The following is a 143,124-nucleotide window of genomic DNA, read 5'->3' on the forward strand; positions in this document are numbered from 1 at the left end:
GGGTTTCATCAGGATTAATAATTTCCATCATCGTATTGGGTAACAACCCGATCTTCTGCATGTCCCAATGTGATTCTCTTGCCTTATAATTCAAGATAATTATAATATATTTATCAACACAAAAAGAAGTTTCAAAATAGATAATTCAAAACCATCAATTTGAGGCTCTTTCCATGTCCCAAAATTACGGCAATGCAGAGATCTGCCACTATCCTCAGGATGATATTGACCAATATGTCGCCTCCTCTATGTTTTCACATAATCATTCATATTTTAAAATCACTGGCTTCACTGTTGCTTGGGTTAGAAATTTCTATTTTTGTACAACCTATTTCTTTTTTTGTTTTCTTTTTTTTGTGGGTTTGACCTCCATCCTAATTTTTTGTGTCTCGCATTTCTTTTTTATCCCTTGTATATCCTCTAATTGGTTTCCATGCTTGTCCTTGCCTTGATAAGTCATCACATTAAAATCAGATGGCACTTCTCTCAAATTTGTAGATAATCCAGCTGGGGTATCCGATAAATCCAAAGGCAATTTATCTGGTACAGTCTCTGTCTTTAGTTCCAGCTCCTTCTGCTTATCCTGTATTATATCTGAAGACGTTAAATTCATTTTCAACCTATTTTGATAAAATTCTTCCGCCCTTTCAACAGTATTTAACTGGTATCTTTCTCCTTGATATCTCAATATAATACCAACTGGGACGTCCCACCGGAATTGAATATTTCTCCTTTTTAACTCAGACACCAGAAAGCCAAATTTCTTCCTTTCCATTAGTATCTTAGGTGGGAGTTCCTTGTAAATCCAAATCTTTCTTCCATACAATTGCAAATTAGAATTGAAGGAATTTTGCACAATTTTATTCCTAATTTCTTTATCTGAAAAATAGATTACCACATCTCTAGGCAATTGCCTTTGCTTGGCAGTCCAAGAGTTTATTCGATAAGCTCTGTCAATCCTACAAAACACTTCCTCAGGTTGAATCTTTAAAATCCCAGCTAGAAATTCAGAAGATATTTTCCTTAAGTCATCTCTGTTATTTTCCTGCAAACCTCTAAGTCTTATTGCATATTCTGTGAAATTATATTGTATCTTTAGAACCTCTTTTTGAATCCTCTGTTCCAGATATTCTACATTACCAGACTTTTGGTCAGCATCCATTTTAAATTTTTCTTCTGAACTATAATCCTGAATATTTAACAAATCATTTTCAATTTTTTGAATTCTATTGTCCAATTTATCTTGAATTTCATCCATTTTTGACTCTAGTAAATTAATATTTGTATCCAACCGAATCATGAATTCTGGCAATTTTAAAATTTTTTGCTGCAAAAAGTCAAACTTGGATTTCACCAATTCCTTAGTTTCCTGCTTAAATTTTTCAAGTTGCTGATTCACAATCTCATCCCTTCTTTCAATCTCCTCTAAGAGAAATTCTATTATATTAAAATCAGGTTTCTGGGACTGAAGAGTTAAAACATATTGCTTTAAATTCTTGGTGGGGGAATCCCCCCCACCTATTTGTTTGTCTGACTTCACAAGCCTCAGTGCCATGTTTCCGCCTAAGCAGGCTTTGTTAGAAGAAGAAAAAAAAAAAAAACAAGACAAAAGACTTCCAGCCAGCAACACTCAAGCCTCCAGGGAAGAAAGAGAAAAACAAAAACAGGAGCGGAGTTTTGTCTACAAATGTAGCCAGTGGTATTTATTCCGCTACATTGTAATAATAAAAAACGGAAGAACTTTCCCTCTCAAACTCTTCTCCAGCCGCGGCAGACGCCATTTTAAAAAGAAACTTTTTTCCTCTTTCTCTTCCTCTATTCTCTTAAGTAATTTTTAAAAGATAAGTAAAATACTTGCGCTTCAGTATTACAGGTCCAGCTCACATTTTCTTTGAGTAATCTGTCAAATTCGCAGGCTTGCTTTTGACGCCTGGCTCTGCATTAGCAGAGGTCTCCCAAAGCCCGGAGCAACGGCTGGGGATATGGGGCATCTCATCCGCTCCATCCCAAAAGTAAAAGAAAAACTTTTGGGACTCTGCAGAGAGTTCTACCCACCCCTGCCGGCTCTATCTCCGTTTCCTCATGGGAACGGAGTTTTTTCGAGCCGCCGTTCCGTTGTGAAGGCGGCTCTGACAGGCAGTGGAAGCTGACGATCCCGAAGGAACGTCTGGCAGCGACAAACAGCAAACAGGAAGTCAAGAAACTTCTTTATATACAATACCATACAGCAGAAGTCAGCATACAATAGCAGGAACACAGAATCAATATTCATAGAAGCAAGTCATTACAGAGTAGAGACATACAGAGGCTAATATACTGTACAGAGGCTCTCATTACAGAGGCCAAACCAACTCTTATATACAGTTCAGCAAGTCTAAGCCATGCCCAGACTCCAAACTGGCTCCTATGGCACCATACAAACAAATACTATGTTTCAGTTTCCAAACAGTCCCCATTGGCTGACATGTTGCCATGTCTATTCCAGTCTATGAACATTCATACTCTGACAATATTAATATCATATTTATTTTACATTAATTTTATGCCAGTCTTGGTAACTTATATCATCCTCCTAATGCTATTCTTATAGAAATGGTGAAAGTTACATAATTTGCATCAATTTTTATCAATTGCATAACACCTTTATTGTACATAACATAAAATCACTTACTTAATTTACATTTAATCAATATTTGGAATAATAGGCACTCTTTCCTATTTATGCATGCAAGCATGCCTTCAAGTCTCCATTGATTCCTGACAGCTGCCTGGAGTGGTTCCTTTCCTAAATACTCCTTTAAACCAGGTTTTCACCATAGTGCCCAAGTTGAGAAAACCCAGTAGAACAAATTTTCTCATGATGGGTTCCCTTAGAATTTAATTAAAATGTAAAAAATTGCTGAAGAGATTTAATCAATCAAAGACAAGGGTTGCACACAAATCCATTATCTACTTCGAAGTAAGTTCCAGAAGACCACATTCTATCCAAGAAGAACTTCTTCAAAAAGCTCTTTGAAAGAACTGAATGAAGAATCATAAGAAAAAAATAGATCAGTTCTTAAAACATAGAATTAGAGTCGAAAGTCATCTAGTCCAACTCCCTGAACAAGCAGAAGAGTCTATATCATTTCAGACAAATGGCTGTCCTTTTTCTTCTTGAAAGCCTCCAATGATGGAGCACCAGTGGTGGGTTCCTCCCGGTTCAGTCCGGTTCGGCCGAGCCAGTAGCAGTGATGATATGATGTCACTGAACTAGTTCTCCCCCCCCACCCTCCCACCCCCCCACTCCCCCACGTTATTCTTACCTTTTATTTGGTCCCACCCCCAATCTATTGCTGCCTCCTGAGTCCCAGCTGATGACTAGAGGGAAAAAAACTGTTTAAACTCTTGCCGCGGGGCTTCAAAGAGCCATCCTACAGCTGATCAGTGTTAAAAGCAAACAAATGAGTTGGGTCGTAAGTGCGAGGACTGGTCGTAAGTACGAGGACCTTCCAGAAATGACTCTAACCAACTAGCCATGCCCACCTAGTCACATGACCTCCAAGCCACACCCACAAAATAAGCCACGCCCACAGAACCGGTAGTAAAAAAATTTAGAACCCACCCCTGTGGAGCACCCACAACTTCTGAAGGCAAGGCGTTCCGCTGGTTGATTGTTCTCACCGTTAGGAAATTTCTCCTTACTTCTAGTTGCTTCTCTCCTTGATTAGTTTCCATCCATTGGTTTTTCTGCATGGTCATGGTTTAGGAAAGGGGTACCCTTAATGGTCGCATGACAGAATACTCATCTTACAGAATACAGAATAACAGAGTTGTAAGAGACCTTGGAGGTCTTCTAGTCCAACCTCTGATCAAGCCTATACCATTTCAGACAAATATTTATCCAACCTCTTCTAGGAAACCTCCACATACCTACAACTTCTGGAAGCAACCTATTCTACTGATTAATTGTTCTTGCTATCAGGAAATTTTTCTCCTCAGTTCTAGGTTGGATCTCTCCTTGGTAAGTTTTCATCTGTTACTTCAACAGATTGTTACTTTGTGATGGGAAAATCCAAAGCAGACAGATGTGTAGATAGGCTAGTGCTAAAAAGGAAGATAAATCATTGTTTTCTCTTCTTTTTCTCCTCTTGCTCCCCCTCACACTTTTTTCTTCTTTTTCCTAACACCCCATTCTCTTTCTATTGGTCATTTTTCCAGCCACTGCTGAGGGATCAAAAGCAACTGTAGGAAGGATCAAAAAGTCAAAATGGCAACCATGCATTTGAAGCTTCACTCATATCTATTAGCCAAAGCTACACCCACATGCAAAGGGGGCAGGGCAGTGGTGGGTTGCTACCGGTTCTCCCCGGTTCGGGAGAGCCGGTAGTGGAAATCTTGATAGGAGAGCAAACCGGTTCGCTTCGAACGTCAGTTGGGCCCTCCCCTCCACCCCCGCGCTATACCTACCTTTATTTCTTTTCTTTTTTTAGGTCAGTTGTAAGAGTGGATTGCCATGCCTCAGCTGTTTTTTTACTAAATGTGCTTGCGCAAAATGTGCTTTGCGCGATGCAAACCGGTGGTAAAACTGATTAGAACCCATCACTGGGGCAGGGCTTTGTTGTGCTGTCATAATTGCCATCTTGACTTTTTGATCCCCTCTGCAGATACTGCTGTGAAGAGCACTTTCACCAGGATCTAAAATGCATCATTTTCAGATACCTTTTGTACGGAATGAATCTGCGGAGTGTGGACATGTCCATTCTTGATCTTCCCCACAAATAGCAAATGATCTCTTCCAAAAGGATTTGAATCATCGCCACCACCATCATCATTGTCAAATCATTGTTACCAGTGTAGCTGTTGTCGAGGCAATTGTTGATTTATAAGTCACTTTTTGCATGCTTGCTGCTCAAGATTGAGGTAACAATGCTTTTTCTATGGAATATTTATACTTGCCTTTTCATTTGTGATTCTGTGTTTGTTCCCTTGTTCTATCAGCAACATCTGGAAAAGCTGGAGAGCAAAAAGAGAACTATGTGTCAGAACAATCCCACAGGTGTGTAAGGCCTAAATGTAAGGCCTAAATACTATTTGAGATAAATTCATTTGAATCATCGCATTCCACATATGTTGTCTGCTGTAGCAGAAAGATTGTTAGTGTGTTACATTAAAAACCAATCAAATCCTTTTATGGTATGAAACAGACTTCCCAAACCTGATGGGAACCAGATGTTTGGGGCTATAATTCAGTGGTGAAATGTAAAATTTGCTACTACCGGTTCTGTGGGCGTGGGGGGTAATATGACTGAGTGGGCGTGGCCAACTTTTTTTTTTTTTACTTTTAAAACCATTTTTTCTACAACCTCTTTGGTTGAAGAGGTTGTTTAAAAAATGCTTTTAAAGCCTCTGCCAATCCCAGCTGACTTGCCTGATCGGCAGAGGCTTTCTTTCTTTTTTTAAAAGCCTCTGACGATCCCAGCTGAGCCGCGCGATCATCAGAGGCTTTTTTTTTTACTTTTAAAAGCATTTTTTCTGCCAAAGAGGTTGTAGAAAAAATGCTTTTAAAAATTAAAAAAAACCTCTGATGATTGCACGGCTCAGCTGGGCAATGGGGGGGGCAGGGATTTTTTCTACTGGTTCTCCGAACCACCCACCTCCATCGCTACCGGATCAGGCGATCCGGTCCGAACCGGGAGCATTTCACCCCTGCTATAATTGGCTGTAGAGTCAATCCCAAGTGAAATCCTAAAATTTCTGGAGGACAGCAGATTGGTGAAAGCTGGCATAAACTATTCTACCGTGCAGTGCATCATTATCCCTCTTGAAGCAGCAGATCTCCAAGAAAACTGCACCAAGAGAGTTCTGGTTTCAGTTCTGGAATCAAGCCAGAATAAAGAATTAGAGAAATCCAATTTGAAATATAAATTAGACACATTTCAAAGGAGCCAGACCAGGAGCACAGATAGCAGGAAAAATAGTAACATGGTCATACTAATCAGGAAGGAGGACAGTGGAAATCAGCAAAAATGATTTACTGAAGCTATTCGATGCTCCTATTTTCCTATGACTGCCAATCTGTACGTAGGTTGGGGTGGGTGGGTTTCTACCTCTAAAACCAGAGAGGGTTTGTTTGGTTTTTTGGTTTTTTGCTCTAATGCTTCTGTGACCTTCTCTTTCAAAGAATAGGCAGTAACTAAAATCCACATCTGAATCAATTATGTTTCTATACAATAAAGAGCCTTTCTTTGCATTCTGACCAGAGAAAGAAAGTTTCCACAGTTCTCCACAAAGCTTTCTCCTTCATTTTTAGATCTGATTTACCTGAAACAATAAACTCGGGAAAGCACAAGCCACAATATCATCCAATGCTGAAGGAATGGTGAGAGTTTTAAAGATGGGATGCCATTATTACTTTAAACATGATGTCAGGCACCAGAAAGAGATTTGGAAACTAAACCTGCTATGCCTCGGTCCCAGTGAATTGTATTTAGCTCTAAAAAAATGTGACAGCTCTTCCTTTCTCATATTTTATCCATTTCTGCATAGCAAGGTACCTTATCCTTACGTTGGCACAACATTCAGTACTGTAATACTGTGCAAACACCAACGTTCAGGTGTTATAGTGAGGGAGAAAATGAACATAACAGAAGCTTCCAGGAAGCATAAAGCTGTGGTAAATAAATAATCAATGCAGGTTTGATTAAGTGTTTTCCCCATTAATGACACTAGTCTCTCCATTAATGACAAAGAACAGAGCAATTTAGATCTGTTAATGGAAAACCAAGATTCTAATCTTTCCATTTGGCCAACCTTTCCAGACACTTGATTGCTTAGCAAAAAGTAGAGGAAAATAAAACTTGATTGCTTGCAAAAAGTAGAGGTATTGTTCAGTGTGTTGTCAATGCTAATACTCTTATGATCTGTTTTGTTTCAAGAGTGACACTTTTTTTTCCCAGGCCCAGGCAGGAAAGAACAAGCAGAGAAATAATTGTATTTTCTATCCCAATTTCCACTTAAATACTTATGAGAAAAGTAATTACAAAATTGTCAGTAGAGTAAAGGGGATAAAAATTCAATCAGTCAAAATGTTATAGAATTTGGAATTGAACAGAATAATTAACAAAACAGAAAATCAAGTACATTTATTTATTTTTTTTAATGATAATAGTATGCTTGCAGAAAATAGCTTAGAATAGAATAGAATAACAGAGTTGGAAGGGACCTTGGAGATCTTCTAGTCCAACCCCCTACTTAGGCAGGAAACCCTACACCACTTCAGACAAATGGTTATCCAACATCTTCTTAAAAACTTCCAGCGTTGGAGCATTCACAACTTCTCGAGGCAAGTTGTTCCACTGATTTTATTGTTGTAACTGTGAGGAAATTTCTCCTTAGTTGCTTCTCTCCTTGATTAGTTTCCACCCATTGCTTCTTGTCCTACCCTCAGGTGTTTTGGAGAATAGCTTGACTTCCTCTTCTTTGTGGCAGCCCCTGAGATATTGGAACACTGCTATCATGTCACCCCTACTCCTTCTCTTCATCAAACTAGACATACCCAGTTCCTGCAACCATTCTTCATATGTTTTAGCCTCCAGTCCCCTAATCATCTTTGTTGCTCTTCTCTGCACTCTCTCTAGAGTCTCCACATCTTTTTTACATCATGGTGACCAAAAGTGAATGCAGTATTCCAAGTGTGGCCTTACCAAAGCATTATAAAATGGTATTAATACTTCACATGATCTATCCCCCTGTTTATGCTTAGCTTATGGAACAATACAGCGTATTAGTGTTCCCTGAACTATTGTGAGTATTGAAAGCTTTCAAAATCCCATTGTCTAGACTTACACATTAAACAAAGCCAAAAACATGACTTGCTTGGGATTTGACCTAGCAATTTGTGTGAGCCTAAGCACTGCATCTTGGAAACTGTGGTTATGGCTAGTATATTGGGTGAAGCCACTCAATTATGATTTGAGAATCTACAGTTAAAACATGTTTTGCGTGATAAGTGAACCCAGTCTAGCTACTTTTGAATTACAGGATGAGAACCTGATGAACAGAATCAGTCATTTGAATGTAATTCTGTTCTAAACTACTTTGAATGTTGTTCTTCCAAAGGCTGACCAGAGTCCTGGGCTCTGATATGCTCCTTTTATAACAAAACTGTCTTTAAAAAATTAAATGTATTTGTATTAATAAAACTAATGCCATTATTAAATGATTTACTCTCAAATAGCTTACTGGAGCACATCTTACAACTGCTATAAAATACAGAGAAACATTTTAAAGGAAAATTTTAAAATTTTAAAGCAAACAGAAATGTAAATAATGGCTTGTGTAAATTTTTGTCTTTTATTCCTTTGCCTTGGTCTTTTGGTTTATTTATGCAATATTTTGCTATACAGGTACTCAACCTACAACCACAATTGAGCCCAAAATTTATGTTGCTAAGTGAGAAACGTGTTAAGTGAGTTTTGCCCCATTTTACGACTTTTCTTGCCACATTTGTTAAGTGAATCACTGCAGGTGTTAGATTAGTAACATGGTTGTTAAGTGAATCTGGTTTTTCCATTGACTTTTCTTGTCATAAAGTCGCAAAAGGGATTCACATGTCCCTGGGACGCTGCAACGGTCATGAAGCATCTGAATTTTGATCACATGACCACAGGGATGCTGCAACATTTGTAAATGTGAAAAACGGTCATAAGTCACTTTTTTCAGTGCTGTTGTAACTTCAAATGGTCACTAAATGAACTGTTGTATGTTGAGGACTACCTGTACTTTGAGGAATGAACTGAGTGAACTGGTGGTCATGTAAAAAGGCTATATATCACCATACTTACTTTTTCTTGCTGTTTTAAGCTAAAGCCACTACTGTATTGGCAAAAGGACTAGCAAACCCGGACTCATTCTTGCATCTTCAACACATTGTAAAAGAGGTTGCCCTGACTCAAAGTTGTTTAGAACAAAATTATAACGAATGGCATCTAGGGTGGAAGGTGTAGGAGACTTTGATATAATGTAGAGCCCTAGGAGATGGCAAGATCTTTATTGCTAGTAGAGCAGAGGTGAAATCTACTTACCTTCCTTACTGGTTTGGAAGTGTGCGCTCGTGCGTGCGTGCACATCACGTGCTATTTTGGACCCTCTGCACATGCGCAAAGCCTTCTGCGCATGCGCAGAGGGTCAAAAACAGGTTACTTCCTGGTTAAAACCAGGAAGTAAGAACATCTGGGCAAGTGGACGGAGCCTCGCACTGCCGCCGCTACCAGTTCTCTGAACCATGCGCCACTATCAGTTCGCCCAAACCAGTACGAACCAGTAGCATTTCACCCCTGTAGTAGAGTGATGTAGCACAGTCTTGAAAACCTACCAGATTAATTATCCTCTATCATTTATATTTTGTCTAATTAAAGCAGAGTTACAGAGTCTCTTTCTCACACTCTGCCTGTGCCCAGATTCAAGAATCTCCTCTGTCTTAATCCTGTTTCCTCCCCTAATTGTCTTGCTGCCTCCTCAGTTTTCAGGGTCTATTAGGCATTGCAAAAAATCATAATGCAAACCCCACACTTTTGTATGTGCATCCTGATTTTGGCTCTATGTATGAAAAGTGCAGCACTTTTACACAACAACAACAACAATAATAATAGCACACAATAGATACAAACTCATGGTAAACTGATCCAAACTAGACTGCAGAAAATACAACTTCAGCAACAGAGTTGTCAATGCCTGGAATGCACTACCTGACTCTGTGGTTTCTTTCCCAAATCCCCAAAACTTTAACCTTAGATGGTCTACTGTAGACCTCACCCCATTCCTTAGAGGTCTGTAAGGGGCGTGCATAAGCACACCAGCATGCCTACTGTCCCTGTCCTAATGTTTTCTTTTATTCGTATCCTTTTCATGTATTTATAATTATGTTTACATTTGTATCTGTCATAAAATACATGCTTGATGAAATAAAATACATAAAAAATAAATTTGTCCCTGTGAGAGAGCAGACTGCCCAGAAAATTGCTAGTACCTCTGTTGCTTTCTTCCTGTCACTTTAAGCCTTCTCTACAGCAGCAGTATGTTGGCTATAAAAGCTTTGCTGTGAAACAGCTGAGTGTGTGCATGTGGGAGAGAAGGGAGAAGGTGGGGGAGGAGGCGTCTCTGCAGCCAAAAAGTGGCGTTTCTCTAGCAGTGCTCACAAGAAAGAGTAGTAGCAATAGTGGAAGTAGTAGTAGCAAATGGGAAGAGTGGACAAAAGTAGTAGGTAATAGCATGTATGTATGTTGTCTAAGGACTTGTGTTGTCATTAGCTCTTTTGTGTCTTGAGCTCACCAAATCGGGTGTATTTTAAAAGAACTTGTGACAAAGTGGTGGCAATGGTGGTATATCCAAAAGAGAGTGGGATAGTCATAAAAAGGTGGCATCCACACAGATAGTATTGGCTCAGGACTGGATAAATTCTCTGTATGAAAAGAAAACAAACGTTAGCTGCAAAAGGGAGTTTGGCCCTCCCAGAGCTCAGGCTTTGTATGCAATAGCCAACATCCTGTGGGAGAAGCCACACCTCTCACGACACCAAACAAACAGAGGTGAAAAAGGCAGAAGGGGCAGATTCTCCCTTAGACATAGAAGAAGCTACTACTTAGTATAGATGGGTAGGTAAGATTAAAAAAAACAACAACCCAGAGCAGCCAGAAAAGGGGCTAAATTAAGATACTTGGGCCAACGTCATTACAGAAATGTTGAAGCAACAGCAAGAGGAAAAGCTTTGATTCATTCAAAAGGAGGAAGAAGAGTGGCTTTGGAGAGAGACCGAGAAGGACAGGCCAAAATGGGAAAAGAATGAAAGAGAAGCAAGGCAGGGAGAGTTCAGGAGGCTGATAGACTTAAAGGAGTCACCAAGAAGGGCCTGTTCACCTCTAGAGTTTTCATAACCTAGAAAGAGGAGATGGTAGCAAAGATTATCAAGATACCTAACTTAATGGAAGAAGAAGATACGGAAGCCTATTTTACCATGTTTGAAAGAGTTGCTATCCCTTGTAAACGAATGGCGTGTCAGATTAGCCCCAAGTTTAACAGGAAAAAGCTCTAAGAGCTTCTAGTAATGTTCTAACTAGAGAAGTAATGGATTATTACCATGTTAAAGAAGTAATCCTATACAGGTATGGCATAACTCTTTATACCTATAGACAGAGGTTTAGTCATGAATCCCATGACAAACATGAAGGGATTCATGAATTGTCCTAGGTATGAAATGGTTGAGACCAGATGAAAGGAGCAAATAGAAAGTAGTAGAGGAAATCATTTTAGAAAAAGTTTCTACAGGTACTCCCTAATGTGAGGTTTTGGGTTGGAAAGGTTAAAGCTGTAAAGAAGCCCAAATGAAAGGAAGTTTACAGTAACAAGAGCTGGAAGGGACCTTGGAGGTCATCTAGTCCAACCCCCTGCTTATGCAGGAGACCTGTACTAGGGATTCGAACCTGCCAACCTTTCTGATTGACAAGCTCAGTGTCTTAGCCACTGAGCCACATAGTCAGGCATTGACTAGGAAGGCATTGGAAAGCATTGGTATCTCTCTAAGGAAAGAAACATATTTGTCAAAAAACTGTAAAAGTCAGAGAAAAGGAATGTCTGCAGTAGTTGCAAACACCACTGGGGACAGCCCTAGCAAAAGTTAATGGGGTGATTGTTACAGACCTATTAGACACTGGGAGTAGATGGATACTGGTAGGTCTTCATTTAGTGAAAAAAGGCAACATTTGTGGGAAAAGATCCCCTTGCTAGTATGTTTGGGCAGACTGAGATGGTCCCATTTGTTAAAGCCATCATAGAGGCACAGGAAAATGAGCAGATAATAGTGGTAGGAATAATCTGTAATCTCCCATGTAATCTAATGGTAGGGACAGATTTTCCACTTATGAAGAGTTGGATTCAAGCTAAGATAGTGGAAGTAACCACAAGAACCCAATTGAAGGCAAAGATGAGGATGAAGATGAAGCAGAAAGGGATGGAACCTAGGATCTTTCCTAGTCAGACTGATTTAATAGAAGGATGTCCTGGAAAGGAGAAAGCCTTATGAAAGGCCAACAAAGCTAACAGTGAGCCATAGGATAGAAACTTCTAAATGGGAAATACATTTAGGATCCTAAAAAAAGAAAGACCTAATGTTAAGGTCTTGTTCACGGCAGAAAAGGGAGAAACAAGGAAACAATACCCAGATTACAAGAAAAATCAGAGTTGCTGTTCTGAATTAGGCTTCGTCCATATTCAAAGAAGTAAATTGAACAAATAGTAGTTCCTCAGGAATATTGCAAGGTTATATTGAAACCAGTCCATGAAAATCCATGGTCTGGACATTCAGAATATTAGGTAGATTTTATTGGCCAGGGATTGGGAAAGATGTGGCCCATTACTATAAATCCTGCCCCATTTGTCAAATAGGGAAGCCAAAAGGGGAACATGGATAAAATTCCAATGGGGAGAGAGAGAGAGCATTTAATCCCTATTCCTTTTTCTAAAATAACCATGGACATTGTACAGTAGTGTCTAAAATTGTGGAAACCTGTTAGGAAAAGTGTATTTTTGAGGTTTGATGGCTAATAACAACATTCTTTCTTTTGAGTTTCAAGATGATCATATTCCACTGCTGGAATGGCCTGGGAATAGCCCAGACCTTAACCTAATTGAAAATCTATGGAGCCCACTAAAGAAACTTGTTAGTTAGAAACGACCCAGCAATAAAACCCAGTTAATAAAAGCAATTATCCAATCTTGGTTTCACATTATAACAGCTGCAGAACTAAAAGACTTGATTCACTCCAAGGGAAGATCTTGTATGGCCATAATTCATGCTAAAGGTTACCCAACTAAGTATTAACTGAGGTGATAATTTTTGTATATCTTGTTTTTTCTACATTTCACTTTTCTTCTTTATACTGCGACTGCTATTCTAATAGCAAATCCTTCATAAAAGTTATTGCATTACATTCTTGATTACATTATCTTTCCATTGCTATATAATTTTATGGTACTACTCACAAAAAAAAAAAGTGGTGTTATTAGCTAGTTGTAGGCCCTCTGCCATGACACAGTAGAGGGAATGAATATTTCCACATTGTCTGTGGTTTGCAACCCAGTTTCCTGAGGCAATTTCATGAAGGAATATGACAGCTGCATAAGCAAGCCAAGCCTCATCCATGCACATGTGGGATCCAGGCAATATGTGAAACCATGCCACCCATGCCACCCATGGGTCCATGGAAAAACCTCCCTCCACGGAATTGGTCCTTAGTGCCCAAGAAGTTGGGGGCTACTGCTTTAAAAGAACCCGTGACTGTTCCTTTGTTTTGATGAAAACACAAAGACCCACTGGATGCCATGGCTATAATTTAAAACCTCTTGGTGTACATCCAGTGGCACTTGACCCACTGACTGCAAGAAGGAAAAACAGTGCAGGTAGTTTGGGCTTTATTCTGTCCTCTCCTCTTGCTCTATCACCAAGTGCTGTTTATCAATGAGATAACTCATTGGAATATAGAAATATAGTAGAATATAGTAGAATATAGTAGAAAAGTAGAAAAATAGGGACCACCTTTGGTGGGAAGGGAACAGTGTTCCGTGTGCCTTTGGTGTTTAGTACATGCCGGCCACATGACCACGGAGACGTCTTTGGACAGCGCTGGCTCTTCTGCTTTGAAATGGAGATGAGCACTGCCCCCTAGAGTCGGGAACGACTGGCACATATGAGCAAGAAGAACCTTTACCTTTACCTTTAACTCATTGGAGATCACTTCCTTCCTTCTGCTTTTTTTTTTCTTCCAGGCATATACAAATGCTCTTTAGCTCTCCTCCCAGTAATTTAATTTAATTTAATTTAATTAATCATATTTCTATGCCGCCCAACTCCCAAGGGACTCTGGGTGGCTTACAACAAAAATAATACAAACAATGAACATAAATTTAAAAAAAAAACATTATACAAGCATTTTAAAAACATTAAAAACACATGCACACAACATTAAAACACATGCACACCGATCCATGGTCGGATCTCGCAAGATTGAACAGCGAGATCAACGGCCCCAGGCCTGCCAGAAAAGCCAGGTCTTCACCGCTTTCCGGAAGGCCAATAGGGTGGGGGTAGTCCAGACCTCAGTAGGTAACTGGTTCCAGAGAGCTGGGGCAGCCACAGAGAAGGCCCTCCCCCGCAGGGCTGCCAGCCGGCATTGTTTAGCTGACGGGACCTGGAGGAGACCAACTCTCTGGGATCTTATCGGTTTCTGGGAGCTATGTGGTAGAAGGCAGTCTCGAAGATAGCCTGGTCCTGAGCCATGTAGGGCTTTAAAGATAATAACCAACACCTTGAATTGTGCCTGGAGACCAATAGGGAGCCAGTGCAGCTCATGGAGAATTGGTGTAATGTGGGTGCATCTAGGTGCACCCACGATAGCTCACGCAGCTGCATTCTGGACCAACTGTAGTCTCCGAACACTCTTCAAGGGTAGCCCCATGTAGAGCATGTTGCAATAATCTAACTGTGAGGTGACAAGGGCATGAGTGACTGTGAGAAGAGCGTCCTGATCCAAGTAGGGTCGCAATTGGTGCACCAGGCAAAGCTGTGCAAAGGTCCCCCTAGCCACAGCTGCTAGATGTTGCTCTAATCTTAGCTGTGAGTCTAGGAGGACACCCAAATTGCGAACCCGTTCTGAGGGGGACAATTTCTCCCCCCCCCCCAAACCAGGGATGGACAATCAACATAGTCTTTAGGAGGCAATACCCAGAGCCACTCGGTCTTGTCTGGGTTAAGTCTGAGCCTGTTGATTCCCATCCAGACCCTCACAGCCTCACAGTAGGATGTGGCAAGCAAAGTGCTAGTCTTTCACGTCTCCTTATCATTTATATTCTTTATTAGTTGTAAAGCCTGGTTCACTAGTCATCACGCAGGTCATATTCCAACTCTCAGGAATGCTCTCAAGCACATATAACGCTTCAGCCTCCTTCCAAAAGAAACAAGAGTACCAGCTGTACCAACTTTGAATCAATCAAAATACTGATACACGCACACACACATACATATTTTGAAAGCGATGTTTTATTGCCAACAACAACATCTTCCCTTACTGGGGGCAACGTTGTGGTCATGTTAACAGTTGGTTGTTTTGTTGCTTAAAAAAGGAACAAAGTCCTAACAGTCCACCAGCAATGGGTGTGGAATGGAAGTCGGGCTGATCCAGAATTTCTCTCAACATGTGCAGGTTTATAAATAATGCATCAAGCTGGGAACAGAACCAGCACATTTTGTGTTTTCTCATGATATGTGACACACACTTGTTTTTCGTTTTGTTTTTTCCTGCTGATGCCTGTCAGAGAATAAAATCATTTTTGTCTTCCTTTCATTTTCCAAAGTCCTGTACAGAGCTGAACATTTCCCCAGCAGGATTTTTTTTTATTCTGTTCCCCAGCAAATCCTTTTCTATATGAAACAGACACAGCAGGTCTGATGCTGCTGCTGTTCCAAATTCCAAGTCCAAATAAAGTTCTTTAAAAGCAAGTATCTTTCCATACGAATTAATTGCTGTGAAGAAAATGGGCGAAAGGCATTCAGAGTTATAGATTCTGCATTGCTAATTCTGCATTGTTAATTTTCAGATGCATGAGAGCAAACCAATGCATCATTTCCTTTGAGATTTAGGTCCTAGGATCTAGTTAAGGGCCACACACTTAGCTATTTATGCAAACAATGAAATAACTGATATGGACCTGTTTACACAATTCTACCACTGCACAGATGCTGTATCCAACTGCCTAGTTCCTATTCTTATCTTTGTAATTAAAAGATGTGTGTTTCATGTTGTCACTGAGATCAACTCTCCAGAATAACCTATACAGCCAACTTTCAGAAACACTAAGGCCAAATTAAAGTTAACATGCTTCTTTCTGTTTGAACAAATTTGATCTTCAGCTTGACTTAAACACTTTTCTAAAACAAGGGAAAACCTACACAGTATTCATTGTTAATCTATTCACCTCTTCATCAATCTTTCCTAGAGATCTAGTTTCTGTGTTGGTGGGAAGAAGCAAATAGGCCAACCACAAGAACTGCAGCATGCTAATTCATCTGTATATCTCCCTGTTTCTTAACCTGCTTCCTGTCAGAGACGCCCACCTGTGGCAAATGCATCACACAAAGGCCTCCTCCACAAGGTTTTGATGAGATTTCCCAATTCCTCCGAATTCTTGTTGCCATGTTTTCATGACATGCCAATGCACTACAAGATTTTTGTGGAAACTGGGGGTTATGGGAAGCGTTTGGAAAAAGTGTGGGGAATGCTTACAAATCTCACATGGTTGTTTCAGAAGCTGCTCCTACTGTTTCCACCATTCACCACCACTTTGCTTTTCTTCATGTTTTGCAGGATCCTAGCGGAAGTAACTGATGGGGCTGGGCTGTCAAATTTGCGGCCTAGAGCAGGGCTGTCAAACTTGGCCCATGGGCCAGATGCGTCACGCATTGGCCATGCCCACGCCCGGTTTAGCAAAGGGGGAAAAAGTTGCAATACGTCACATGATGCTGCCATGATGATGCGAGTTTGACACCCCTGCTCTAGAGCCAGGACAAATCTTAGGGATTGTCTTCCACTACTACCACCAATTGAGACAGCAACTGGTCAGGGCAGGAAATCTCCTATCTATCTTTGAACTGCTTGACCACTTCCATCCTTTTTGCTTCTGGTGTCACAGATAATTCCCTCACATTTCTACCCCACCTTGTCATCCCCCTTCACTCCTTTCCCCATCTCTTCATCCATTTTCCTTCCTGCTTCTTCCTCATCCTTGTATTTTTCTCTCAAATTTCCTTGATGCAAGAGAAATGTCACCCTAAGAAAATCCACTAAGATTTGCATTCAGGAAAAATCTAGATCCTCACACCAGCCTGCTGAGACGGTGAGAATGGATGAATGGGTTTGTGCACAGCCACATCTTCTTTACACCCACACAGGTTTTGAGCCATTGTTGAATAGAATTTTGGTTTAGTAAGTACTACATGCAGGTGTGGGTTCTACTTACCTTTACTACCAGTTCGCATCGGGGGAGCACTTCTGCGCATGCACAGATCATCTATGATGACATCCGAATTGGTGGGAGGAGCCTCCCACCAGTTTTACTACCGGTTCTTGGGAACTGGTCCGAACCAGGGCAACCCACCACTGACTACATGTGTTTCCTTAACAAAGTTTCTAACTTGCTAACATGGAAATGGCATTGCCATTCTTCTTAAAGATACTCCTTGAAGAATGGGTCCAAGCACTTTCGCCACTGAACGGGGGTAAAAAATGGCTTTTTTAAAAAAAAAAAAAAAAAGGAAAACCATTCTGGTGCCTTGCCTTATTTAAGCAATATAAGCTTTACTTTTGATGTAGTTGTCTTACAAACATACTTAATGCAGTTGCTGACCAATATACACTGTCCTCCTTCCATTCCCACAGACTAGAACTACAAACAGTAAAAAAATAAAATAACTGGCAGCTAAGTTTGTGCTCACATTCCAGTTGTTAAGAGAGAATGTTTCTCTCTGCTGTATGTTTAAGCCCCCTCTGCTGGACAAATAGTTGATTCAAATGTCAACACTTATAAGAAGAACCTGTTGAGTCAGAGTTCCCAGCACAATCTACAATACAAAGAACATTGCTTGTATCTATGTGAGAAAGACCTTGAAAGATGAGATGCTGCCTAGGGAACAGTCAGATAAGTCAGGACATTGCCCACAGCTGCATAATAAGAGAAAGAGGCTCAGAAGGATCCGTTCCTTCATCCCTTTCCAGTAAGGAGGTGAGAAGTAGATTTGTACACTTAAGACTTTTCAAGATTGTGTTAAGGTTGTCTTACAATGAAGTAGAAAAATGAAATAGAATTAGCTTTTCTGGTCATCTTTTTGATCTGTTTTACCTGAGAAGGTAATTAGGAACATGGTGGCTCAGTGGCTAAGATGCTGAGCTTTTCGATTGAAAGGTCGGCAGTTCAGCGGTTCAAATCCCTAGCGCTGCCTAACGGGATGAGCTCCCATTACTTGTCCCAGCTTCTACCAACCTAGCAGTTCAAAAGCACGTAAAAAATGTAAGTAGAAAAATAGGGACCACCTTTGGTGCGAAGGTAACAGTGGGAAGACAGCACTGGCTCTTTGGCCTTGAAACGGAGATGAGCACACCCCCCCCACCCCCCAGAGTTGGGAACAATTAGCACATATGTGCAACGGGAACCTTTACGTTTACCTGAGAAGGCTGACATCCAACTGTTATATACCATCAACAGATAGAATGTTGTAAAATAAGAGTAGCAGAATGATTGGTTCCTGCCTTCATGAGGCTACAATCTATACTTTATCGAAGGTAAGACTAGGAGAAAACTCTTATCTAGGTAACATTTTTATTTTTATCCCAGAAATTTCTCCAAGAAAGAATAAATTTCATCTTTTCCCATCTTAATAGATCTTAATTTCATTCCATACTGTAACATAATTATGTTGAAATAACATACCATTCATGTTGGACATAGTAATATCCAAATATTTTACTCTTTTTAAAATTTGAAAACCAGTTATTAAGATTTTTTTCATTATAATCATGTTTCTATGTTATTTAACTCCTCATGAAGAAGCTCGTTTAATACACTGCTCTGTTTCAAAGCCTCTATATTGTAAACATCTTCACTAATGACAGGTATGTTATCCGTTCGTTTTTCAGTTGCCAGTTCATCCACATTGTCAGAAAGTGAGCAGAGAAGAGTATCATTTTCATAGGTAGGAAAATAGTACTGTGGTTGATCTCAAACAGATCTATCAGGCAGAAGTGCTATATGTTTGCTATCTTCCAAATGACATGTTAACTCTTTTTTCAACTGGATTTTTTTCTCACACTTAAAACACTGACACTGGTGCACCTGTCTTCTGATGAAATTCATTAGTTTTAAACTTGTTGATAGAAATTCAGATCATGCTCAGACTTAATTTTTAGCAAGTTAAATCCATGAGCCTCCTCCATGTGAACTTAAAAGAGTTTTTCTGTGGTGTCAATTTGCTTTTCACAGAAGAGACAAACTACACAAACAGGCTGTTCTTCCCAATCAGACCAGTCCTCTTCTTGATTGTGGAACAATTCTCGATCATCTTCTGACTGAACCTGTTCCCAGGACTTCCCAAATTCCAAATAATTAATAATATAAAATCTGTCGTATTCTTGGTTGGTTTTTAGCATTGATTTTACGATGTTGCTTCTTCCTCATGCGGTCCTTGAGTTTGTTCTTATCCCCAAATGTTTTTTCACAGTATAAACATTGGAAACTGTCAATTTTTTTCTGAAGAACATCCAAAAACTCCATACAGTTCACAATATTATCTGGCAATCCAATATTGAATGCACGATCTTTTGCCATGTGATTGATAAGGACTGACCTGTTACCCAAAAAAAGCTGGTCACAAAACATGCATATGCCATGAAAACCTGCATCATATCTTTCTTGCTGCTGTTGATCCAGAATATCTTTCAGTCTTTGTTGCTGACATTTCTCCCTTAGTTCTCTGTCTTCAGGTAAGGCATCACATAAAAGAAAATAATTGTCCTGATCCTCTAAAGCTGTTTCAGAGTTTTTTATTATACAACAGAAGTCAGCAATAGGCTGTTCTGTGAATCTTTTCTTCCAGTACAATACATACCTTCTAAAATCTGCAATCAGCTTGACATCTGCTATGACAAGTTTGTGTTTTATGATCATGTGTTTCAGATTTTGATTTTGTTCTGATATTGGATAATATTCTTCACAGAATAGACAAGGCATATATGGAGATTCTTCTTCAGCAGAAATGCCACCTGGACTTTCTGGCAGGGAAAGTGATTCCAAAATATAGTCTTGGTGGTCCTTCCCCTCCTCAGCCAACCAGTCCCGCAAACAAGCCATCCCGTTAGGCCGTAATGTAGGTACCAACAAAACTCTTATCAATGAGATTTTATATCTACTGCCTTAGTTCGCTAGGGAATGGATTGAGATTTTCAAGGGCTTTACAGATGAGGTGGAATTTTAAAAAGGTAGGAATCGTGTGTAGATTAGCAATCAAAATTAACATTTTGCTATTTTTTTTGTTTCCCATCTTTTCTTGAATCTGTTTCCTTCATATTAAAGAGTTTCATAATTTTTGGCTCCAATGTGCAAAAACAATGCCTGAATTTATTTTTAATGATACAGGGCCAATCTGTGTGACTTGAGGACACTGGAAAATAGATTTCTTAACATATATGTTCATTCTGGCTGTCTTAAGAGTCGCACACACTGTGACAATCTTAGTATTATCTTATGTGTATGTGTCTATATGGAGGGCCATAAGTAAATAAAACTTCTAGGCAGCACTTCAATCTTCCCACTGGCCATATTCCCATATAGAATCATATTCCAATCAGCCACTAACCCAATCCAGGGACTTTATTACAGATTTTGATAGCACAGAATCAAATTGAGTCAGAAATCACTTTTCTGGAAATATGAAGTACTCACTGAGTGTTTCCAGGATGAATCTAGTATCTCATGCATCAAAAGAGTAAATCAGCCATTTACTCTGTAATTGCTCAGCTAATATTTTAGCCTGGTTTCTATAGGTTTTTTTAAAAAGTTTAAAATGTTCTTTTAAGAAAACCCATTACATTAGCAGACTTTTTAGCATCTCAAACACCCTTCCCCACCCCATTGGATACCCTCCAGAGATGGCAAAAACCTCTGACTGCAAATCCTCAATCCAATCAGTAGTCGCATCAGCTGAGAATTCTGGGAAATGTAGTCCTGTACACCAAAGTGCTTCAAGTTAAGACCATCCCCATAGAGCAAAGTTTCTTGGTTTAAATGCACACCTCTTAAGGTGTGAATAATTTACATAACCCCTACTCCATGTGTAAGCCACTATTTGTGGCTGCATTGTGTTCATTCTGTTGAACTGAAAACTGCACTTGGAAAAGATTACAATGAAACCAGCAGAATATTGAAGACACATACATACCATTCACACATACCATTATTGATGGAAGAGAAAGCCTAAGTCTTAATGGCTTGTTTCACTTTGCCCCAATAATAAGAGATGTTGGGATACTTGAATAAATTATACTTCTTGGGTTTTTTACTTGCGATTGTTATCCTTTCCCGTGGTCTCCTTGCAAGGTTGACTTGACCATTTGCTTATTGCTTCAGAACATTTTGGAAGGTTATATATCAAATATACTTGAGAATTCTGGTCTGGACTAACAACAGGCACTAAGTGGTCTCTACTTGTAAGGTGGGACCTCTGGCCCAGTACCAAACTTGAAAAATAATGTAGGTTGCTGTCTGCATTTCATGTATACCTATCTCCACAATTCTTCTGTGGGCAAGCAGACTGAAATAAGCTATTTCGCTTTAATATTTTTCACCCCAACTTCTACTGAAATGGGGCTTGCAATTGACAGTTTAGGGCTACAAGTCAGAGTCAATTCCAGTTTACTTTTGTGCTGTGGCAATTGCCTGACATTAAACAGCTGGCTCTTATTCTTCTTTTTTCGGGATGTGACTGAATGGAGCCTGTTTCTGTGGTTGCTGAGGGAAGTACACAGCTGGAGTACCAGCTATTCGTTCTGACCATCTGAAGCTGCAGGGAAACAGAATTATGAATTACTTCCCTCTCTTCTCAGTGAATGACCTGAACTGCAGTGAAGTCCACCCCATCAGTGAATTGGAACTGTGTAGAACTGCAGAAAGTACTACACCAAAGGAGACAAAACAGACAACGCACCCAATTTGTCTGACTAAATGTTTTTCCATACAGTTCCTGGAAGGTAACTGAAGACTTCACCTAATGGTTTTCAGTTTTCTAAAAGGAATGTTGGATGCCACTGAAACACGGTTTATCAAAATGGAAAAAGAAGTTATCAATAACTGACTGCATTCCACATTAAAAAAAGCAGTTGTACAAAAGTGAGTTAATGTGTACTGTGCTTGACTAGTTATTTAAGCAGTATGATGAAGTGCTCTCTCTAATTAACTTTTAGTTAAATGTATGCAAGCATAATAGAGCAATATTTACAAGTGTACAAGTATATATATAATTCACAAAGCACTTGCAGTTCAGGCCACTTTTTATGAAATTATTGATCCCCCATTACCATCACCATTCCAGCTTTTGTTTGCATGTTATTTAAATCATTTAAAAGCAGGAAGATTCAGGGAATGTACCACCTTTAGTGTCTAAGACTAGGCTCACAATGAAGAATTTTATTCTGATTTTTCTTTTTTTGAGCTGAAATCTAAAAATCTAGACTCACATAGAATTCAATTGATCTTTATAAAATGTCAGTTTCTCAGCTTCTTCCTGCTGGAGATTGGACAGCATGTTTTGAACATATATTAAATCATCACCTCTATAATCAGAAGGGATTTACCAAACTCTGAACTTTTCTTCCTGGGAATTAAAATCTCAAATTGTTTTTTTTTTTTTTTTAGTTCAGTGGATAACACCTATGAAAAATGGTACGAGTCCTAACCTCTCCTCAAAGAATATTCAAAGACAGCGGAAAATCATCAACACATGCAGTTTTATAAAAAATTTGTATTTTTGCAACATAGCAATGCTCAAAAGCCACATCAATTAGGTCTCATTTACTTGGTTGTGGATAGGTGCTCAGAGCTTTGGGATGGGACAAAGGAAGGAGAAGACATGATTGTTAAGCCATCACATGAAGCAGACTTTTCTGCAGTCTATAAAGTTTGCACAATGTTTTCTTAAAGTTCTACAATCACTGTAATGAGATAATTGATTTTGCAACACGGGCAAAACTTATTACTGATCGTCATCAGTACAGGAAAGCCAAAAACAAACAAACATGGGATTTCAATATAATTGTGCACTTTAATGTTTACATTGATCAGTTACTCATCAAGGAAGAGCAAAACACCAGGAATCTGGTAGATAAGATTCCTGATTTTTTTTTTTTTTGCCACTGTACATTAATGTTGCTCTTCTTACAAAAAGAGCAAATATTTCTAAATTCATCCTGCTTGCTCCACTTAACTTTGTTTTGTAAATGGCAGCTTACATGTACTCACTTGGCCGACATTAGCTGATTTCAAAAAGTTAAGCAGGATCAAGTCTTTAGTCCTAGTAGGAAAGACTACTAGAAATACCATAATAGAGTTACATTTTGTTCTGAAAAGTTAAAAATCTCAGGAAGCAGCAGTGGCACATCATTTCCATACTGTCGCCCGAATTATATGGATGTGTCCCTGATGTCACAGAGAGTGGAGGTTTTACTTATTTTATAAATATATAACGATAGTACCAGAAGCTGTATTAATGAGAACTATGGCTTCCATCTTCAATTGTGCTGTGAATGTGTGTGCAGTTCTAAAATGTTTTATGCTCAAGTTCTGTTTCAATAATTTGTTTAGTATATGCTCACAACATAATTTAGATTATAAAGCAACTATACTCAGTTTTATATTATAGGTGAATTTGGAACATTCTGGTTGGCCTGCTTTTTAAGTAATTTCAGCCTGAGAATGGTTATCTGAGGTCTTTTTTTACCTCTCCATTGTGGACCTGTCAATTATCGCCTTAAAATCAGTCTAATGTTACTATACTGAATACTTAAATAACCAAACTTTGTGAAATAATCAGTATGGCACTCATTTACAATTTCAAATAATGACAAACTATCAATCCCACTAAGTGTGTAATCCCACAGAGTAAACCCAAAATTCTTAACCATAGTTAGCATACTTTAAAGTTGGATGTGGCCCACTGAACTGAACATTCAGTTAAACACTTGTACGGTTTAATAGTTATATAATGGTCAGTCATTTGTGAAGCATACGGAAGGTGTTTTGAAAAACATGATACGATAATGGTTACTGTATATTGGGCAAGACATCTGCCTGCCATCATTCAGTAAAGTTGGAACAAGAAAGAGGTTCTACCACAGTTCTACAAATCTTGCATTATGCAGTTCCATCAGTTGAAAGTATACTGCGAGAATTAAATACTCATCTTTACATATACACAACATGCCGTGAAAGCATATTTGCTTACAAACATATAAAAATACTTGTTAACTAGTTTGATAAGAAAATAATGTATAAAAGTATATAGCAAAAAACATTTAATCATCTGACAATGGAAAGAGCAAAATCCTCTTTTTATATTACATGAAAAACAAAAGCTACAGATTAACTTTTCTGGAATCTCCTACCTGGAAATACAAAAGGAAGACACAATTTTATTCCAAACCATGATGCAACATTATTTAAAACTAAAATGCTCCAATCCATAATGAGCCCAGGTATTTGGCCATAAAGCTGTAATACTAATAATCCTGTAGCTATTGCTGGAGCCATAAAATAAATACAGTAGACAGTTGAGCACTGGAAAAAACTGCAGCATAAACAAGAGCTGTAACACAAAACTTTGCCAATGAAATTCAGTGTATTGGCTTCCTGTAAGGCAGGCTGAATTTTGTTGTCTAATCTAATTAAAGGGTAAAACCTCCAAATCTACTCTTTAAAAAAATACTCTACATATTGATTAGAGAACTCTTTCTCTCTCTCTCTTGAGTATGATCAACAAAGATCTCAGGGGGGGGGGAATACCCATATAGCCATTTTAAGCTTGACTTCAATAGACTCCTAAAACTACTTTTTGTCCATTGTGAATAAAACTCCACAAAGTGCAAGTTTCTTGACGTAAGGAAAAAGAATTTGGGAGTATTAAAAGAAGCCTTAGTGTATTGACCTCTGATGTGAGATGACTAAGGTGTCTTCTAGGTCTGGACCAGTCTGATTCTTTCCAACTAAGGCTATTTTGGTGACCATTTATACAACATGCACACATAAAGCAAGACAAAACATCAAGACACACAGGAAGAAAAGTGAGGAGAATTAATCTGGCAGTCGATAGCTTGTTTTAAAGGATCTTTAGACGATGACACAGTGGCACCCTTTCTTGTCCTTCTCCTTCCTCGTTGGCTCTGGGGAAGGAGGACATTCTTGTTCTTGAAATTTCCTACGAAAGAAAAAAAAATCAGATAAGACTTAGGGCTTCAATTCTATGCAGTTCCACATATAAGTCTGCTTAGCTTATGCATTGCTCCAACTGTCTCTGATTGGATCATACAGACCAATGCCAGGTTTCCTCCCATGCACCCATCCCCACAAAATGCGAGTGAAATTTAATTTTAGGAATCCACTGATGAAGATGTTATCCATTTAGTCATGTCCAAAACTTGATGATTCCATGGATCAGGTCTCTCCACATCTTCCACTCTTGCACTACTTCTTCGAATTGTTCTATGTTTTGGCTGGTGTCAGCTTTGATGGTGCCCATGTTCTTCGGTGGCCTGGTTTCCTTTTACCACTAACTCTTCTGCACATAATTGCTTTCTCCAGTGAATTCTCCCGCATGACATGACCCAAATTAAGTGGGATGCAGTTTTTGATTTTGCCTTCCAGTAACATGACTGGTGTTAGGCATTTCAGTACTTGCTTGTTAGTCACCTTTGTTGTCCAAGGAGTACACAGATGTCTCCACCAGCACCACAGCTCAAATGAGTCAATTTTCTTCCTGTCTTGCTTTTCTAAAGTCCAACTGGAATCCAATGAGACCAGGCTATTTACAGCACTTTGCACCCACATAAAAGTAAAGTGGATGGAAGTGAATTTTTTCACACTAATGTGTTTAACTGAGATGGGCCATTTAGATATTTGTTCACATTTTGTACAGCACGTCTTGTCAGCAATATCTGGAATGTTTCCATTCTAGCTTCCTCTCTTATACTATAGCATATCCTGCCAATATTTAGTTGGCATGCTCAACTTGTATGTTCCAGGCTTAGCTTTCAAAGGACAGGCCATTGGATTTCCAATATTTTGGACTCAGACTAGGAAGACCCAGGTTGATATCAAAATGTCGAAATCTCCAAAGCTTCTATTAGTGGCCCTCAGCACCTCATCTCACTACTAAATTCACAAAAAGTATAATTCCCGAAATAGGCATATTGCAATTAAAAAAGAACCTTTCCCCCTGCAAACCCAGCCCTATCCATATATCTAATCAGGGTCATCTGCTTTATAGCCCCTCAAATATTAAGCACAACCTTTTCCCACCATCCCCATTCTAGACCATTTCAGTTAAATTTTGCCTGGTTAAGGGACAGGAAAATCTTTAGTCACCCTAAGGAATGGGTATCATCAGGAAGTCTGTAGTTGGGCTAGGTTAAGATGCCTGCAATAGTATACAAAGAAATACTTAATAATTTGGGATCAAGCAAAGTCTCCATTACAGCAGGCTCTTAGGCCTCGACAAATTTTGCAGGAAATTTTGTTTTCTGTGTCTTAGTGTTTAGATGTTGATTGTGATGCTGATGTCCTTTTCCATATTTCAGAATCACCTCTCCTCTGCATATCTCAAAAGTAATGGGTTGCAGGTATCATACAACATATCTGATCCTGTTATCTGAATGGATAGTTCTTCGTTTTATTTTTATTCTGCTTGATATTAGAATGATATTATTGTTTATGTAACCCAGTTTGGACTTCCTCTATGTGAGATGTCATATCCAAAGACTTTTAATTTTAAAAAATCTTAGCAAAAGTATAAATTCAGTAATGCCAACAATATGGGTATGATAAAAACATGATAAAGTTAATAAAAAAGTCTCTGGTATATTTGAAGTAGTTAGCAGCAGGCAATTTTTACTGATAACATTAATAACAAAAAGCAAGGATGGCAAAGAAAAGAGATTCCAAATCTTGAGAAAAGTTCTATCCATCAAATTGGACATGTGAACAAAAACAACTTTCCAAAGAATGTCATGCTAATAGAAAAAATAAGCACCTTCTTTTAAAAAACTGATTAAAAATGAACTGAAAACAGATTGGAAAAGAACTGTTTACTGTTGATCCTTTGTTAGAGTTACGTTACTGAAATGGACTCATTACCTCATCTAAGGAAAAGAGCATCCTGTAACTCCTGGTAAATTATTTACCTGAGACACAGAAGCTAATGCTGTTGAGATCACAACATCTGAAGCAATATACCTTCTGCTCATAAAGAGAATTCATTTGCACTTTACACTGTTGTTGTTGTTTTTACAAAAACACGACAATTTTACGTATGACTTTGGCCCTCTCTACAAGCAAAGAATAAACTCCATGAATAATAAAATTGAAAGAGAAAGGAAGAAAATCTATTTTTTTTAAAAAGAAAAAGAAAAGAAGTTAAAACGCATTTCTATTCATTTGCAATTCAAGGTTTACCTTATAACTCGGACAAGTTCATGAAAAGCTTGATCTACATTGAGCCGTATTTTTGCTGAAGCTTCCATATAGGTTACTTTCAACTGCCGTGCTAATTGCTGACCTTCCTCCTGTGTTACCTGAGAACATAAAGAAAATATATGCTGTATATGTAACAGCAAACACCGATGTGTTTGGTAACCAGAGTAGCTAATTCAGGCTGTGTCCTCACCGTGGACAAATTCTTATACTGGACTGCAATTTCTCCCATCAACCGTGATTAAATTATTTTGATCAGTAAAGATGCTTTTTAATTTGAGCCCACAAGAGACTAAGCAAAACAAAGATAGACTGTCAACGAAGGGAGCCTAAGAGACAATTTGTTATAAAGAAATTATGCTATAGAAATGCTACACTCATACATAACAGCATTCTATATCAGTGGCCACATTAATAATGGACATGGTAATGTTGAATGGACATAGTGATATATGAATGGACATGGTATTAAGGGGGAGAGGAGAGCAAATGATGTCATGTGCATCATGTACAAATTATGTTCTGTATACCATCCACCATATATTGCATGCCATTTGCATAATATTGTCATGGCACCTGGGATATCACTTCAACAAGGCATCCATGATGCTGGCTGTGGATGGGGAAAGGGGAACAACGGTATCTCCCATAAATGCCAGCTACTTTCACTGACAGGAAGATTCAACTCTTTTTTATCCTAAATAACTTCCTCTTTACATGCTATTTTGTTTCAAAATAGCTTCTCTTTTAGTTATATTCTAATAAGTCAATTTTCTGAAAGGGTTATTATTATTACTACTACAAATGAAAAACAATCCTCAGTCTCTAATGCTATGAGTAATTGTTGGTATCGGAAATGCTGGAAACATAATTGGAAAGAGACTCATGCCTTAATAATGATGTCATAATAATTGTCTCATCGCTTAGATATTGTCCTGAATAACATTCAAATGGCAATTGCTCAGAGAAGAAGTTGATTTAATGCAGAAATGCTTTCATAAATTAGGAATAATGGCTTCCTATCTAAATATTTAAGTATGAAAATTCTTAACTGCAGAGCCTGATCTGTTTTGGGCCAGAATGTGGTTGCTAAAAGTTGACACCAACTTGATGGCAAATAATTAATCCATCAAGAGGGTAACCTCCCAAAAAGAAAAATTAATTAGAGCAGTACCTCTCCAGAGTTTCAAATGAAAGCATTCTATCTGGAGATGTCAAGAAATGAACCCATTGCCATACATTCTTCTATAGCAGCATTAAGGAAAAAAAAAACATTCTTTTTGGCATTTCGTTCCTACCAAATTCTTACCTGTCTCTGATGGTCCAGGTCAGCTTTGTTTCCAACTAGAATCATAGGGAACTCATCACGATCTTTTACTCTAAGAATTTGTCTTTGAAATTTATAAATTTCTTCAAAACTGGGAAAATAAGGGAAGAAAAACTGTTAGGAACTATCCAAGTTAGTAGTTCTATCATCTCACAATCCTTAACAGAATAACAGAGTTGGAAGGAATTTAATTTAATTTAATTTAATTTCCAATTTATATACAGCCCTTCTCCCTGAGGACTCAGGGCGGTGTACAGCCAAGATAAAAAACATAGAATACAAATATTAAAAAACATTTTAAAAATATATAAAAATTTTGGCCCGAAAGTTAAGAAATCACAGACTGATTAAAAGAATTTAAAAATTTCTTCTTAAGCCAACCTGGCTTGCTGGAAAAGATGGGTTTTAAGGGGACGACGGAAGGCATTGAGGTCATGGATTCTCCTTATCTCCGGGGGCAACTGATTCCAGAGGGTGGGAGCCCCCACCGAGAAGGCCCTCCCCCTGGGGGTCACCAGCCTACATTGTTTGGCTGATGGCACCCTGAGGAGGCCCTCTCTGTGGGAGCGCACGGGTCGATGGGAGGTCGTCGGTAGCAGGAGGCGGTCTCGCAGATAGCTAGGCCCTATGCCATGGAACCTTGGAGGTCTGCTAGGAAATTTCTCCTTAGTTCTAGGTTGCTTTTCTCCTTGATTATTTCCATCCATTGCTTCTTGTCCTGCCCTGAAACTCTCTTTTTGTGGGATGGTAAAGCTATACTCAAGAAAACTGAATCCACCATTTTCTTGTTTGAGCTGAGTTAGTCAGACATTTCTATGGATCTTTTCAGAAAAATTAATTCACTATATTGAAAACCAGGGCTAATTACTCCTAAGTAATCCATGTTGGTTTATTCTAGCCACAATACATATGATAGATCTCATACAGACTTCCATTACCTTCCTCTATCTGTGACTGAAAAGACAAGCAGAAAGCCTTCTCCAGTCCTCATATACTGTTCCCGCATAGCTCCAAATTCTTCTTGGCCTGCTGTATCTAGAACTAAAAAAAAAAAAAGACTCATTAGTTTTACTTCCTAAAAAACTTTCTTTACAACTTCCTTGCATTAACTATAGTTTAAATTATTTTTTAAAATTAAGGTCATATTCTCTTAAACTAAACATGTCCCCTCCCATGCCTTTCTGTTACACACTCCAATGCCTCTTTTAAACTTTGTCTCCAGATTAACTGCAATATTGAAAGTCAACAAAGAGGAAACTTCAAACAGTCAAATGTTGGGAGGTACAATAGGGGATATTTCCCTACCACACATACTTCATTTAATCTTTAAAAATTAACTCTAACATAACTTTGTGGGAAAGCAAACATGACGTTTTCTCCATCCTATATTATTGTTCTCTAATAATTCTGCACATGAGTGGTAGAAGGTTACATGGATTTAATTTCTGCATGTGAAGACTACAGAAAATCACTGTAGGGGAGAAATGGAGCTAATATGTTCCTCCTTCCATGTAGGTAAAGGCTCTACATGCTTATAGAAACTCAAGAGAGGAACAATTAAAAAAGTGAATACAAATAATGAAAATGAACCCGGTCCTTAAATAAACATTCCACACCCAATACACATTTTCTATAGAGGGACAAAATTAATAAGAAACTTACTATCTAATCTTGCTGCTCTTTCGTCTATTACACATTGTTTTGTGTAGGAGTCTTCAATTGTGGGATCATAATCTGTAACGAAGTACGACTGCAGAAAAAAAGAAGAAGAAAAAAGAAGCACATTAAACCCCAAAGTCATTGTGAAACCATCAACCAATCCATCAGCATGACTCCAATCCTGAAGGAGAAAAGAAAATCATTGCAATATGTTCCCAATCCACTGAGCTGATCCAAAAGAATATCATGTTCAAGAGTATCAAAAGCCATTGAGAAGTCTCAAGGATGCATTTACCACTGCCTGGATTCTTCATGTGAGCCAACCCTGGAAGCTAACAGATCATAGATCTAACAGGTAGCTTCCCCAACAGTCCAAAGACTTTTTCTTCTTCATCAAGGCTAAAAGGGAAGGTCTACAGAGAAGTCCTGTCCAGTGTCCACCTGAATGCCATTAGAGACCTTTATGAGACTGAGATTCCCAATTGTTCAGTGTGCACAGAGTGCCTTGTGGGGTAGAGGGGCAGCATCTTTTTATAGAGATTGGGGGAGGGGTATATAGACATGGCTGCCATAATGCCTGAAAAGAATACACTTTCTATCCAAGCCATAGGCTACCTCAGAAGTGTATTTCATTGAAGGTAATATAGTTATACAGATTATACATTGCAAACAGAGTAACTGGATTCTGCTATGAATCGTTATAAACTATAATCTAATCTCTCTTTTAACAAACTGCAGTTTAATTCTGAAGCCAGTGATGTGGGGTGGAAGTGTTTCCATTTTTAATAAATTAGAATAAATGAATACAATGCCACATAACTGCTATATTGTTAGAGCAGTTGAATGTAAAATACATAGATATTATTTTTCTTTTTACATGACTGACTACACTTAAAAAGCAGATCAGCAGACATGCTATACCCATGATGGCGAACCTATGGCACGCGTGCCACAGGTGGCACAGGAAGCCATATCTTTGGGCACGCGAGCCGTTGCCCTACTCAGCTCCAACACGCATGCGTGTGCCAGCCACCTGATTTTCCGGCCTTCCGGGCTACCGGATGTTGGGAAATGGGCTGTTTCTGGCCTCTGGGGGGGGAAGGCCATTTTTGCCCTCCCCAGGCTCCTAGAAAGTCTCTGGAGCCTGGGGAGAGTGAAAAACGGGCCTTCCAGTCCCACCATGCCATCGTGTGCCAATAGCGGGGGGAGTGCGGGGGGGTCGCACACGCATGCATGGGGGGCAGGGCATGTTGAAGTTTGGGTGTGGGCACGCACGCGTGCAACCCCCCTACGCTCCCCCAGCTTTTGGCACAAAGGTTAATCATCACTGAGCTATATCCTCAGGAGTGCAAGGGCGAGATTAGAATCAAGGGTGAGAGTAGGCTGCTGCATTTCTAAAAGTAAAACAAGATTTGGCCAGAAAATGGGTTAGCTTTAATTTTCATTCATTCATTAAATATAATTAAGTTTTATGAAATATGGTTGTACTTCTTCAAAAAGCATTGTTAACTTTCCTATTCTTTCTCATTAAAAATTACAATTTGGTGGGAACTTTTCAAGGCTCTGGGACTACACTCCATACCTCTGGATGCTTTTGTGAGTCACTGAGGCCTCACATCATATGTTCCTGCTAGATTTAGTAATGCTTAAGAGTTTCTTAGTCCCTTTTTGGACTAAATAAAAAAAGTGTATGCAATTAAGCTGTTTATACTTTATTATTTACTAATACTCCATAAAATGCAAACATTTCCACACAAAGTTTTGAACTCAGAATCAACCCCAGATTCAATATGCTTAGACTCTTTTCCCCAGCTGTTTTAATTCAAAAGTTAAAATATTTGTCAAATAAAAGCCAATATGATGGCCACCTACAATTTTCTATTCCACATTTTCAAAGAACCCACTGCAAGGTATTCTAAGAGAAAAACTTCAAAAGACAACCTGTTTCCTGCCTCAAACTCTTAACCTAGGTTTTAAAAAAGCAATCTGCAGCATGTTGCTTAGCAACAGCTTCCAAAATTCTAGAGGGAACCCCATCCCTTTCTGCTACCCATATGTACTGAACAAGAAAAGATGGCCCCAAAACATGCATTGGTATAGCACAACAATTGTTTTTATTTTTGGCTGCAGGCGCAGCAAGACAAATGCATCTGTGGACTTCCCTCTGATGCACGCTCAGGGGATTTTCAACCAAAACCAAACAAAAGCAAGTTTTGAATCATTTGAGGCAATAGCTGTACATATTTAAGAGGTGTATGCTACTCAATAGCCACAACCCAGAGACCCATGGAAACAACTGCTATGAAAATATGATCAGCTATCTTTTGAAACACTTGGAAAAATTAAATACTTCCCATCTCCAGCACAGAACACTACTTCTTCTTAACTAACTGCTTCCACTACTCTGGAAGTATAATACAGAATCTGAAAAAGTGATGCAACAACTGGCCACCTAGAAGCAGGCATTCCTGGTAAAAGTGAAAACAAAATGAACAAAAGTCATATTTACAGCAATTTTAGTAAAGAAAATGTCCTCTCATATCAGGAACAGTCCTAGTGTATGACTCGATAAATAACAAATAAGTTCTAATGAGTCATTAAAATAAAATGATTTGACTAAACCCAAGAGAACAGATGTTGAATTAATCAGAGAATTAACTTAGAATTTGAGTTATTACTCAGGGACTTTCCTAACCCTGGCTAGTTGCCAAATAGCTCACCCACCCACCAAGTCATGTTCCAAAAAAGTATGTATTTTGATAATATCTAAGGGAATTATTCTATATTTACTCTCTAAACTAAGCCCAGAAGAGAACAAAATACTTTGTTACTGTTCTTGATAAACTCTTTTCCTCAATTCTCAAAATCTTATGCTTATGGGGTTTTTGCCCATGCTGTGGCCTACCCGATCCTGCTAAATTTTAGTTTGCGCTTGTTTCTTTAATTGTGGCAAAAATTATTCTTGTTGACTTTTCTCCTTCTAGCCTGTAGTAGGAAAAAACTATTGGGTACAAGATGGATTTTTTTTTCTTGTTTCATTTTATTTCTTGGTCTCATTATAAAACGATTTGAAATGTTTCTATGGATTGGCTGTGCTAGTTGTTTCTGCATGAATTTGTGTGCATTTGTCCCACAAACATCCTTCCATAGGTACTATAGTCAGCTGACACGTTTCAAAAAGGGACCATTACCTATATATATACTTTTCTATGCAGCATCCTTCCAGTAGAATGGCCACTGGGCTCCAAGTAAGTTTATATTTAATGTTTTCTATTAGATAACTTCTTGATCTGTGCCTTGTTTTTAAACTTTAGCTTGAAAGTAGGTTTAGGCCACACTTTCAACTCAAAAGAGAAAAGGTCCTTTGGAGCATGTGTTGGCAACTCCAATTCAAGCATGTCTCTTCTGGGATTGGGGAGCAACTGCAGGAGCACCCACACACAGTCGCAAAAAGATACGCAGCTGCTTTAAAGAGGTGCTGACACCTGCTACATGACTACCCTACACCTATTAAAAAACCTCTTTTCCCTTAAATCTGCCTGTTGCAGAGCCTTGGGTTTCAATACAGGCTATTTTCTGTTCATTTTTGTACACTTACCCTGTTTCACCTAAAACAAGACATCCCCTGATAATAAGCCCAATCAGGGTTTTGAGCGCATGCACTAAAAATAACCCCCCCCCCCTCAAAAATAAGCCTTCCCCGAAAATATTTAACCACATGTGGAGCCGGTCCCTGTCATTTCCTCTGGTTAGGGTTAGGGAGACAGAGCTGGAAATCAGGTAAGACGGCAAGAAGAGCCCCATCTTGCTCCACGCGCCCCAAAGTAATAAGACATCTCCGAAAGTAAGGCCAAGCACTTACTTCGGGGTTCAAAAAATATAAGACAGGGTCTTATATTTTGGTAGTAATTTTGGATAGTCAATGGCACATTCAAAGTACAAAAGGAAAGACTGTAAACTTCCCATGAGCACTGGTGAGAATCAGCCACAGTCATTGCTTTAAAATAGTTGTTCCTTTCTTTAATCATTCTGAAAAAGAAAGGTTTTTTTTGTTTTTTTGTTTTTTTTAGTTTCTAAATAAGTCAGCTAGGTAATTCTTATAAACCGAAAGAATTTTCTTTGGCATCTTTGAGGACATTTATTCTTCAATGTAACCAAAACAGGTCTATATAAACCAAGCAGTAGGAAATCTTTGCAGCAGGTCAAAAGTAACAGTTAACATTTCTTTATTTTTTGTGTTTGGGGATAAAGTTGGAGATTCTCTCTCTCTCTTTAAAGTGTGTTTTCAGAATCAGTTAACTTTGGTACCCAGATGAAAACATTTCCAGATGGACTAGTCAGTTTTGTCAGTTGTGAAAATAATGTAAAAATAAGAATGATTGATTGATTTAGTCAAATTTGTTGCCCATCTAGCAATTCAGGCAACTCTGAGCAGCATACATCAAAATAAAACAACATGTAATAAGTTATAAATATAAAATGGGTTAAAATTACAAAAATTAAACCAAAGGATTTGGAGGGGAGAAGTGAGATACTTAGTAACTTCTCTTTCAAGATCCTCTGCTAGCTGGCATAGCCAGATTTAAAGGGCTTTTCTGAAGGCTAAAAGAGAGGGGGAAGATCTTACCTTATGTGGCAAGATTTTCCAAACAGCAGGAGCCACAGCAGAGAAGGCTCTTTTCTTGTATCCCACCAGCCGAAATTTCTTGGCTGATGGGATCCACAGTAAGCCCCTTCTTCCTTAATGAATGGGTCAGGTCAATCCCATTGGGGAAAGACAATTCTGCAGATATTTCAATTATACCTCTAATTTAACAAAGTAGGACTATTATTATGTTTAAATCACACTACCTTATACACTGTAATTATTTCTTACACTAATATTACATCTAATAGTACAGCATGCCTCATTGTGCATTACATGCTAATATTAAAGATCTGGCTATCATTCGATTCTGCATCATATTCACACGAAAAGAAGTGTGATATGATTGTCATATGTTGAACCTACCAAAGTTTCTAAAAACTTTTCAAAGGACTATTAGACTTGTGTTTCTCTAGAAGAGGAAGTATCTGAGTAGCAGGCCAAGTGCTTATGGGTTATTGTTGCCATTGGAACATCTTGGATTCATAGGTTCTACTGAACCACATGCCAGAACTTCAAAAGGATTGTAGTTGCAGCCTCAAATAAGATGAATGCCTAATCTTAATTCAGCCTAATTAAATTATTATATTGCCTACAAAAACTCTCAATTTATTAAAAATACATCTCCCTGAAACCCCAAGTCCAAGGTGGATCAAGCTAATATGGAACAGATTTTAGCACTGGTGGACCAAATAGGTTGAAATCCAGGCTTCCACAAAATTACATTCTTGGTGTGTTCAGAGGGCGGTCCATCAAACTATCTCTCCAAAACTGACAGTACTGAAGTTATATAACCAAAAAAGTAGGGGAAATTGCTTATATAAAATACTTTATTGAAAAGGACAGGATAGGAAGCTACTGGCTTCATGTACTGATAGGACAATTCTCAATCAGAGTGACTTTTCTAATCTGACCATTATTGGTGACAGTGTATGGAAAGAGTTGAGAAACATTGAAAGAAAACAGACGTTGGCTTATCTGAACATCTCTTCTCAGTGCACTGTGGGAGAATCCAAGTGCGGGTTATTGCTCATCTATTTGCCAGACATTGAGTATATATTTTTTTTCTTTTTTTGCTGACCACACCTCCTCTGCTCAGCTGAGCTAGTTATTCCACGAAGGCGTAGTCATCCAGTGTGTCCAATATAAAGCAGAAAGAAACTACCCTGGGTCCCAGATCAGGAGGCCGAGATGGCGGGTTGGATTCTCCCATAGCGCACAGAGAAGAGACGTTTAGGTAAGCCTACGTCCATTCTCCAGTACGCTGTTTGGAGAATCCAAGCATGGGACATACCCAAGTGTAAGGTTTATGGGTGGGAGGCTGACTGATCCCTGGTTCCTGGGGTGGAGTGTACTTTCTGCAGCACTCGCTGTCCAAAGGATGCCTCAGCCGAGGCATAACTGTCTAACTTGTAGTGACAGATAAATGGTGACAATGATGACCAAGTGGCTGCCCTGCAAATGTCACTGACTGAAGCTTGTGTAGCCCAGGCAGCCATTGTTGCTGCACTCCTAGTGGAGTGGGCTAAATTCCGTCCTGGTAAAGGCTTGGCCTTAAGTTCATATGCCTTCACAATACACGCCTTCAACCAATGGCCCACTGTGGAGGGAAAGACTTTTCTGCCCATTGATGAGGGGTGGAATGAAACAAACAGAGCTCCCATTCTTCTGAAGGGTGCTGTTCATTTCATGTATCTGCAGAGGGCCTTCCTGAAGTCCAAGGTGTACCATCTTTCTTCCAAAGGGTGTTTGGGATCTGGGCAGAAATCAGGAAAAATGAGCTCCTGGGCCCGATGAAACCAGGAGTTCACCTTGGGCAGAAAGGAGGGATCCATCTGCAGAGCAACTCTGTTCAAATGGAAGATACAGAGATCCCTTCGCACTGATAGGGCCGCTAATTCAGATATCCTCCTGGCTGATGTTATTGCCACAAGGAAGGCGACCTTAAGGGTCAGGAACTGGATGCTGATGGTATTCAATGGTTTGAATGGTGAAGACATGAGTGCTTGAAAGGACTAAGGAAAGGTCCCACGTGGGGTATCTATGTACCACTGGGGGTTTCAGGTTAGTGGCTCCCATGAGGAAACTGCGTACCCTCGGATGTTGAGTGAGAAAACGTCTATTGTCAAAGTTAGCACTGTAGACAAGGCCACTACCTGCTGACATAGGGTGTTGGGAGCCCCTTGTCCAGCCCCCCCTTGCAGGAAATCTAGGATCTCAGGTACTGATGCCGAAGTTGGGTCAATGTGCCCCTTGGAACACCAAAGACAGAAGGACCGCCAGGTGGCATTGGTTCCCCTGGCTGAGAGAGATCCTGTCCTGGGGAATCCTCCAGGGTCAGGACACAGAAAGGCTTACCAGGTCCGCGTACCAGGGATAGCTTGGCCAATGAGTTGCTGCGACTTGTTCTCTGATATGGTAATAAGAACTACTGTAGAGGCCAGGCATGCAGCTGGGCCCAGGGTATGATTGAAATACACGAGATCATGTTCCCGAGTAACTGGGACAGGAGGATCAGTGGGACCAACCTTTGGAAAACAATCTGTGTCACTAAAGCCCTGATACTGTTTTGACGATCCTGGGACAGGTAGACTTGGCCTTTGGTTGAGTCTATCATCGTTCCTAGGTGAAGGATGGTGGGTTGTAGGTGGCTCTTTTCCAGGTTTAGGGAAAAACCATGTTGTTGGAGTGTCCAGATTACTGTATTTAGGTTGTTTGTAGCTTGCGACTGGGAGGACGACTGAATTAGTATGTCGTCTAAATAGCATTATACTCTTATAGGGATCAATCTGATAGTTGCAGCCACCGTTGCCAACAGTTTTGTGATGGTCCTGGGGGCCGATGACAGGCTGAACAAGAGTCTGTAGTGGACTAAAGCACTGTTATTAACATCTGCTGCTTGCAATTACTGCAAGTTCAAATCTCACCAGGCTCAAGGTTGACTCAGCCTTCCATCCTTTCAAAGATAGGTAAAATGAGGACCCAGATTGTGGTGGCAATAAGCTGACTTTGTATAAATCTACAAAAGTATGAAGGCTATTGCTTAACACATTGTAAGCTGCCCTGAGTCTCCAGAGAAGGGCAGCATATAAATTAAAGCAAAAAAAAAACAAACAAAAACCAGCATGGCCCAATACTGAAAATGGCGACTGGCATACGTGAAACGCAGGAACCTTTGATGGGAAGGATGGATGGGAACATGTAAATAGGCCTCTTTGAGGTCCACAGATGTCAGCAGATTGCCCTCCCTTATGTATCCCAAGATGGACCTGAGGGTTTGCATTTTGAAGCATTTTTTTTAAAAAAAAAATTGATTTATATGCCGCCCTTCTCCGGAGACTCAGGATGGCTTACAGTGCGTTAAGCAATAATCTTCATACTTTTGTATATTTTTATACAAAGTCAGCTTATTGCCCCCACAAACTGGGTCCTCAATTTACCTACCTTAGAAAGAATGGAAGGCTGAGTCAACCTTGAGCCTGGCGAGATTCGATCTTACTTTAATTACAGACAGCTGGTGTTAAATTACAGTGCTTAGTCTGTTGAGCTATCATTTGTAGATAATGAAGTTGTTGAGTTGTTTTAGATCCAAGATCCCCCTCCAGCCCCCAGAGCTCTTCAGTACCAGAGAGAATTGAATAAAACCTGGTCTGTTGTTGACCTGTGGGCACCGGTTCGATGGCACTGATCTCCAACAGATGTTGGATCTTTGTTTCCATCAGTTTTCTTTTTGCTGGATTTCATGAAACAGGGCATTGGAGGAAGTGGTTGGGGGGCTGAAGTGAAATTCCAATGTGAGGCCTAGTCTCACTGTCTGGAGGACCCAAGCATCAGTTGTGGATGATTCCCATTGACGTTGGAAGTGATGTAGACAGCCGCCAATGGGAAAGGTGGTCGGGTAGTTACTTGCCTCACCTGAAAGGGTGATTGCCGGTCCCTCAAAATGGCCTCTTTGCCGGAAGTTGATGTCTGTCCCGATCCTGGAAGGTAGTCCTGTCTGCTGGTCAGTCAAATCCCTGGGAGTAGGACTGCTGGAAGTGGGATCCGTTGGGTCTGGCATCAGTCTGAAAGGGCTGCCTCTGCGAATAAGGGGAATACTTACGATTCACCCTCCTATAAGTAGAAGGCATCACTTTCCTCTTATCCTTGCTCTCAATTAATATTGGGTCTAATGCATCCCAAAAAAGATTTGACCCTTTGTATGGGGCCGAAGCAAGTCTCCATTTTGATTTCATATCCACCTTCCAATGGCGTAGCCATCGAAGGCAGAAAGTCACTGCAGAGGCCAAGGCTCGGGAGGTGAATTTCGCCACATCCAGAGATGTGTCGCTGAATATTCGGTGGCTGCCACCAATTTATTTATATCTTGGTGCAGCCTGGTATCAACTGGTGGCAACCTCTCCTGTAATTGGCAAAGCATATCAGAGAGGCATGATGAAAAATGAAGCCGATGTTGCAGCTCTAATTGCCCAGGCGGCTGCCTGGTGAGTCTTTCAGAAGGAAACTTCTGCTTTCCTATCTTCTGTTTTTAATCCCTCCACTATGTCATTGGGAAGGATAGTGGTAGAAGTTAAATTTGCTACTGGGGAATCCACTGAGGGAAGCTGCGGTAGCTGCTCAAGATCTGGCCCTGTGCAGTAGAATTTCTTGTAATGTCTACTGGGCGCACCTAAGGCGCCTGGTTGAGTCCACTGCCTTTGAACTACGTCAACAAAAAGCTGCAGACAAGGTATAACCTCTTGTTCAGGTGTTGACATTGTGAACAAGTCCTCATGAGGATAAGGAGTCCCCTGGGGATGTTCTGCAGGACCCTCTGTGACCCCCATATTAGTTGTTACTTTTACTTTATGAAGTAACGACTTGAAGATGGAAGGGCAGAAAAGGCCAGTGAAGGCTGGCCTATCCGGTATCATCCCCATCATCTGAGAACTCAAGATCTTTTTGGTCATCTTCTCCCAGCAAGGAATCCGTGCTATGGATAGAATCCTGAGGAGAAGGAGATCCTGGCATTGGTCCAATATGTGCCGGTATTTGGGCCTGTAAATTGGCTTGCAGGGAAGGGTAATGATTTCTCTTTTGTAGCCCTGCCGTGATTCCTCTTGAAATCGCCTCAGATACTAGGTGAATGTCCAGGGACAGTTCGGAACCCTGATCCTCCCCCAAGTGGAGCCCTGCTGCTGTTGGGGTAAAGGTTGCTTCAGGGACCAAACGTCCAGTAGGGGGAGCCACATGCAACCCAGGTGTTATAATGCTGGGCAGAGGGAAAGGTTCTTCCTGGAGGCACTCAATAGGAGATTGTTGTTGTTTACCAGCACCCTCTAGTGACAAACTTTGTGACTCCTCCTCCATCGGTTGAGGTAAAATAACTGATTTCTCAGAGCCAGAAAATACTGCTTCAATGATAGAAGCCATCTGATGCTCTTTATTCTGGGCCTCCTGTTGAGCTTTAGCAAAATGTTTTTCTAAAGCCTTATGGAGTCACTTAGCATCCTTATCCCAGACAGAAGACCCCTTTGAAGGTAGAGGAGTAGGGGACTGCCTGCAGCACTCCTGATGGTTGCTTTGGAACTCTTAGAACCAGGATATTGTGCCCTACGAGCTCTGGGGGGACTGTCCGCCTGCTCAATGTACCCCGCCCCAGTAATTTTTTATAGACCAGTCAGATATCTTCAGTCCAGAAACTGGTCTGCAAGAGAGGTTTGTAAAATGTTGAGGATACTTGCAAATAAGGATCCAATATTGCAAGAGCAATCACACCCCTGCTCTGGAATGGCAAGCCTATGAGCCTGAGGTGGAAATTTTGGTGCAAGAGTGAATTAAGCCCTCCCAGTGCCGCCGTGGCTTGCTTGGAGTTAGGTCACTTCCTCAGCAGCTGAAATTAGGTACACAAACTTCCTTTGGCACCTCTGCAGCCCTTCGAGGTTGCAGAATGTAGCTAATGCAAAAACCTTGCTGTCAGCATTTGCACAATGTGTGCCTGTGACTGTGGCACAGGAGTGGAAACCCGACTCCCTCAGCGCCACTTTACTGCAGGGATCTCTGAGTGGGCGTGAGATCGAGGCAATCATCCTGCAAACGCCCCTGTGGTTCATTTGCGCTAGAGTGGCAATGGGTTCCCTCAGCGCCTTCGTGGCTAGCTGCCAATAAAAATGGTGCAAGAGCAGTAAGCCAACTCTCCCAGCTCCTCTGTAGACTGCCCAAGCCAACAAAAACTGACGCAAGAGCCAAAACACTCTCCCAGTGCTGTGAAGCATCACACTCACCTTGGAGTTTGTGACGGCATGCCGGGCAGTGACTCCAGAGCTGCCCTACTAGTTGGGAGTGACGAGGTGGTGTTGGTTGTGCTGGTGGACCGGGGGAATCAGCTCATGCACTGGCAGCAAATATAAGCAGGAAATCAGTCTCCTGCTGTCCAGAGGTGCCCTATAAGGAACAGAACTCTGGGCGCTGCCCGTTGTTTTTCTGAGGCAGTGGTAGTCGGCATGGATCCCCAGGAATGACGAACACACCGCCGGCAGTGGAGGAGCCAGGAGCCAGCAAAAAGGCTGCCCTGGTGCAAACTCCTCTATTTGTTTAAATTGAAGTCTTCAGCTCCTAAAGTTGGAACTCAAACTCTGATCTAACTGCCAGAGCACTGTTACACACGTCTCTTTAGCTAGACTGAGTGGAAAAAACTGAAGCTCAGCCGAACAGAGGAGGTGTGGTCAGCAAAAAAAGAAAAAAATCTACATTCAGTCTCTGGCAAATAGATGAGAGATAACCCGCACTTGGATTCTCCAAGCAGCGCACTGGAGGAATGCTTTGTTTCATAGTTTGCTCAGTTTCACTATTGGGGCATGACATTTCAAGCAGTGAACAAAGTTTTTAAACAAGCACAGCCTGACATTACTTGTTGTACATTTTCATTGAAGAAAATAGATGTCAATCATTCCCCTTGTATTGTAACGCAAGTAGTTATAATCTTTATAACAACTCAAACTATTTGAGTTTTTCCCAGTCTAAACAATGACAGGGTAAAATTTCATTTTTCTAAACTTCATTACTGATCTGGATTCCAAGTCAGACCAATGCAAGCCTTGTTAGGTTCTTTACAATGTTCCAAATTCACAATGAAAACAGAATGGATAATTTCTACAGACCTGTTTTTTACCCATATTTAATTCTTTCCCACTATTTAAAGAGAAGGCAATTTTGGTCCTCTCCATATATCCAAAAAAATCAGAAGGAAGAGGAGCATTTTTTCCAACAAACACATTTTATTGAGACACATACGCATTTGTTCATTTCATCAGATGTTGCAGCTCATGAAATATTGTGCTTTCTTAATAAAATGTGTGTTAAAAAAAGGTGCTACCAGATTCCTCCTGATTTTTTGCCACCACAGAGCAGCATGACTCTCCTACGATGTCCATGTATCCAAGTACATTTATTCAAACTGAGAACAGACTTAAAACTTAACAAATGTGGCTGTAACAAATTATTTTAAACCTATACAATTTTCATCTATAAATGGATTTGAACCTAACCTTAGCCCTCTTTTTAAGTTACAGATTTATTTGAAGCCCATATCCCTCATTTCATCTTGAGAGATTCCCAGAACAGAATAACAAAAATCAGACATCCCTTGCTCCTCAGGCTTACAATCCAAGTGCATGACCTCAAAGAAAAACAAATGAACTCGTCTACTAGTTTTATATTCTCAAGGACTGCTCATAGACAGCCCACAAATCAGTGGTAAAATCCATTTTTTTTACTACTGGTTCTGTGGGCGTGGCTTGGTGGGCGTGGTGTGGCTTGGTGGGCATGGCAGGGAAGGATACTGCAAATCTCCATTCCCTCCCCACTCCAGGGGAAGGATACTGCAAAATCCCCATTCTCTCCCCACTCCTGGGGGAAGGATATTGCAAAATCTCCATTCCCACCCCACTCTGAGATCAGCCAGAGGTGGTATTTGCCGGTTCTCCGAACTATTTAAAATTTCCACTACTGGTTCTCCAGAACCTGTCAGAACCTGCTGGATTTCACCCCTGCCACAAATGATAGATTTTCCTTGTGAAAAAGTTCTACAGTCCCTTCCCTAACAGCAATGAGCCCATGGGCCTCCATTTAGAACACCAACAGACCTATTCATCGCAATACTACTGAAGAAGATGGCAAAGTAGAATATACCGTATACACAATTTTTTAAGCAAAAGGAGATGCTGCATTTTGTTTTTCATCCCTGCAGTAGATAAGGGTAGTGAAGAAGAGATACTGATACTATACCCCTACAATGCAATAACTGGACGCAAAGAGAATGTTTAAAAGACTGCATCAGCAGATTACCAGTGCAAAATAAAGTTGTGATGACTAAAATCTATCTTTTGACATTTCTTAGAAAATGTCCTTTGTCAATATCAACCCACATTTCAGAAATGCAGATCTTTGACAAGCAAAACCAAGTTGAAATGGGAAATTAAATGTGACTGCTCTCAGAGGTTAGAATGAAGCAATTAAAGGAACAGAGGCCTGATGCTTGGAATAGTGTTAAGATTGTACACCACAGTGTCAAAACCAAGCTTTTCTTTTTGGCGTATAAAAAAACAAAACTTACTACAAAAACAGGCTTATTAACACTCGCTTGTCTTTCTGGTCACAGGTGACAATTATAAAATTGACCAAACAGGCTCATACCCCCTGGTTTTCACCTCAGTCCCAAGCTTGGTTTTAGCCCTTAAAAACAACTATCGTATTACCTAAACTCTTGTTAATCACAAACCTAGTATTTTCCTGCAGAAGCCTATTAATTGACACACAGAAATCAATTTAGGAATTGATTATGGATTCATCTTTCCAGTCTGCAATGAACTATATTTCTCACTAACTTCCACACTCCCAAAATAGTCTGTGAGATTTAGTCCAACACATGTGGAGGCCTCAAGGTTTGAAAGATTGGCAATCTCGGGAAAAGTTGTGTTTTTAGAAGTTAGTAAGCATCACAAGCTGTGTCTTTAATCAAAAGCCAGCTCAAAATAATAGGATTTCTAATTCTGAATTGTTTATCAAAGCTGGCTTGCTGATTGTTGCTAATTTTAGTTTCATATATAAGGGAAGGCAAGTGAGAAACCATCAAGTTCAAGGAAATAATGTTAATAACAATTATGACTAGAGGTGTCTTACTTCAATTTAACATCACTCGTGTTTTTATCTACTTCAAAAAAGATCCAAATATGCTTGTAAATAGCAGTAAGCCTTGCTTAACTTTGCTTTGATGTATTAAAGTACCCTCTGAGCAGAAAACGGGAATGTAAACTGATATACTAGGCTTTTGCTTTGTGTTCCCAAAAATATTCAAAGCTAGGAAAAACATTATCTATCAGTTCCTCCCATTTCTCTAACCAAATATAGAATAGACTGGAGATTTACTTTGTATTTAGAAGAGTGAATAGAGAACCGGATTAGGTAACATTTTTGAGCTTGCCTCCTCAACTGTGGCCAAGTTAGATGCAACATGTATGAAACATACAATAAAGTTCTCTTTGGATGTTGCGTCTTTTACACAGAAGAAAGAAAAATAAGTATGACTGCTAAAGATGCCAAAATGTCACGGATTTGCATCTATACAGACAAAAGAATGACTTTTTAAATGTTATTTATGGTCTTAGACCAGCCCTAAGAGCAAAGGTACAGACTTATCCTCATCTTACATGCCTCTTAACTAAGATACCTACCGTATTTTTCAGAGTATAAGACACACTTTTTCCCTCCTAAAAGAGGCTGAAAATTTGGGTGCGTCTTATACTCCAAATGTATCTTTTTTGAAGCTTTTTTTCAGCCCTAACAAGGCGCTAGTGAGTGAAGCGATCTCTGTGGTTTGCCTGGTTTTCTCATTGCTCCTCTCTCCAAAGATCAGTTGTGCCTTAGAAGCTGTTTTTTTATCCCCAAGCAGGGAATAAAAATCAGCAAACTAATGTGCTGAAGGTGACCAGACTAAGGACGCTAGCCAGATGAATATCTGGTAGGCAGATTCCCCCCCCCCATTTTCCTCCCCAAAAACTAAGCTGCATCTTATACTCAAAAAATATGATAAGTTAAAAGCATCTGTAACATCACATGAGTTTGATAATGAATCTCCTACCAAAGACAGAGGCTAGAAACGTAATATATGCGTGTGATATATTTGGTATAGAATAGCCTGGAGTTAATGAGTTTATGTATCTTTGGAGAAGCTAAATACTATACTTATTTTATTTAGTTCAATCTACAAAGATACCTCTACTTTTTTATCCAATGAAAACAAAAAGTACTGGTTAATAAAATTTCTTATGCCCTATCCTCCATTATAATATTGCCCTACATAATCCCCAATTTTACAATAACATTTAAAATCCAATGATTATTGTGTTATTTATATATTACATCGAAAACTCCCAAACAACTCAAAGTGGCTAACAATAATTTTAAAAACCAGAAAAAAGCAAGAAAAATAAAATAAAATAGACAATTGGCAGCCAAAATTAAAAACAATTACACTTCCACCCACCCCAAAAACCCCACCCCATTAAAATAGAAATAAGACAAATATTTCACCAAAATAATTCACAAATTGCAACAAATATTCCAATCCCCAACCCCAAAAATACAGCCTTCGGCCCTGCTGTCTTAAGAGTCTTACAAAAGGAGACCAGGGCTGGGGTCAATTCTAAAAGCAAAAAGAGAAAGTTCAGGTCAGGGTGACATCACAAAAAGCTATTACTATGGGTTTTCAATGACGACAACCGATGATAGTGAATACCTAATCAGAAGATGATAACTTATAGGCAGGTATGGGGAAATAGATAACAAAATCCTGAGCCCTGAAAGGCTTCATTTATCAAAACTATCTGCTAATGATGACAGATAACAGCCAGTGAAATTTGTTATAGGGTTTCACAGTACCAAAACTAGTCATCAATCCCGAGATTATAAAGAATCTTCAAACCAGCCCCACATAAACAGATGGCCTTTGTTTAGTGACCATAACTGGGACCAGCAACTCAATCCTTAAGCGAAGTGACCACTAGGTGAAACCAAAACTATAACTTATTAGAGCACGGGTGTCAAACTCGATTTCATTGAGGGCCGCATCACAAGTGCTCTGCCAGCAAAAGCGGTCGCACGTGGCCCTCCCGAGCTCCGTTTTTGCTGGCAGAGGTACCACGGGACAGTCCTTCGCTGTTTCCAGGGCAGCCCCGTGGGCCAGATCTGAGCATCCCGCAGGCTGGATCCAGCCCTCAGGCCTTGAGTTTGACACCCCTGTACTAGAGATTTTTTCTGCTTTACAGACCTACAAAAGTTGCAAATGCAAGGACGGTCACAAAGTTACTTCTTCATCACTGTCATAACTGCAAACAGTCACTAAATAAGTCACTAAATGAGGACTACTTGTAATACATTACATTACAATAACCAAGAGATTACAGGAGCATGAACTACTACAGACAAATTTGCTCTCTCACTCAGGGAACTGTTGTAGTAACTAGCTAGTGGCAGCTGGAAACAAGCATTATATGGTCTTGGAGTCCAACCTGCAAGGACAAAGCAGATTCGGGGCATATCCACAGTTCAAGCACCAAGTTGAGGACTACCTGTAATGATTTAGGTCTGGGCCTTTTTCATGGTGCAGTCAATTTAGATACTTAGGTTATATTCCCCTCAACTTCCAGTCAGCATGGCCACAAGAGTTGGATTCCAATACATCTGGAAGTCCACAAGTACACAAATTAGCATTCGAAGTACATTCTATTTTTTTTTTAATCTAAGTTTGATTTATATCTGGGAAAGGGGACATAGCTGGGGTGAAGAACCATCATCCTCATCTCTTTATTTTATAAATCAACATTTAAAATGCCTCCTTCCTTCTACTTACAAGGCTATAGATAAAATAAACATGTCATTTTTGTTGTGAAACTTTTGCTCAACAATTCGAAGCGCTTTTCTTTCAATACTGTAATTACTTACAGTCGTACCATGGTTAGCCTCAATGGAATTTCAGGAATGCCAGTCCAAATGAGAGTCTATTCTGATGGGCAGCTGGAAACCACATTTTTGAAATAGTTGGGTAGGCATAAAATTAGACTGATGAGAGGGAAAGTTAAGAAATATAATGTTACTAATAGCTAAATTTGGAGAAGACATCTGCTATTACTCCTTTTTTTTTTTCAAGGCACTTCTCTTTTCTATCTTCATTTCTGTATCCCTTTTTTTGTCATTCCTTCCATTTCTGTCCACTGTCATTTTCAAATTCTTCCCCATGATCTCATTTCTGATAATTTATTCTGATAGTGCTGTTGCCAAAAGTCTCCATTTGTCAGCACAACTCTGGGAGGGTGGAAGAATACAGATAACATTGGTCAAAATACAATCAATGCACTATGAAGCATAAGTTTCTTTTGCGGGGCTCACAAGTAACTTAATTAAAATATATATTTAGCCACCATTTGCTAAATATGTTTTTTAACTAAAAACAAATCAGAATAGAGGATAATCTTTGGAACAAATACTGATTTCCAGTAGAAACCAAGATTTATTTTTTATTTTTTTTGCTGTCTAAAAATTTATATATTAATGGACAAAATGAAAGAAGAGTTAACCAAGGGAAGGTCTTTAATGGAATTATAGCAGGAACTTGCAAAGCTACAAAGTTTCTATTTCTCTTGTTAAAGTTATTAAAAAATGTGTATGTGATGGTCATGTAACTAAACTTCAAAATTATTGGAAGGATATACACCAAAACATTCAGGAAAAAAGTTAAACATAAAATTTGAAATAAAAAAAATCCAAAAATATTTTTGTTTGGAATACTTTTCATTTATGCTACATGGAATTATCACAATTTAACTAAGACATATGTTTACATTGGTAAGAACAAATTTGGTACAACATTGAAGAATATTCAGCAATAGCAAAACTATATCCATAATAGGAGTTTAAGCAAATTTAAGCAGATATGGCTAACTTATATACAAGACATTACATAGCAAGGTGAATACATAGAATACATTTTTAAGAAAATGGTGAAGAGATTAATTAGAAATATAAAATGAAATTATTTTAGCAGCTACAGTGTAAGCAATAAACATTCAATATTTAATGTTCACGCCTAGCATAAATTCTTAGTACCTAACGGGATAATGGTAGGGGGATGAGAAGGGGAGAATGTGTACCAAAAGCACACAAAATTTGTACTTTTTTGTCTTGATATTCAAATGTCTATTTTTGGAACTTTTATTATTGTGCAATTTCTGGTTAAACTAATGCAGCAATTATAAAGCAAAACAAAAAAACCCACAAAAAATTCATCTATATAATGCAGATTATTGTTTCCTTTTCTTAAAAGCAGCTAAGCTGCTGGCAATTGAGAGAAAGTGCTTTCAGAACTGGACATGCATCAACAATTTTATCCTTTTTATCCTAAAGCTCATATGTTTGAAATTAAGTTTTGGGATCTTTTGGCATAATTTCATCTTCCCAGAGGAATTGGTCAGCTATTTTAAGGAATGGATTTTCTCCAAGATCTAAATAAAGTGTTTCCTTTTAAGTCCAAGGCACTTATTTAACAAAATATTCTCTCTACATAAATGAAATTAGGACCAATATACTCTGGAACTGGAGTTTCAAACTAATTCTCATAACACATATTATCCATCAACGGCATTAATTTAGCACTAGGAGCATTATAAGAAGAATTAACATTATACACAGGACACTCAAGAGCTGGAATCCTCTGAATGGTAAGCTGGACAGCCCCTGGTTGAATGCCATTAAGATACCCTGAAATCCTAACTTCTTTCTTTTCCAATAAACAAAGCAAAGGCATTTGTTTAGCTTTTATTCCAAAAAATACGGAAAATACTGCATTCAGGTATTCTCTGATTTTTAAACCTTGTAAATCTAGGGTGCATTACCATCATTGTTTTGAAATTTTAAAAGCTTTTACTAGATAAATATTGCTGCTCCGCTTGTTAGATGCTGTTTTAAAATGGTTCAGTATTTGATTTACAGAGGAAAGGCTCTGTAAGAAGAAGGAAAAGGAGGCAAAAAATTAGTTCTAGATCTTGGATGATTCCAAATGCTTTCATATTCTATCAACCCAGCATGAAACATTTCTATTAGGAGATGTATTCATTCTATGAGTTTTGTAACCGGTATCATCAGGCAAAAAAACCGAAAGAACGGATGCTTTGGGCAGAATTCCCAGATTCCACATTATTCATCATTCAATAAAGAAATGTAGCCATGTCCAAAAAAAAGTTAGACAATGGGAGGAACTCTGCTGAATCAGGCAGAGTCTGATCTACAAAACTTCAGACCTTGTTTCCCACAATGACCAACCAGATATCTATGACAAATCTGCCAGCAATTATCTTATTTTGATTCCCAGCAACTAGTATTACTAAACACATTGCCTCAGATAAAATAAAATTGCATTTCACACCTGCTAATGTTTACTATTTAAACTTTCTTGCCACCTGTGGTTTTTTATTTTATTGTTTATTTATCATATTTATATAGTTGCCCATCTCACAAGAGCATGGCTCAGGGTGGCATATAACAGCGAATTAAAAAGAAATCCATTCAATGTATAAAAGCGGCCATCAGTAAAAATGAGAAAATCTATTTTAAAAAAAGCACAAGAGCAGAAAATCCTCAACAAGGGAGCTATCACAAGATGTCCCTGATCCCCTGGGATGTCTAGCCAGGTTTTGAGGGACTTGAAAAATGTTGAAAGGGATGGAGCTAATCTCATTTCTGGGAGAGGAGATCCTATAATGCTGGTGCAGAGAAATCCTTACTCCTGGGACCAGCCAAGTGTAATTCCCCAATAGACAAGACTTACAGCATGTCTTCTCTACCAGTTCTGGTGGACAAGCTAGATGGGGAGAGGTGGTCCCTCAGACAACCCAGACCCCAGGCCACAAGAGCTTTAAGATCAAAACTAGCACCTTGAATTGGACCCACAAGCACAATGACAATTAATGCCGCTCATAGAGATATAATATGTACCATTCCAGGGCACACATAACTGCCTGTGCCATTGCATTTTGTATCAACTCAAGCTAGAAGTCCAAAACAGGAGGTAACTAGAGTAAGAGTGACAGTGAGCATCGCTCTCCTACTCAGGAACTGCCGCAACTGGCGCACTACATAAAGCTGTGCAAAGGCCTTCTTAGCCGTGACTACTACTTGCTCTTCAAGCAGGAGTCATGAGTCCAGGATGATATAATATTGCACACTAGATTCTGTCTGGGACAGTGGCACCCTATTCATACCAAGTATGGCACATTTCTAGAACTGTAAGGTCCCCAAACTCAAAACTATTCAGTCTTGCCAGGGTTCAGCTGAAGCCTTTTGTTCCCCCTCCAGACCTTCAGAGCCTCCAGGCACCAGGATAAGACATTCACAGCAATTCTTAATTCTTCAGGTATTGAAAGCTGCAGAATGACACACACACACACACACATCTCATCCTGCCTTTGCCAGAGATCATCCAAAAGTGCAACCAATGCCATTTCCATCCCATACCCAAGTCTGAATCCTACTGAAAGGGATCCAGATAATCCAAAGTCCTTTGAAGCTATTGTGCAATCCTCTTCTCAATATACCTTCCATCAAAAGGGTATATCAGATTCTGGACAAAAATTATCCAGTATAGTGGGGGTCTAATGAGAGCTTCTTGAGGAGGAGGAGAACCCATTACTCAAAAAAGAATTAACCATCACCAGAACCCACTCGCATGATAACCCTCAGGCTGCTTTAATAAGCCAGAAGGGGCATAAATGTAAAGAGCAGGTGACTGAACTCACAGCCCCTGTCCACTTTCTCAGGTCCAAGCTGTTACACTGGTTAATTGTTCTCATTGTTAAGAAATTTCTCCATAGTTCTAGGTTGTTTCTCTCCTTGATTATTTTCCATCCATTATTTCTTGCCCTTTGGGTGCTTTGGAAAATAGGTTGACTCCCTCTTCTTTCTGGCAATTCCTGAGATATTGCAACACTGCTATCATGTCACACCTAGTCCTTCTTTTCACTAGACTACACATACCTGATTTCTGCAACCGTTCTTCATATGTTTTAACCTCCAGGGCTCTGATCATCTTAGTTGATCTTCTCTGCACTCTTTCCCAAGTCTCAACATCTTTTTTATATTGTGGTTACCAAAACTTCATCTTCATCCCCACAATGGCAATCACCTTCAGTCCCACAATGGCAGCCCCATCTCCATCCAAGTCCCTCATTTCCCAAGACCAGGAGCCACCTACTGTCCCCTGACCATCCCTGGCACCCTGAAGCAGCTTTACCAGCTCTCACACCATCAGGATATCCAGAAACTATATCCCCACTCTGTTACAATACATTCACACAGACTAACTAGCAAGGCATAGATCTAGCCCCAGAATGCTTTTAGATAAGATATCTGTCATGGAACTACACCTTGCCTCTTCAGATATATAATTTCATGAACAATCCAGAGGCAGCTATTTTGCATTTGTATCATATATTTCCAATTTTTTTCCTTTTTTTTTTTTTTATTAACAGCACTAGAAGCCATCTGTCTGGAAGAAATCTGAAAACGTAAGATACTACTTAGTGTTATCAGCCTACTATTTCTTAGAGCAGAGAATTCTAAGCCATATATAATGACATTCTCAAACTTGAAAAATGATAAGATTATATCCTTCCTCCCTTTTCACTAGTGTTGCTGTGGTCTACAGTGATGAGCTAGCAATTGTTAAAATAGAAGAATTGAGCAAGAAAACCAGTCTATTCTGAATTAGGTAATGTCCTACCTTTAACTACATATTATTCCCTTCAGCTATTGATGAAGCATTTTTCCCCAAGAATCCTTTAAGAATATTTCATATCGTTGCCATTGCTGCTGTTCTCTTACCACTCACTGCTTTAAAGCTTCTGCTTTGTACTATAATTTATCTTCTATGTACATATACAAACTATCAAACTATTCACTGCAGATGTTTTATATCCTGCATACATATCTGGAAATTCCTAACTGGGTTTTGAAAAATGAAAAGGCTTTGCTTTAACAGCAAGCCAAAATGAGAAAATAGATAGAAATTCCCCAGTTAAGAGAACAGTAATCAACTTAGAATTCTGAATTTGTACTCTGACTGAGATGCTTCTAAGGCCTGAATATCTTTACATTTTACAACTGCATTTTTTTTCAGTAGCGGCTTATATTCTTTTTTTCCCCCCTCTCTTAAGATCACACATTGATAATAATGTTCAGTGTTCGTCAGCCCCCTCCCCCAGATAAACCAGACAGGAAACCTAACTAGAGGGGCGAATTCTGTTTTACTGCAAGGCTACGCTAACAAAATCTTGCAAGTTTACAAACTTCCCACCGCCACATTTACCAGTAACTGCTTGATCAATTATTAGAGCAAGTCTTTCCTAAATTTCTTTCTCTCACTGTTAAGCCACTGGGGGGGGGGGCGCTGCCTCTCATTGGATTGTTTCCTAGGCACCATCTCTTCCCTTCTTTCCCCAAGGCCATTTACACACATTCCATTACATTGTTACACCTAGAAGCTCTGCACATGCCAACTAACTTAACATTAACCAAAACATACTACCTTAAAACTTTGGGAGGATTTAGAGATGCATTTCTGATTGGCAGTGAAACCCTGAGTTTCTTTGTGATGTTGGTATTTTTGCGGCTTAATGGTTAGGCTTGACTTGTATGCCTTGCATTATTCACAAGCTGTTTAAGGTTGAATACTTTGAATATACTCACCTAACGTGGCTCACTGAATCTATTTATCCCATATCTAAGGTGCAAAAATCAATTTCACTACTAGATGGTAGCAAAAAGTAAGAAAATTCTTTTTGCTGCCATTTAGGGATGACATGGCTAATTTCCAAACTTAGATATTATATACCTAGATCAAATAAAGAACAAAGCACTTCTGGAAAAGAATACATTCAAAGCACCTAGCCTTGGACTGGGAAATTCCCTCCCATTGCCTATCGTGTCCCAAAGGAAAAGAGAAAAAGTCATACTCCAGGTAACTTCACTGTTTTCACATATAGCACATATAAGACAGCTGGGTTAATCACTAGTTGCTAATGATTAACGGATCAGCAAATCAGACTGAACACTGTTTAGATGTTGGAAGTTAAAACCCAACCCTGTCCTAGAAAAATGAAATATTTTAGGATATACTAAAAAGGCAGAATATTTTCCCTAAAAGAGAAGCCACAATTCAGCCCCCCACCTTTGTTAATGAGCCATTAAGGTCTGGGCCAGTCTATTCTACAAAGATCTACCATCTTTAGGCAGAGCCATATTAGGAATTGCCCAAAAATGGACATTGTCTTACCTGAACGTCCCTTTTCTGGGAGCTGCGAACATTATCCACGAATGGGTTAATCGTCAGCCTTTGGCAAAGAACTGAGTGTTGAATTTAAAACTCTTCCCTTTCCCGGCTGCCTAGCCACGCCCCCAATCCCATGATCCCCCAGTCTGAACAAAGGCGAAGCAAAAGAGAGAACAGCTGTCAAGTACCATAGATCAACTTTATTAACAACAACTCAATAGAAAACAACACAAGAAGTCCTCCAGGCAGGCAGCTTTAATATGGAGGGGTATGGATAGTGTTCGCAGCACCAACAAAAGGGACGTTCAGGTAAGACAACGTCCATTTTCCTGTGCGCTGCTCCCACTATCCACGAATGGGATATACCCAAGTTCAAACCACACGGGCGGGAAGCTGACTGCCTCCAGTGTCCTCCTCCGACAAGACTCGTTGGAGTACCCTGCGACCGAAGGACGCCTCAGCAGAGTTGAAGGTATCTATTTTGTAGTGTCGGATGAACGGCGACAACAATGACCAGGTCGCCGCTCTGCAAATGTCCGTTACAGATGCTTGTGTAGCCCAGGCTGCCGAAGTGGCCGCACTACAGGCGGAATGGGGTAGGATTCTGCCCGGCAGGGGTCTGGAAGCCAGTTCATACACCAGAGCAATGCAGGCCTTAATCCATCTGCTGACCGTGGAAGCCGATATCTTCTGGCCCAAGGAAGCCGGGTTGAAGGAGATCAAAAGTGCTTCCATGAGGCGAAGGGAGGTGGTTCTGCGTATATAAATGTGCAGCGTGCGACGGACATCGAGAGTATGCCATCTCCTCTCCCTGTGATCTCGAGGTGACGGGCAGAAGTCTGGCAGGATGAGTTCCTGGGCCCGGTGGAACCACGTGTTCACCTTTGGCATGAAGGTCGGGTCTAGGCGTAGTATTACTGTGGACTCTCGGAAGATGCAAAGGTCCTTGCGGGTGGAAAGGGCCGCTATTTCCGAAACTCTCCTGGCCGAGGTGATGGCTAGCAGGAACGTCACTTTGAAGGACAGGTGTTTGAGGGTGGTGGACCCCAGCGGTTCAAATGGGGGCCCCGTTAATGCCCGCAAAACGAGGGACAAATCCCATGAGGGGTAGCGGTGCACCGTGGGGGGACGCAGGTTCGAGGCCCAATGTAAGAAGCCTTTCATGCGTGGATGGTAAGCCAGGGATTGGTATGGTGCACAGGAGATGACAGTTGACAGGGCCGCTGTCTAGCGGCGTCTCAGGGTAGCGGGGGCCAGCCCCTTGTCTAGCCCCGACTGCAGGAATTCTAAGACATTTTGTATCGTCGCCGTCGTGGGGTCTACGTGATGGCGTGAGCCCCAGCGGCAGAATGCCCGCCAGGAGGCCTCATAGATGCTAGTCGTGGAAGGTCGCCTGGCCGCCTGAATGGTATTGACGACGCTGCCCGGCAGGTTGTCCTTCATTAAGATGACCCGTTCAAATGCCAGACGGCTAATTGGAGCCACTGAGGCTCTGGGTGAGTGACCGCCCCCTGGCATAGGACGATCTGGTGTGGAGGGATCACTCATGGCTGGGTTACCGATAGGGCCACGAGGTCGGCGAACCAGGACCTTCGGGGCCAGTTTGGGACCACCAGGATCAGATTTGCCTTTTCTGATAGTAACTTGCGGATGAGCCGTGGGAGAAGTGGAATCGGTGGGAATGCATAAAGGAGCCCCCCTGGCCACTTGCAGCGAAGAGCATCGTGATTCTCCGCCCGAGGTGAAGGATCCCGGGACACAAAGCGAGGAAGCTGGGCATTGTCCGGAGTGGCGAAAAGGTCTACCTCTGGTCTCCCGAACCGAAGGGTGATTTCCTGGAACAGGCTGGGGTGGAGTTGCCACTCCGCCTGGTCTATCGTCTCTCGGCTGAGCCAGTCCGCTCTGATGTTGGTCACCCCTGAGATATGATCTGCCTTGATCGATAGGAGATGCCTCTCCACCCAGTCGAACAGGGCTTCGGATTCTAGCATCAGCAGGCGAGATCTTGTGCCCCCCTCTCTGTTCACGTGGGCCTTGGCCGAGATGTTGTCTGTGAGGATCAGCACGTGTTGGCCCTGGACCGCATTTTGAAGATGCTGAAGGGCCAATCTGATAGCCCAGAGTTCCAGTGGTTGATGCTGTTGTGTTGTTCTCGACAGGACCACTGGCCTTGCGCCACTAGGTTGTGAAGGTGGGCCCCCACCCCCGTAGACTTGCGTCCGTGGTGAGGACCAATCTGACCGGATCTAAGAAGTCAGAGCCCTTGAGAAGTGACGGATCTGTCCACCACTTGAGTGAGCGGCGTGTCTGAGGGCTGAGGCGCACCTCGTGTTTTGAGTTGGCCCTTCCCGCCCGCTGGAAGGGGAGGAGGAACCATTGGATAGCCCTCGAGTGTCTGCGTGCCCACGGTACGATGCCGAAACAGGAGACCATCTTCCCCAGGAGGCACGAGAGTTGAAGAAGGGTCCCCTTCTTCCTTGTCATTAACTGTCGGGTTAGCTTCTGGATGCTCTGGACCCTGTCTGTGGATAGGAATACCTGACCTTTGACCGAGTCTATCACCGCCCCCAGGTGGAGGATCTGGGTGGCAGGTTGGAGGTGGCTCTTCTCGAAGTTGATTGTGAAGCCGTGACTCTGGAAGGCTTCCAGGACCAGTTCCATGTCTCTGACAGCCCCCTCGTGGGATGATGAGAGAACCAGGATGTCGTCCAGATAGCAGGGGACTTGCACCAGGAAGGCTCTGGCTGCTACTACTGCCACCAATTTGGTAAAGGTGCGTGATGCTGACTATAGTCCGAAGGGCATCGCGCGGTACTGAAAGTGCTGGCCCGCATACTCGAACCTCAGAAACTGTCGATGGTCCGGGTGAATGGGCACGTGTAGATAGGCCTCCCAGAGGTCTAATGACTGAAGGAGGTCTCCTTGGCGGACTCCCGCTAGGATGGAGCGGAGGGAGTGCATCTTGAACCTGCGATACCGGACAGGTAGTGCTGTGACGGGGGCCCCCTGGGCCCTGAGCTGGGATGAAAGGGCTGCTGGGGGGGGTACAGTGAGAACCTGCGCTCATGGCGGCGGTAAGACGACGGTAGGACCTTCCTTTTGTCCTTGTCCTCGACTAGGACTGGCTCCAGGGCCTCTCCGAATAGAGCGGGTGCCTGTAGGGGGCCGCGGCCAGCTTCCACTTAGCCTTAAGGTCGGCCTTCCAAGGTCTCAGCCAGAAGAATCTCCTCGCTGTAACGGTTGAAGCTAAGGATCTCAATGTGAACTTTGCTGAGTTGAGCGAGGCGTCTGCCGCATACTCGGTGGCCGCGATTATTTTATTGATGTCCTGGCGCAGCCTGGTGTCCTCGGGGGGGGGGTCTTTCCTGCATCTGCCGGAGCCAGATAAGGGCCACTCTGCTGAAGAAGGACGTTGCCGTTGATGATCTAATCGCCCAGGCCCCCGCCTGGTGTGCCTTGCGAAAAGCCCATTCCATCCTCTTGTCCTCCGCCTTGAGTCCATCCAGAGGGTCGGTGGAAACGAGGGAGGTAGAGGATAGAGTCGCTACAGGCTGGTCAACCAAGGGGAGAGCCAGCAATTCCTCCAACTCGGGGGCCAAGCAATACAGCTTCTTGTCCAGACTGCTGGGCGATGTCAGGGAGGCCGGTTGACCCCAAGGATCCTGTATCACATCTGTGAACAGCTGTGGGCAGGGAATGCAGTCCTTCTCCTGTGTGGAGGATTTGAAGAGGGCGTCATGAGGCCCCGAAGTTGAGGTGGAGGGCCTAACATCTCCCGGCACCCCCAAGTTAGTTGTGAAGTGGGCCTTATGGAGCAGCGACTTGAATAGGGCTGGCCGAAATAGGCCCGTGAAGGCCGGGGTGTCCGGCATCAGGCCCTCATCGTCTGAGAACTCCATGTCCTCCATCCCCCCTTCTGCCTGGTCTGACTCATCCGAGGAAGATGGTTGGTCTTGGGGGGGATGACGTTGGGGCTGAGGTTGATGCCCTGTCGCCTGGGGCAGTGGTTGTGGCAGTGGCTGAGCTGCTTGTTGAAGACTCGCTGCTAAGAAAGCGGAAAATGCTGAAGAAAGCATTGCCTGCAAGTCGAGCTGGTTCTGTGGTGAGGCCCCCTCTGGGAGTCGTAGGCCCGCCGCCATTGGGGTGAAGGTCTCCTCCCGCCTACGGTGAAGTCTGGGGGCTGGGGACCGGGTCACTGGGACCTGTGGAGTCGCACACCGGTTTTCCTCTACTGGAAATGAAGGATGGCCCGACCCTGCCCCAGCCGGGGTTGCTGGTGTCTGAGCCAATTCGGCCAGGCTTGCTATCCCAGTCTCTGCCTCCCTCTGCAATGTTGGTGCCGCGATAGGGAAACTAGACTCTATGGCGGAGGCTGCAGCGGCTGCCTTCTGCGCCTTAGCGCACTGGCGCTCCAGTGCATTGTGGCGTCTTAAGGCGTCTTTGTCCAGAACAGAGAGCACCCTGTCCCCCTTGGACTTGTGGGTGGATTTTCCCGAGCGCTTGCTACACTTCTTTTTTTCTGACTTGGACCCCGTACGCGGGGGGCTTAAGTCCAGGTCTGGGTCGGAGGACAGCAGGGAACCTGACATGGCAAGAACAGGTATGCGAGGCAGCCCAAGCCAATGATCACCTGGATTGTGATCCTGCTACTGGCTGTGGATCTCAGTGAGCTGCCGGCCCCAGGGTCCTCACAGTCTTGCTCCACCCAGAGGGTTGCCTGCCGAACCGCCCTGCTGGAAACCTAGTCGCCTGGTAGGTTCCAGCCACAGACCGAGCACCATGGTCACGTGAGGGGCTGCTCCTCGGTTTTAGCCAAAATGGCGGCCCGGGGGTCCGTCAAGATGGCGGGCGCACGTGGTGCGAGCTTCCGAGGGTCTGGCGGTGCCGCGGGCTTGCACTGGCGGCCCGAGGGTCCTACCAGATGCCGCGCTCCGAGTTTCTGTAGCATAGGGTGAACGGGAGGCTCCCCGCGGCTCCCGCTGCTGTGCCTCGTGATCCGCTGCTCCGAGGCGCTTCTAGCCCTCCGCTCGTCGGCGCGAGCGATCCTGCTCATGGAGAGGCTGCTGGAGCGCTCTCCCTCCTCAGCAAAAGTTTTTTCTTTTTGAAAACAGCGCCACGAGGAGTAGCGTGGGCGGGCGAACTCGGAACTCACTGCCCAGCTGATTAGCGCTGTTGCCGCTCCCAGCGCTAGCGCGGAAAAACCTGAGTACAGGAAAAATAATACTCAAAAATAACTAAAAAGCCTATATGCCCCTTTGGGAAAGGAAGAGAAAAGAAGAAAAAAACTACCTGAAACAGGAGCTCCACGAACACACTTCAGCTTTTGCCAAGAACTGAGTGAAGACTGGGAGATCATGGGATTGGGGGCGTGGCTAGGCAGCCGGGAAAGGGAAGAGTTTTAAATTCAACACTCAGTTCTTTGCCAAAGGCTGAAGATTAACCCATTTGTGGATAGTGGGAGCAGCGCACAGGAAAATTACATCACCACCCAGCAAGGCTCAACCAAACTGGACTCAAAACACAGCCTACAGAGTTGGCCCTGCATGGCCCCATGGGCGTCTAACAACCATTCAGAATATAAGCTCAAAGACAATGCCCAACAGAGGGCATAAAACCAAGGCATTCTCAGCATCTCAGCCCTTTTTCTGCTCAGGAACCCAGGCCATGTGATCCTGTTCAGGAACTCAAGTCATGTGACCCTGTTCATCACCTTCTTTCCAAGCAGCTTCCATGAATCCAGTGTCTTTTCCCCACTTGGAACTGAACCCAGATGGACATTTCTTCCAACTATGTCAAAGCAATGTTAACCATTAACTTACACCAGGGCAAAATACTTAAGATAACCTAGCAATGGCTAATCATGTCCACCACCCCATTCACTGAGGGACAACATTGAAGCAAGACAAATATAGCAATAATTTTCATCTACCCCAACCGCCAAATTTAAAATAACTTCTATTAGTGTAGTAATTCAGGCATCAGGCTAGAAACCAGAAGTCCCAAGGTACCCTCGCCAAGAAAGTTGCAGGCACTTGCCAGGCAATCACCAGGTGCCAACACACACTAGAAGGCATTCACACTAGATGCAATGGAGTGGGGCATAATGGTAAATATATCTACAAGATCTACAAATGAAAAAAAATAACATTAGATCTTTGAACACTAATAAGAATAAGAAACTTGCTTTTCAAAACATGTATTTGGGGAACATCAAGGTTATAGGCCAGAAAAAGAACTTGGGGGAAAAAAAACAATTCTGAAGAAAGCAATGGCAAACCACTTCCATACTATTGCAAACAAAGCTATCCAAGCCTACAGACAAGGCACTGTAATTTAACACCAGCTGTCTGCAATTAAAGTAAGTTCGAATCTTGCCAGGCTCAAAGTTGACTCAGCCTTCCATCCTTTCTAAGGTAGGTAAATTGAGGACCCAGTTTGTGGGGGCAATAAGCTGACTTTGTATAAAATATACAAAAGTATGAAGGCTATTGCTTAATGCACTGTAAGCCGCCTTGAGTCTCCGGAGAAGGGCGGCATATAAATCAAATAAATAAAAAAATAAAAAACAAATCTACTTGGATGTATCCATGAAGTCACCAGGAGTTGATCTTTAACTCAAGGCTGCATGAGAAAACATGTACCATAAAATTCAGATCATTTAAATACCAATAAATAAGCATATACACGCATAGATACAAACGCACACATGCACTAACTGCAGGGGGTTTCCAGAAAGGTGCTTCCCCTTGATATCTTTCATCCCAATTAATTTTCGTTTCTTGTTCTTTGCATAACAGTTATTCTCAGGTTACAAATAAATCGCCTAAGACAGTGAAAACAATGAAGCAATGTTACGTATCTAAATGGGAAAGAAAAGCAGATCAAATAACACAGTTGTTCTCAGCAGGATTCTATGTTTTGAATTTCATGCTCATAAAGCTTCCGTGTTTGCAACAGAAAATGAAGGACCTGCGTATTTAAAAAGGTACATACTGAAAACTCTAAATTTGGAGCTTATTTGAAACAAATAAGAATCATCTGATAACAAACACTGATTTCCATCTCTTACAGTAACATAAATCTTTTGGATCATTAATTCCAGGCCATAGGAAAACAGTAATTCCATCAATTAAAACACCCTGAAATTTAATTCAACTCCTGGTGACCACATCCATTATGGAAGTGAATACCACTATCAAGCTTGGTTTTAACTTCCCCATCTAGCTAACTGTCATGGAATTCCCAGAAAGTTCCCCACCCAAGTCCTAACCAAGGTGAAACCAACTTGGTTTCTGAGATCAGCTAACATCAGCTACGTAATGTCAATAAGTGTAACCAAAATGGTTTCTTACATCTAGCCAAATACAGAGATAAATACATTTATTCATAAAATAAGATCCAATGACATAATGAGCTCTGCTAATGAGAATCAAGACTTCCCGCCCCCCCCCAAACCCTATGCTATATTGATTAATGTTTGATAGGGGTTTGCAATAAATTCACTCAATGCCCAGATTGTAAGGATGGAGCAATGTAATTCAGAATAGAATTTAGAATTAAATCCACCTTTATGGAGGTGAATTTGAAGCATTCTGTTTTGAACTACCATAAAGTTCCTATGTTGTCAGTATGAAGACTGAGGAAAAAGGTTAATTCTACCATTTATTTTAAGCAATAGTCAGGCAGCCTTGTATCCTAAATACTAGTTTAATATAATTTATAATGTACATTTCCACACAAATTATTTTATGGAATTGTCTTTTCTTAATCCTAAAAAACTTGCCAAGCTTCATCCCAACATAAAAATATAACTGTCATATGAATTCCACCCCACTCTCATAAAAATGAAGCAGTTACTGATATTCTTAATTTTCCCCAAACACTATTTCCTTATTCCCATTTCAGATCCAACCATCAAAACATTTCTGGAGGTCCAAATCAGGCTTCTGAGTTGGAGAAAGTGACTATTTAAAACAGAATATCTGTTTTGTAAGTTCCATCACCAGTGGAACCAACCTAATGGTATTTTGACTTCCTAAGCACATTTGGAAGGTATTAACTTGATTTAGGGTAAAGTAAATGGAGGGGAGGGGAAGGAAGGGAAAGGAAAGGAAGGGAAGGGAAGGGAAGAGGAAAATGTTAATAATGAGAGTAAAGGAAAAAAGAGCAGACCTCATATCAACAGCTTGTAAGCTTAAATAAATTTCTTGGATAGCTATGTGTCTCCACAGAGGAGCTTCTTAACTGACTATACGTAAGTTGAAACTAGAACTTAAAACTATTTTATTAAAAGCAACTTTAAAGCAGACAAGAAAAAAAATTGGTATGTGAAATGTAGCTCTTCCAAACTACATTTCAGCATGTTTACTTTCTATATAAGTATTTGAGGTTGCTTTTTTTTTTAATAAAAGGATATGCAGAATGTGTATGCAGTATTTCTGTCAAGACATCTGGTAAGCTGCAATTTGAGTTGTTAAGCCACTTTCTTTTTATTTGCAAAATAAAATCTTTTTTGCCTTTTTTTTTTTTTTTGGCAAATAAAAAGAATTCACTAAATTGCAATTATGTCCATTGGAGCATTACATCAGTTTCTGAACTCCAGAAGAAGATTTTAAGGAGACAACATATCTCACTCCTATTTTGCTGGTTGACTTTTAAAAAAGACAAAATGCTTCATAAAATAAGCTTAGCCTAGCTTATATAGTCCAGTTATTCATTTACTTCCAAGATTCTTATCCTGTCACAAATGATCCTTGAATTAGAAAGTACCAAGGACCCCCTACTCCAGGGGTCAGCAACCCGCGGCTCTGGAGCTGCATGTGGCTCTTTCATCCCCCTGCTGCGGCTTCTTGTCGCCAGTCGGCTCCATAATTGATAGGGCTTTCAGTTAGAACCAGGGCCGGATTTTCCTATAGGCTAACTAGGCTTCAGCCTAGGGCCTCAAGATCAAGAGGGGCCTACATTCAAATTGTTAGCAAAATTAAAATTACACTTTCACTATAGGTGAAAGGGCCTCATAAGTGGAATAGCCTAGGGCCTCTTTTCATCTAAATCTGGCCCTGGTTAGAACAGGTAGAGGAAAAAGGACGCCGTGCTAGGAGGAGACTCTATGGGGGGGGGGGCGGAACCAGACCTCCAGTCAGTATAGGAAAAAGGATGCCGTGCTAGGAGGAGACTCTATGATGGGGGAACCGGATTTCCGGTCGGCTCCAGAATTGAATGGGGGACTTACAGTTAGGACCTTTGTAGCTCTTTGAGTGTTTAAGGTTACCGACCCCTGCCCTACTCACAAAGCTTGCATTTATGTCCTTAGAGAAGCTTACATGGAAGTTTTCTGTATTGTTTGACAAGAAGCAATGTCTGCAAACTACTTTCATATGCTTTTATATGGTAGTGATAATAATGATACTAATAGTATCAAAGGATCATAAATGATACTAATATTGTCAAAGGATTTGATAGTAACCCTGTGTAACCCTGCCACATATTGAAATGCACTCAAGAGCAGTTTTGTAGAGAATAGGCACAGGATATATGCAATGAACAGAAAATTAATTTACTCACTGTTTATAGAATCTACTCTCTTAGTTAAAAAAATTGCCACTTCCACTCTGTGGTAAGTCAATGTGCCATTTACTTTTAATTGGTGGCTCAAACTGAGGCAGAAGGAAATTTATACTACAGGAACAGATTCTGCCTCAAGGTGTATCATAGTTATTAACCTTCTGTAACCCATTTCTCTCCAAATGTTGTGGAACTGTAAACCCCCAAATTTTGATTGTATATAAAGATCCTGCATTCCTATGGAAGAAAAGAGAAGAGGGCGTCAGGTGGATGGACTCTGTTACAATGGCAATGAGTACATTGTTTGAAGGCCTGAAAGACCAGGTTATGGACAGATCATGATCGAAGAAATCTATATATGTGGTTGCTCAGAATCAATAATGACTTGATGGCACATTATCATCATCCTACATTTCCAAGTGCCTTATGTACCTCATATTTGGATCCAGTGATTCAGACTATCAAGTTATCATTTAATGTTGCTTTGGCATTTCTGTCTGATGAGCCATTTTTATGGCATTTTCTTCTACCCTAACAGACCATCACAAAATTCCCATAAGCGTATTGGCGTTTGTGGTAAATATTTCTTTGTGGTACATCATTTAGCCATGACATATTCAAAAGCTCTTTTTTTTTAAAGTTCCACAAAAGGGAATAGATAATTATGGTTGTATTTCAGAAAAGTATTTTAACATATTGCTATTGTGAGGCACATTCAGCTTTTTTCGCATTGATTTAGTAAGATTTAGGAGTAAATCTTACTCAGTATTACTGGAACCCAACCTCTTTTCAAATCAGACTCCTTGCCTCACTTCTCTTAAGGAAAAGATTGTTTTTCTACTGTCTTATCTAACAGCAGGTTTGCAGTAATTATAGGCCACAAAACCAAACTGTTAGAAGTACTGTGACAGCTGGCCTCCTCTATTTGGATAAATGCTGTGGTTCCATGAGGATAAACACTATTATCTGAAAAAGTCTTCAAGTGAACAGACATCCCCACTCTCAATGAAAGTATGTACAGCCCATAGATAAGGCTCCTGTATTTGGGTTGCAAACATCCAAATTACAACTTGACATGAAATATTGATGCTAGTTTCCCTTTGATGCCATCTGGATTTTTGTAGGTCAAACATCACACGCCTAACATGCATCAAATGACAGCCAAGCGTGCTTGGAGTCCTTGTGGCTACTAGAGTGCATTACCCATAATACGCAGTCATGCCTGGTGAGGAATGATGCCGTTGTGGCTCTTTTTTGGTTATTTACCACATCAGATTGCATATATGCCCATCCGCAGATAAGTCAACCTCAATTTATCCAAAATATGAAAAATGTTCCACTCGTAGATAAGCCAACTTGCATTTTTCTTAATATTTGGATTCAAGGGTCAGTTTATCCTTGAATATATATAGGAAAATATAGATACTTTTTAAAAAGTGTATGCATATATACTCACAGATAAGCCAATCCCCAGATAAACTGAACTGGATTTTTGGGTGTATTTTGGTATCCTATCCCTGTGATATGTGAACTGTCAAATTTGCATCAGGTTAGCACAGGCAATTTACCCTTTATTCTTTCCAACTCAGCTAACACATAACAAATTACATGCCAATGTATCCTTCCAGAAATTATATAAATCTGTGATCTTTATATTAGAATGTTTTGAAAGATTACTCTGATACATTTAGAATTAGTACCAATTTACTCTGCATTTTTGCATAATATTTTTTTCAATTAGATTGAAAGGGAGCTGCTTATTATTCATTTTTTCACTGTCAAAATTTTCATTTGTAGATAGTTTTTATAGTTACCTTTAAATAGTAGATAGCTGAATCTGTATATGTACTGTGTGTATAAGGGAGGGAGGGGGAGGGGCATTGGGAGAGAGAGAGGGAGAGAGAATATGAACATGTGAGATACAAACACTTTTTAAATTAGAAAATTATCATTCCAGTGGTCTGTAGCCTCCCTGGCACCCTATCATCCCAGCTCAGTTCTAAGGGAACACATCACGGGGTCACTGGGTTTTTTTGGTTTTTTTTTTCAAATCAAACAATGGGTTCAGGGAAGGCTGTGACATGTGCCCTTCTTCCACTGTCTCCTGGAGTTTGCCCAAATTCATGTTTATTGTGATGGCACTATTTTAATCATCTCATCCTCTGCCATCCCTTTCTTCTGATTTTATAATTTAGATAAACTCACTAGAAATGAACACCAATTAGATATGTAGGAATGTGATTTACCAGTTAAGTTGTTTCCCAGATCAAAATGTTATCAGCTTTTGCTTATAGAAAGTTCAAGGCACCAGGACTAAAAGTAATAATCTTGTTTTATATTCTTTCATCCATACAGAGATAGAAAACTAGTATTTGTTGTACAACTAAGTTTTGATTATAAATTTAGAACAGTTTAATCATGAGCAATATCATATGGACAGAATAAGCACTGTTTCACTTTGAGTGAACATGCTTCATAATATCAATACCAAGTTAAACTTACTCAAAAGTGGATAAAACTACAGGTGAGATAAGATACTAGCATCTGAACATAGGCCAAGGTAATTTATAAACAGTCTTACCAGATTTGTCCAAAAAGGAAGTTATTTATTTTTAACTTCTACGATGCACCATAGACATATACCCAAGATAAGTCATTGCATTTAAAACATGTTTCATTCAACTATCCAAGTTCAGCTTGGTGTCAGCTAGATTGTTCAGCTTTAGCTCCCTTGAATCTTAACCATAGCCACAGACAATTTAAAATGCCTGTACGATCTTATTTATTAAGCCATTTGACGCAGTGTTATTTTAAGAACATATATCGTAGATTCACATTCTACTTTATGGTACGTGGTTCTTTTTTTATTTTTTGTAAAGTCAGGTCTTAAACACTTTGTTTACCACTTCCTTTACTCTACCCTACCAAACACATCCATAAAGAAAAGTGTAAAAACCTCAAAAACAGCTTACATACCAGCCCAGTGAAAAACAATCTCCTGGCTTTAAATTGTTGAGAACTAAGCATTTTCAATATCTAATATCTATTATCAGTTACCAATTCAAACAGTTATCAATTCTCCCCAAAATAAAATTGTTTCCTCCTATCTATTTGTAAACCTATTAGAATGCCTAAGTGTCAAAGTGCATCTGCATTTGTGTATTATTTCTATATTTGTTGCAGTTGTTAATGTACTTGCATCAGCCTTATCAAATATTGACAATAAAAACATTTCTCTGTTTCAAGTGGTTTCTTTCCATATATATTATCCACTTAAAAGAGTTTTACAATTTCAATATGATATAGAGGTGCCAGTTTCTACTCCCTCCCCACCACCATCACATATACATTGTGTAATGTTTTAGTATTTTAAATTCCTATTTTAATGGAGAAAAGTGAGCACAAATTATCAAAGAACCTGTCAGAAACTGTTGTAAAATCAGGAATATGCCTGCAACAAAAATGAAGGTTTTTTGTTTGTTTTTTTAAAATAGCCATTTCTATTAGGATTGGGGGTATAAGAAGGAGAGCATTCGTTTTTCCTGCTTGGAAAAGTAATTTTACTAAGAGGGGAAAAAGAGGCACTTTTAGAGCTTGACTTTTAAAATTTTAAAAATTGGCATATTCTGCAATGTCACTAAAAATGTACTCTATACTGGGAAATATGGCGCTATTTAAGTTAATGTGTTCAGCAAGTTAATGTTCAGAATTCAGATAAAGTAAAAAATCAAAATATAAAATATAGTACAGTAATAAGACCATATGTTGTAAACAGAGTAAATTAAGTAAAAGAAATATAAATACTTCTGTGATACCCCTACAATTTACCCCAATCAGATCACATATACAATTATCAATTGTACTATTGGTAAAAGGCTGTATTATGTAACTTTTGTATAAAGGGTTGTATTATACAATTTTGGGATTCTGGCTGCACATGAAATATGTTGTTTTAATTTAAGGACCACAATAGGCAAAAAAGGAAAATATGTTAAGATACACGACATCCTTAAACTTCTATTACCCTATGTTTTGCACATCACTTTTATATCTTTTAAATCATCACATTTATATGATGAACCATCCAACCAAGGTGATCGACACAAGTTATCAACTCTCCAAAAGTAAAATGAATAGTGGCTTACTCTGAATTATGCTATCCTGCCTCCATAAAGAAAGATCTTCGCCTTCCACATTCTGAAAATGTACTTGATGCTGGCAAAGGCAAGTTTACTGCAATCACACAACCATATCCCCACTAAAATAAGCTGAAATGTTTATGAAGTTGAATCAGTTATCTTTGCATTTAGCAGTTATTAAAAAGGAGAGACACATAGTAACATGAGGCTGCTCTTCAACTTTTGTGCATAAAATAAAATAGAAAGTAAGTTGCTGATAATAGATTTTAAAAAATACTAGACAACTTATGACCTCTTGGGACATTCTTTGAGAAAAAGGTAGTGCAGTGTGATGTGACCAGAATTAACATTTTTTTTCTGAATGGCACTGCTATTACTTTGCCAGGAGGTCAAAAAAACCAGTGGGAGCAGAAGCAATTTCCAATTTTCTGCCAGCTTTCCCATTTACTTTGCTTGTGGGAAGCTGGCAGGAAGCATTGGAAATCACAATCACATGACTGCATCTGACTGTGGCAGCACTGCAGCAGCCGCAACTTTGCCAACACAACTGGTCTGAAGATCTTTGACATTTCAATTCCACTAATATAATAATTATAAATAAGATAATAAGATAATAATTTGTACACATTCTTTAAGTTAGCTGCTTGAGGTACAATGGTTCAAACTGCTGCACGATGATGCACCATTTTGGCTAACTGAAGGTTACAGACAGACAAATGCAGGGAGTTTTAGTAGTACATAGATGCAGTGATTCCACTACACTCTGTTCTTCTAAGCAGAGAAGCACAAATGTTAAGAGGGTTAAACTGGAAGATAATGCAGAGTTATACTGTGAAAGGCTGGCGTGTGACAGCTGGGGAAAGCTCCGTGACAGCAGCTGCTCGTGTTATATAGTAAATCACAAAGAAGCTCATTTCTACCTTATTTCAGGCAACAGCAATTTATTCAGCTCACTTTTCCAAGCAATTGGCTAAGATCAGGTTCTTCAAGCAGTTCAGCATGTAAACTGCTTTGTCCCCATCCTCATCCTTCCACTGAAATAACTAACCTTATCTTACCCGTGTTTAATGTAGCATTTCTTTTTCATACATCCAAACTGGGGCATACTTGACCATTATTGATGTTTTGTTTGCAAGCGGAAAAGATTAATTACATCCAGGAAAAAAAAAATTTTTTTTTGTATTTCCTCATCAGTCAATACTCCATTTACAATTCCTAATGAGAATAAATCATTGAAATGACATTTAAAAAAAAAAGACAACACTCCAAGCAAGTTAACGTATCATAATATCTGAGTGTTACGACTCTTACCATTGTGACTGGTGACTATGTTTGTGTGCATACTTGGAGAATGGTCTTGCTCCTGATTTAACGCTGAACCGATTATAAACACCACTGTTTGCCACTCTGAAACAATCCTTTAACTGTGTCTCCCTGCTACTGTGACTTAATCAAGCTAACAACAAACACACCTAGATCTATTCCATCACAGGGGGACTTTGATTCAGGATAGCCAGTATAAGTTGAAAACAAAGGAGAGCATTATTATGAGCACAGAAGCATAATAAACTAAAACAAAGCAGTAGTTTAAGTTTGAAAAAGTGCAAGAATTCATACACTGAAAACACTTCATTTATCTCCGCATTGAGTAACAGAGATATGGCAAACAGTCCTTGCACTGTTCAAGAGACTGTAACATGGATCTAATACTACTTAATTTTAGACGCTCCTAAGAACTCTTTGCACAATCAGTTCATTCTTTTCCTGCCGAAAAGATGATAGCAATTCTCCTTCCCACCCCCCACCCCCAGTACTTCAGAATAGAACTGGGGCTGGTTTATATAATAGCAATAACTTTATTTAGCCTTTAAAAGACCTCATTTTATTGCTAAAATTAAATGAATGTTTTACTGTGTTTCTATGTCAATTATGAAGGGTTTTGTGCGGATACAATGAATGGATTGTGGAAATAGTTGGCATAATTAAGAAGCCTATTAACACACTAACTTTGATCTAGAATTCTCTGCCACTGTCATGAAGCTCAGGCTTGCCTAAGTTATCACACATTTTCCCATATTTTCAATTGCTACTGATTAATTAAATTTCTTTTTTAATATAGTTTCATTAAAACTTTTATGAAAGAAAATTAAAAAGAACAGAAATTAATGGAAAGCAAGAAAAATGGAAAGGACCCAGAAGCAAAGAAAATACAAAGACGTAGTTTATTTTCTTCACAGCAGTTATAAATACAATAATAAATTTACCTCTTGCTCTTGTAGCATTACTCAGTTTTTTTTCTATAGTCTATCCTATCTAATCATCAAAATCATAAATCATAAACTCGTTTTTTTTTCCTGCTTCATGTAAAAAGTCCCTGAGGGTTTTCCAGTCACCAATAGATGTAGATAAAATCTTTTGCTTAATCAACTAAGTCAGCTTGGTCATTTCCACAAGTTCCATCAACTTCACCATCCACTCTTCCACTGTGGATAATACCAAATCCTTCCATAATCTCACTGCAATTGTCATGCATAAAAACAAAGTTCCATGACTTTTTTTTTTTACAACTGTTCATCTATCTGGTACGAAATTGAAAGTCTTCAGTTTCAATTGCATATTAATTTTTAAAGTGCTGTGCATTAGCGTGTGTATCTGAATCCAAATACACGTTCCAGCTTTTTTACAAGTCCACCAAGCATAGTTGGAAGTACACCAAAAATCTTATTTTCCAATACCTTGCACAAAAAAAGCCTAGTTCAAATTGTCAAAGGCCTTTTCTACATCCAAGAAGATCAGTGTGGATTTTTTTTTATTATGTTGCTCCAAATATTCCAAAAATGTCCAGCACATTTCTAACACTGTTCTTTAACTAACTTTTAGGTAAAAAAACAACAACACTGATTCTCATGAATGAAATCTTACACAATTATTTTCAATCTATCAGCTAGAAACATTATGAATAACTTGTAATCATTATTCAATAGTGATATCAGTCTATATAGCTTTTTGTTAAATTCCAATCTTGTCCCTCTTTAGGTATTAATGCTATATTAGTCTCTTTCCAAGTATCTGGCATCTTTCCTTTCTGTAAGATAACATTCATTGTGTCTTGTAGAGATTGTAAAAGTTCATCCTTAAGACATTTGTAATAAATACCTGATAGTGAGTCTGATCCAGGCACCTTTCCTGGTTTAATCTTTTTTATAGTTTCAGAAACTTGTCTTATTGTTATATGCCTATTCATACAATAACAGTAAATAAATATTCATCTATTTTCTCTAAAAAGATGTCACTTCCTTTATACCAATTAGAATATTGATAAAATGCTTTCTGTATGGTCATATTGTCTATTTTTTTTTTAATTTGATTTATATGCCGCCCTTCTCCAGAGACTCAGGGCGGCTTACAATGCGTTAAGCAATTTAATACAGTATTAATACAGTATCTCCCTCTTGCAATTTCAATATCATCTTCTTTCCCTATTCTTCTCGTAATTTATATGCCAACCAATATTCTAGCTGACTTGCAAACTCAAACTCTGTTTGCTTTGCATAGTTCATTTTTATTTCCATTTCTCTTACTGTTAACATAGACAAGTGGTGCTGTAATAGCTTAATCTGCTAGGAAATATTAATATTCTTGAGGAATTTCTTTAATTCTTCTTGAATTTAATGTTACATTGTATAAAATAACTTCTGATAAAAGCTTTACTTGTATCCTAAGCCATTCTTAGTGCCTTTGCCTATATTACCATATCTTTAAAAAAATATTTTCTTTTTACAATTCTCTAGCATTGCTGATTTGTAACAGTATTTTATTTAGTCTCCATCTAAAAGACCTGGATTGCCTTTTATCAACACTACTGAGCAATTAAATTAAATGTAGCAAGAAAGAAGTTTAACCAAGATATCATAGGAACTGTATAAATGTATTCAAAACCTTTATTTTAGTTATGTATTAGGGCTGTGAGTACCTTTGTATGTGCTTCTGACATGAAAAGACAGACAGACTTTAGATTCAAGACCAAAACAGAAAATATGTGGGCCCCAACCTGGCATCTGCCTGCAACTCATTAAACCATCTCTGTCTTCCTCCATGATGATGCAACTCCTCTCTATATCTGCCCTGCAATTTCTGGAAAACCCATCTTTGGTTTAAGAAGTTGCAGATAGTATGCATCTCTGGGCTTTCTAAAGTTTCTTGAAACTAATCAAGAAGAGAAGCAACCTAGAACTAAGAAGAAATTTCCTGACAGTTAGAACAATTAATCAATGGAACAAGTTGCCTCCAGAAGTTGTCAATGCTCCAACACCAGAAGTTTTTAAGAAGCAATTGGAGAACCATTTGCCTGAAATAGTATAGGGTTTCCTGACCTGACCAGGGGGTTGGACTAGAAGACCTCCAAGGTCCCTTTCAAAACTCTGTTATTCTATATTCTAAGTGCCTTTTTCTCTATATATACAAAGTGCTGCACAGTCTATTACATATTGACATTACTGGAGACTGTGCTTCATGAGCCACTCCACACTATAGTCAGATTTTACAAAATTGGGCACAACTGCAGTGTGCCACACATCTTCAGAACAGTATCCAGATTCAAATCTGCTCATGGGGTTCAATATATAATTGACGCTGAAGCTCTTCAATACAAATGCCTGAGCTGCATTATCTCTACTTGCTTGCTAGTGAAAGCATCAACCAATCTGCTGCACGCCAAGAGATAGGGCACATGGATGATTCTTTCCATTTCAATTATGTGTTGCTAAAATTATGTCAACGGTAAAATCAATGAAGAAAACTAAGCTCAAGTCTAGACAGCAAATGTTGTCAACAGCATTAGCTTTCTAAAGTAAGGCAAAGCAAATCTGAAACCAGTGATGTTTGCCTAAAAGAAATTTTTGCAAAGTCTGCACAGCTGACAAGAGATATACTGAAGCCCAATAAGAACAATTTTGTTTATCATTCAGATGTAATAATGGAAGAAGAACAAACAATTGTATTCAGAAGGAAAATTGCTCAACATAGTCCTAACTGGGTAAAGTTAACTTAGTAAAACACATCTTCCCATCTTCTTAGGTGATTAAAAGTCAATTATTAATTTGGCAAACATAACCTATTTAGTTATTAACAACTATCTGAAGTCACATGTACCTTGGTAAATGCTGATAGCAGGTTAGACATTTCAATGGAACAAAAGATAAGACTGCATCAAAGGTATACCTTCTTTACAACTATGAGGAGGGGGGAGGAGAGTGGAGAGGGGAGGGGAGGAGGGGAGGGGAGAGGAGAAGGGAGGAAGGGAGAGGAGAAGGAAGGGAGGGAGAGGAGAGGGAGAGGGAGAGGGAGAGGGAGAGGGAGAGGGAGAGGGAGAGGGAGAGGGAGAGGGAGAGGAGAGGAGAGGAGAGGAGAGAAGGAGGAATGTAGTTTCCTAGTTATTTTATTTTATTTCAATGATGCTGAGCCAAAGAAACTTGACTAAATAATAGCTTTGTGATCCATTTCGCAGATAGTAAATGACACAACTTGATTCCAGAATTCTGCTTCAAACACAACTGAGGTCTTTCATGACCAAATGTAAATATGTGTGTGTGTGTGTGTGTGTGTGTGTGCGCGCGCAACCAAACCAGACAAAGAAGTTCCATACCACACAGAATGCTAGGTATCAGAGGATTTCATCTTGGTTTCTCTCCAGAACCCACCCCCATAAACTAGCTTGTTTCTATTTGCAGGCTTAATAGTATATCCTAAAAATACACCATCCCCAAGCAAGTTTGGTGACAGAAGAGGTGGTACACCTCCACTTTTATCTAACATTAATTGAAACCTATTTATTCCAGGACTTCGGGTGGCCTCTTTTTTCCTATAATAGTTTCTTGTATTTTTAAACTTCCATGGGAGGAAACCAAATTTTTCCCCCAGAAAATCAGAAGAACTTGCTATGGTAGATTAGCAACCGAGAGCATGGAAGAAGGTAGGTAGTTTGGGCTGCTGGCACAAAAGATGACAAGCTGGATGAGGCTCTTCAGGTAGGTTCTCAGCAGAGAGAGAGAGAGGAAAAGATTGCCCTGAAGGGTTTACAGCTCCCATCAAGGTGCAACGTCTAAGAGCAATAATAGAAGAACAGGATGGATAGTTGTCATAGCGAGCAAATGGCACCTGAACATACCTGCAAATTTGGGACTGACTGCATCTACATTCTTCTCACTGGATGAGGAAATGTGCATTAACATATAACTATGTGTCATATATAAGACTGTGCGTAACACAGCAAAATGTTTATTTTGGCCTTCAAACCTACAGCAATCTTTCAGCTCTAAGAGCTTCAAAAGCTCTTAGAGGCAACCATGTATGGAATACACATACAGGGGCTCACCCTGGTTTAAATCTGTTGCTAATCTCTTGCCATTGCTACATACTGATCTCTGTACAGAACCACTCCCGCTGAGGACAAATGAAGCACCACTACCCTTCTACGTATTTCTGCCTTTGGGGCCTCATGAGATGAAAGCCTGCTTAGCAGGCCAGATCCTAAGCTCACAAAAGCTTCTACCATTGCAGCATTACAATGCCACATCAATCAATCTGTGTTACAAAAGATTATCAAGAGGATCCTTCTGCACATTAAAACTATCTAGCCATAGTCAGCATCCAGACAGCACCCTCTATACACCGCCTGCCTGAATGTGAACTAAAGCTTCAGCCATGCAGGGATAAACTAATTATCACCATCCATCAGCAAAGATCCACTGATAAGATTAACAAAATAGGATTATAATAATTCTAATCCCAGCATTTCAGAGATGCCAAACTATTGCGATCTTTGCTGCCACATGACAACAATGGAAGAGAAGCAAACATTCAGCGAGATAAACAAAGCCAACAGTACGTGTGGATAGCCATAAACAGCCCTTTAATTCAAACCAGGACTGAAATGTAAATGGATACTTTTATGATGCAGCTTGGGCTTTCATTTTCGGCTTTATTAAGTCTGGCATCCAAAATGACATCAGTAGAGAGGCAGAACACAAGAGGCACCAGATACAGTTACAACTCGATTCTGGGCACGCTTAGGTTTAAAGGCAAGTAACAGTGTGTTCAGTTGGGAGGATCCCTTGGAAAGAATGTATAAGCTTATCATCTTAAAATGCAGCGAACAGTTTTATGATACGCTATCTAAAGCCAATGCAAAACTTTAAAAAATAAATTATTCGTCAAATATCTCCTCCATCTCCAGAACAGGATAAAGTCTCTGGCTTCCCCTAGACTAGAGCAAGTCTTTAGACTGACCACAGGGTAAAGAAAGAGGTATCCAAAAAGGTTGCTAAATAAGAGTCTTAACAGCTGTTGCAAACTGGAGCCTCCTTCCCTTTAGAATGTCTTCAGCCAGATTTGCCTTTCCTATTCAGGCTGCTCAGTTGTTAACAGTTTTCATCTGCTCCAAGGCCCAAGATTAAAGTTTCCCAACAGCTTATCGGGAAAGCGGGTGAGGGGCTACAGTCCCCGTCCCCACAATAAAGTTGCCACGAAGGGCAGCTGTAACAAAAAGGAAAGAAGTTAAGACGGCGCATTAGCTTGAACAGATGACAGCACTCACGAAAAGCCTCCGCGCAGCGCTTCCGATAAAAGAAATTAACCGGAAAAGAGCTTTAACTTTATGGAGTTTAAACACAGGGCAGCGCCGTGGAAATATTTGTACGGGGTTTGGTCAGCCATGATGCCAACTGAGGGTCGGAAGGGATCGAAGCGGGATAAAAGCAACTGGAACGGTATGATAAAAAGACAACGAAGGCGGCTGGACGCCGCTGGGTTCCAGAGGGCGATGGAAGGAACCTGTTGAAAGGCATCGGAGAGTCCCGGCTTTCGTCGCAACCAGCCTGCAAGCGAGCGCCAGCTGCCGCGGACCTTAAGGCTAAGGAAGCGAGCGAAACGAAGGCAGCCCCGGGCGGGTGCTGCGCCCAGAAAACCTCGCTGCACAACAACGACGAGGCAAAACTATGGGCTTCCAAGGCGCTCAGCTCAACCCAGTCCGGAGTTCCCGTCGGTCCCGCAAAAAGCCCACAGAGAAAAGGTCGGATGCCCAGAGAGCAAAAGGAAGCTCCGAGGAAGACGGGAGCCCAACAACCAGCCGACACCGCCCCCCCCCCAGACAAGAGGACTCCCGAGGTTAAGCTCCAGGTTTCTCCCGCCGCTTCCAAGCAGAGAAGGGTCCCACCCTCCAAGGCCTCGTCGAAGCCTCTCCCCGGAGCGCGCGCGCTGAGCTCTCCCTACGGGGCGAGGGCACCTCCCGAAGAGGCGCTCACCCACCCACCCACCAGCAGCGAGGCCAGGAACGGAGGAAGAGGAAGGGGCTCCGGCCGCTTTGGCCGTTCTGCTGCGCCCCACCCTTACCAGAGCTCTGAGGAAGACGAGAAAACTGACACCGCCGCCGCCGCCCCATTCCGGGCCTCTCACCTGGATGAACTGGATGGTGAGCGCAGATTTGCCCACTCCGCCGCCTCCCACCACCACCAGCCGGTACTTTTCCTGCCCCGGGCCGTCCCTGCAGCCCGCGGCCATCGAGGAAGAGCCCAGGCCAGGAGAGGCGACGCGAGGCGCAGCGCTGCAAAGGTTCGCGGCTCCCTCTGTGATTCCTCCACACACCCCCGGGCAGTGGATTGCCGATCGCCGCCTTGCCAGCCACGGGAACCGCAGGCCCAGCCGCTTCTAAGCGCCGAGCGAACAGTAGCGAAAGGAGGGGCGAGAAGCCGAGTCCGCGACTCGAAGGCGGCTCCAGACTCCTCCTCCCCCTCCCCACCTCCTCCCCCTGTTGCTTTCCTGCTCGGCGGCCTCGCACGGAGTGAAAGAGACGGCAGCCGCCGCCGCCTCCCCCCCCCCGCTTGGCCTAACAAATGGCCGTCGGGAGGTGGGGGCAGCCATGCAAATAGGGGTGAATATGCAGCGGGTGGGCAGGGGTTTTCTTTCTCCGCGAGCGGAGGCGCGCCTGGGGGGAAAAGGAGCCGAGGCACGCGCCCAGGCATTGTCTAAGCGCTGGAGGGGAGGGGACGATTTCACACTTTGGAGCCTCTGAGGAAGATCGACGACGCCTTTTTTTTTGCCCCAGTCCCGGGCTAGAAAAGAGATTTCCCTTTTTATTTACATCTCCCCAGTGAAGAACCCCGTCCCGCCCCAAACTGCCGCCTGTGGAAGGAATTCATCACTCCCGGCGGAATCGGGGGCTGCGCCACGCCTCGTTGCTCGTTCGCGTACTAGGGCCACCTTTTTGGTCCTGAGATCCCTTCCAGCTTGTGGAGAGGAATGGATTCCAGATGTATAATTCAGTTAGTTTTAAAGCTAATAACCTCCCTTAAACCAGGGATTTGAAATCCAGCAGGTTTTGACAGGTTCTGGAGAACCGGGCGGTGGAAATTTTGAGTAGTTCGGAGAACCGGCAAATACCACCTCTGGCTGGCCCCAGAGTGGTTTGGGAATGGGGATTTTGCAATATCCTTCCCCCAGGAAAGGTGAGGGAATGGGGAATTTGCAGTATCCTTCCCCTGCCGCGCCCACCAAGCCATGCCCACAGAACCGGTAGTAAAAAAAAATTGGATTTCACCACTGCCCTAGGACCTTTGTGGAAGAGTTTCATTTGAGGCAGAGATAAGCCTGGATCTGCTTTAACCTAGCCGGGCAATAGAAAGGATTTTTATTTATTTTTTACTTGTACCAATCCTTTCTCCGAGGAATGGACTCAAAATTGAACAGCCCTCTCTCAACAGAGGGAGAGGGATACCACATCATCTGTCTCCAATCTACAACACGGTCCTTTCACCAGTTCCATGAAGGCTCCACAGTGCATCCATTTGCGCTGTTCAGGTGACCCTGAGGACACAGATAAACTTCTAGGTGGCCTTAAGACCTGCTAAAAGAATGCAAATGACCAGCTATCTGCAAGGAGTATAAATCTTTCCATTCCCCACCATCCAGTCAGAGCTGAAGAAGCTTCTTGGACGAGAAGTGAAACATCTTCAAAGAAAAACCAGAAAGTCCAGTTGCCTCTTGAAAAAAAGCACCTTTGGGACAACCATGACCTGGATGACTGAGAATCTCCATAGACATTTAGACTCAGAATTGTCTTTGCTTATAATCCCACAATTCTGCAAAACAAAGATGGCCGAGACTTCTGGGCACAGTTTTTGAGTGGCTGCAACCCTTTATAGACCAACATCAGGGATAAATCCCTCTAGCCTCCCATGTTGTTAGCTTCTAAAAGCTATTAAAAACTGAACTAGTCAGGAAGAATTTGGTCAACAGAGTTATGGCCAGTAGATTCTTGAAAGCATGAGTGGATACTTCTAGATCAGGAGTGGACAGCCTATATCTGTCGCTAAGCTCTTTTCTCAACTCTCCAGAATTTGTGGTACTGACATTCAGCAGAGGATTGATAAATAGGCAATGTTTTTCATGCCTTGTGAGAGGAAAACAACATGAATAAGACATCAGAGTGATAGGATAGGAGGTACAAAATAAAAAGAAAGCAATTAAAAAAAGAGAAAAGCTTCTTTTCATTAATTCTTCCCTAAACCCTGTTCCGGCGTATTTGCGTGATGTCATCAGAACATCACCCCACCCACTGCTGTCATTAGTGGCCCTTCTCCCAAAAATGTGCAACATTCAATCTGTTGTAGACAGATGACGCCTAAGCATCATCAGCCTCACCACACCGTGCAGCTGTTGTCTTCCTTCAGCAGATGTTCTGTGAAAAAAAAGATTAGTTTCCAGCAGAAAATGATATTGTTTAAATGTATTTTAAAATCTTACGAATGAGATGGAATTTGACCAGTGAGCATTCAACCTCAACCTCAACTTTAACCTACAATCTTCAGGAGATAACTTGGTTATACACAATTCTGATCTTCTTGTTCTCACATCATCTTCATTTATATCAACAAAATCTATTTAAAATATTTTCCCAATAACACTTGTAGCAAATAAAAATCCAATATATACATCATACCAATCTCCTTGAGAGACATGTATAAGATATATATTGTTGTTGTTAGTTGCAAAGTCGTGTCCGACGTATCACAACCCCATGGACAATGCTCCTCCAGGCTTTCCTGTCCTCTACCATCCTATATATTGAGATAGATAGATAGATAGATAGATAGATAGATAGATAGATAGATATCAATATATAGATATATATTGGCTTAGACTAATGTTATATTAATGCTAAATCAGAGGTGAAATCCAGTAGGTTCTGAAGAACCGGTAGCAGAAATTTTGAGTAGTTTGGAGAACCAGCAAATACCACCTCTGTCTAGCCCCATGGAGATTTTGCAATATCCTTCCCCCAGGAGTGGGGAGGGAATGGGGATTTTGCAATATGCTTCCCCTGCCACGCCCACCAAGCCACACCTACAGAACCGGTAATAAAAAAAATTGAATTTCACCACTGTGCTAAATGGCTTGTAGAATAAAGTGACCAAGTTCAAGTAGAGCATCTCTGGTTAAGAGAAGGCAGAAAAGATACAATGAACCTGAATTCTGAGGGTCATTGACCCTTCACTTTTCAGTGATTCAACATGGCGTCTTGTCTCATAGTTCATGTCCCACCTCAATCATAGGTATTCAGACATGAGCTATACAGTATATGTAGACCTCCTCCTCTTATTGCCCTTTTTTCAGCCCCCAAAGACCCTTAGATTGAATGAAGGAAACATTTTTTTGTCTTGTTTTTGTTGTAAGATCAGTGCTACTCTCAAATATGTTATATTTAAAACATTGTAGGCCAAACCAGTGCTTCCCCAGAGATGTTGGATTACAGTGTTTAGCATCCACAAATAGCAAAGTGGTATGTTGAACAGGGATGACAGATCTTGTGGATTAAGATATTTGGAGGGGCCTAGAGAAGGGAAGCTCTTATAAACTTCAGACTGCAGCAGACAATAATGTCCACAGACTGTGTGTATGTGTGTGTTGTTTGTCTAGATTATGTTTCCTATGAAGCACATTGGAAATACTTTTTGTTATAACTGTTCTGAAAAGAAGCATATACTTTTCAATAATAACAATAAAGATACTCTTAAGGCATAGCCAAGATGATGGATGATTAGTGCAGCTTGTAGTCATGAAACAAAAAGTCTTGAAAACAAAGCTCACCATTATGGTATTAATGTTGCTCTTCATCTATTAGATTTTGGATTGTAATTTCTTTGGGCTAGAAATCCCCTTCTTTTGTGCAATAGCATAAACAAATACAGATGCTGAATTTTGCATATTACCAGGACTGAACATGGGGCTGCCAGATAAACTGAAGCAGCAGGCAATAGACTCTTCCAAGCCAAATTTATTTCAGTGGTGAGGAGTACCACTCAATGGGAGTTTCCAAAGGAGTAGTCCAAATGGATGGAGGAGAGCCACTCTTGGAGTGTGCACTACTATTTCCAATTTCACAGACTGCACTAAGAGGAGGAGAGGGATCTCCTTCTAACACCCAAGGAGGAAAATATTGTGCACCAGCATCTTCTCTCCACCAGTCCTCCCCAGCAGATGGCCAGGACTATCAGCTCTAATAGTACACCTCACTGTTTAAGGGGAAGATAGAGCCTGAGTTCTTATTTTGCTGCCCACCAGATGGTCAATAGATACAGCACTGAACATCTGCACTGTGAGAGAAGGGAAGGACTTTGTGTCAGATCTTCAGCTTGGCTTCTACATTTGTGGACTTCAGCCAAAGTTGCTAAACAGTCACACAAAGGACAATGATATGGGATGGGTAAAATGATGCCATGTTGTAAGGACATGGGGCTCACTGTAATTGTTTGAATGAAAGTACTCCAAGGAGGGGCCACTATTGTATCAGATGTCATGAATAGACGGGTGGGATAATGATAAAACAAAACAAAGTGATTGGACCAGTCAGACATTCAAGAATGAATTAGAATGGCAATTGCTTAGAAAAGGGTTTGTTTTCATTATGTGGCATATTCATCTATATATATATGGAAGAAGAATTAATCAAAACCACAATTGATTTAATTGCTTCAGATGAAATATTTAGAGCGTTGATGAAAGATACAAAGATGATGAGATGGAAAGAAGTGGGGGGGGAAACTAAAATATAAATAGAACACTTGCAGCAAAAGAAAGTGCAAAAAAAAAGAAGAAGATAAGATTAATCTCCCAGAATGAATTAAATGTGGGTGAGAAGCCTTCTTGGAACAGAGAGCAAACAATTATATTTCAGTGTGATTAGTTATGCTAGTGGAAGTAAGAAAAAGAATGCTTGGTGGAATGATGAAATGAAAGAGGCCATGGATGTAAAACAAAGGCATATTAAAAAATGATTGCTGCAAAACCCCTCCAAAGTGGTTGGTTGATTGGTTGGTTGGTTGGTTGACTGTCTATGTGCCATCACCTTGCTGTTGAGTCATTATAATCACATAGATAGATTTTCATGCCAATCTGTTCCTAATCTGGTCTTTCAGGTCTTCTAAACTGTTTCAACTCCTACCCTCAAAACGACGCTATAGAGCACTGCAGACCAGAACAACTAGGCACAAGAACAGTTTTTCCCCAAACCCCATCACTCTGCTAAACAAATAATTCCCTCAACATTGTCAAACTATTCACTAAGTCTGCACTACTATTAATCATCTCATCGTTCCCATCACCCATCTCCTTCCACTTATGACTATATGACTGTAACTTTGTTGTTTGTATCCTTACGATTTATATTGACTGTTTCCTTATATGATTTGTACCCTATGGCTATCATTAAGTGTTGTACCTTATAATTCTTGATGAATGTATCTTTTATGTACTCTGAGAGCGTATGCACCAAGACAAATTCCTTGTGTTCCAATCACACTTGGCCAATAAAGAATTCTATTCTATTCTATTCTATTCTATTCTATTCTATTCTATTCTATTCTATTCTATTCTATTCTATTCTATTCTATTCTATTCTATTCTATTCTCTGGATGCATCCATGGCCACTGTAACTGAGTCTACTCACTTTGCTGCCTGTTTTCCTTTTCTCTCTTTCCTTCCACTCCAACAGTGGTCACAATCAAAACTAAAAGTGATTAAATTTGTAATCTGTACTGTAAAATCTGTAATCTGTAAAAACTGTACTACCAAGAGCCTCGGTAGTACAGTGGTCTAAAGCACCCTGTTATTAAGAACAGCTGCCTGCAATTACTGCAGGTTCGAATCTCGCCAAGGCTCAAGGTTGACTCAGCCTTCCATCCTTTCTAAGGTAGGTGAAATGAGGACCCAGTTTGTGGGGGCAATAAGCTGACTTTGTATAAATATACAAAAGAATGAAGGCTATTGCTTAGCGCATTGTAAGCTGCCCTGAGTCTCCGGAGAAGGGTGGCATATAAATCAAATTTTTTTAAAAAAAAATTGGGTTGAAACAAAAGTGAGGCAATGCTGGAAAGAGTTTTTCAGAAATTCCACAGTAATAATAATGATATGTCAAAAATAGAATTGGAATTAGTGCTACAAGTATTAGTGTCTGTTAAAAAGAAATGAAAAGAAATCATAAATGAACAACAAGCATGATAAAGTTGCAGATACAGCCAGTGTAACCCGAGAAACATTAAAATATGAATAAAATATGAATGTAGGTTCTTACAAAACGATTGTATTTAATGTGTGTGTAAGGACTGTGTTTGTGCTGGATGAGGGAAAGAATGCTTTTATTGTTCCGAAGGAAAGGTACCAAGAGTGAATGCAAAACTACAGGGAGATTTATTTGTTAAGTATGCCTGGGAAGGGGTTTGGGAAGTGCAGTGCAGAGGTTTGCAAAACAGTTGTTTGCTCATCAGTTGGCGATTGAGAAGTATCTGAATGCCAGTACTTCTGTTATATATCTGTTGATATAGCAAAAATATATATATAATAAAATAAATAGGCTTGAATTATGGAATGCTTCATATAATATTTTCAAGCTCTCTGGTTAGAACATAGCAGAAGCATCCCAGACATTTGGTGTGGCCTGGCTAGATTAAAAAATATATTTCCTCACTGCATAGTGGATTGGAGCTACTTTAACCAGGTGATTGTCCTCTGTAGGAAACCTTCTTACAGTGTCAGCAGTTAATAAAAGTGTCTGTTTTCTCCCCCTTTCCTATGATTTACTAGACATATATTGGATGCATTCAAGTCCTTATTGTCTGCTGATGATTGCCTAGATGAGTCCCTTCAATTTTCTTAGCAAGATTTCAGTGGTCCCTTTGCCTCCTTATTCCAATAGCAATAGCACTAGCACTTATATACTGCTTTACAGTGCTTTACAGCCCTCTCTAAGTGGTTTACAGAGTCAGCATATTGCCCTCAACAACTTGGGTCCTCATTTTACCCACCTTGTAAGGATGGAAGGCTGAGTCAACCTTGAGCCTGGTGAGATTCAAACTGCCAAATTGCAGGCAGCTGGCAGCAGAAATAGCCTGCAGTACTTCACTGTAACCACTGCACCACCGTGGCACCAATTCTATGCCAGGGCAGGTTATAAAATGGGTTAGGCTTTCTCAGCTATTATTGGTGGGAGAAGGGAGAGTCGGGTGACCAGACATGACTAGGAAGAGAAGTAGCAGAGGCCAGATCAGGATTGACAAGAGGGTCAATCAATATAAGGTTAGCATATTGCCAGAAAGGCCTTCATTTCAAAAGTAAAAGTCCACGAAAGCACTATTTTAATTTAATTTCTTTTTCCCCCCCTCTACCTCACCATACACTGTAAGATTTCATAGCACTTATATAGCAAAGACCATTTAAGCTGTTAAAAGGCCACTCCCCAGCAGCAGGAATCAAATGAATTAAAAGGCAGAGCTTCCAAAACATTGTTCGCTCTTTACAGTATAGGCGCCTTTCATCCTTATTTGTAAAGAGCAGAGAGCTTCTTACTGTATGAATGATCATGCTGAAGATAAACCAGCTAAGCTGAAAGCTGTTATTTCGCTGAGTTGGCTTTTCTCTTTCCTATTATCATTATGCTAATCAACGTATCGGTTGGTTCAGGGGAAATATTTTTTACCCCAGTTGCAGTTGCATATATATTTTGTTCTTTTATGTTTTATGCTGTTTTTAAAATGCTGCCCAGAGTTGTGAATTTGAGATGGGTGGCCAAACAAACAACAAACTCTAGACAACACAAGAATATGTGGATTCCTAGGGTACCAGCCTGTGGATGGGAATTCTGTTATAATTTTAAACGTGTGTGTGTGTGTGTGTGTGTGTGTGTTTATGCTGAAGTCAGCAACATAAGAAATGAATTAGTTACCATTTATAATGTTGCCATTAAAATGGAAGGTCTATTCTCACTTAGTGGTGAATTCCTTAGAGACTCTAGTGACAACATGAGTTTGTGAAGTGGTAAATATTATCGCAGTGATTTACAGTTGCTTCAGAAAGCAAATAATTCTTTGCTCCCTTTGCCAGCTCACATTCCACATTCCCTCCTATCTAATACATTTTTTAAATTCCAGAGATAGTTGAACAGCTTTGTGAATTTTTTCAAGAAAATGGTTGAATCTTAAACAGCTATTATTATGTTTAATCGTTGTAGTTTCTGTATATAAATAGATGAATATGTTTGTTTACATGTAGTGAGAGGAGTTTTTTTTAGCAATGAAGGGGTGGGACAGGCAACATCTCACCAGGAGTCCTGCAAGCATCATAAATATTTGTATTAGTTAGTCCCACTGTATTCTCAGCCTTCTGTCTGCTTTTTTTTTTTTATTGGACCGTTGCTTACTGTTCAAACTCTTGATCTAATGGTAATCTTGGTCTTAATTCTTGCTCATCTTGGAGTAGATTTCTGGGGAAGATGTGTTATAGAAGAATAGAATAGAATAGAATAGAATAGAATAGAATAGAATAGAATAGAATAGAATAGAATAGAATAGAGTAGAGTAGAGTAGAGTAGAGTAGAGTAGAGTAGAGTAGAGTAGAACAGAACAGAACAGAACAGAACAGAACAGAACAGAACAGAACAGAACAGAACAGAACAGAATTCTTTATTGGCCAAGTGTGATTGGACACACAAGTAATTTGTCTTAGGTGTATATATGCTCTCAGACTCAGTGTACATAAAGAGAATAAAATACATTCATCAAGAATAAAAAGATATAACACTTAGTGATAGTCAAGGTTACTAATAAGCTATCAAATCACACTAGGAAGCAAATAAAAACAATATAATTGAAAGATAGAAGCAACATTATAGTAATAAGTGGGAAGAGATAGATACTAGTAAGGAAGAGAAGAATAATAGTACAGTCTTAGTAAATTATTTGACAGTGTTGTGGGAATTAATTGTTAAGCAGAGTGATGGCATTCGAGGAAAAACTGTCCTTGTGTCTAGTTGTTTTGATGTGCAATTTTGATCTTTTTGTTTCCTTTTGGTTTTTTTTATTCTCTCTTTTGAATAGCATGTAGATCTTGTTTATCTCTAAGTGCCTGCTGATGGCCAATTTGCCAAAAAGGAAAGAAAACAAGAAGTAAACAATCTCAGAGAACACCAAGGACCCTATATTAACCCTTTTCTAATCACATTTGGAAATTGTTTATTAGCTACTTTTGAGCTGTTAGAAACCTTAAAATGACAAGTTCTCAGGTAAGAGATGGGATATGGGAAGAAGAAATCATGTTATTTAAGAAAAATGAAAAGTTACTACAATTCTTTATATTTGTTGTGATGAATGTTAGGAGTCATTTATTTATATATTTTGTGGGTTTTTTGGTACTATATTCTTAGTTTTCTTTCTTTTCTTTTTTCTTTCTATTCTTTATGTCTTTTCTAATTTTTATCCTTTGCACTTTTTATTCCTTTCTATTTTTCTTTCTTTCTTTCAGTTAGTCTTTACTATTATCATTATAAACTTAAGTACAGTTACTTGGGAAAATAATGAATATGCTTGAAAGCTGTATTGGGTAGTTTTAGATATTCAGAATATAAAAGCCAGATGTTTAGAAGAGATTTCTTCCATGGGACATGATAGAAATGTTCCAATGTTTGAGGACTGCCACAAAGAAGAGGGGGTCAACCTATTTTCCAAAGCACCAGAAGGCAAGACAAGAAGCAACAGATGGAAACTAATCAAGGAAAGAAACAGCCTAGAACGAAGGAGAAACTTCCTAACAGTGAGAACAATTAACCAGTGGAACAGCTTGCCTTCAGGAGTTGTGGGTGCTCCATCACTGATAGCTTTTAAGAAGAGACTGGACAGCCACTTGTCTGGAATGGCATAGGGTCTCCAGCTTGTGCAGGGACTTTCCAATGCTGCTATTCTGTTATTGTATTATTCTAACTGAGTCTCCTTCTAAGCTCAGTCAACAAGCTTATTGCCGTCACAAACTGGAAGATGAAAGATTCAATCTGAAAGACAGTGGTGAATGTTTTGGTTTCATTTAGATCTGGAAAGCTTTCCTTAAGGTTCTGCTACAGCATCCTCATGTGTCATTTCAATGTTTGTATTAACTACAGCATCTATTTCTTTGCTAAGCAGTAGAGAAAAAAAATAACCAAGAGTGGAGAATGAGTCAAAATCTTGATGGTCAAACCATTTGCATCCCAGCTCATGCTTGTGAAAAAAAATGCTGAAGTTTTGTGAGTTGCATTAAAAAGTGGTTGTTTTAATCTAGAAGCAAAAGGTGAATATATCATTGAGGTACACTATGGGAGTAAACTACTTTAAATCATGGAGAGTGTCTTTACTGGGTTCCTAGTTGTCAGCAAAAAACGATAATGCATACATGTTTGCTAGCACATATAAATGATGGTTCTTACTAGTTTACATCTCTGTTGTGAATTTTGAATGACATGGCACAGTGTTATTCAAGAAAATCTTATCAATTGCTTGTTCAAACTTCTGTCTGAGCGCAGTATTTGTTATTAAGTTGCTTTTCACCTACAGTATGGTATGACTTTGTATTTGCTTTTGCTACAGAGAACAAATGCCCGAATGATGCCTTAGGTTGATTACTTTTTTAACCTACCCTTGATGATAAAAGTTATTGCTTCCTGATCAGAATGAATTGTTTTGTGCTTATTTCAAAAGAAAAACTCTATTGGCTTACTAGTGCATTCATTTATTTGAAACTGCTGCAAAAGCTGACATTATCAAACAAATGTGCATAGCAAAATACACACACCAATAAGGCATGAGTGGCATCTGAGCCCAATAAAATATCATCTTATAGATATTAATCATATTTATATTCACAGTTGTCCTTTTTTCTTTTTCATTTGCAAGATTACAGTTCCACTTGGCACTGCACATATGGACTCCCAGTCAGTAACACACTTGAGACTTTTTGGCTATTGTCCATTCCCTTGAGTTTCAGTACTTACTTTGTCACTTGTATTATCACATGTGTGCTTCCATTAAGCAATTTTCACCCCCAGATCCAGCTGGCTAGCAGTGAATGCTGGATGCCAAGACCTGAGGTGTGAGGGAGCTAACTCGTGATGCACATGGGGAAATTGCAATGAACTCTAACGATCATTAATTGTCCATGGGCCAAAATTTAACAGTCACTGATATACCATAGTTAGATTTTCAGCCCTTTTAGTATCAGAGCACAGACATAGTTTGCTAATCAGAAATAATATTTTCTGTATGGTTATTCTTTTCTTTCATTTCTAAATGTCTCCCACACAACTGGCAGAATATCACTTGAATCATATTGTTATAGAAATAGCACTAGGCATCTGTTAGTATAATTGGTGTAATTGATTGTTTCTGTTCATCTGTGAAGCATACTTGAGCTTTTTGTCCCTACAAAATTAGATCTTAATTGAATTTATATTCATATGGCTAATAAGTGCTCAAGGAAATAATGCTGTCAAAGCCAGCACAACTGAGAGGCAGGCTGAAAATTAAGGTTACAGTTCAAGGCAAGTTTAAATGTCTATGGAGATTCTCAATCATCCAGGTCACTGTTATCCCAAAGGAGCTTTTATTCAAAAAGGCAACTGGACTTTCTTGGGTTTTTTCCCATTTGAATATGTTTCACTTCTCATTAAAAATCTTGTTCAATTTAGTTCAATTTAGGAGTGGGGGAGGGAGAGGGAAAGGGAGGGGAAGGGAAGGAGGAGGGAGAGGAGAGGAGAGGAGAGGAGAGGAGAAAATTTGAGTAGTACTTGGATAAGACACCATTAGAGCAGTGGTCCCCAACCTTTTGGACACCAGGGACCGGTTCCATGGGGAGAGGTTTTTCTGCAGATCAGAGGGGATGTGGTTTCTTGTGCTGCCTGCATCCCGTGGATAGAGGTTTGCGCAGATCAGTTTCTGGCATGTCACGGAGCACTGCCAGTCCATGGACTGGGGGTTGGGCATCCCTGCATTAGAGAATCTTATTTATCTGGAAATGCAATATGCTACATCATATTGGATACATTTAATAATGACAATGCAGAAAATATTTAAAATACAAATATTAATAAACCTGAAGACTTTCTTTGAGGTATTATGGACAAATTGGTTGAAAAATTTGGGGCATTATTTCTCTACATGGTGACTGCTGCTAGGAGTCACAAAAAGGGGACATCAACTGTTGAAGACCGGACTTTAAAATTGGCAGAGATGGCAAAATGAACCACATTGATCAGAGACAATGGATTAGATAAATTTATAAGAGACTGGAAGCCATTTCGGTAAGAAGGCTGCAGGAAGCTATTTTAGAATTATTATTTAGATGCTGGTGGAAAATTCTATCAGCTATACTTGTATCATTTTGATTGTTCTCCATTGTTTCTGAGATGTTATCATTCTTAACTCATCCCTATGAGTCAGTATTTAACATCATTAAAGTTTATACTAAGAACCGCATGTAAGCGGTTTTTTTTTTTTAAACATTCTTGACTTCTGAGTCATGTTCAGTTGTAACTGCTAAACATTACAACTAAAAATGCTACTTTACTTCTGGACAAATTTGAAAGTTTAAAGCATCACTGGGAACTTCTTCTGTTCCAGATTAACTGAAACCAATGAGATGCCCACAAACATGTTAGATATTTGAAGAAGATGGGAAATAAACAAGCAAGAAAAAACCTAAACCTATATCAAGGAGAAGAATCAGATCCAATGGAAAACACGTGTTACTACCTGTCTTCCCATATTGTCTTACAAGAAGAGTTCAAGTTATCCAGATGTCACAGTGCAGAAGGCAGAGGTATGGTGGTTCAGTGGCTTAATGAAGCTGGAGATCATTAAGCCTCTCCTCTGGCAGTTCGAGTCCTAGCATCATGTGTTGGGGTGAGATCCCATCATTTGCCTCAGCTTCTGACCACCTAGCAGTTTGAAAGCATGTTATATGCAAGTAGATAAATAGGTACCACTTCGGTGGGAAGAAGAACTGGCGCTTCTTGCAGACAGATCCCTGCTGGTGCTGGACCTTTCCTGATGCAACACCCATTTGTGAGGTGACTTCAGTGGAAAGAGAAAGTCCCAGATGCTGCTGCAGGATGCAGTTTGTCTTTCATTGTGGTGTAGAGCCAGCTCCGCACTTTGGTGCACCAATGATAGTATGTGAACATGAACCGAATGGGCTAGCAATCTTAAGGCAGACAAATAACTACTCTGTATCAGCATTGTAGTCTGCTGGCTAATGTAACATCACTATATGATAAGCAAAGAAACAAACAAACAAGCAAACAAACAAATGAATAAAATAGTGCAGAAGACAGAACAGGTAGAGCTTTGATCATACTGCTATGATCACTGTCCTGACTTTTTATACTCTTCTCTCCTCGTGAACGATAATGTAAGAGAACATGGTTTCTATGTCTCTCCGAAAGTTGTGGAAATCTGAGAGCTTAAGAAAAGGGAAGAAAACCATAAATACAATTCTAAAGACAGCCTCTCTCTTTCTGGAAGAATTCAGTTTAGTGACCCCATCATAATCTAGCAAATACACATATTATCTGAATGCCGCAGCAATCATGAATGAATGAAAGCATTAGTAAAAGAAAAAAAATGGAAATCTACTTAATAAACGTGAGTCTCATTAATGGACAGAAGTTACAGGGACAGATGTAATATGTGGGTTTTGAGATTGCAAGAATTAATCAGCACTAAGTATTTATAATTCTACTGAATGCAGAATACTGAGAATATGTGGGAGTTCTCACAAAGTGGCTGATGCAGAAGACATAAATAGAAAGCAGGCATCAATTAACTATTACTATACATGCATCTCTATCCCATTCATCAGGAAACTGTCTTCTGCTTACCTTTGTCCTTTTTCTGGGCCTGTGGGTACACCACCAACCAAAACAACTCTATCTTTCTCTTTTAATTTTCTAAGATGGCATATGTGAAGCCCAGTGGTACTCTTGAAAATAACAAGTGGAGGTAGAGGCTAACAACATATTAGCTTGCTACTTTTAAAAAATAAAGTAATATGGTACTATAAGAGGTCAGGTCCAACAGATAGCTTGGCAGATGCCAAGAGATGTATAAGTGACTAGATTAAAACCCTGTGAACTCCACCTTGGTATTTCCAATTTATCCCATTTATTTATGAAATGTATAAATGTAATAAATCTGGGTGGCACATGGTCTACAATACAATTAATAACATTTAGAAGAAGAGCAAACATTAAAAATAATAAAACACAGGACCCATAGCTCACTTTAACCCCAGGACTGAGGAAAGAGACAAGTTTTCATTACTGTTTTTAAAATGGCCAGGTCGGAGGCCAGACGTATCTTAAGGGTAATGGTGATCCAGAGAGCAGATACTGTGACAGCAGGGGTGGGTTCTACTTATCTTTACTACTGGTTCTCAGAAGCTTATGCACATGCGCAGGGCCTCCCGCCAGTTTTACTACCGGTTCTTATGAACCAGTCTGAACCGGGGTCAACCCCCCACTGTGTGACAGAGAAGATATGTTCCTTAGGACCCATCTAATAATACTGTTTAATACATGGGACTTGTTGGATTACACAAGCAGGGCTGAAATCACAGAGGACAGGCAGTGAGCGTTACCTTTAGTACATCCATTCTACCTCCACCAATTCTATGCCAGTACTATAACTGAAAAGTGTCCAGATAATTGTTTTCCTTCAGGATACTCTGTAGTGGCACCCCTACCATCTTCTCTCCAACCTTTCCTAAGATGGGAAGACTGGAGACTGAATGAAAACTGACCAGTACTGTTTGTCCAGAGAAGACTTCTTAAAGAGAGATTGTTGAACTACACAGAAGGGGCCACCCCTCTTTCAGCAAAGTAGATATTACACAGGGACCCAATACATGTTTCCTCCTCATAGAACTTACCAACCATGAGGACCATGGATCTAATACATCTGTGGTTGAGTTACCAGTAGTAGACTAAAGAATCCTGCGCACCTCCACAGGACTTATAGGTTGAGTTGTATCCCAGATAACCACACAAAACCTTGCTTCTATCACCTTGAAAGGACCTGCCTAGTCCAAGCACATCCAAGCAACTTCATCTGCTAGATGCCTAGAATATTCCTCACAACAACCCTCTTTAGCAGGGAACAAGTTACATCAGTAAGGGAAGATTATTCCTAGTAAGTCTGTTTTCAGTTGTCCAAAATTTGGCAAGTAATTGTAGGAAGGTGCTGGATTTAGTAGACCATTTTTAGATAAGGAGTTAAGGTTGTTAATAACCTTCAATAATTGAAATATATTTATAAACTGTAAGAAATGAATGGATCCTGAGAGTGCTATCCATTCAGGAAGAGGAATAGTGTCAGGAACTGAACAAAAGATAAGCCACAACTTGTATATGGTTTCCTGGGAAATTTTATTGGGAAAAAACTATTTTTTTCTATATTGTATTACATTTTCTTTTGATTTTTCAGGTAACAGGAAGCAATTGTGGAAAGACTGAAGTTGTTCCTCCTGTTCCAATGCAATGAGCAACCGAAAAATGCAGGTTGTTTATGAAATCAAGCTAAGACAATTGCAGAATGTAAAGCAGTTGAACAAGGCAACTTGCAGACATGATAATTTCTGTAAATGAAGGACTTGCAAGAACATGCAGAGAACAAGCCAAACAATAATTGTTCTGAAAATAAAGCTTATTACTGTACAGTGTAATTTATTTCAGACATTTTCTCCCCTTTACAATATCTTTTATACAATTGTTCCTGCCATATAAGGAGTGGTTTTTTTTAACCTATTGCTTTTCTTATTACAGAAAATCTTGGGACAGGAAGCAATTCTGCGAATTGTCTGCTCAGGTGCAGTTTTCCATTCCTCCTTTATATATAAATGTACAGTCGAGGCTTCTTTTTTCATAAATAAATGGTCCTTAATGACTTACAGATGAATATCTATTGGTTCCTCATGTCAGCATGATGGCAGTACAGATTTCCTTGGCATTCCAACACATAATTATCCTTTCCAAAAGTGACAATGTTTCCATGGCAACATAAGCATTTTTATTATTGAAGAACTCAAACATTCCTAAGTGAGAACACACATTGTAATGGTTAAAAAGAAAAAAAAGAAAGTTATCACTTACTAAGGAAGAGGCATAAAAACCCAGATGCAGTGATCTAAAATGAGAGATGTACCAGCGTGAAGAACAACCTCACTTAGTCTCCTTTATTTCTTCACACGTATATTATTTGCATAAAGCAGCTTTTAAATTATTTTCAACGTGCTAAAACAGCGTGGGTTAGACTTTCTTTTCCAGCTGATGAATGCACTCATTTTTATTTCACTTTTGCCTTCTGTGGCTACGTCCAATGTTCCAGGTATATTAGTAAAGAAAGAAGCAGACATCCTGCGAACTCTGGAACCTAATATTTTAAGTTCCGGAGCTCGCAGGATGTCTGCTCCTTTCTTTACATATATACATATATATACACACACACAGTCCATGTAATTATAAGTAAAACCTGTATGGAGGTATGGCAGTGGCTTCATAACTGGGTATCCAATTCAGCTATCCAGGTGATCACCTCTGGCGTAGGTGTTAAGTAAATAGCTATTTTCCAAGCTGGCCTATGGGATTAGGCCAGCTCAAGTGCAAGAGATAATTAGAATCTGTTGTCACTTCACTATGACTCCATGATGAAGAGGATAGTGACAATAGGGGGAGCACCTGTGCTCACTTCTTACAGGGAAAGGACTATGGCTGCGGAAGACCTCCTGCTCTTCCTGTAACTATGAAGAGCCATGTGGATGGCTTGCCATTTCTCTGGTGAATGAGGAACATGGCAGAAAATCTAACTCTGATGTTGCCAATTTCTCCTTCACCTTGGCTTATCCCACAGTACTTCAACCTTGAGACCCAATAGTTTTCTTTTTCTTCCATTCCTGCAGACTGCCTGGACAAATCCCTAGTTTTCTTGGCAAGATTTTTCAGAAATGGTTTGCCAGTCTCCTTTCTAAGGTTGAGAGAAAGTGACTGACCCAAGGTCAATCAGCTGGCTTTGTGCATAAGGTGGGACTAGAACTCACAGCCTCACGGTTTCCAATCTTAACTACTACACCATATTGGGCCTCACAAGAAAATAGTAGCTGTGCCCAAACCTGGATGTATTAAGACTGATTCTTGTCCATAATCTGACTCTCGCCAAAGTCTTTTGATAACACAAATCATGACCATTTGAAAGGGAATAATAGAGGGGAAGGAAATATCCTAATGTGAACACACATGAATTAACAAGGACAAAATACAACAGGGATATTTTCTTTATTAGGCTACAAGGCAGAAATAAAACATACACATACAATACAATGATAGTTTTCCCTGTTAAAAAAGGACTCTTTAAATAATCACTGTAGGTGGGATAAATGCATGAGGGGCTATTAACTAAAACTCACACTGAAAAATGAAAAACAAACAATGATTTTAAGTGAAATAAATGATTACAATAACTTGGTTTGAAAGAGATAGGCTGGAAAAAAGAGAGGAATCAAAAGAATATCAAAAATGAAAATGGTAATGAAGAGAAATAATCCCACTGCTCACAATTGCAATTTGCAAGCACAAGTCACACAGAACCACTCAGGACAAAAACATGGAATAGCTGCTGTAAAACTACCATTTTCAAAATGGCAGTGGTCATTTGTATGGAAACGGTTTTAACTTCTGGAATAACAAATTGAGATTAGAATTACATGCAAGTCTTGAATTGGGGCCGGTCGATTAGAGCTGTATCCATCTTGGGCAAGTAAAAATTAGTCTAAAACATCGCTGATTAGTATCAGATTCAGGCTTCATTGTTGGGAGTTGGAGCACAGCCAAATTTCAAGTTGATACCGAAGTAGCACCACAAGAAATGGTTAGGTTTACACAGCATGTTAAGCCATAATACGGCTTGGTTGTTTTGGTTTATAATTATGTGGGAACCTAGAAAATTTTGGGCTTTTTAATAAGCCTTATCTTCATTCACTATGTGAACCCAGCAGTGATTCATCATACTTGAATGTTTGACATTCATTTTCATTTAATATAAAGGAATTGCTCAGAGTGCAAATGTACTATTGTTGGAATGACTTGAAGTTCTGTTTCATGATATGAAAATTTTGCTAGGCATTTACTCCTGAAGATCACAAGTCCAGAGAAACAAATTCAATTTTAAGGGTTAAGAATGTGCTTAAGTCAAACGACTAAAAATAATCCCATTTGCATATATAGACTACTAGGTTTGATGCAGGGGTGAAATGCTCCTGGTTCGGACCGGATCGCCCGATCTGGTAGTGATGGTGGCAGGTGGTTCGGAGAACCGGTAGCAAAAATCCCTGCCCCCCCCACCCATGCCCAGCTGAGCCACGCGATCACCAGAGGCTTTTTTTTTTACTTTTAAAAGCATTTTTTCTACAACCTCTTCGGCCGAAAAAATGCTTTTAAAAGTTAAAAACAAAAGCCTCCGATGATCGCGCAACTCAGCTGGGATCGTCAGAGTCTTTTAAAAGCATTTTTTTCTGCAACCTCTTAAGGTTGTGGAAAAAATGCTTTTAAAAGTAAAAAAAAAAAAAGTTGGCCACGCCGTCACATTAAACCCCCCCCCCCACCAAGCCATGCCCACAGAACCAGTAGTAACAAATTTTACATTTCATCACTGGTTTGATGACACATTGGGGGCTAGAGCCCCCAATCAGGATACTGGAAGACCCATACACAGTAACAGGCTTCACTGCTGCTACGCTGGTTACTGGAAACCATACCACCTCAGGAAATATAGCCTCCTTGCTGCTAAGGGTATCTAATTTATATGAAATTCATTCATTCCAGAAAGATCTTTTCTGGCATGGGTCCTGCCCTCTGGAACATCTTCCTCCTCAAGGTGATATACAGCCCCATCCTCTTGGCCTCCATAACAGCCTAAAATCCTAGCTCTTCTGACTGGCCTTAGGGCATTCCATATTGGAGGTGGTTTTTGGAGTAGGAAGATCTCTTTCCACCCCATAGTATTCTATTTTTAAAACTTATTTAATTTTTAATTATTTAATATTTAAATGTTCTATACTTGTTTTTATTATGTTTGTAAGCCACCCAGTCACTTGATAGTGAGTTGGGTGGCATATAAATTAAACATGTCTATGTGTGTATGACAAGAAATCCTAATTTTGCTCATAGTCTATCCTAAAGTTTACTATGAAACTTTTGTTAAGATCTCAATAATATAGATCTGATGTCCAAGTAACACAGCAGAGTTATAGAGAATTGTATTTTATTTTAGTTTGGAAAGAGTACATGTAAGAGACTGGACAAATTGACTTTTACAGACATAGAGAAAAATATATTTGAAGTTTTATCAACAATGATCTTGAATGATAAGTAAAACCTAAAAATTATTTGCTGGAATTTATTCATTACAAGTTCGGTTTCTACAACCCAAAAACACAGAATATGCAAAATGTTCTGATCCCCAACAAGCAAAATTCCAAGCATTTAGTTGTAAGTGTTCAGAAGAACCTTATAAATTAGTTTTCTTCTGAGAGAGATTGATCTTGTCACCAAGACTTAGCGCCATTCCCTGTAAGGAATAGAATGACAATTTAAATAATCATTTCAATATTCAGTAATTCAGTAAGAAAAATATCCCCCCCTCCCCAAAGTCTGCATCTGCATGACTCTTGAGAAGATTTTTAGGAAATTTGGAATGTTTTATGAGAAAACCCTGAAATAATTAAATCATAGTTAATTCTTCAGTTCAGTGCTGAACACATTTTCTCCTAGTCTTTCTTATAACTACAGCTCAGAAAAACTTTGGGTAATGCCTTTTAGTCAGTTAACTTTTAGTTACAATCTTAAAACTTATCATTTCATAGCAATCTGTCCATTTGATGCTATAATAAATCAAAACCCATTTAGATCATCACATAAGTAATGCAAAAAGTGGCCACCTAATCACAAGGGATAGCATCCAATGACAATATTCTCCTTTCTCCAGAACTTTCCAGATGATGAGTGTGCATACTGAGCAAGATTAAAATCTTATAACTGAAAACAGCTCTCATTGATTATGTGTTTTTTGTCAGAATGAATTTAAATGTAATTTTATTACATTCTGTTTTCCTAAGACTTTGGGAAAAAATTACTTTTGAGTGTATGCTATTAGGGTACTGTATAAATTTGGTAAAAAATAAGATGATCAGAATTAGTATGTCACAACATTAAAATTGGTAGTTCATAGGTTTTAAAAGTAACTGTAGAATTCTTCCTGAACTGCAATGATACATAAATTTTGAGATTCTGAATTATTGTACACATTAATTGCCAAACCCAACTATACTGTAATTGGGAATAAAGGGAAACCAAGTATTTCATGATAGCTGGTTTCACTGAATTATAAATACTTTTGAAAGTTTCTCAAATATATCCAGCAGCTTTTCATGAGATACATATATAGTGAGAGCCTAGAAGCCATCACATACCGTATTTTTCAGTGTATAAGATGCACCGTTGCATTCCCAATGGGAAGAAAAGCACTTTCAGGTGGCAGCACTGTAATCCCCTCCCCAAATCCAAAATGGTTCCCAGTTCCCCGCTGCACATTGCAGGGGAACTGGCCGCCCGCCGCCTGAAACGCGGCTCTGATTATTGCCTTGGGGAATCCGGGCAGTGGTGGCTGGAAAGGAGGGGCATTTTTCTTTAGGAGCTCTCGTTCGGCTCGCTCAGCTCCTGGGCGCAGAGGGTTTAGGCGGCAGCTCCTCACATTGCAGGGGTGTGAAGTCACTGCGGCCATTGCCTGCCCTAAGGTGCCTGCTGGGCGGCCAGAGGGGTGACCAGCCGCAATTCGTGGCACCCGCCTTGTTCCCCGAAGCTGCCGGGCAGATCCCCCCCCCAGACCGTCCCGAAGAGGGTTGTTCCTCAGGCTGTGCCCCGACCCATATCCCTGCCGCCTGGAACTGCCCGAAAATGGCCGGCGGGTGGGGGCCGGCGGGTGGGTGGGGCTACATTCGGCGGATAAGACGCACCCAGATTTTCACCCCCTTTTGGGGGGTAAAAAGGTGCATCTTATACATCGAAAAATATGGTAAATGCAGCAGTTCATGGCACTTCAGAAAATTCCCACTTCATTTTTTTGGACTGGTCTATTTCATCAGCACTTCTCCTAATAACATATTAACCTGTTTATTCTACAAAGATTTACATTCCCTGTAGTCTGAAGAATTCAATCAGGATAATGTACTACATCAGTCAATATACAGTAATCAGATTAATCATTAATGATAAATGGTAAATTAAGAGCAAATATTTCACCAATGTAAAAAGTTCCCAAATTTAAGGAGACAGCTGCATAATTACCTGACTTTTTGCACGAATTCTTATGTGCCCTGTGACTGGAGCATCAGGTCCAAGATGAATTGGCTTTTCAATGCTGACATTTGCAAGTGCGTCTTCTCCAAATATGGAGCGTGCATATAGGTTGGCAGCCATGAAGCCACAATAACCAGAAAGTGCCTAGAAAACAATATTTGATACAATGTTTATAAAAATGTATTTTCCCCTTGAAGCTCTTAATAACTGAACAGGTCTGTGGCTTAATGCTTTATCTTTTTCTCATTACATTACAGTTCAAACTATCCCAAGAGCAATAAACATACACTCGCCTTATTTATCCAAGAACAGATTTACGTGAACGGATAGTGAAGCCAAATTAAAGCAAATTTTAAATCCATTAATTTCTTTAATGTAATATTAGTAAATGCACTTTACTACACCAGTGAGATGCACTGCTCACTGGTGTTCTTTGCACTAACATATCCTATACCATTCCAAGGATCTAAGCCTCAAAAAAAGTTTTCAGCAGATGCATCCCAGGGATGTGTGATTAGAAAGGAAGAAGTACCAAGAAAGCCCCAAATTAATTCCAGATCTGGATATAAGATCTTACCTTTTCTGGGGTAAGGCATTTCATATTAGTTGATTTTAAGATATGTTGCAAGTATTCATTCAGATCCACTATATTGGTGTTCACTGTAACCTTCAAAAATAAATAGAAATTAAATAGAAAGACAAGCTGTCTTTCAATCGATAAGAAATAATTGAAGACATGGCTTTTAATCTCAGATTTCTTTAAACATCACTTGGGTTTTTAAATGTTACCATCAATTGTATTCTAATAGAACCCTAGTTTTCAAACACTTCAACATAACCTAAAAGGATTTGAAGCCACCCAGTATCTATATCCATAATATCAATCAATCAATCAATCAATAAATCAATTTTTTCCAATGTTTTTGTGGATGGTAATTCCAATATTTAATTATTTAAAGTCCTGGTGCTGATTTAACTCATTATTGCTTATAATTATAGTTAGTGATTTATATTATGTTAGCTAGGTATTCTTAATTTAAAGCTTAATAGTGATATTTGATTTTTCTTTCAGCAATGTAACACATTTTAAAACTTTATAAATTACTAATGATATGTTTTAAGAAAGTAATCTCCATGCCATTTTAGATTCCATATTTACTTATTTATATCTTATTAACTGCATTTTAGATTTTTATTCTTTTAGATGTCTCTTATCCTTCATGGGTTATACGTTTCTTTCTTTAAAATGTTCTGTAATAAAAGGTATAAATATTGAAACAGTTTATAAAGCTCACTTTGTTTTCCCATTCAAATTCTGCCCACATCTGACGGAACTCAGCATCAGTACAAGTAGCAGGCTGGATATAATCCATGATATCAATGTGTATGTCACTAAGAACAACACAGTTTCTATCACTGGCTGCTCCAGAAACATCATATACTAAAAATAGAGAAAGAGAAAAGTCAGTAGAAATTAACAACATACGTTGTGACAGTTTTGAAGCTGAATAAAACACACAATTTCATTCTGAAAAGTGGCATTTTTTCTGAAAATAGTATTCCCCAATATTTTAGGTGCTGCTAATTTTTATATTGTAATATACTGTATATGATTTATCCAACCATTAATTCATTTTCTCTCAACAGGGATCTGACACTTTCAAAATCCCATATAATATATAAAATAGAACACTTACCGATGTTGCCAAAAATAATTCCATTTTCAGTGGAAGCTACTTTCACATTCGCTTTTATATTGGCAAAATCATGGGGTGCAAGGGTCAGAGGAGATGGCTTTTCCACCAGCTTCAAGTCACCTAATTAAAATGGTTTGAAGGGAACACATCAAGACAATGTTAATGAGAAACACAGAAAAAAATATTCAGAAGAAATAACTAAAAAATGGTGGATTATTTACCCAACGTAGCCAATTCTAGCGTGCAATTCTGCAAAGTATCACTGGTCTGGTTTACTACAAGCACATCCAACACAATATCATACTGGTTGACGTGGACATATGCTTCAGCGTAAACAGGATCGGAAAAACCTGTCAACTGAGTTACCTATCAAGGATAAGAATTTTGGAAAAAAATTGCACATTATTTCTTTTATTAGCAATACTATTTAATCCTGTTTAGCTCAACAGCCCCGTGGAGATGTGTACAGGGGGTGTTGGTCAGTCTGAGGGCAAAAGTGAGGGGGGCGAGGGATTAAAGCTGGGCCCAATGTAAGGGAGACTGCGGGGTTAATTTGGCCAAGCAAATTATACCCCCCCTCCACTATGAAAGTGGATCCTGGGCGCTGCACCCAGGAGAAATGGACAATGAAGCAGCCGGCACAAGGGAAGGAGGAATAGCAGGGAGAAAAAAGAGGGAAAGCAGCCTTCTCCTTCCCTTGGGCCGGCCACTACGTTGCCCGCTTCTCCACTGTACAGCACCCAGGATCCACTTTGACAGCGGAGGGGGGAGTAATTTAACAACCGATTCACCTGAAACAGTGCAAACCGGCTGAATCCCACTACTGCTAATATCCCAAAGCCAGTGGTGGAATTCAAATTTTTTTTACTACTGGTTCTGTGGGCGTGGCTTGGTGGGTGTGGTGTGGCTTGATGGGCGTGGCTGGGGAAGGTTACTTCAAAATCCCCATTCCTTCCCCACTCCTGGGGGAAGGATATTGCAAAATCTCCATTCCCACCCCACTCTGGGGCCAGCCAGAGGTGGTATTTGCCAGTTCTCCGAACTACTCAAAATTTCCGCTACTGGTTCTCCAGAACCTGTCAGGACCTGCTGAATAGCACCCCTGCCCAAAGCTATTAAAATGATTTACTGTATTCCAAAATACAATTACTCTCTTCTCACCAGCATGGCAACTCATACTTGGGAGAAATTCAATCATACAGTTAAATAAACTTTATATTTACAGTTCTAATAGTACTTCCTCGTTTCGCCTAAGAAGCCATGCTATTTGTTTCTCTTTACCCAAGCTAAGCCCTATTTGCATTTTTCTGGCATTCATTACATTTCACTATTCAAAATGAGATAAGGTACTTCCCTGGATTCAGACTGGCCTGGGAAGAATCTATATTACCTTGTTGAGTTTGGATGCCAGTGGGTCAGCAGCTTCCTTTCTCTGAGTGTTTCCCATAGCTGCTAAAAGACTGAGCTGAAACTGATCTTCCTTTGAGCTCATTTCATTTTTAGCAGTGAGCTGCATAAAAGAAATAGGATCATCTGGCTGAATGGTTACGTTCCTCTTCTCAGACTCTTTCTGATGTAAGGGGAAAAAATAAAGAAATGGTTAAGAGAAATGTAAACAAAAAAGAAAAGGCTTCTCCTAAGAACTAGTCCTTAGCATTGACACTGAACTGAAACACAGATGCGGAGATCAGGCCTCACCTTCTGAGACAGCTTCTCCTCTTCCAGCTTGGCAGACAACATATGAGAAAGGGATTGCCGGCACTCCTTGTTGAAAATATCATTCATCAGAGGGGAACATTCTGAGAGCACTTTCAGGCACAGAGAAATCCGATCCACATCATCATCTGTGATTGGCTTCTTGGGGAGAGATGACTTGCCCAAATGGAGGATACTGGCCATAAGCAGCATTGCCTCAGCTACAAAAGACTAATATGGAAGCGAGAGAGATGATAATAAAACAACTTAACATTTCTTTTAATCCCATGCATTCCACTATTCTCTTCTTCAAAGTAGCGATTACAAGACACAGGCTACTTCATGCTAAATGTGTCCAAGTAGCTCCGAAGAAAAACCATAATGGAGCCTTTCCTCTTTAGGGAAGAAGGTTTGGCAAGCAATTTCCAATCACCACAGTTTAAAAAGTCATCCAGGGTCTAAATTGTGGTTTGTGGTAACACCTTCTCTTTCTCTCTCTGAATTAAATATATAGATAAGACAGTTTTACAACGTATAGTCTCCCTTGATTTATTTCAAATACTCTAAGGCACAATAAACCAAACTACTGCCTTGGGAAACCTGTGCAATAATAACATATTATCCTGACAGCAAACAGTTTGCTCAATTGTAGCTCCATATGAGCCTGCAAAGAACTATAAGCGAGTTGAGTATACAGCTATTGCCTAAAAATTGAAATTTAATGATACAAAGCCCTCTATGAAAAATCACTTACATTTTGTTTCTTCTTTTCTTGAACCAGAGTCACATAACGTAAAGCAATTTTGGTCAGAGTTGTTGCAAGGGAAGCCGCAACAAAGAAATCACCATCCAACAAAAAGCCTCTCAGTGGAGGTCTACAAAGAGAAGGCAAAATTAATGTTCAGAAAAAGAGCAGCTGGCAATCCCATGCATTCTATTTGAGTTTAGCTGTATGAAGGAGTTTGTATTCGTTAATAGTATTCTATTGGGTTTTTAAATGATATTTAAATGATATATTGCAACTATGATAAAATTATTTTCATGGTGTAACAAAAGTTTCCCCAGATAGGATCCAGACATATGAATACAGGAACTTGAGTTTCAAATGCCTTTAGGAACTCTGACCTGTTAGAGTGGTTAACTCTAGATAACCACTGGTAACTATTACAACCTAATACTGGCTGGTAAGAAGCACATAATTTACATGGGTAAGGCATTCATCTTAGCAATAAGTACCAAAGAATTATGAGAACAGAAATTCACAAGTGTTGAGTGACAAAATCCACTTGTTCCATCTCCCTCCAAAAGTGGGTAAGAACAGGGCAGAAATTTTGGTATTTGTGGTAAGATTCCAAGTTCCAGAATGCATCCATGAATCCACCAAAGAAAAAGCTGAAATTTCACAGTATTTTAAGATTCTAATTCTAGTACAAGATTATTAAAATGGATGAGAAAAGCCTGCTGCCATGACAATGAATTTCATTTTGTCAGGTACAAGAAACAAACAGCCAGGACAGAGTTTAAAAGCACTGTGAATTCATTCCAAACTACCTTTACCCAAGACTTTGATTACTAATGGTCAATGCAAATTGGTGCCAAGTAACAGCCAACAGACTTCAGGGGGGGAGGCGGGCGGGCGGGGTATCTTTTAGATGAATAGGGACTCAAGACTGATGATGCATTTGACCCCACCCTCAAGCTCAGCCTCGTCATCTCCTATATTATTTTTGTACAATGCTTACTAAATAATCAGTTATGCCCAAAAATAGTTAAAAAAAACCTGTTGCAATCTTTTCAAATAACTGCTATTATAATAAATGATTGTAGTTGCATTCTGAACTCCAGACCAGAAATAAAAAGAAATCAAGTACAATACAGATATTATGAAAGATACAATAAGAAATCACATTAAGCGACATTAAGTGCAAAAATAAGAAAAAACATTACATATGTATGTTTAAATATAAACCATTCTAAGAACAGCAAAAACTTCATCACCTCTCTTCTTCCTTTTTGGCAGGTCTGGAGCTACTAAGGGCGCTCTGGGTCGCATAAGTTCCCATTTCAGTGACCAGCTTCTGGGCAGGGCCCACAGTGATTTCCTCCTCAGGTTTTAGCTCACCAGCTTCTTTCTTGATTTCAGATTCTACTATTGGGATCTGAATGTAAAAAAGCACAGTAGCAAAGTTGTTAAAAACACACCCTTGTTCTCTTCTCTCATTCTTTGTCTTTGCAAGCTTAATATTCTTGAAGCTGCTCAATCTGAATTTACTAGTGTTTCCATTGTGGTTCCAATATGTACTAAGAAACATGCTTAGAGATGTGCTTGTTCTCTGTGGATGCTAGAGCTTGCTACTATGCTGAAGTTAATTTTTTTCTAGTGAGTTTGTACCCATGAGAGGGGGAGGGGGAGTCCATGAAAAGCACTTTAACTTGGATAAAACAAAGCTACTGGTAAGCTTCATGCTCTAGGACTTTTTTTTTTAAGGAAAACTTCTGTCCCTTAGGCTTTGAAAATATGAGAAGTGCCCCTTATATCAGTGTGTATGTTCCTGTGAGGATGACTCAGGTATCCCTGACCCATACCCTTCCTTTTTCTTCTCTCTATAGGAAATTTTAGATTTCATATATCCATCTGATATTTAAGAAATTCCCTGGTAGAGAATAAAACTTTGGTTTGCTTCTTTTGTTTGAGTAAGATCCAGATTGCTCAATTTTGTTCTTTCAAATGTACCATCCGTCTGTTCTTATGATAAGGACACAAAACTGACCCAAAGCCATGTATATTTGCATACAAATACATAAATATCTCTGTGTCTGTGCACGTGTGTTGTTTATATTTGACTTCTGGTTGTAACAAAGATGATTTCAAACAGTAAGATAAATGCATTATAATCAAAAGATGGGAAAATAAAATATGTTATAAGCTTAGGCAATCTGATTACTAATAATCTTATTACCGCTACATGCATTACCATATTTTTCAGATTATAAAATGCACCTTTTTCCCACCTAAGAGAGGGTGAAAATTTGGGTGCATCTTATACATGGAATGTAGCTCCACCCAGCCTCTGAAACAGAAGTTTCAGAGGCTGAAAAAAAAGCAAGGCGCAGAGCTCACAGCCAATGAACCTGTTGCTAAAGTTCATCTCTGGGAACAGCTGATTGGGGGTATTCTGGGAGGCTGATCCACCCCCCAATCAGCTTTTTTCTTATTTTCCTTCCCAAAAACTAAGGTGCGTCTTATACTCCGGTGCATCTTATAGTCCTAAAAGTACGGTATGTATGTTGCAATGACAAATGGTTTTAAATTCCACCTTGGGTTCAAATGAGCAAGTTTGTGGTAGTCATGGGGATTGATGGTTATTAGCCTTCATGGCAGTGAAGACCATCTGCTGAAAGACTAGTGAACTTCTTTGTGCAGTTGTTTGGCCACTGTAAGAATAGACTACTGGAGTGGTTAGGGCAGGGGTCCAATCTAACAGAGTATTGCTTATTTTCCTATTAGTACTCATAAGATCGCAATATTTGTAGAGTTGTATAAATTTATTTCGTTTAAGATAAAGGCATCTCTTCATTATTACACAAAACTTTTTGGTCAAAAGACTTTGGGAGCAGGAAGACAATTTGGATCTGATATTGGATCTCATTAGAATTTTCTGCACCATCTGTTAAATCTACAAATCCAACATTATCTGAGCTGCTTTGCAAATGTGCTGTTGGAAGTCTCATAATTGTCTTTGCTCTATGTTTCCTCAATACTGCTTTCAAGGATTTCTGATTAAAACGAGGGCAGAAAAGAATTATTTCCATTGGGAGCTGAAGGTTGGCAGATACAATCCATTATCTCAAATGCCTTCCCAGTTAATCAATCCTTTTTATAAGAAGGCCCCTATTAATTAGATTTCTGTCAAAAGATTGCCATTAGTTTCCTTGCCCATCAATGAGATGCTCAATTACTTCAATGTAATGAAACTCTGTTCAGTTACTCTATTAGAAATTGGGGATACTATCACATTGCTTTTCGTTTAAAGAATTCCTAAATGCATCCTCAAGAAACGAAGAATCAGCTTCAAGATTCTATAGAATTTTTCAAAGACTATGATTTTCCTCTGAAATACTGTACATCAACTTAGAAAAATATTTCCAATTAACAAAAGTGCAAACACTTACCTCTCCCAATGATCTACGGACCTCAGTCATTACACTTTGTATATCTTCCTTTGTGCTGCAGTATTCACCAAGGATCCAGAGTGCTCCCCGATAAATTCTGTAAAGCAAAGCAAAGCAAAATAAACCACAACTGAGACCAAAATTTTTGTTGCTAAGCAAGACAGTTAAGTGAGTTTTGCCCCATTTTATGACCTTTCTTACCACAGTTTTTAAATGAATCACTGCAATTGTTAAGTTAGTAATATTAAGTGAATCTAGCTTTCCCATTGATTTTGCTTGTCAGAAGGCTGCAAAAGGTGATCACATGACCCCAGGATATTACAACCGTCATAAATACATGCCAGTTACCAAGCACTCAAATTTTGATCACGTGACTGTGGGGAATGCTGCATCGGTCATGTGAAAAATGCCCATGTCACTTTTTTCAGTGCCCTTGTAACTTCAAACAGTCCCTAAAGGAATGGTTGTATGTCAAGGACTACCAATAATCAGCCAGGTTATTTATAATAATTTGATTTTGCAAGGGATCACATGGAATCACCACTTATCCCAGATCAAAAAATAAATAAATCATAACTTAAAGATGGTGTATTTCCTTCCAAGAAATGTACTTTTCTACTCCATTGATTACCGATTTTGTATGCATAATTAGTCAATTATGCATACAAAAGTAGAAGAGCAGCAAAATAACTCTTCTTCTCTATTTCTCCCTGTCACCAGTAGAAACATCTTTGCAGCAATCCAATGAGTTGTGTGAATGTCACAGATGCATGCTTGGGTCTAAGTAAAGGAAAAGAAAGCACTGCAAAGAGAGGGCTGCCAGTGCAGAGACAATTTGTTAGGTAGGAGAGGAAATATCACAGGAATGAACTTTCTGCAACTAACCAAAAAATTAACTGATTGCAAAGTCCTACACCTATCTAAGTATTCTGACAAATTCACTGACACATACTCTCAGTATATACAATTGCAGCCTTGAGGGACCTTTAATACAAATTGTAACTTATTAACTATGCTTCATATTCTTCCTGAAATAGAATATATAAATATATATTATTTGAAAAATAACCCAGGATTCCTGGATTTCACTAATGTAAGATTTTTTAAAAATGCTTTTTTTAAATTGTGTGGGCTAGAAAAGGGCCAATTTATATAGATGAATGAAAATTAAAAATCCCTGAATGTTAATCTACACATATTTTACTTAGAAATTGTGACTTCTACTTCAGATTGCTTTTAAGTATTTAATGCAATTCTATGATAAAGTGATGTAACAAAGGCTACAATCCTGGGAATACCGCCAACTAAACACAATGAGATATTTTCAGTAGGCATTAGAGAACTGCAATGCAGGCTTTTTTAAGGATGAGATTTAGATCTGGCAAGTTTTATGTAGACATCAAAATGGAATTTTAAATGCATTCAGAGACAAAGAAATCTTCAGCAATAAAATCAATTCCTGCAAGAAAGTCATTTGTATATGGATTATTTCAGTGGTGCTGATGGTATTACAAACACCAAGTCTTAAAAGTAATACACGATGAAATTTGGGTAGTGAATTTTCAAGGCAGATCTTAAACTTACTTGACAGACTTAATCGCATGGAAGACTTCCAACATTTTCTCTACAATTAGCAGCCTGAGATTATCAAAACGCTGAATGGCTTCACGCACAAACTCCAGTACATCTGCAGCTGCCGCTTCATTGTAATCACTTAAAAACTCCATCAACTAGAAGAGTAAGTATGAACATGAGCATGACAAAATTTGAACAAACCACTGTACCACTGTCTAATACCAGGTACAGAAAGATGGTACCTGACTTAATTTTTGGCAAATACAAGGTTAAGAATGGGAATGACTGCCAGTTTAAAAGCATTTATGTTCAACTGTTTTTGACATGATAATTTACATTGAGAAAAGGCATTTGGGTGCAACTTATTAGCACCATACTACATTCCACTAATAAATTAGAGATATCTTAACATGTAGATCAGGAATGTAGAATGGATGGCCTTCAGTTTAGTAAAAGATGTGTTATCTAAATGATAATAGCTGTGGCACAGTTCACTTTTTAATCAATATAACATATGTGAAATAGATTTGTCTGGAATGTAGGTCATGACCCAGTAAAGCTAAATTATGAACACTTAAATGAAAATGACATCTCTCTGTAAACAGAAAATTCTTAATAGAATTCTATAAAAAGAAATGGTGTGTGTGTGTGTGAGAGAGAGAGAGAAGAGAGAGAGAGAGAGAGCAAGAGAGAGAGAGAGAGAGACAGAGAGAGAGAGAGAGAGAGAGAGAGAGAGAGAGAGAGAGAACAGCCTTGCCAATAGGCTGACCTATAAACTATTCAATCCCATTTTAATCTACTCCAGAGATCAGAGTTGGAAAATAGATTGATTCTAGCATGAATCCAGCAAACTGATTGTTAACAACATTGTAACCTCGGTTCTTCAAAATCCAGCTCAGAAAAATGAATACAGAATTTTCCTAAACTGAAAGTAAATGGGAATGGAATAAGAGTTAAGACTGAGTTGGAAGTAACTCTGGACCCAGAACCTAGATTGCCTGCTTTTCAATCAGCTTTTTGACTAAATCAGGCTAAAGTCAAAAGGTCATTGTTCTCCACTATTTTCAATGAAATGAAAAGGTATGTTAAAAAAAATCTACAAATTAAACTAATTAAACCAATCCTGGGGCTGGATGCAGCAAGCACCAGGCATTGGGTAGGCACTATTCATTACTTCTCAAATACAGAAATACTATTTAAGTTAGAAGTATCTCAAAGATAAACAATTAATTAAGGAAGCAATGTATAGGAAACCTGAATTAGGGATGAATAATGATTTTGTCTAAAGTTAAGCTGATAACAGCATAAGTTAACAATAACAAGTATTGCAGAGCAATGAAAACAAAGCTGATTTACATACCACAGGAATGACATTGGCAGCCATGTCTGGGAACCGAACACTACAAGAATGTAAAGTCCGAACAAGCAACTGTCTGTATTTATCAGTGTCTTCGTGCTCAGTCACGTTATTTGTTTTAATGACTTCTTTCTTCAAAACAATCACCAGCTACAACAAAACAATACTATTAATTGTGTATTATATAATTTTGCACAATGATAATTTTACATTAAAATAAGAATCTATATATTTCCAAGTAAATTGATGGAGTAACATTTATTTTACCTCTTCTACATTTCTGGAAGATACAAGATCAAGAGCCAACTGTAATGTCTTTTTGCGAACTTCCAAATCAGGAGTACTTAAAACTCTCAGTATGTCCATAACCAAATCCTGAAATAAAGCATATTTCATTTATAGGCATTCATTAACCAGCCTGGGAAAATTCAGTTAAATTTTGTATAGAATTATAAGAATTTCCAAACAGCATCAAAAAGTATTACAAATGAAGAAATAAATATCGCATCTAGTGGCATATCACAGAAATTAGAACAAAACTGTTACTATTAAAAGACTTTGAGAGAGTAATTTAAATCAGAGATGTTTGAAAAGTTGTAAAATTCATTTTTGACCTGTTTAATAATCAAAATGCCTCTATTTCAGCAACTATTCTCTTCATTTTTGCAAGACCAGACTGGCATTTGGAACCCCTAAAGCAGGGATGTCCAACCTTGGCAACTTTAAGATCTGTGGACTTCAACTCCCACGCTGGCTGGGAAATTCTGGGGGTTGAAGTCCACAAATCTTAAAGTTGCCAAGATTGGAAACCCCTGCCCTAAAAAGTGAAAGCTAAGAAGTTGCCTTGAATGGTGTCTACACCAGGTCACCATGATGCAAAAAAAAAAAAAAAAAAAGCACAATGACATCATGAACCACATCTCGTATTGTTACCTATTTCAAATTCTGACTCAAATATGTTATGTCATGATATCCGAGTCCCAATGTCAAGACAAAAATTTTGTCCTTTGCCCTCCTTTGAAGATTCCCAAAGTGGTGTGAAATTTTAAGCAGAAAAAAGCATAATTAGAAATGCAGTTCCTTTGTTCTCTTACCAAGGAAGCTTTTTTTATTCAAAGCCAAAAGTAAAAGACCATTTGAGGCTTCACTATATTCATTAACTCCATCCCTTGCAACATTTCTTCACAATATACTATTAGCATTTTATTTAATTACTTTAAATTTAGGGGAACAAGCGTAGTTTGCATTGTACTTACTTGTAGTACTCTTTCGTGGGAAGGGTGATCCTTGAGTTCAATCAAGCGATCCAGAACAATCAGCTTCACATTGTTGTCACTTTCTTTAATAATCAGGTCAATATAGCACTGAGCTGCTGCCTTAAATTACAAGACAGAATTAAGGTATTTAAAACACTATCCTTTTGTGATACAGAGAAAAAAAAGTAAAAAAATAAATCAATAAAATACAATCATTTAAGAACTACAACAACTTGCAAAAGTGGAAAAATTAGGAAGTCTATATTATATTTGTGTACATTTAAGCCCACTTTTACAACTTGCAAAAGTGGAAAAACCAGGAAGTCCTATAACATTTGTGAAGATTTTAAACCTAGTTGCATGTGCAACTTTACCTGAAAGATTGGAAATAAAATGTTATGTTTCAAATATCTCTTTCTCTTAGATAAGTCATTTTAGTGGTTCAAAAAAAGAAAAACCTCTAATAGCTGACCATCTCTTGTGATACATTTCTCTTTACTATAGATGAATGTAACCTGAGGACAAACTGCAGATTCAAACACAAATTGCAGTGCATCCACATCTGACTGGTTATGTACAATATTCCATTTAGCATTGGTTTTGATGAGTATATGATAGTATAGTCAACAATTAACAAAATTGCATATTTACCAAGAACTATTGCAACTGAGAAAGAACTAAATGAACCACACAGTTCGAAAATCAACAACGGATGCTTTGGATTTTTTGAGTTCTCCTTTATATTTGTCATATTTTCCCCTGAAGTTTGATTTTGATTTGGTGAGAATTTCTCACAGTTTTTCAGTTTCATGCACAATCCAACATACAAAGCAATCAGATTTCCCATTCTCCTGGCCCACAACACTTTTCAAACATGACTGATAAGCATTGTTAATCTGCCTGAAGATTGCCTAGTCTCTAACTATACAGTATTTGCACACTTTAGTCAGACACTGCGGTACCTTGACTGCAGTTGGAGCACTGGAAAGAGTGACTAATGTTCCTGCTGCTTCATATTTTACTGCAGGGCTCGATGATTGTAGTAGATTGTAGATACAGCGAATAAATCGAGCTCTTTCTGATGGATTAGCATGACAAACCTAAATTTGGAAATGAGACAGAAACATTATTTATGCAGAGTACTTTTTTTTAAAAAATCAACTCCTTAGTTCCTTTAGAACTACTTAGAATGGAAGACCATCATCAGACTATCTCAAAATACACTGTATTAAAAAAAAAATACAACTACAAATGTAGTAAACTTCAAGCAGTACTTCACTTCACAGCTTCCTATTCTTTTGGCAACCCAACCCCCAATTGTGTATTGTAAGAATTGAAAAAAACTCAAGCACAATGTATAGACACAAAAAAGATTAATGGAAGAGACAGCTATCCACAGTCATAGATGGTAGAAACAGAATTGTCTTCTACTGCCTGGATCTAACTCTCTTTCCATCTAACAGTGTATACTATGGCTTATGAAATTCTGTCACGATTTCTTCTCATTTTTCAAACTTCAAATTGTTAACGAACTCATGACTGAATCTTATTTCAGTAGCTTGTTCAAAGGTAATTAATTGCTTTCATTGTTAAGGATTATGGTAATTTGTTTTACTGCACCTTATAGATTAGCTCCACAATAACCAGCTGGAGAATATCACCAAATGTCTGGACTTGGTCAATGCAGGTACTCAAGTAATCTAAAGCTCGATCCTTTAAAAAAAAAACAAGTATGAATTTTTTTCTACTGATTTGAATTTTAACTCCACAATATTCCTTATACATAATTATATTTGATATTACATCTATGAGGGACCTCATAATTACTTTATCAGAATTATTATTTATATAGTGTCTTCCAAATCCACAAAAAATAAAACAGTGATGAAAAGTCAATTTGGGGGGAGGGGGTTGGACGGAGAATTAGCAAACATGCATCACAGAGCTGGAATTTTCTGGAATTTCTTTTCAGGCTGTGGAAGGATTAGAGTTCAGGGATTCTCATAGCTTTAGATGATGGATGTACATAATGAAGTTTAGGCAAGCGTGACTTGACATATATCAGTGAAGAAATAAAACTGAAGTGTTAGTGCCAAGTTAACAACAATTATTAAATAAAAATCAGAATTAGGTAGGCTATATTTTTACCTGATCAGCATGAATTAGCATCATGAAGGCATTTCTTTTGCAACTTGCATCTTTCTCATTCACCAGAAAATCATGGATCAGCTCAGGGGCATCAGGTATAAGATGTTCAAAGTTTCTTTTGGGAAAGAAAGCACAGATAATACTTAGAAGCAAAGAGATTGGATAATACAACATATAGAAACCACATCCAATTGGATGGATGGGGGAGTTAAAGAACAATTCTTCTTTCAAGGTATGTAATTTGCATTTCAACAAGATTTCCCAAACTAGTATAGCTGTATTTCCATAAAAGAAAAAATTCACCAATAGTGTGAAACTGTAAAACTGAAATTATATCCATGTTAGCAAACAACTAAAGATTAATAGGACTAAAAGTTTGATTGTTTGGTTTCTACTTATTTTTTTAATGCATTGTTTAAGAAGACACTCACAAGGGTGTAAAAGTGCTTTCTAAGACAATCTAACCACCAGCTGGCAAGAAAAATAATTTCATAAAGGCTTATGGCTTACATTTGGCCATAATTCTTAAAAAATTCTAATTCTTTCCATTTCATTTTTCCTAAATTTACATTACTTCACTTGCATCAAAAATAAAATAATCATTTTCAAAATGATTAAAATTTCAAATCCGAGACAAAGGCTTATATCAGCTTCCAGGCTAATAGGCATACACTGCTGATATACAATTTATTTGTTATACATTTTCACCTATAATGTATGATGTATTGTATAGAACAATACAACCATATATATAAAGAAACTACTATAAATTAAAAAACACCAGACTACTTTAAAGTATAATAAATCCTTAAATGTTAGTATTTTCATTGTGCCTATGAATTTCAACAGAAATGATACCATTTTATTTTTATATCTGCAATTTATAATCTCAAACATATTTGTGCTAATGTTATAAATGTGTGTATATATATTTATACACACACACACACACACACACACACACACACACACACACGTAAGTACTCTGGGATTTAATCATTTTTGAGAAATATCAAAACAGATAAATGACCCTGTAATTAAGCCAACAGAATCAATTTCAAGAAAAAATAAATAAAAGCTTACCATTTAGCTCAATATTTAAGCTTAATACTTTTTTATATGCAGGCTTTGTGATATCAGTCAATAGATAGAATATACCTGTAAATAGTATAAATTGCAAGGACTGCATTTCTGCGCACATAACTATGACGATGTTCCAGACATGCCCGGATAGCTGGCATCAATGGCTCTAGCAGTTCTGGTTCTTTAAGTTTGCAAAGAAAACGGAGAGTAGAGCCTCTGATAAATTCATTTGGATGTTGAAGATCCTAAGACAACAACATTAACAAAACATATTACATGATTTATATCTAGTCGTGTTAGCTATCCAATTACTTCTGTGCTTTGAATCCGTCAAGATCTACGCATGGCTCTATTCATATTGTTTTGCTTCATACATTTTAACATGCATTGTTATGTTTTTAAAAATATATATTAAACACTTAACCTAAAATATATATAGTATTTTTTAATTCAGTGTTTCAATAAAAAAGGAAGAGTCTATTTTCGAGAGAATTAAAAAATGGCATAAAGTGACACCTGGCTGTTTTTAGCAAGATGACATCTTAAATGCATTTTGAAACACAGATCACAAATCATGCAATTCTAAAGATTAAACGTATATGGCAATTGGTCTTATGCCCAATAAACATCCTTATTGTTGCTCACTGGGAAAGATAAAATTAATATTAAATCCAATTAAAATATTTACCTTTCTGTAGGCATCACAAACAAGGATCATTTCTTGCAGCAATCTACCATCTGGAGTAGTTTTGGGAACAATCTCCCAAAATACTAAAAGCAGTTTCTTTATGGTGTGGTCCTGAAGTGGCAGCACAAACCGAATAATAGTCATCAGAAGTCCTGGTAACTTTTCACCATTTAAGATCATTATTATCACTTTTTTCAAGGCCTCGGTCTTCAATTTTACATCTCCTTTTTCTGTTAAATTAAAAAGTTTGAAATAAGCACAATGTATGTTAACAATGTATGTTAAAGAAATAACACACACAACGTATGTTATTTTGTGCTGCAAACCATTTCTGTTTGCTTATTTTTACACAGCTTATTTTGGATATAGCTGTGTTATCAATAGCTCTTATACTTTGATGAAGGTCTAATTCAGTATTTTTCAAACTTGGCAACTTTAAAGATGTGTGCACTTCAACTCCCAAAATTTTCCAAGCAGCATACTTATGTTCCATGTTAGAAAAACACTGCATATAATTTCTACTTAGTTCATACATCCAGTCACTGAAGGCAATTCTATTTAGATTACAGAGTAATCATAGAACAAAGAGCTTGATAAGTGTTTAAATGAGAAATAATCTATTGCAAAGAACAAGACCTTCACAGTGCAGAAAAGCAATACTTAAGAATTTGAAAAATACTTCACCTCAAATTTTTTTGAGTATGAAGTTTCATAAAAAATCTAGTTTCAGATGCAAAGCAGATACTTCGAATGTAGGATAGATGGTTGCCTTTGAGAGCCATTTTCAATGTGTCCAGAGCTCTGTTTCATGCCAAGGGATATTTTCAAAATGCTCAAAACATCCCATTTCATAATTTATTTTTATGTAAACTTAAGTTCTGAGGGTTGCTAAGTAACCTGTCTCCCTGCCTGTCTCTTTCATTCTAATTATTCAAACAACTGGTGTTCTAAAAAACTTTTCCTTTCATTGCTCTTAGTTTATTAATCACTTCGGCTATCACTATATATTTTAAACTGTTTATCTTCAGTATCATTGCAACTTTGTAATATTTAAAAGAATTGTAAATTTTGATTGCTTAATTGCAAAATATGTTATTTAAATTTCTGAGTTAAATATATCTAAAGCTATAAACAATAGCCTAGGAAATGTTACTTACCCAAATCGTTCTTTAAACTTATTTCAGATGGTGGCTCTGAGTCCATTGGCACTATAATTAACGTGTAACACACATTCTCTGCAGCCGTCATTGTGGTTTTTTTTGTAAAAGGCTTTCCCAATGTAAGTTCTTCCAAATAGGTCTCAGAAATTCTAAAAAATAAATCAACAGAGCTAATTATTCATTATGATTCTGCATACAACTCAACAGAAAATAACAACAAATTCTTCCAATAAAAGTTTGAAGTCTCTAATTTCACACAACACAGAACTATTTAACAATTTTCATAAACAGAAGAACATTAGGGGAAAAACATTAGGAATAATTAATCTCAGGGACATTCTACATTTTAGTAAACCTTCTTTGGTTAAGACCACACACAGTATAAAAATAAAGTTGACCATGTTCCACTAAAATAACTAGGCATGATCTCAAGTTACACACCTAACTACATAAGGTACAAATTGTTTCTACTTTTTCCAAAATCTAACCTAGAATCAAACACACAGGACTGCCAAAACCATTTCTACAACCCATTCACCCATTCCTCTTCCGGGTTTCTGGCGCACATGCGCGCAAGATGATCAGCTGGCCTTGCGTATTGTGTATTGCGACAGTGCTGGAAACTAAAAGGAAGCTGGTCTTCCTTTTTCCTGTGTGAGCATGTGCGCCGGCCAGCTGATCGTTGCGCGCACATGCACACCAGCCTGCAGTTTTAAATATTATTTCAGTGGTTCTTAAATTGTTTGACCCAAATATGGCAGCAACAGTCCCATACTGGATCCTCAATTCACAAACAAACGACTGTCCTCTTAACGGTTTAGCCAAACCACTTCAGTGCCTCCCAAACTCATCCTATGAAGATGCAGACATAGATGTAACACAACTATGGTGGCAAGACAACATGGGGAACTCTCTGAAATGGCTCCTTCTTCAAAAGACACAGTGCTTAGAGCCACAGCTTCAGAGAAGCACTTCATATATTGTTGCTCTTAATGGTTTTACACAGTATCACAAACACCTGTCTGATCTACAGTGGGTTCAAGTACACATGGAAATTGTACATGCACTAAATCTTTGTTGGTTTATCAGGTGACCATGCTTAAGCATAAAATTCTAAAAGGTTTTTAAATCCAGAAACAATATACCTATACAATATAAATAAAACTGTAATGGAAGTTTATCCATATTAAAGGTAAACAATATTTTGGTGCCTTTCAACTAAGGCAATTAAGAAATATAATTAGATATATAAATAATATTCAATGGATACAAATTGAAGTTAGTATTAGATCCTATATGGATTGGATGATACCATTCCTCCTGACATTAAGAAATTAACATGTAGTTATCTGAAATACACACTTAAAAGTCACATTTGGAAAATATAGAGAGAATTTTTGCCTTATCATCTATTACACTCTTTTAAAATATAAAGCTACATTTGTTTAATAAAAAGGATTTTGTAGAATCAGAGACCTACTGTAATTATGTTAAAATCTGTTATTGTAAAAGGAGAGATCACAAATCCTAACCTGCTTTTAGACCAGTCAAGCTTAATCTTTTCCTTCTAAATCTTTGGGACTCAATCATAGAAAATATTACCTCTAAAAAACATTATGTATCTACTTAATGTTATTATGTAACATTCTTACATCAAGTTTGATAGTCTTGAAAATCTTCAATAAATTATTGGCGGCTGACTTCAGATTTAAAATTAGTCAATCTTGTAGAATACAGCAAAAATTTTTGAAAAATCCTATAGTGAAAGATAAATTTATTCAAATCTGGTCTCATTTATTAGCTATATTATCAATGTTTCTTAATAGATAATCTTTATACAAATATGACTGGATAAAAATATCAATATTTAAACTTATTGAATTTCTCTATAAGATCCCATACACATTCATATTTTTACTTTCTTTCCCCTTTTTTATCTTTGTCCCTAATCTATTTTTATTTTTATTATTTTAATTCTGCATTTTTTCTGGTCCTGCAATTATATTTATTTAGTAAATGAGTTTATAAACAAATGAAGAACAAATAATTCTCAATATCATTATTTGGACCAGTAGTATTAAGATAAACAGAAAAATGAATGAAAGTTCAGATAGTGAGAACTTCCAAATGAATAGTATAACTCTTGTGAATATTCAAGAAAAAATAATGTAAATACCGGTACATCTGAAATGCCAGATGGTTTACAATTGTTTGTAAAATGTGATGTTCCCTAAGCTTTAGAAAGTAAACCAAATTTTTGTTATTAAAATTTCCAGATTGAAGGGTTTAAATATTATTTTCTATGCTGACAACTAAATAAAACAGATGGGATTATAAATGTTTCACATGTTTATACATAGAAGAGACAGAGAGAGAAACACACAAAGAGAATTGAAATATATGACAAATGACCAAGAATGATATGCTGGGTTGTTCTGAATGGCTCAATATAAATCTGACCATGTGAGAATTCCATGAAACGCACAAGAAAGACTTGATGCTGAGGATTACTGGCAAAATTTCAAATTAAAGGGGCCAATAAAATATAATAATGGGTTTCCTATAATTTTGTAACAAGGTTGCAGTTAGGTTTTGACCAGCCCATCTAAAAATGACATAATACAAATTCGACTTAAATATAATACATGTCTGCATCAAACATTTAAGATTCAAGCTGGGTTTGTGGCATGACCCATGTTTTGTCATTTTTTATCATTGTGGTTTGTACCTTCTTTATATAACCTATAAACAATAAGCTTCCATATAAACAGTGGTCTTTTTCAAATCAAACTCTATTCCCAAAGACTAAATGGACATATCTACATAGCTTCCTTTGTGAACAATATAGGAGACATTTGCTATTGCGTTCTTGCAGGGTATTTTTATTTCCCCAACATCCCAATATATATGCTAGTGGACCTCTGGGCTTTCCTGAAGATTTCCCACCCAAGTACTAACCACATCTGAGCCTGCCTAAGCTTTCGGAGATCAGCTAAAGGTAAGCTACATCTTGCTAGCTGGCTGGCAAAGGCAGAACCACTATTTATGACTCCGAGAGACAATTAAAAGTTGATAACATTTATAACTGGCTAGATCAGTTTGGAGGATTTCCTTTTAGTTAATTTAGCAAATTCCCTCATTAGTGGTGTTCAACAGACAGATAGATATCAACGACCCGGGATGCTCTAAATCTGAGCTCCTATACAACGAGAGTCGTTTGATGTGGTGGTGAAGGGCACTAGGCTACAAACCAAGAGCCTGAATTCTAGTCCTGCTTTATAGTCACCAAGCCAGCCAGACTTTAGGCCCAGCCCTAGAAAAGAGGCAATAGCAAGCCACTCCTGAACAATACTGCCAAGAAAGCTGTAGTAGGGTCTTTTTGTTGTTGTTGTTGTTAGCTGTGAAGTTGTGTCCGACCCATCATGATCCCATGGACAATGTTCCTCCAAGCCTTCCTGTCCTTTACCATCCTCTGGAGTCCATTTAAGTTCACGCCTACTGCTTCAGTGACTCCATCCAGCCACCTCATTCTCTGTCGTCCCTTTCTTCTTTTGCCCTCAATTGTTCCCAGCATTAGGCTCTTTTCCAGTGAGTCCTTCCTTCTCATTAGGTGGCCAAAGTATTTGAGTTTTATCTTCAGGATCTGGTCTTCTAAAGAGCAGTCAGGGTTGATCTCCTCTAGGACTGACCGGTTTGATCGCCTTGCAGTCCAAGGGACTCGCAGGAGTCTTCTCCAGCACCACAGTTCAAAGGCCTCAGTTCTTTGGCGCTCAGCCTTCCTTATGGTCCAACTTTCACAGCCATACATTGCAACTGGGGAAACCATAGCCTTGACTATACGCACTTTTGTTGGCAGGGTGATGTCTCTGCTTTTTAGTATGCTGTCTAGATTTGCCATAGCTTTCTAGTTTAGATAACTGCTGGGTGTCAAGACTGGCCGGAAGGCACAGGGAGGAACGGGGGGGGGGGGGGAGAAAGAGAAAAGAAGGCGAGTAGATGGTTGGGACTGATAGCCCCTAAAGGGCTCTTTCACCTGCTCTCTCGTTTGACGGCTCCTCCTTGGCCCAGCCGAACAGCCCCTCTGAACGATGCTTTCGGAGGAGCCCCAAATGAATCCTTCCACGGCAGGGAGGCTCCGGCCCCAGCCGAGCAGATTCATCACCCCGTTCTGCCTTTTCATTCATTGGGAGGAAAATCCCTGAACTCGCCGTTCTGTTATTCCTAACGGGAGTAAAAAACCCTCCACCCCCCCCCCACCCCCTTTGCAACGGAAGGTCCGCAAAGCCCTCCCGACAGGGCGAGGCTGGCTGGTCGCTCTTAGGCCCCGCGGGAAGATCCGAAAAGGTGGCTTCTTCGGGAAGGGAAAGTCGGGTGCAGACCCGAGAGGAGAAGGAAGGAGGTGGCGGTGGCGGACTCTTTCGCCCGGAAAGCTCGCTGCTTCGGCCCGTTGCCTGCCTGCTTCCTTCCCTCCCTCCCTCCCTCCACACATTCATTTTCTCGGCCCTCCCAGCCTTTGGCAAAACCGGTGGCCGCCTCAGTTTACCTCAGCCGAATCGGAGAATGGCAGAATCGGAGGCGGCTGTGGAAACCCGCGCGGCAGCGGCGGCCGCCTCTTCCTCAATGGGCCCCGTCGCACAGCTCCCTTCTCCGGTCCTGCTTGGCACCGCCGCCTACTCCAGCTGACGTGGAAGCCCTAGGCGCACAGGCCACCTCGCGACTACGGCGGCCCCAGCAGGACACGCCTCCTCGGTTAGCAAAAAAAAAAAAACGCTTCTTGGCTTCGGAGAAGTCCGTCCTCTTCGGGCGAACTTCGAGCGCCGCGCGACTCGGGGCGGAAGCAGGGAGAAAGGCTGGAGAGGGTGGGGGTGGGTGCGCCCTTCAAACACGTGCCTGGGAACTTAGCTTATGTAGTTTGCGGGAATAGGGTTTTTTGTTTTTTTTTTCAAAACTTGCCCACAGGAATCGCTCAGTTAAGTACAGGTTGAGGTACCTAACCTAGTTACTTGTTGTCCCAAAGGTGTTTTTTTCAGGAGGCAACTGGAATTTTTTTTTCTTTTGAAGACGTTTTGCTTCTCCTCCAAGAAGCTTCTTCGGTTCTGACAGGATAGTGGGGAATGGAAGGATCTATATTCCTTGCAGACAGCTAATCATTTGTATCCTTTTAGAGAGTCGTTGAAGCACTTGGAGGTTTATCTGTGTCCTCAGGGCCACCTGAGTAGTTCTCCTGGTTCTTGTAGTCTGCAATTTTTCCTCTGGAAATCCATTCCTACTCCCGCACCATTCAAAGCGTGTTCATCCCAAATTGTATAGCTAAAAGTCTGTAGAGATTCTCAAGTCATCCAGGTCATGGTTGTCCCAAAGGTGCTTTTTCAGGAGGCAACTGGACTTCTGGTCACTTGTTATACATTTTCCTTGGAATCTGTTAAGTGCCCCATTTCAATTGTTTACATTCCGGCTACTTAGGTGGACCATTAATATAAACCTGGCTTATTAAAGAACCAGATTTTCCTTAACAAGATAGCTGCTTCCACCCACCCCCGCCCTTAGAAATTTTGCACAATATAACAGCCCCACCTTCTTTTTAAAAAATGTCCTACGGATACAGAATGTGTGTATAAATTGTATACCTAGGTATGGAGAGCCAGTTTGGTATAGCGGTTAGGACATCAGGCTAGAAGACCCGAAAGCAGACATGACTGAAAACTGGTCCAGGCAGTTGCCAGGAATCAAATGATTCGAAGGCCCAGGTGTGAATTCATTTGAAAGGTTACACAGTATAAATTATCTGAAGTCTTAAATTGAACTCTACTTTGTTCTGTTTTATAGCAACCAAAGGTTTTGTCAGACACCACGGAAAGTGTTAAAAGTTTAATTTCCAAACCCACGGATTTTACAAACTTTAATCCACTTTTTTACAGCAAGTTTTGAGATTGTTCTACTTCCACACTTCATGCTTGAAGCTCTCTCCAACACCGTGATATAACTTAGTGGCTCTTAAGATCAGCCAGTCTTGTCTCCCAATCAATTCTACACATCCCTGGTGAAAATCTTCCTCTGTGAATTTCTTTAAATTAGTTGGATCCCACTTTATATTTTCAACGGGTTTGATAGTTACAAATAGATTACACATTCTAATTTAACTTAGTATGAGATTCATAATATCTAAAAATATTGACATAGGTATAGGATTCCATAAGCATGGGATCCAATGATATTGTATACATTTTTTTATTTAAGGAGTACAGAAAAGTTACATAATTTTTCATAAAAGAAAAATTTATTTCAGAGATGATTTTACAACATAAAAGCAACATGCTTTTTCATATAAAACAGTATTTCAGTCTTTTCTAGAAAATGACATCTTTTCTTAATAGAAGTGGTCAGTTATTTTTTTCTGCCAACATAAGGGTTTTTATTTTTGGTAATTCATTTCAAACACTGGTGCTTTATCACTACATTATGCCTTGAATCTTTAAGTTACCACAATACAAATAATGCTCCTCGCACTATTCCCTCTGAAGTAACCCATGTTATGCAGTGCATTTAGTGCTCCATTGGTTCCTCAGGCTTTTCTGCTGTCTCTTCAGCAGGCTGAGCAGGCTTAAAAGAGTAAAAGAAATAAAGATAACCGTCACTGTGGGGGAAAAAAGCTCACAAAATATTCTACAAATACAGTGTCTCAATATTTAGTGTAGTAATAAATAGGCAGGGAGATTTTCAATACTCCACTTTTTCTGCTTTAAAAATCCAACAGAGATCAGTGGCAAAAATTGGTTTGATATACAGTATTTTTAAATGCTTTGTTCCTTTTGTATATTTCATAAAACAGCCCAATCCCTAGAAAAACCAAATATTCGTGTTTTCTACACTTCTTAATTGGCTCATTTATGTGTTATAGCTTCAGTGTTATCATTTGTAAGATACACACACACATACATTTGAAATACTTACGTGTAGGGCATAAATATAAAAATAATCATTTGGTCTGTTAAGCAAAATGTCCAATTTACTTAATATGCCAATAGAATGTATATATGGAAAGAAACCAATTCTCCCACTTTTTCTAAAAGTCTGCTTTGGGCATAGGAAAAGAAAAAATGGGAAAATGTGTTTGCATTACACTTAGAGGAATCATTGAAAGAGCAAGAGAGGAATAAATTTTTTGCAGAAATTAAAATCCAAAGCTTACTGGTCAGGTTAAAAAGATTTAAATAAATGTTTTTTTTAAGTGTCAAATGAGTAAATTATCATGAGGAGAGCATTAAATAGGCAGAATATCATATTCCAAAGGCATTCTCTTAGATCACCAGTCATCTAATCTCAGAGGACGGGGCAATCTAGCAAGTCCTCAGAATGGAAAGTCTCACAATGTGATCCAACTACTGATTTACAAAATTGAAAAAAAAAAACTTGAGATAAGCAAATATAGCAAAGGGGAAAAAATAGCCTAATGAGACACTTACAAGCTGTGATTTTTGTTGTTGTTGTAAGATTTGCCTACCTTTCTCTGTGGTCTTTCTTCCAGACCTTCCAGGAATGGTGCTACATCATCATCATCATAAATTGTAAACTCCATTTCTTTACCAACAATCCCAACAGAAACATTCTGTAAAATGACAATTGTAAAAAAAAAGGGGGGGGGAGGGAAGGGGGGAAGAAATTGTGGGAAATTAGGAGGAAGGAGCATTATTTATTATATAAAAGTGGAATAAATATCTAATAAAAAATCTAATAACACAATTATTGATTGTGGGTATTGCTGGGGTTGCTGAGAGTCAATGTTTGGGAAACTGGAATGTAATATAATCTCCTACCACTGGTGTATAATAAACAATCATCTTCATGAACCATGGAACATTTTCTGATAAATCTTTTACTGCTGACTATAAGAAACTCATTCTTAGAATTGTTTTGCCTATCATAATCAGTGTTATTTGTAACTAGAAAAACAGTTCCTGGTAGGTCTTTATTATGGAACTGATGAACCTGAAGTCACATAAACATATTTTGCAAGATACTGGAAGTGATAGTATTAAAACGGGGGGCAGATTTCTACTCTTAACTTCCATTTCATGAAATCCTGAATCAGAAGTAATGATGTTTAAATCTTTAAACTTGCTTAGAATCCTCCTCAGATTTACATTTCCTTAATATTATATATTACATAGAGTTGGTGATTCAGATTACTTTAATGTTTAAAGCGCATCTCTCCATACTTATATATGCATGCTTAATTACAAATTTGGATTCTGCTTTACAAAAATAAATGTGTCACTCTTCCACAATGTTTATAACTACTATTAACCGTGTTTCAGACCGATTGAATTGCAAGAAAAAACAATCTCAGCCTTGCCTTAATAGTTAGATCTTGTTCAGCAGGAAGTGTCTCTCTCAGAGCACGAAGTCCATGCTTCACTAATTCATTCAGGTTACCTGCAAAATAACTACATTTATGACTGGTTCAGAAATGCTGTATTTTCTGGGCTGACTTGATTAAACACACTTTCAACTTCCTCATCACATGACAATAACTGTTCAGCAATCGCAATCACACACACACACACACCCCGTATGTGTGGAGAGAGCAGAAATCTTTAAAAATATAGTATACTTCAAAGACACTGCACTTACAGTCAGAAAACTCGGTCATGTGTCGTTCCAAGTACGTTCGAGCTGATTGGGATCTTGCACCAATGGACATTGCTTTGCAATCAAAATAATTTGCAGAAGGGCAAGTCTGGAAGATATGGGGGCCCATATCCTAACAAATTAAAATGACATTTTTTTTAAAAAAAGGAATCTATCAGACAGCTTACATACAGTGTTTCACTCCCACCACCCAGATAAAAATATATGCTTTTCCAGCTGTTTCACAGTGTAATTACCGTATTTTTCAGAGTTTAAGACGCACTGAAGTATAAGACTACTTTTTTTGGTGAGGAAAAGAAGAAAAAGAAATATCCCTCTGCCTCTGAGCAATTTTGCCTTACAGCAAACAGTAAACAGCCTGCTTTACTTTCAGTTTCGTTTTCAGCATAGCTTGATTACCACAAGGGAAAAAAAAATCTGCTCCAGCAATTTACCTCTTTGCAGCAAGCAGCAGAGCCCTGCGCAAAACAGCTGAGAGCAAATCAGCTGAGAGTCGGAAGGCCTATCCAATCAACTTGTACTAATTAGCCTGTGCTGAAGCTGAAAAAAACAGTTTTTTCTTGCTGTTTGCTTGCAAGAGGTAACAAAAAATACAGTAATAATCCAACTATTGGGGGCATTCAACACATTTCCTTATGAACTGTTTTAAGTGCAATCTTTCCAAAACTCCCCACTTCGAATGCAAAATTAGTTCAAGCGTTTTTAAAACAACTCCTTTCACGTTTGAAACAACAGTCTCCTTGGGAAAAAAAATCTTCTAAAGAACTTGATGCTCCAAAACAGTTTGAAATATTATGTAGGATTGTCAATTCTGGCTGGAGCTGATGAGAAACCAATTCTTAAATATCTGGCGAATAATAAACTAAAACTAAAATTTATCTTGCAAGAAGTTCCAAATCCAAGTTGCCTATTTAATGTTTATAATTACTTAAATTGTTTTATGACACAGAAGACTCTGAACCCACTTTGCTGTGATTTTACTGTGTTTACACTAGGAAGGGAAAATAACCAGAAAACATACAATATACTGTACATGTCTCCCACAGATGATGCACTTACATCATAGCCTGCAATAAGAAGTCCCACGCCATATGGTCTTCTTCCATAACGCTGCGTTGGTATCTGTGTTTCTTAAACAAGCTGAGGAATACATCTCAAAAAGCTGGTTTACACATTTACACTTTCTTATGAAAACTTTCATGTACTCTTTTCAAGATTTTTAAAAAAACAACTCCCACCCCAGTCCCACAATCAGGTTATAAAGATGTAGGACACAAATGGAAAATAGCAGTAACTGGTCATTCAAGTTCCATCAGCGGAAGACTGGTATTGGATTTTATTCATAAAATTTAATATAATCACCAGAATATGAAAATAATCTTGCCCTCAGTCTCCTCTCCAATAAACTTTTTAAAAAAATCACGGGATTCTGGTTTAAACAAAATCCAAAATACTCAACAGGAATGTTCGACATCTGCTGTATGAACTATTATGGAAATTTTTGAAATAAGAGGCAATATTAAAATAGTACTGTGTTGAATGGGATAAAATTTAATTCATGCAAATTATGTAATATCATAGTAAAATTTGTGGGTGAAACTGCCTGAATAGATAAATTTGCTCTAAAATCCAGAAAATTCTCATTTTACTATTCAACTTTTCTTATGCTATTACGTGGCTAAGGTTTTCAATCAATTGGAGTAGATTTTTAGCATCAAAGTGAACTGTCCCTAATTCCCTGTATTGACTCACTTTCTTTAAAAGTAATAGTAACTGCCAGGTTGACTCATCTTTCCAAGGTTGGTAAAATGAGGACTCAGATTGTTGGGGGCAATAGGCTGGCATTTATAAACCACTGTGAGAGTGCTGTAAAGCACTATGGAACAGTATATATGTCTAAATGTTAATGCTATTACTATTGCTATTTTATAAAATAATTAGCTGAGTCCTTTGCAGTAAGATGATTATCCAACAGTTAAATCTATTGGCAGCTGTGAAAAACCCATAATGATTATCACATAGAAAAAAAGGATACTGCTTCCAATCAGAGACACTAATCGAGATACTGGAAGAGGCCTGTCAAATACAAATCTGGAATCCAAACACTCCTGACGCATGAAATTGCTGCAGGGGTAAAACAGAATTTATTCCATTTGTAACTTCAACACTTCTTAGATTTATTCAATAGAAATTTTACTTGTATATAATACTATTTGATTGCAAAAGAGTTAGGGCAGGCAAAGGGAATGAATTCATTTTGGCATGAAATTATTGGATGCTCTTTAGCAAGTATGTTCCACGTTTCCTATTTCTGCAGCAGGAATTACAATCAGGCATACTCTCAGCTCCTCAGTGTTTTCAGTGACTTATGGACGGAGCAGTGGAATTAATATTCCCCACTACTATTCTTATACAATGCTGTCACAATCTTCACAAATGACTAAGAACAAATGTCATACATATACTTAAATTCAGCAATAGTTTATTAGGAGACCTGGTTATGGTATGCAGCAATTGCACTAGACAAGGTTAAGAATGGAGAAACATGGATACCGTCTCAGGAACCAAAGGCTTGAATTAGGAATCAGATACAAACCCACTCCGTGTATATTTATAAACTTAAAACAAGTCCATATTCAATCAATCAAATAATCAACTTCCAAATTTACCATAAGAGTCTTGCATCAGCAGTAAGTCCAGCAATGGAAATACCAATATGGTTGTCAACATACAAGATTTTTTTCTGATGAGCTGCCAGTTCAGATTGTGCCCTCTAAACGACATATCCAAAGTAACAGTTATAAATCATACACTTATAACATGACAATTTGGGGGGAAGGGGGGGGGAAGGGAGAAAGTATGCATTATTTTTCTCTGTCTGTTAAACCAGAGTATATAATCTATAGTAACAATAGCAAATGACACCAATTATATAATTTGTAAATAATTGCAGAACTTGACACTTTGTATATAATGCCATTTCAGAAAAACACATAAAATGACAATATGGTGGAAATTTTATTCATTGCGTCTAAAGCCCATTGGATTGAAATTTCACTATATTAATAATAATATTTTAATTCACTGTATTAATAAATGTATTTTAAACAGGTATGTTAAAGTTTGTTAAGCTCGTTACTGCTTATGTAAACATAAGGAGCTGCTTTACGCAATTATTTTATGATGACTTAAATGGCTTCTAATTCACAGGATTCCAAAAGCCTGCAAACCATCTCTGTGCAGTGTAATTTGGAAGGAAATTTGACACTGTGTAGAAAGCAATGGAACATTCTAGAGAAGTCTTAACTTTCTGTTACCAAATCAATAAATGTAGTACATCCCTAATAGTGCAAGTGAAAGGATCAAAAGTATTGTGTCTGTCTTTGCTCGGCAAACTAATACTTGTAACTGCATCTCTAGCCTCCTGTCCCTACATACCAGGCCTAGCAGTGGTGAAATCTAAAATTTGTTACTACCGGTTCTGTGGGCGTGGCTTGGGGGGGTAATGTGACTGGGTGGGTGTGGCCAATTTTTTTTTTTACTTTTAAAACCATTTTTACTACAACCTCTTCGGCGAAGAGGTTGTAAAAAAATGCTTTCAAAAGGCTTTGACGATCCCAGCTGAGTTGCCTGATCGTCAGAGGGTTTTTTAAAAAACCTCTGCCGATCAGGCAACTCAGCTTGGATTGTCAGAGGCATTTAAAAGAAAAAAAGCTTCTGATGATCGCGCGGCTCAGCTGGGCACGGGCAGGGATTTTTGCTACCGGTTCTCCGAACCACCCGCCGCCATCGCTACCAGATCGGGCGATCCGGTACGAACCGGGAGCATTTCACCCGTGAGGCCTAGTAAGGATGCACCTATTGAGAACCTGAAAGCAGCCTGTGCAGTGATATTATCAATAATTAATTGATAATATTAAGTGATTAATCAATAATTAATTGATTTAATTATTTTTTAAATTATTTTAATTTTCATATTGTATGTATTTTAATCCTGGCTGTTCACCGCCCTGAGTCCTTCGAGAGAAGGGCGGTATAAAAATTTAATAAATAATAATAATAATAAATAATAATATCCAACATTGTTTTCTCCAGGAAAAACTATGTGGTCCTTACTGCTGGAAATAGAACCATTATCTATTATTCATAGCACATATAGCCTTATTGTAACAAAAATTTGCAATGCTCTCTTGATTGCATTTATAATCAAGTAATATACCTGATGCTTGTGCCACATGATCTCTCACTGGCCCCACAAAATTGCTTGGCTCTTGCCTGTCATTTTATTCTGAAAATATTGTTGTAACATTTCATGTTTCCATATTTATAATAATTTATGTCCCACTTATCTCCCCCCACCTAGTACTAGGCAAACAGTAGTGTACAATAATTAAAATATTGTATTTTCAAGCTAAATACAGTATTTATTTAGAACAGACTTTCTCAGCTCTTGACCCTACAAACCAAAAACAACATTTTTTTTCGTGGCCAACAGATATATTTTTTAGATCGCAAAAAACTACTTTAAGATTGTGAATATTATAATACTTTACGTATCACATATGCTTTAAAAAAAACAAACTGGCTTTCTTCTTGAGTTTACCTTTAAGGCAACTAAAACAGCATGGGTTTTTGATTTTAGCCCAACAGTTGCAGATCCTTGTTTGACAGCCTCCATTGCATATTCTATTTGATGAATTCGACCCTAAAAACACAAGATAGTCTTATGAACATGCTGATGGTGCAAATGAGGTGTGCATCCTGCAATAGTAAGAAAGCAAACAATGAATGCCTGAGGAACTCACAGCATATATGTATATATGTGTGTGGCTTTATCGTCCTACTTACATCCACAACAATCACCTGAGGCAGGCTGGGTGGAGAGAGAGCGATGCTGACTCCAAATTAGTCAATGAGTTACAACTAATAACACTTCGTTAGTCTTGCGTCTTTCATTGCAATGGTTGCGCCTTCAAATGTTACTTAACATGTTTAGCGAATAAAAAATATTCCATTCCATGACAGAAGACTTAACATTAGCTTTATCAAAATTGCAGGATATTTGAGCACAAATTAGTAACGATTTCTGATGACCTGTATGAGTACAGCACACACACTAAATTCCATAGTATGACAAATACCTTTATCAGACCAATAAAAAATGACACAGCACTGGTAGAGTTTTTCAAAACTATTCAATAGATGAAAGCAGGGAAAGAGGAATAGAGTTAATGTTTTGGTTTCTACATCATTCTTAGTCATAATGTGGTTTGTTTGGATTTGAATGTTATGTGCATCTTGCCAACTATGGTTTAATCCAGGGGTCCCCAATCCCTGGACTGTTAGGAACCAGGCCGCACAAACGAACAAAATGTCATCTGTGCATGTGCAGGTAGCGTGCAAAACATATATCCCTGCTGCCAGTCTGTGGAAAAATTGTTTTCCCCAAAATCGGTCCCTCGTATCAAAAAGGTTGGGGGCTGCTGGTTTAATCAACAAACTATGGTTTCCATAAACCTGGCTCAATCTGACATAATTTTAATCACAACTTTAAAAGAGAATGTAAGTACAGCATTCTTACACTTAGATTCCCTCTAAGGCCACAATTTAGATAGCCAAATTCTTAATCTATGCAGATATCCCTTACTATCTCTGAAATTAGCAAACAGCAGACTATAATGATTAACTTATTATCAGTGGCCTCATACTCCTGGGCTTAGAATCACAGAAGCAACTGTAAGCAGGCTAAGCTGCATTTCCCATAGCTATTAGCACAGAAAGCCCAATAAACTACTTTCCAGTTGAGAAAGTTCTCTTATGTATAAATGGCTCATGCATGTTACTCTAAATGGCTCGTGCAGGTTGTTACTATAATGAACACATTTCACATATATACATATCTGCAAATATCTTATTACTTTTGCTTTCAAAGTAAAATTTAAATTCTTTGATTATTCAAATGGTGAGCGAAGGAAACATACAAAGAAAAACAGAAGTACAAAAACAATACCTGGGGACTCCATACAGTGACATCGTTATCATATTGGTTGCGAAACTAAAGTGAACAAAAGGAATCCATTAATATTACTGCCATTAAAATAGGAAAAATTAAAACAAAATCTCATTCTTACTATGGATTATCATTTTTGTAACTGAAAAATAATATGGAAAAATAGGACTTTTGTATGACATTTAATAAGTAATTTTCTTTTCAAGATAGGGATGAATGAACTTGTGGAGGTATGCAGTATGCAGGTTCAAAGCAGGAAAGTTTTTTTCCAGCTTCAGATTCTGTGTGAAAATTCTCATACCTATTGGCAGCACCTTGCAATACCACAAAAAAAGCACGGCTTCTTTACAATATTACCATATCAAGTATGCTCTGAATCAAATTCAAGCAACCTTTCCAATTTGGGGATAGTGCACATCATTACTAAATACTATCTTTGGTTTGTTCAATACATGGAAGTATATCACTCATAATTATTAAGCTTTATTAAGAAGTGCAGGAAACAAATCTTGACAAAGGAAAAATAAAAGATGGGTTGAAAGAAGCATCATAAAGGAAATAATACATGAAGATTTACAGCGTGGATATGTAACTCAAAACACAGTATTATGAATCAAGGCAAACATGGAAATGTTTGCTAAAGTAATATCCAACAGTTCATTTCAAAAATATAATTAGAAATAAGCCCAGATTTCCAATTTGCATGTGGAGGTCTATAAACTAAAACTGTAATTTAACTAGGTAAAAAATCAGTTTTGCTTTCAGTTTCAGGAAGAACAAAGTATTGCACATCTAGTGACTGATCAGAAAGAAAGAAAAGAAAAAATGTGTTGTTAACTACTTGCATAACACCTCTTCGTATGGGCAAATGAAATTTACTTCTGGTTATTTGTAAGACTGCACTGTGAGGATTTAAAATGTACTTTAAGTTATATCCCCTTTTGAAACTGAGAAACTTATACTCGACTGTTTTAATTTAATGCCACAGACTTCACTAAGACGCATCTCTATAGCATTTATATTATCTACTGCATGTAACTATACTGTTCTTATATTCGTTGATACGTTTATCTGCTGTGCTAAATTGGCTTAATAGGCTTTTGTTGTCCGATTTTATTTTGTGACACCCCAAGGGCTCTCTGCATAACTAGGAAGCAGTGTGTAAAATTTTGGATCTGCTCATCTCCTTCTCTACTCTCCGCAACCAAATTGAGCAAAAGGCTGGAAACAGAAGTTATGTCAAAACGCTGACTCATTATACACGTGTATGGGGAATTGTGTTAGTTAATACAAGGGACAGAGCTAGGGTGAGAAAATTGGGGTGGGGAGCCGCTTCCTTTAAGTGGGGTCCTGAATTTAAAGAAATGTATAGAAGAATAAAGAAGAACAGCCTTATTTTGTATTGGTTTGAAAGTAGGTGCGAAAGCACAACTTCAGGTGCGACTTAGAAAAGTCTTTTCTGATTACTCGAGCGACTCAATGTATTAAAGATACATTAACGAAAGAAAACAAAACCCTGCCAACAAAAGTGCGTATAGTCAAGGCTATGGTTTCCCCAGTTGCAATGTATGGCTGTGAAAGTTGGACCATAAGGGAGGCTGAGCGCCAAAGAATTGAGGCCTTTGAATTATGGTGCTGGAGAAGATTCCTTGGACTGCAAGGGGATCAAACCGGTCAGTCCTGGAATAGATCAACCCTGACTGCTCTTTAGAAGACCAGATCCTGAAGATGAAACTCAAATACTTTGGCCACCTAATGAGAAGGAAGGATTAACTGGAGAAGAGACTAATGCTGGGAACAATTGAGGGCAAAAGAAGAAAGGGACGACAGAGAATGAGGTGGCTGGATGGAGTCACTCAAGCAGTCGGTGTGGACTTAAATGGACTCCAGAGGATGGTAGAGGACAGGAAGGCCTGGAGGAACGTTGTCCATGGGGTCGCGATGGGTCGGACACGACTTCGCAACTAACAACAAAAACGAAGCAAAAAGGAAACGAATGCTTCTTTCGGCAGAAAAGTCTGCTGGGAAGGGCCGATGAGAGTGCAAAAATAAAAAGGAAGGAGGGGGGAGGGAGGGAAGGACCGGGCGATACGGAACAAGAAATCCCCAAGAACGCGGGAGACATGCAGATCACTCCTAGCGGGTTTAAGGCTTTCAAAATGGGGCCGGGGGGAGAGAGAAATGGCCATAAAAATAAGGCAATCTGGGCCTTTGCAATCTCAGCCGGCCAAGTGCTGAGTCACACCTATCGCTCCGGGGGAACGAAAGCCCTCCCTCCCCTGGCCGCCCCAAAGCCCTCCCACTCTCTCCCTCCCCCCCCTCTCCTCCCCCACCAAACCCGGTGCTTCGCCATTCACCATTTCGGCCAAACGTTCGTGGCACTTTCGTGCAGCAGCGCCGGCTCCGTGATCAGAAAAGATGATGGAAAACGACGGCGAACTCGGCAAGCGATTGGTTTGGGCTCGGACCGCCAAGGCGGAGCAGCCGATTGCCGAGTTTCTGATCCTAACACGCTTAACAGCCGCCACCCCTTTCAATCGTAGCTGGGGCGTGGCCGAATCTTGAGTGCGCATGCGCGTTGGATGCTTGAAATGGGGCGAGATGGGAGGTGCTGGAGAGTGGAACGGGGGGAGCTAGAGGGAAGAGCGCGTCTCTTTCATTCGCTTTGTATAGTGCGGTGTATGTAGATTGTAGTATCTCCGGCGTAGTAGATAACGGTAGTCGTTTCGCCGTGCAGAGGAAGAAGAAAGAGGTAACGCAGCTTCTCCATCGGTAGGCAGCGCTGAGAATTGATTAGTTTGCACTTTACACTATGTGTAAAAAGAACACTGGAATTGTACGTAGTTCCAGTTAGGAAAAAATAAATGATTTCTCACACACGGGCTTGCTACACGATTTACAAACAGTCGGGCTTTTTTGCCTCTATTGACTTCTGGTGACATTTATCCCACTTTTGTTTTGCGTTATCTTTTTTAGCCGGTTGCCTTTCATCAATGGTTGTTGCGAACTGCTAATATTTAAGTGCAAGGTTAGAGTCTTCTACCGGTAGTAGGTCTATTTTTTCCCCTCTCTCTCCGAACGTATCTGTACTGAATTGTTGTACTGCTCTGTGTATTTGTGTGTGTATTTCTCAACCTCTGCAATTTTAAGATGTGTGGATTTCTAACTCCCAGAATTCCCCAGCAATTCTGAAAGTTAAAATCCACACGTTAAAATTGCTAAGGTTGAGAAAAAAATGTAAGTTTGGGCAGCAGGCTGGCACACCCTCCCTTCCAAAAATGTCACTGCTGCTGCTGCTCTGAATGGGGATTACTGGACATGAATTCTTTTTTTCTTTTTGGTCTGGGTGTATCTCTCTCTGCCTCTCCAAAGTTAGATGATTTTTATACAAAATTAAAGCATTACAGGGCACAAACATACATGCAGGCAGAACAGCCAGTTGCAAAATTTAATTTTTTTAAAGCAATCTTTAGAATAGCATTACAATAGGACAATGTTTTATAATTGCCTGGTGTATAGAATGTTGCCGATTTGAAACCCTAAGCTTTTTAAATTATTTTTCTTTCTTTGAAATTACCTCCTTTCCCTCTCTTTAAAGTACAAGTGCAACAATGCACTCTTCCATCACTTCTCCACAGACACACACATACATATATTTTGGTGATTAAGTTAATAGTTATTTCTCTCTAGGTCTAGGAGCAGGAAAACCTTCACTTTGGCACAAAAGCAGGCTGGGTGACTTGGAGCCAGTCATTCTCTCAAAGCCTTAGTCTGAAACATCAGAAAACATTTGTCAATTGCACTGGATCACATAGTAGATGAGAGTTCGTAGCCTTAATGGTAGTGGATTAAAAAAAATTGCCTAATTGGGACTTGGCAACTGTCCATTGATTCTGCTTTTTGGAACTTAGCTATGAAGGGTGCAAATGGTGATCATGTGATCATAGGACATTGTCATGGTTGTAAATGCCTGCAGCTGCAAAGACCTGAATCTTGGTTGTGTAACTATGGAAACACTGCAATTGTTAGTGGGAGGATCCATCATAAAGTTACTTTTTCCGTTGAACTTCCACAATAAATTCAATAAATAGACAAGGCAATCGTCAAGTGAGAACTACCTGTATATATATGTGGTCCTCATTTAATGACTACTTGTTGAGCGCCTGAACTTGCAGTGATGCTGATTGATGATACTTATGACCAATCCTTGAAGTTCTGGCTGCTGCAGTACCCTGTGGTCATGTGATTGCAATCTAGGTACTGGTGAGCAGCCCAGATTTCTGATAGTTGCAGCATCCCATGTTCACGTAATCATGATTTGTGGCTTTCCCTGCTGGATTCCCCGGAACAAAGTTAATGGGGAAGCCTTCAAGTTTCAATCACATGAAGTCCTCACTTAACAAATCTATGGTGCTTTGCTTAACAGTGGTAACTGAAGACTGCTAAAACTGCCATTGCAATGTGGTGTGGTCATGTGATATCATGCTTTATGTCATTTAGTGATGGAATTTCTGATCCTAATTACCAAAGTTAAGTGAGAAATAGTTGTTTTGTTTTATTGCTTTATCTGCTGGTTTTCAAAACAGCAATATAGTTACATGCCAGGCAAGTATTGTAATCACCATGCTGTGGTAGAGCTTCTGGTAAAGGTACCTCTATAACAGGGGTGTCAAACTCACGGCCTGCGGCCCGGATGCATCACGCACTGGCCATGCCGACCCTCGGTTTAGCGAAAGGGAAAATAAGTTGCGATACGTCATGTGACAACAATGTGTTGTCACGGGTTTGACACCCATGCTCAATAAAATATTAGAGACCATATGAGTTCCACTTCTTTCTGGTAAAAAACCAATATGCCACCTGTTCTTTTTATATTAAATTGTGAAAGGAGTTTTGTTTTTCTGCATCTCATTCTGGGATCCAGACATAAAGTAAGATTGCCTTATCTCCAAAGCACACTAAACCAGATTGGGTGGATTCTGCATATTCCTATTCCATATCAGCTTTTGGAATTCCCATATCTTTAACAATATTCTTCCTTATCTTTTCCCACAAACCGTTTAACCTAATTGCTCAGAGCTATTTCCCTAAACAGTGGAGAAAGGAATTCTTATGAAGGAAATGATTTCGTTGCACTCTTTTTACTGCCAGCAAAAACAAGCGATTGAAACAGAGATTTGACTTTTAACAAAAAGTAGCTTGGAATTATCTTGAAAAATTAGGATTGCTATTTTCTTCCCATATTTTCTACTACAAGGTTTATTTTATTATTATTTAATCTACTATTTTCATGATGCCTTTGTTTTGGCTGTATGCTCTTTCCGTCTTGTTCAGCAAATATTATTTTCTTTTATATCTTGTTTGCAAGTTGTGTTTATCCAACCATTTTCCTTTAGTTGTCAAGCAACAACTACCAAGCTACGTTCTTTGAACCAATACCAGCCTAAGAAAGAACAGCAGATGGCCTAGCTGCTAAAACAAAGAGTTGCTTTCATTCTTAATTTTGTTTCCTGTACTCTTTTCATTAAGGAACTCTGTAATGGAATACCTGACCTTTATAAAGATCAAAATGTAAATATTGTTCTTTACATGTTGGTCTTGAATGTTTGACTTTTAAAACGGTTGCTAAAGCCCTGCTATGCTTAAAAACATATTCTTGTTACCAAGATATATCTATTCTTTTCATCCTTTCCTTCTTCCAACCTTCAAATATTTTCTTTTATTTATTTACAGCATAGAGAAAGGAAACCTCTATTAACTAAGGATGTGCGTGTACCAAACAGTTTACAGCCTACTGTGCACAATAAACCTGTTTCTGGTGTTTTCTTCTGGACACAATATAAAACAGACCATTTGTTCTGGACAGAAATGGGTGAGGACAGGGAAAATGCTGAAGAGAGGGAAAATACTGAAATATTACGGAGGCAGATGGACCAATGGGATATCTCACCCCAGTATCTAGAGAAGAGTAAGAAGGAGTACCAATTTTTTCCTGCTTAACCCATCCAGAGTTGCTTTTGCACCATCCAAATCAATTAAAGTGTTCTGAGATTGCCTGAAAAGTTCAGCAGAATTGCTGGAACCTATTTATTTATTTGTTTGTTTGTTTGTTTGTTTGTTTGTTTGTTTGATTTGTATGCCGCCCTTCTCCGGAGACTCAGGGCGGCTTACAATGCATTAAGCAATAGCCTTCATACTTTTGTATATACCTGCTTAGTAGGGCTTTTTGGCCTCCCCTAAGCGGTGTTCTATCTTATTGTGGGGACAATAAGTCAGCTTATTGCCCCCACAAACCATGTCCTCATTTTATCTACCTCGAAAGGATGGAAGGCTGAGTCAACCTTGAGCCTGGTGAGACTTGAACTCGCAGTAATTGCAGGCAGCTGGCAGCTAAGTGCTACTTTAACAGCAGTTTAGTCCGCTGCGCCACCAAGGCTCCTATTAACTTCCCTGGATTCAAAAATGTCCTCCCTTTCATGCATATTTGTGTATTTGAATTATAATCTGTCCAGAGTAATTTACTGAGATGGGCGGTTATAGAAATGAATCAAACAGAGAAATGAATAAATAAATATGAGGAATATAAATTCATACAAAAAGCCACACTAGATCAGTCAGAGGGTTCGTTCTCAGTCAGTCTTCAGTTCTCATAGTGAGCAACTCTCCACTAGAAGTCTGCAAACAAATAACCATTGCTACAGTGCCTCTCCATAGGTATTCCCCAGTCTGGTGTTCATCATGTATTGGAGTTCAAAATCCCAGATTCCTTCAGTTCTCATAATTCTTTGGCCAAATAGATTTGGAATTATGTAAGTTGAAATGTCATTCATCTGAGAAAAATGCAAATTTAGGATGCCTTTATTTTCCAAAAAATAGCTTATTTTTCTTTTAAAGGAATCCAGGTTGGCAACCATATTGCAGAAAGAAAAAAAATCCCATTTAATTTCTAGATGATTCCCAGTTTAATTATGATTTCAGAATGGAAAAAAAAGTCATTCTCCTCTACCTCATATCTATAATTTTACATAATTCTATCATGTTCTTCTGTCTTCACACTTTTTCCAAGTGTTCAGCTTGCTTTTTCAGTTCAACAATATCTTACTTCTCATGTAATGATCAGTAGTTACTGATAGTCCTTGATTTAGAACCATTTGTTTAGTGACTATTCAAAATTATAGCAGTGCTGGAAAAAGTTGACTTATGACCAGTCCTCACATATATGACTGTTGCAGCTTCCCTATGGGTCACATGATCAAACTTCATGCGCTTGGCAACTGTCCTGTATTTACAATGGTTGCACTGTCTTGGGTCACATGATCACAATTTGTGACTTTCCCAGCTGGCCTCCAATAAGCAAAGTCAATGAGGGGAAGTTGTATTCTCTAAATGATTGTGTAATTCACTTAATGGCCACAACAAGAAAGCTTGTAACATCAAGTGTGCTCACTTGGCGAAGCTTCAGTCCAGGGGTGATATGCTCCTGGTTTGGACCGGATTGCCTGATCTGGTAGCGATAGCGGCAGGTAGCAAAAATCCCTGCGCGCCCCCCCCCATGCCCAGCTGAGCCGCAAGTTTTTTTTACTTTTAAAAGCATTTTTTCTACAACCTCTGGCCGAAAAAATGCTTTTAAAAGTTAAAAAAAAGAGCCTCTGATGATCGTGCAGCTCAGCTGGGATCGTCAGAGGCTTCTAAAAGCATTTTTTTTCTGCAACCTCTTCAGCTGAAGAGGTGGTAGAAAAAATGCTTTTAAAAGTAAAAAAAAAAAAAAGTTGGCTACGCCCACCCAGTCACATTTACCCCACCACCACCAAGCCACGCCCACAGAACCAGTAGTAATAAATTTTAGATTTCACCCCTGCTTCAGTCCCAATTGTGGTTCTAAGTTGAGGGCCACCTGTATTCCAAATAGTCCTATCATAGAATTCTATAAATGAGGTGACATTATTCTGACAGACAAAATCACTTTAAAATAATTTCTAAATTGCTGTCTGGTTTTATGAATTAAATTATTAAAATAGATTAAAAGTAGGTTACAATAGCTCCTTCATTAGAAAAACAAATACGTGCTCTGCACAATTTGTATTATTGGGAATGAAAGTATGTGTTAGACAAGCCCTGAAGAACTCATGGTACTTTTATTGGAATTTACTGATGATAAACAATCACGGAGCTACAAATCATTTCATAAAGAACTGAATCACCTTTTTTATGACTAGAAAAGTACACAGTATTTTTTTAAACTTTTGTCTTTCAACTATTATAGGAGACATGTTTATGAAGAGTCAAAACTGCAGAAGGAACTACTTGTTTGCTCACTTTTTGTCATGGAAATATATCTGGGTTATAGACAGTCTACTTTCCTTCATAAAATAAATTTGAGGTCCAGAAATAGTTCAGTTTTCTTTCTGGAGAGTGAATAGCGCATAGTTCCATTTTTAATAGCAATTCTTGGAGACACGTAAGTACAGCTTAAATAAATACTATAAAAATAAGCCAAAATGTTTGTAGGCTCATAGCCAAGTATATTGCAAATAGCAAAATAATTTAATTATGAAAAAAAATAAGAATTTATGACCCATCAGGACCAATGTAATCCATCTATATTACTTTTAGTACTGTATTGAAACTTATTTGGCTTGTTATTTTGACTAACAATTTGATCTACATTGTGTTTATGTGTAAATTCTGAAAGCCACCTGGAGTCCTCCCAGTTTTATTGGATAAGTTAATCCCATAATAAATCACAAATGTAATTACTGTGGTTTCATAATGTAACAAAGAATCAAACAAGTCTAAGATCTGGACAGCATGATTTTCCATGAATGTTCAGGAAGCTATAAAAATGAATAAATCTTCATTTCATAATTAGAGAATCTGTCTTGATGAGAAGAAGAAGCATAAACTCATGCAGAAAAAGGAAAAGGTGGTAAGTGCAAACCCCTCCCAAACCTGAGGAATGTATACATTACATACATACATACATACATACATACATACCCATGGAATCAATTGGATCATTAGATGATAAAAGAAAAAGGGATACTCAACTATAGTATTTAGAGAGAAACTGTCTACTTTGTATATCTATTACAAAAGATATAAGGCAGATATTTGATTTTCTCACAGACTTTAGGATAATTTTAAAATCTACCCAGTAATAAATAGTTTGATTCCGATCTCTGTACCGTGGAATCCTTAAACAACTCAGATGTGAAATGTTAGCAAAAATGTATAACTTTTTCCTCAAGTCAGGCTCAGTCAAAGTGTGATACCATGTTTGAAAGAGATCTGGGAAAGTGTACAGTAATAAAAAATAATGTAAACACACAGAGGAATAAGATTTGCTGAAGGAAATCAGTAAGGATCCTGCAAAAGTAAATCCTGCCTCATCAACACTTCATTTTGAAAAATGCTTTGGCAAAGCTTACTAAGTAAGAGTAAACACGGCAGTCACAGGATAAGAGAACTTGACTATTTAAGGATTTCTAACTGGTTAAAAACAATAAATTGCCAATTTTCAGTTTAAAGGGTCTCCTTAAAATGGTCAGCCAAATGGCAAGTATGCTTCAGTTTCAGTAAGTGTGAAGTGATGCATATTGGAGCACAAAATTCTAACTTCCTGCATGGCATGTAAATAAAGCTATTTTTGTTGCTGCAGAATCTGCGCAGCTCAGGAAAGACAATGATCTTTTGGTCTTTATTCTCACTGGTTTTCAGAGTTGCTTTTAACCCCTTGGGAAGTCCCAAGAAATGTGTGACATGCGAGCACACCCTTCTTGTATCAGTTCTTGGTTGATAAGACTACCTGTCCTATTTGCTATGCCTTATAAGGAAGAAAAGAGGCCAAAGGGTATAAACTTAACGTCATAACCATAAAAAAAACATACGTCAAGTTAGATACTGAGAAATAAAAATCAAACAGGTGCTCATGTTCAAAATCTGGGAGTGGTCTTCCATGCTTAGAGAGTCTGGAAAGCCTGTCAGAAATATATTATTCGAAGAGCCTTAAAGTCCTCATCAAAAGATCATTCTACTCCATTGAAGTAGAGATTATTCTGCTTCAAAGGAAAGAAATTAATAGCAGCAGCCTTAAAATTATTTGAGGTCAAAATCCTCACTTAACCTTTATATAGAGCCCAGGTAGCATCTTATATATAAAAAAAAATGCAGTCAACTTTATACAAATAAAATTTTAAGGTCCATACTTGCAGCTCCAAGGAACATTCCCAGTGACCTCAGGCTTGAGATGGGAGTGACCAAATTAATAGAGCATGGCATTTAATCTTGATATGTTGGTTTAAGATTAGAGTTTTTTAAAAATTTATTTATTTATATGCCGCCCTTCTCCGGAGATTCAGGGCGGCTTACAAGGCGATAAGCAATAGCCTTCATAATATTTTTGACTAAGCACCCAACACCATGATTATCACAGTGGACCAGAAACTGAGGGACTATGGGCTGGCCACAGATTCACTCTTCGCTTCTGACCTTGACCAAGCAAAAAAGGCAAAAGGCTAGGTGACATTGAGGATTGTACTCAAGCTAGCACCCTTTCCCCAAATAACAGAACCATAATAGTGAAAGATTGCTGACAACCTGCAAGTTATCTATATACTCTGATCTTCTCCAAGCTGAAAGAGGATTTCTTCAGAGCCAAACTATGATTACATTGGAACTATTACAAGGTTGATTTACCAAAACCCCATTAATAGAATGTACCTGTCCTTGTGATTCTGAAGACAAAAACGCTATCCAATGTGTGCTTTTCCACTGTAATTCTTATATCACTCTGCATAGGGGTAATATGTTCTGCCAAGAAGGACTGAAGAATATGTCAATCTTCTTAGATTTCTACTATATTAATACCCACATAATAGCCAAATTCTGTGTGACTGCAGTGAAAATGTAGGGACTCTTGGTGCAAATGTGATAAATGTTCCAGCCAGAACTATTTTATTAATTGTACAATTTTATTAATATTGATGATATTGTCCATTCAGTCATGTCCGACTCTTGGTGATTCTGTGGACCAGGTCTCCTCCCATTTACTGATCTTGGACTACTTGCTTGAGTTTTTCTATGCTCTGGCTGGTGTCAGCTATGATGGTTTATTAATATTAATATAACTAATTTTATCTCTGTTTTAATAATTATATACTGGTAAAACTCTTGTGTCTATAACCTTTAACTGGGTGAAACAGTGCACCACAGGGCAAAACTTTTTCAACCAAGGTTTGAGTTAACTTGCCAAATGCATCCAAAATCTCAAGCCCGTGACCCCTGTGGAACTGGAATTTGGAAATTTTATCTAACATTTTATGACATAAAAATATGATTTTTGTTACATCACACAAAATGCCATAAAACATTTCCTGTGGTCACCTCTTGAAGTTTGATTGTGCTATGTGGTTCAAGATGGGTTACCTAAGTTTCAAGGCAACTATATTATATCTTTATATTACTAAAATTCTGATTTCCTTTTTTTAACTGGGTGAATATTATAGAACAATATTTTTTAAACCAAAGTTCCTAAAATGGGTTAACTTACAGAATGCATCCAAACTGTGAGACCTATGATTTTTGTGGAATTGAAATTCGATAAATTGTATATAACATTTTATGACATTAAAATTATCATAAAACATTCTATGACATAATACACAATGTCATAAATCGTTTCCTATCCTGCTGTTTGACTATGCTATAGAGTTCAACATGGATTGTTTTCAAGGAAAGATACAGAATATATTTCTGAATGTATTCCAACTTTTCCAGTGAAAGCAGTACATTAGAAGCTCTTTCATTGTTCAAGGCTTTGAGGAATCTGGTGAGGAAATATCTCTGAAAGGAAGTCATAATGGGTCATAGGTTGCCTAGTATACTATTAAAGCTGTCATATCTGTTACTTTAACTGGACAAAATGGTGCATCATAGAGCAAAACCTTTTCAACCAAAATGGGCTAGCTTATATAATGTATCCAAAATCCAGAACCCCATGAGTCCCGTGAAATTGAAATTAGGTAAAATTTATAAAATATGTTATGAAAATGCAAAATGTCATAAAATATGGCCTGTGGTCAACTACTGATGTTTGACGGTACTGAACAGTTCAAAATGGGCTATTTTTAAGGCAGATAGCTATGACTATCTCCCTGAATTTTTAAGAATTTTACCAGTGCATTAGAAGTTCTGCCATTGTTGAAAGCATCTAGGAATCTGGTAAGGAGTTATTTCTGAAATAATGAGCCAAGGGGTTACTGGTTATCTTAGTAATTTATTACATTTGTATGCTGATCAATATTCAATGGGTGGCTCACAACAATGAAGGAAATTACAATAAATCAATAAATAATAAATCAGTCTGCTGGTGGCTCAGCAGACTGATAGCATTGTGATTAACACCAGCTGTCTGCAATTACTGTAAGTTCGAATCTCACCAGGCTCAAGGTTGACTCAGCCTTCCATCCTTTCTAAGGTAGGTAAATTGAGGACCCAGTTTGTGGGGGCAATAAGCTTACTTTGTATAAATATACAAAAGTATGAAGGCTATTTCTTAATGCATTGTAAGCCGCCCTGAGTCTCCGGAGAAGGGTGGCATATAAATCAATTTTTTTTAAAAAAATGGAAAGTGAAATAAAGTGAGGGATCTCATTTTCTCCTTGCCAAAAGCCTGGGTGAAAAGCCTTCCAAAGAGCAGAATGAATATGAGTGGTGGAGTTTATTCAAGAGAGCAGACACCACAGAGAAGGCACACTTCCAGGGTCCCAATAGATAATATTGTTTAATTGAAGAAATCTGGAGCGTGTCAATCTTGCAGGAGCAAAGTGGCTAGGCAAACACTATGTCGTTTTAATTCCATTTAGTACAGGTAGTCCTTGACTTACAACAGTTCACTTAGGGACTGTTCAAAGTTACAACAGTACTGAAAAAAGTGATCTATGACCAGTTTTCATACTTATGATGGTGTTACTAATTTAACGATGACCTTAATTCATTTAACATACGTAGCACGAAAAGTCATAAAATGGGGCAAAACTCACCTAACAATTTTTTCACTTGGCAACATAAGTTTTGGGCTTTAGTTGTGACGGTAAGTTAAGGACTACCTATATTATCTAAACCCAGTCGGGCTTCAGGTCACGATACAGCACAGAAACGGCATTGGTCGCATTGGTGGATGATCTCTGGAGGGCTCGGGACAGAGGTTGCTCCTCTATCCTGGTCCTATTGGATCTCTCAGCGGCTTTTGATACCATCGACCATGGTATCTTACTGCACCGGCTGGAGAGGTTAGGAATAGGGGGCACCGTGCTTCGGTGGTTCTCCTCCTTCCTCTCTGACCGTTCGCAGTTTGTGTTGGCAGGGGGGCAGAGGTCGACCTCGAGGCACCTTATTTGTGGGGTGCCGCAAGGGTCAGTCCTCTCACCCCTTCTGTTCAACATTTATGTAAAACCGCTAGGTGAGATCATCCGTGGTTTTGGGGTGAGTGTTCATCAGTATGCTGATGACACACAGCTATACATCTCCACCCCAGACCACCCCAATGATGCCCTTGCTGTGATGTCCCGTTGCCTGGAGGCCGTGCGGATCTGGATGGGGAGAAACAAGCTCAGAGTCAACCCCTCCAAGACCGAGTGGCTGTGGCTTCCGGTGTCCCGGTATAGTCAGCTGGTACCATCACTGACAATAGGGGATGAGATCTTGCTCCCCACAGAGAGGGCCCGCAACTTGGGTGTCCTCCTGGATTCACGGTTATCTTTAGAAGATCATTTGACGGCCGTGGCCAGGGGTGCCTTTTATCAGGTTCGCCTGATCCGCCAGTTGCGTCCCTTTCTGGATCAGGACGCCTTGCGCACGGTCACTCATGCCCTAGTTACCACCCGTATGGACTACTGTAATGCTCTCTACATGGGGCTCCCCTTGAAAAGCACCCGGAGGCTCCAACTGGTCCAGAACGTAGCCGTGCGGGTGATTATGGGCGCAGCTCGTTACGCCCATGTAACACCTCTCCTACGCGAGCTGCACTGGCTCCCGGTGGTCTTCCGGGTGCAATTCAAGGTGTTAGTTATCACCTTTAAAGCGCTCCATGGCTTAGGACCTGGGTACCTACGAGACCGTCTTTTGCCACCAATAGCCTCCCACCGACCAGTTCGTTCTCACAGGGAGGGACTACTCAGGGTACCGTCAGTCAAATTATGTCGACTGGCGACTCCCAGGGGGAGGGCCTTCTCTGTGGGGGCTCCAACCCTTTGGAATGAACTGCCCCCTGAGATACGAAATATCCCTGATCTCCGTGCTTTCCGCCGTGCCCTCAAGACCCTGATGTTCCAAAAGGCAGGGCTAAACATACAAACATGCGAATGATTTTTTTAAATGTTATCTAATTCTGGGTTTTATTTAATTGACCAAACTAAGTAACAATTTTAATTAGCAATTTTTATGTTTGTGTGTCTATATTTTTCTTGACTGTACACCGCCTTGAGTCCTACGGGAGAAAGGCGGTATAGAAATATAATAAATAAATAAATAAATAATCAATCTTTTGATCTGTCAGAGTTTGATTTGAATTCATCAAGATAAGATGAGCCTTAAAATATGAAAATGAAATATGGTAGAGATTTTTACAATACAAGAATTGTAGAACTATGTGAAATATAACATAGATGTATGATTATTGGATAGATTCAGGAGGTGGAAATGAATGTCATAAATAAAAATTAACTCAAACTTTAGAATACTTTGAATGATAATGAGGGAAGAAATAGTCATATTCAAACAAATGATTAATGATGATAACAATATATAGATACATATTAGGTCGATGATATGAGAATCTAGTAAACCGTAAATTGTAAGCTGTGAAATGTGGTGAATGATGCACA

At 39.2% G+C, this 143,124-nt stretch overlaps 3 protein-coding genes and 1 pseudogene across 3 annotated transcripts; all 4 read right to left on the reverse strand.

The window, feature by feature from the left end:
- Window positions 1-18,597: 18,597 nt before the first annotated feature.
- LOC117665290 (zinc finger protein 277 pseudogene) lies at window positions 18,598-19,988 on the reverse strand (annotated as a pseudogene).
- A 2,573-nt stretch (window positions 19,989-22,561) lies between these two features.
- RRAS2 (RAS related 2) lies at window positions 22,562-76,044 on the reverse strand. Its single transcript, XM_034417005.3, has 6 exons — window positions 75,453-76,044; window positions 30,302-30,389; window positions 29,578-29,680; window positions 28,622-28,730; window positions 27,295-27,413; window positions 22,562-25,042 (listed from the first exon to the last, which is right to left on the reverse strand). The coding sequence occupies exons 1-6, from the start codon at window positions 75,555-75,557 to the stop codon at window positions 24,955-24,957; spliced, it is 612 nt and encodes a 203-aa protein (XP_034272896.1). The 5' UTR covers window positions 75,558-76,044; the 3' UTR covers window positions 22,562-24,954.
- An 18,597-nt stretch (window positions 76,045-94,641) lies between these two features.
- Window positions 94,642-118,435, reverse strand: COPB1 (coat protein complex I subunit beta 1). The gene is made up of 22 exons (XM_034417004.3): window positions 118,127-118,435; window positions 113,581-113,732; window positions 112,424-112,653; window positions 111,811-111,980; window positions 110,653-110,767; window positions 110,125-110,217; window positions 109,467-109,604; window positions 108,505-108,624; window positions 107,516-107,623; window positions 107,252-107,398; window positions 105,901-106,046; window positions 104,317-104,413; window positions 102,142-102,302; window positions 100,898-101,018; window positions 100,147-100,374; window positions 99,839-100,018; window positions 98,670-98,814; window positions 98,449-98,568; window positions 98,047-98,192; window positions 97,329-97,418; window positions 96,740-96,895; window positions 94,642-94,964 (listed from the first exon to the last, which is right to left on the reverse strand). Exons 2-22 carry the CDS (start codon window positions 113,669-113,671, stop codon window positions 94,905-94,907), a joined length of 2,862 nt encoding a protein of 953 aa, XP_034272895.1. The 5' UTR covers window positions 113,672-113,732; window positions 118,127-118,435; the 3' UTR covers window positions 94,642-94,904.
- A 1,403-nt stretch (window positions 118,436-119,838) lies between these two features.
- Window positions 119,839-130,815, reverse strand: PSMA1 (proteasome 20S subunit alpha 1). Its single transcript, XM_034417002.3, has 10 exons — window positions 130,600-130,815; window positions 128,243-128,287; window positions 126,836-126,937; window positions 124,902-125,005; window positions 124,268-124,356; window positions 123,292-123,362; window positions 122,215-122,344; window positions 121,937-122,016; window positions 121,085-121,189; window positions 119,839-120,183 (listed from the first exon to the last, which is right to left on the reverse strand). The coding sequence occupies exons 1-10, from the start codon at window positions 130,813-130,815 to the stop codon at window positions 120,127-120,129; spliced, it is 999 nt and encodes a 332-aa protein (XP_034272893.2). The 3' UTR covers window positions 119,839-120,126.
- Window positions 130,816-143,124: the final 12,309 nt, after the last annotated feature.

This window comes from Pantherophis guttatus, chromosome 1, assembly GCF_059756535.1.
Source record: "Pantherophis guttatus breed Tessera chromosome 1, ASM5975653v1, whole genome shotgun sequence".
Classification (NCBI taxonomy): Eukaryota; Metazoa; Chordata; class Lepidosauria; order Squamata; family Colubridae; genus Pantherophis; species Pantherophis guttatus.

What these genes read in the sequence shown, in the direction of transcription:
- COPB1 (XM_034417004.3), bottom strand. Translation starts at nt 113,671, where the DNA reads ATGACGGCTGCAGAGAATGTGTGTTACACGTTAATTATAGTGCCAATG. An exon ending in TGCTAATTCATGCTGATCAG is followed by an intron (nt 110,218 to 110,652) that starts GTAAAAATATAG and finishes TTTTTTTTAAAG; the next exon opens with GATCGAGCTTTAGATTACTT. An exon ending in TCCGTAGATCATTGGGAGAG is followed by an intron (nt 102,303 to 104,316) that starts GTAAGTGTTTGC and finishes TTTTACATTCAG; the next exon opens with ATCCCAATAGTAGAATCTGA.
- RRAS2 (XM_034417005.3), bottom strand. Translation starts at nt 75,557, where the DNA reads ATGGCCGCGGGCTGCAGGGACGGCCCGGGGCAGGAAAAGTACCGGCTG. An exon ending in TCAGTCACAGATAGAGGAAG is followed by an intron (nt 28,731 to 29,577) that starts GTAATGGAAGTC and finishes TTATTTTCCCAG; the next exon opens with TTTTGAAGAAATTTATAAAT. An exon ending in GAACTTGTCCGAGTTATAAG is followed by an intron (nt 25,043 to 27,294) that starts GTAAACCTTGAA and finishes TTTCTTTCGTAG; the next exon opens with GAAATTTCAAGAACAAGAAT.
- PSMA1 (XM_034417002.3), bottom strand. Translation starts at nt 130,815, where the DNA reads ATGCGCACTCAAGATTCGGCCACGCCCCAGCTACGATTGAAAGGGGTG. An exon ending in TTCTTATTGCAGGCTATGAT is followed by an intron (nt 122,345 to 123,291) that starts GTAAGTGCATCA and finishes TTAATTTGTTAG; the next exon opens with GATATGGGCCCCCATATCTT. An exon ending in AAGAAAGACCACAGAGAAAG is followed by an intron (nt 120,184 to 121,084) that starts GTAGGCAAATCT and finishes TACTCTTTTAAG; the next exon opens with CCTGCTCAGCCTGCTGAAGA.